Source organism: Delphinapterus leucas, unplaced genomic scaffold (assembly GCF_059928025.1).
Source record: "Delphinapterus leucas isolate spDelLeu-1000000601 "Yukka" unplaced genomic scaffold, BTC_Dleu_Yukka2 spDelLeu_asBTCV2_sq60, whole genome shotgun sequence".
Classification (NCBI taxonomy): domain Eukaryota; kingdom Metazoa; phylum Chordata; class Mammalia; order Artiodactyla; family Monodontidae; genus Delphinapterus; species Delphinapterus leucas.
In genome coordinates, this window is record NW_028322269.1 from 1,871,193 (window position 1) to 2,015,371 (window position 144,179).

The following is a 144,179-nucleotide window of genomic DNA, read 5'->3' on the forward strand; positions in this document are numbered from 1 at the left end:
AGGACCAAAAGAATAAAAAAAGGTAAGGAATCCAGCAGTAGGAACCTCCCAGCAGGCCGCTCAGAGCACAGAGTCTATGGGATCTAGGCCTGAGTGAACTAACACCAGAGAGCCAACATCATGAAACGGTGAACAACACAGGTGTTGGGACCTTAGAGCAGAAGGCCCGCATGCCCATGGGGATGGGAACCTCGCAGGAGTGTCCTCGCACCACTTAGCACGTATCAGAAAATGTGGGTACCCAGCAGTTAGGGCCTGACGCAAGAGGGCCCCCATCACCGAGGGGAGGTTCCCAGCAGGCTCCAACTGCCACAAGAGGGCCGATGTTACTCAGGTGGGGTGTGCCAGCCAGGCAGGAGTGACCTCACAGCAGAGGGCCCCCCTCACAGAAGGGTGAGGAACCCAGCCAGGATCAGACTCTCACCAGAGGGCCCACATCATCAAGGGGATAGGAACCAGGCAGGAGTGTCCTCACACCTGTGGGGCCACATCATCGAAAGGCGAGGGACCCAGCATACGTGGCCTCAAACCAGAGGACACACATCACCAAGGGGCTGGGAGTGAGGCAGGCAGGAGGAGTCTCAAAACAGAGGGCCCATAGAAGAAAAAAGGTGAGGAATCCCGCAGTTGTAACCTCCCAGCAGGTGGCCAGGAGCAGCGAGCTTATGGGATCCAGGCCAGAGAGAACTCACAGCAGAGGGCCCTCATCATGAAACTGAGCAACCCACGGTTGGGACCTCAGAGCAGAAGGCCCACATTCCCATGGGGTTGGGAACCTGGCAGGAGTGTACTCGAACCACAGGGCACATATCAGAAAATATTGGGAGCCCAGGAGTTAGGGCCTGACGCCAGAGGGCCCTCATTACCGAGGGGAGGAGACACCCAGCAGGCACCAAATCCCACCAGAGGGCCGACGTCGCCAAGGCGGGGTGTGCCAGCCAGGCAGGAGTGACCTCAGAGAAGAGGGCCCACCTCACAGAAGTGTGAGGAACCCAACCAGGATCAGACTCTCACCGGAGGGCCCACATCACCAAGGGGATGGGAACCAGGCAGGAGTGTCCTCACACCAGTGGGGCCACATCAGCCAAAGGTGAGGAACCCAGCACATGTGGCCTCAAACCAGAGGACACACATCACCAAGGGGCTAGGAGTGAGGCAGGTGTCTGGAGGGGCACATTTAACTCTAATTTCCCACCAGGAAGTGGAATGAACCAAAGTCTCAGAGTGCCGTGCCGGACCCTGATTATGGCCTGAAGCAAACCTGCGGTTCGGTGGCCAGTTTTCAAGGAAACGTGTTAAGAAAGGAAATCACGGGCACTGTAATTCACAAACCTGCAGAGTTATAAATGACAGCTATTGGCAAAAATATATGGAAGTAAGTCTGCAAAGAGGACTTCAAAACGAGGCAGAATTGCAGGAATCATATTTCAGGAGGTAGATTGGAATTGCATTTAAAGCATGTGAAAAGCGGCAGATCTTTGACAGTGATGCACTTGGACAAAAGTGCGAAAACATTTTTTCCTGAATATATTCAGGAAAAAACACATATGCCCTTTTTGGCCAACCAAGCACTTGAGAAATGGAAATCCGCACTACAATGAAGTTTCATTTCCCATTCGTCAAAAGGGCCATCTGAAAAAAGTGTAAAAACCAGAAACACAGGACAGGCCATGGAGAACAGGGAGCCTTGTTATGCTGATGGGCGGGATGTAAATTGCCAACAGACACTCTGGAGATGTTTATGGTGTATCCTGAAACATCTGAAAAACAAAGCTACAAACCCTAGGGCACTTCCACTTTTGGCCCTATAGCTTAGGAAAATTAAAATCAACAAGACACAGCCAACACAAAATTTAGGGCTGCTGTGTTTACAAGAACCTTGAGTCCAGTACAAATTAAATATCCCAGAAAGAAAAAAATGGATAAAGGAGTTGTGCTACTTACGTACAACGGAATATCACTCAGCAATGAAATCAATGTCATCAGGCCTGTAGCAGCAAATTGAGTGGATTTAAGTATGATGATTCTAAGAGAAATAGGTCACACAGAGAAAGATAATTATCATAAGATATCACTAATAGAGAGAGTGTAAACTTGGCTACACATAAACTGAATTCCAAAACCGAACAGAGTCTCACATTTAGATAAAAACTTATGCTTGCTTAAGGGGAAAGTTGAGTTGGGGTGCTGTATAAAACCAGAGATTGAAATTAGCACACATACCGTTCCATAAGCCAAATATGTAATAGACAAGACCTACTCTTTGCTCAACGAAATAGACTCATCCATGGTGTATCACCTCACACCTGTTAGAATGGGCATCATCAGAAAATCTACAAACAACAAATGCTGGAAAGGGTGTGGAGATAAGGAACCCTCTTCCGCTATTGTTGGGAATGTAAATTGATACAGTCACTGTGGAGAACATTATGGAGTTTCTTATAAAACTAAGAATAGAATTACCATATGATACAGCAATCCCACTACTGGGCATATACCCAGACAAAACCATAAATCAAAAAGAGACATTCACTGCAATGTTCATTGCATCACTATTTACAATATCCAGGTAATGGAAGCAACCTAAATGCCCACAGACAGACGAATGCATAAAGATGTGGTACATATATGAAATGGAATATTACTAAGCCATAAAAAGGAATGAAATTGGGTCATTTGTAGAGACGTTGATGGATCTAGAGACTGTCATACAGAGTGAAGTAAGTCAGAAAGAGAAAAACAAATCTTGTCTATTAATGCATATATGTGGAACCTAGAAAAATTGTACAGATGAACCGTTTTTCAAGGCAGAAATAGAGCAACAGACGTAGACAACAAACGTATGGACACCAAGGGGGGAAAGCTGTTGGGGGGTGGTGGTGGGAGGAGTTGAGAGATTGGGATTGGCATGTATACATTTATATGTATAAAATAGATAACCAAAAAGAACCTGCTGTATAAAAAAATAAAATAAAATTCAAATTACAAAAAGTAAAACAGAAAAAATATTCTTCCCTTCACATACATGTATTTATATGAATAAATTATTTCCATGCTTATATCTGTAAATACAAAAAAGAGGAATAAAATCTACCTTGAACCAAAAAAGAAAAAAAAACAGAACCCACCAGCTACACAGAGGAAAACCGTATCAGGGCACTTGCTCCAGTTGTAAACAATTCTGAAGTTGGTCAGTGGTGGGGAATCATCTCCCATTCAGCCAGCAGGCCCCACGCAACAAGCTTCCTCATTGCAAAGCTGGGGGACAGTGCCGAGGCATCTGTGAGTAAACGTGGGCTGAGCCCCAGGCCAGCTGCTGCTGAAATGTTCCCACCCTTCCCAGGTAAAACACCTGAATATGTACAAGGACTTGAAAGCCTAGAGGAAGGGCCATGGAGCCACATGAGTGACAGCATGCCAGCCGACTTGGTGCCTGCAGGCCAGCCAGGATGGTCCTGGCCCTGGGTACTCTTCTGGAAGCTTTCCATTTCCCTGCCTGAGATACCCCTGCTGTCCCGGCCCCCACTGCTTTCTTCCTCACTCACCTCTGCCCAGGGAGAAATTCCAGCGGCAGGTATGGGTGACACATCCTCTTCTTTAGCAGGTGGCATCTTGGCAACTGCTGCAGAAAGTCCAGCAGAGCCCCACTCACACTGGGCCACCCACAAAGCCGTGGCCTCTCACTCCCTCCCACCAGTCCAGCCCCAAGACTGCTGACAGGGCAGAGAAAATGGCGTCAGGCACAGCTGCAGGGGCTCTTGCTGCCTGGAGCGGTGTTTATATTGATCTGAACCCAGGCACACCTGGGGAGGTCTGGCCGGCATGGTCGGGCTTCCCAGGCCAGCCAATAATCACCCCTCAGGGGCTCACAGTTGCAGAAACTGGAACTTGCTGAATCGGCCAGGTCCAAGGAACAGGTGTGGGCTCCTGAGAGTCAGGATAGACAAGGGGCTGCAGCTCTGGCTTGTTTTCTAATTATATTATCTGGCCCATGAGTGGGAGACAACTTCAAGAAAACCCTCTCCTAATGAGAGGAACCCAGGAGTCAGGGAGAGGAGGAGTGGCTGGTGGGTGGAGACAGAGGCCTGGTGCCCCGGGTACAGTGGAAGTCTCTGAAAGGCCAGGTGGAGGGAGGCCACACAGAGTGATGCCCAGGGTCACAGACCTGTCGGAGCTGCTGTTTGTTAGTTCAAGTCCTGCTCTGAGGTGCTCTGTGTCAGATCTGAGTGACAGGTGAGCTGGGAGTGCTCTGCAATGAGGGCGATATGCACGGTTCCTGTGTTCCCAGCCCTGCCATGGTACCTGCATGGGTAGCTCTGTATCCTGGGAGGGGCCTGACCACGAGAGCCCCATGAGCTGCAGGGGAACCTGCCAAGGGAACCCCATATCCTGGGAGGGGCCTGACCACGAGAACCCCGTGGTATGGGGTTCGGGTAGGGTACCTGCGCAGGTGATCTCCATATCCTGGGATTGGCCTGACCTCGAGAGCCCCACGGGCTGCTGGAGTCCTGGTAAATGATGTCAGGACAGTCAGTGAAGCCACCGAGGATATACCTCCAGTAGTTCCTAAATTCTACACCCTGCTGGTCATTCTACCAACCACCAGGACATGGTATTCTGTATTAGTCTTCAATGATGCCTTCTTTTGTATTCTATTAGTCCCAGAGTCACAAGAAATTTTGGCTTGTGAGTGGCAGGACTCAACATACAACTAAATCAATACTTCTGGGCCGTCTTGCCCCAAGGGTTCAAAAATTCCCACACCATCTTTGGGGAAAGCTCAGCTAAAGACCTAAAAGTTCTACCTCTGGAAAAGGAAACACTCCTTCAATTTGCAGATGACATTCTGATTGCCAGCCCTACTAAGGAGACCTCTGAACTACCAAGCCAATAAAGGATACAGGTTGTCCAAGAAAAAGCTCAAATATCACAGACTACGGTGACCTGCCTGGGCTTCATTCTCACAGAAGGTCGGAGAAGCCCATCCCAGGAAAGGGAAGAAACAATTTACAGTCTTACCCATATCTAAAACTAGAAGACAGCTTAGGGGTTCCTGGGGAGGCCAGGGTTTGCTGCTTCTGGATCCCTAACTACAGTCTACTAGCTGGGCCTCTATATGAAACACTGAAAGGAAAAGATGATGATCCTTTTGAATAGAATCCAGAAGTGGCCTTTCAAGAATGGAAAGAGCAGTCAATTCAGACCCTTGCCCTGGAACTCCCTAATTTAGCTAAACCCTTTGATCTTTACATTCCTGGTGAAAAGTGAATCGCCATTGGAGTATTAGTGCAAAACCTGGGACCACTTGAAATGGAACAATGCAAGAATGCCATCCAGGTAGGATAAACTACACTCACCAAGGGGCTTGGCCCACTGCCACATCTGGCCAAGATACTGGCGGTATCTAAAAACCTGGAAATCAGCAGCCCAAAAGGCCACCTCCCTCCTAAGGGAAAAGGACCCCACGTGGTGATCCTAACCCCCAACCATGCCCTGAAGTTGCAGGGTTTGCTCCGTGGGCACACTGACCTCGAGTGAGGAGGCCCTCCAACTCCAACCTCCAGAGAGATAACCGGGGGCAACGGGGCACCATGACGACTCATGTGACCATCACTTGACCTGGAGTTTCTCTCATAAAACAACAAGAGTGTGTCCCAAAAGAGTAGACTACTGCTTGCAGGACTTACTGCACCCAGAGCGGACCTAATAATCTTGGCGGGGGAACCGTATATCACGCTGTCACCATAGAAAAGCCTACAGACACTGTGATAATGGTGGCCAATAAGACCGGCTGGACTCCTGTTTACTTCAAAAGGCTGTTGACTCAGTGGCCATCATGGTCCTTCATCACCAGTGACCCTGGACTGTCTGGGAGTTGAGCGGACAGGGTCCTGACACCTGGTGCTGTTTTTACGTTAATTCAGCGGCCTAATTGAAGAAAGCGCAGACTACTGGTCAGAGCATCTAGGCTGGCAGAAACGGTCAGCCTAAGGTGGCCGAACAAATGTGGGGCGGGGTGAAACTGGACCTCACAGCGTCACTGCACATCTCCTTCCTGGACCCTTAAAGGTCATTAGAATCTATAACACTTCCAATACTGGTGCTCAGGCAGACGAGCAGGGAGGCAGGAGGCCTGGGGACAATCAACGTCACCTGGAGGCTGCTGGGGAGAAGTTCTGACCCTCGCCCACGGGTATGAGGGCTCCTAACTCAGCACTCAGCAGTTACAGAAGAAGGGTCTGCACCCTCAGCACTCCAAGAATGAGGAAGGGGACAAAAGGCAGAAGAGGGTTTTGTCCCAGGCAAAACCCCTTAAAAATCCCTGGGAGATAAAAATAGAATCTGGGCAATAAAATAAAGTCTAACCTTTTTTATCCTTTGTGCTTTGTCTAATTTCACATGCTCCTAGGGTCCCGCATACAGAGGTTCCACACCCAGCACTTCAGACCAGAGTTCCTAGTGCAGAATGTCTGGGTCGACACCTCAGCTCCTGGGGCACAGTGCACACTCCGTGATATAGAGCCTGAGCTGCAGCCAACTCTGACAGGATATCTACACAGCAGCCCAGCCCACAGCCCACAGGGTAGCACATGCTCTCACCTCTCCACTCTCTGATCAAAATATAAAGTTTCCTTTGCTTCTGAACCAAACTCAGTCTCGATCTGTTGGCTCCAATGACACTGGGCAGGGGGACACTTGTTGGGGTCCACTCTGGAGGATCAGTAACAGAAATTGAGAACATTGTAACTTCAATGAACAGATGTGTGAGCCAAACTGTAATTAACATAGAACAGTGTATAAGGCTCGGGTAAAATAAGATGTTTCTAACACTTCCATTTGATATTTCCATCACTTTATTATAAGCAAGTTCAGTGAAAAGGTTTGTCTTATTTGTCAGGTCAATATTAGAGAAACGAAGTGATTTCTTTCCAAGGATGTACATCTAATAATCTTGGTTAAAGCTTCAATCTTGTTTTAAATGCTTTTCCATTGAAAATGATACCTCTCTTTCAGCTCCCCCATTTCTGAGAAGTATAAAGTCTTATAATTTATTATTGCCAAAGGGGAAAGGTGAGAGGAGGGATAAATTAACAGTTTGGGATTAACACATACACACTGCTATGTATAAAATCGATCATCAACAAGGAACTGCTGTATAGCACAGGGAACTACACTCAATATTTTGCAATAACCTATAAGGGGAAATAATCTGAAAAAGAATAGATATTTTTATTGACATCATCTATTAATGACAGTTAAAATGGAACCTAAGGGAAGCCGGTGGTGAGTGCTTCTGACCCTGAAGACTTCAATCATCTAAAGTTTGGACTCTGCCTACTTCCCAAGGCCCTTAATGAACATATGTGTAGCCGTAGCTTAAAAAATTCGCCAGTTTGGGTTGCGGAGAGACACTGATTTTGAAAAAGCCCTGGTGTTCTCCTCACATGAATGGGACCCTTCCTACAGCTAAAGCATGCCTGTCACACCCAGAGGATGGTATACCGTCTGATCGGGAAGAGTTTGGAAAAGGCATCTCATCTCCTCATCTCCTGGTGCTCGGGTTCACCCCTCCAGCGTCTTTACTAACAGTCTCCCCACTTGGAGATGTCAGCGCTGTCAACATCCTGTTGCATACAGTTTGGAATTTGTCCAGAGGATGAAGCAGAAGGAGGAGGAACAATGAGAGACAAGTCCTAGGGGTTCGGACAGGCACATGTCACTCTAATTTCCAATCAGGAAGACGAATTGACCAAAGGCTAGGGTTGCCCATGGAAACAGAATAGGGCTTGAGGAAATCCCGCTGCTTTGTGGCCAGTTCCCATAAACACAAGTTGAAAAATGGAGCTCAGTGGCACTAAAATTCACGAAACTGCAGAGTTGAAAATATCTATCACTGAAAAATGTCCTGAGGAAAGTCAGAGAAAAGGACTTGTAAGCAACGGAGAATGGCAGGAAAGGGATTGGAAGAGGTAGAAAGGACTCGCCATTAAGCACAAGAAAAGGGGCTGAACATTGCCAACATTGCAGTTGGCCAAAAAGGGTGTATGCGTCTTTTTCTGTATATATTCAAGAAAAGAGCATACACGTTTTTAGCCAACCAAACAGGTGGGCACTGGAAATCAATACTACAAAACATGTCACTTCGCATCAGTCAGAAGAGCCGTCCTCATAAAGTGTAAACACCGGAAATGCAGGACAGGGCAAGGAGAAAAGGGAGCCCTGTGAGGCTTATACTGGAAATGTATATTACCAATGGTCACTCTGGAGAAGTGTATTGTGTTTACTAAAGCATCTAAAAAATGAGCTACAGAGCACAGGGCACTTGCACTCATGGACGTATATCTTGGGAAAAACAAAAATCGAGAGGACACAGGCACCCCAATGTATACCGCCTCACTGTTTAAAAGATCCTCGAATAGGATATAACTTAAATGTCTCTGGAGGGAAAAAATGGATACAGATGTGGTGCTCATGTAGAGTGGAATATGACTCAGCCTGGAAATCAATGCAATATGGCCACTTGTAACAACTCCAGAGGAGTTACATATGATCATACAAAGTCACAGAATTCAAAAAGTAAAAGACATACTATATCACTAATACATGGAATGTAAACTTGGCTACACATGAACTGAATTACAAAACAGAACAGGGTCTCATATTTAGAAAACCAACTTATTCTTGCTTAAGGATAAAGGTGAGTTGGGGTGCTGCAAAAAACCAGAGATTGAAATTAGCACAGATACTGTTCCATAAGACAAATATGTAATAGTCAAGACCTACTGCTTGCTCAACAAAATGGACTCAACACCACATATTCAACGCCTAGGAATATACCTGACTAGTAAGAATCTTCAAACCTATGGGTTTATATGTCTCCGAAAGCCAATCAAGCGTGTGTACAGCGGCATGAACACAGCAGTGAAAATACGATAAATCCCATTATCAAAATAAATTACAGAAACAAAACACAATGACAATGAAATAGAGAGCAATTCTTAAATAATTCATTCAGGGCCTGTGATGCAACCTGGATTTACCATATCTACACCTAGAGATGAGTGAGACATAAGGCTGGACACCAGGCTGATAGCACTGGTGAGGTTCGGTGAGCAAATGCAGACCCCTTGAAGTACCCATTCCATGGGTCTCAACTCTCCAGGTATAAGGGATTCTTCCTTCAGCTAAAACATGCCTTTGAAACCCACAGTATGCTGCACCATGTGACCGAGAAACGTTTTCCAATGCATCTCAGGTTTCGTCCCCTTTTACACGGGTTCAACATTCCAGACGCTTTACTAACACTCTCCCCACTTGGAGAGTCAGTGCCTTTAACCTCCTGTATGGCACAGTTTGCAATTTCTGCGCAAGATGAACAGGAATAGGGAGAACCAATGAGAGACTAGCTGTAGGTGTCTGCACGGGCAAATGGAACGCTCATTTCCCACCAGGAAGAGGAATTAAACAAAGGCTCAGCATGTCCTGCCGGAAACAGATTAGGGCCTGAAGCAATCCTGCGGTTCTGCAGCCAGCTCACGAGAAAGCGAGTTGAAGAAAGGAGTTCAGGGGCACTGTAATTCACAAACCTGCAGAGTTATGAATGACAGCTATCGTCCAAAAATGTATTGAAGTAAGTCTTCGAAGAGGACTTGAAAGCGGAGCAGAATTTCAGGAAAACGATTTCAGGGGGTAGACTGGAATTGCACTTAAAGCATAGGAACAGAGGCAGAATGTCGACAATGATGCACTTGGCCAAAAAGGGCGTATGCGTTTTTTCCTGAATATATTCAGGAAAAAACGCATACGCCCTTTTTGGCCAACCAAGCAAGCGTGTAAAGGAAATCTGCACTACAATGAAGTCTCACAGCCCCCCGGTCAAAAGGGCCATCTGAAAAAAGTGTAAAATCCAGAAAGGCAGGACAGGTCATGGAGAATAGGGAACTTTGTTACGCTGATGGGCGGAATGTAAATTGCCAACAGCCACTCTGGAGAAGTGTATGGGGTTTCCTGAAACACGTAGGAAACAAAGCAACACAGCCTTTGGCACTTCCACTTATGGTCCTATAGCTTAGGGAAATTAAAGTCAAAAACACAAACCACCCCAAAGTTTGGGTGGGTCTGTTTACAAGAACCTCGTGTACGGTACAAGTTAAATATCCGATAAAACAAAAAATGGATAAAGAAGTTGTGGTACGCACGTACAATGGAATATCACTCAGCAATGAAATCTACGTCGTCAGGCCCGTAGCGGCATATTGAGTGGATTCAGGTACGATGATTCCACGAGAACTAAGTCACACAGAAAAAGAAACATCATAAGATATCACTAATACACGGAATGTAAACTTGGCTACACATGAACTGAATTACAAAACAGAACATGGTCTCAAATTTAGAAAACCATCTTATGCTTGCTTATGGGGAAAAGTGAGTTGGAGTGCTGCATAAAACAAGAGATTGAAATTAGCACAGATACCGTTCCATAAGCCAAACATATAATAGACAAGACCTACTCCTAGCTCAACGAAATGGACTCAACACCCCATATTCAATGCCTAGGAAGATACCTGACAAGTAAGAATCTTAAAACCCATGGATTTATATGTCTCCATAAGGAAATCAAGCGTGTGTACAGCGGCCTAAACGCAGCAGTGAAAATCCGATAAATCCCATTATCACAATAAATTTCAAAAACAAACACCATGACAGTGAAATAGAGATCAATTCTTAAATAATTCATTCAGGGCATGTGATGCAACCTGGATTTACCACATCTACACCCAGAGCTGGGTGAGACATAAGGCTGGACACTTTGGGCTGATAGCTTTGGTGAGGTTCGGTGAGCAAACGCAGACCCTTTGAAGTCATACTGCATGGTACCCATTCCACGGGTCCCAACTCTCCAGGTTTAAGAGATTCTTAATTCAGCTAAAACATGCATGGGAAACCCAGAGTATGGTCCACCGTGTGATTGGGAAACGTTTTCAAATGCATTTCAGTTTTCGAACCCTGGTACTCGGGTTCACCACTCCAGACGCTTTACTAACACTCTCCCCACTTGGAGAGTCAGTGCCTTTAACCTCCTGTTTGGCACAGTTTGCAATTTCTGCGCAAGATGAACAGGAATAGGGAGAACCAATGAGAGACTAGCTGTAGGTGTCTGCAGGGACAAATGGAACGCTCATTTCCCACCAGGAAGAGGAATTAACCAAAGGCTCAGCGTGCCCTGCCGGAAACAGATTAGGGCCTGAAGCAATCCTGCGGTTTTGCGGCCAGCTCACGAGAAAGCGAGTTGAAGAAATGAGCTCAGGGGCACTGTAATTCACAAACCTGCAGAGTTATGAATGACAGCTATCGTCCAAAAATGTACTGAATTAAGACTTCGAAGAGGACTTGAACGCGGGGCAAAATTTCAGGAAAACGATTTCAGGGGGTAGACTGGAATTGCACTTAAAGCATAGGAAAAGAGGCAGAATGTCGACAATGATGCACTTGGCCAAAAAGGGCGTATGCTTTTTTTCCTGAACATATTCAGGAAAAAAACGCATACGCCCTTTTTGGCCAACCAAGCAAGCGTGTAAAGGAAATCTACACTACAATGAAGTCTCACTGCCCCCCGGTCAAAAGGGCCATCTGAAAAAAGTGTAAAATCCAGAAAGGCAGGACACGTCATGGAGAACAGGGAACTTTGTTACGCTGATGGGTGGAATGTAAATTGCCAACAGCCACTCTGGAGAAGTGTATGGGGTTTCCTGAAACATGTAGGAAACAAAGCAACACAGCCTTTGGCACTTCCACTTATGGTCCTATAGCTTAGGGAAATTAAAGTCAAAAACACAAACCACCCCAAAGTTTGGGTGGGTCTGTTTACAAGAACCTCGTCTACGGTACAAGTTAAATATCCGATAAAACAAAAAATGGATAAAGAAGTTGTGGTACGCACGTACAATGGAATATCACTCAGCAATGAAATCTACGTCATCAGGCCCGTAGCGGCATAATGAGTGGATTCAGGTACGATGATTCTACGAGAAATAAGTCACACAGAAAAAGAAACATCATAAGATATCACTAATACACGGAATGTAAACTTGGCTACACATGAACTGAATTACAAAACAGAACAGGGTCTCAAATTTCGAAAACCAACTTATGCTTGCTTATGGGGAAAGGTGAGTTGGGGTGCTGCATAAAACCAGAGATTGAAATTAGCACAGATACCGTTCCATAAGCCAAATATATAATAGACAAGCCCTACTCCTTCCTCAACGAAATGGACTCAACACCCCATATTCAACGCCTGGCAAGATACCTGACAAGTAAGAATCTTAAAATCCATGGATTTATATGTCTCCATAAGGAAATCAAGCGTGTGTACAGCGGCCTAAACGCAGCAGTGAAAATCCGATAAATCCCATTATCAAAATAAATTTCAAAAACAAAACACAATGACAGTGAAATAGAGAGCAATTCTTAAATAATTCATTCAGGGCTTGTGATGCAACCTGGATTTACCACATCTACACCCAGAGCTGGGTGAGACATAAGGCTGGACACTTCGGGCTGATAGCATTGGTGAGGTTCGGTGAGCAAACGCAGACCCTTTGAAGTCATACTGCATGGTACCCATTCCATGGGTCCCAACTCTCCAGGTTTAAGGGATTCTTCCTTCAGCTAAAACATGCATGGGAATCCCAGACTATCGTCCGCCGTGTGATTGGGAAACGTTTTCAAATGCATCTCAGTTTTCGTCCCCTGGTACTCGGGTTCACCATTACAGACGCTTTACTAACACTCTCCCCACTTGGAGAGTCAGTGCATTTAACCTCCTGTTTGGCACACTTGGCAATTTCTGTGCAAGATGAACAGGCATAGGGAGAAGCAATGAGAGACTAGCTGTAGGTGTCTGCACGGGCAAATGGAACGCTCATTTCCCACCAGGAAGAGGAATTAACCAAAGGCTCAGCGTGCCCTGCTGGAAACAGATTAGGGCCTGAAGCAATCTTGCGGTTTTGCGGCCAGCTCACAAGAAAGCGAGTTGAAGAAAGGAGCTCAGGGGCACTGTAATTCACAAACCTGCAGAGTTATGAATGACACCTATCATCCAAAAATGTATAGAAGTAAGTCTTCGAAGAGGACTTGAAAGCGGGGCAGAATTTCAGGAAAACGATTTCAGGGGGTAGACTGGAATTGCACTTAAAGCATAGGAAAAGAGGCAGAATGTTGACAATGATGCACTTGGCCAAAAAGGGCGTATGCGTTTTTTCCTGAATATATTCAGGAAAAAACGCATACGCCCTTTTTGGCCAACCAAGCAAGCGTGTAAAGGAAATCTGCACTACAATGAAGTCTCACTGCCCCCCGGTCAAAAGGGCCATCTGAAAAAAGTGTAAAATCCAGAAAGGCAGGACAGGTCATGGAGAACAGGGAGCCTTGTTATGCTGATGGGCGGATTTAAATTGCCAACAGCCACTCTGGAAAAGTGTATGGTGTTTCCTGAAACACGTAGGAAACAAAGCAACAGAGCCTATGGCACTTCCACTTATGGTCCTATAGCTTAGGGAAATTAAAATCAAAAACACACAGCCACCCCAAAATTTGGGATGGCTCTGTTTACAAGAACCTCATCTACAGTAGCAGTTAAATATCCCAGAAAGCATAAAATGGATAAAGAAGTTGTGGTACGCACGTACAATGGAATATCACTCAGCAATGAAATCTACGTCATCAGGCCCGTAGCGGCATAATGAGTGGATTCAGGTACGATGATTCTACGAGAAATAAGTCACACAGAAAAAGAAACATCATAAGATATCACTAATACACGGAATGTAAAGTTGGATACACATGAACTGAATTACAAAACAGAACAGGGTCTCAAATTTCGAAAACCAACTTATGCTTGCTTATGGGGAAAGGTGAGTTGGGGTGCTGCATAAAACCAGAGATTGAAATTAGCACAGATACCGTTCCATAAGCCAAATATATAATAGACAAGCCCTACTCCTTCCTCAACGAAATGGACTCAACACCCCATATTCAACGCCTGGCAAGATACCTGACAAGTAAGAATCTTAAAATCCATGGATTTATATGTCTCCATAAGGAAATCAAGCGTGTGTACAGCGGCCTAAACGCAGCAGTGAAAATCCGATAAATCCCATTATCAAAATAAATTTCAAAAACAAAACACAATGACAGTGAAATAGAGAGCAATTCTTAAATAATTCATTCAGGGCTTGTGATGCAACCTGGATTTACCACATCTACACCCAGAGCTGGGTGAGACATAAGGCTGGACACTTCGGGCTGATAGCATTGGTGAGGTTCGGTGAGCAAACGCAGACCCTTTGAAGTCATACTGCATGGTACCCATTCCATGGGTCCCAACTCTCCAGGTTTAAGGGATTCTTCCTTCAGCTAAAACATGCATGGGAATCCCAGACTATCGTCCGCCGTGTGATTGGGAAACGTTTTCATATGCATCTCAGTTTTCGTCCCCTGGTACTCGGGTTCACCATTCCAGACGCTTTACTAACACTCTCCCCACTTGGAGAGTCAGTGCCTTTAACCTCCTGTTTGGCACAGTTTGCAATTTCTGCGCAAGATGAACAGGCATAGGGAGAACCAATGAGAGACTAGCTGTTGGTGTCTGCACGGGCAAATTGAACGATCATTTCCCACCAGGAAGAGGAATTAACCAAAGGCTCAGCGTGCCCGGCCGGAAACATATTAGTGCCTGAAGCAATCCTGCGGCTTTGCGGCCAGCTCACAAGAAAACGAGTTGAAGAAAGGAGCTCAGGGGCACTGTAATTCACAAACCTGCAGAGTTATGAATGACAGCTATCATCCAAAAATGTACTGAAGTAAGTCTTCAAAGAGGACTTGAAAGCGGGCAGAATTTCAGGAAAACGATTTCAGGGGGCAGACTGGAATTGCACTTAAAGCGTAGGAAAAGAGGCAGAATGTCAACAATGATGCACTTGGCCAAAAAGGGCGTATGCGTTTTTTCCTGAATATATTCAGGAAAAAACGCATACGCCCTTTTTGGCCAACCAAGCAAGCGTGTAAAGGAAATCTGCACTACAATGAAGTCTCACTGCCCCCCGGTCAAAAGGGCCATCTGAAAAAAGTGTAAACTCCAGAAAGACAGGACAGGTCATGGAGAACAGGGAGCCTTGTTATGCTGATGGGCGGGATGTAAACTGCCAACAGCCACTCTGGAGAAATGTATGGTGTATCCTGAAACACGTAGGAAACAAAGCAACACAGCCTATGTCACTTCCACTTATGGTCCTATAGCTTAGGGAAATTAAAATCAAAAACACACAGCCACCCCAAAGTTTGGGATGGCTCTGTTTACAAGAACCTTGTCTACGGTACAAGTTAAATATCCGAGAAAGTAAGAAATGGATAAAGAAGTATTGGTACGCACGTACAATGGAATATCACTCAGCAATGAAATCTACGTCTTCAGGCCCATAGCAGCATAATGAGTGGATTCAGGTACGATGATTCTACGAGAAATAAGTCACACAGAAAAAGAAACATCATAATATATCAGTAATACACGGAATGTAAACTTGGCTACACATAAACTGAATTACAAAACAGAACAGGGTCTCAAATTTAGAAAACCAACTTATGCTTGCTTATGGGGAAAGGTGAGTTGGGGTGCTGCATAAAACCAGAGATTGAAATTAGCACAGATACCGTTCCATAAGCCAAATATATAATAGACAAGCCCTACTCCTTGCTCAACGAAATGGACTCAACACCCCATATTCAACGCCTGGCAAGATACCTGACAAGTAAGAATCTTAAAACCCATGGATTTATATGTCTCCATAAGGAAATCAAGCGTGTGTACAGTGGCCTAAAAGCAGCAGTGAAAATCCGATAAATCCCATTATCAAAATGAATTTCAAAAACAAAACACAATGACAGTGAAATAGAGAGCAATTCTTAAATAATTCATTCAGGGCTTGTGATGCAACCTGGATTTACCACATCTACACCCAGAGCTGGATGAGACATAAGGCTGGACACTTCGGGCTGATAGCATTGGTGAGGTTCGGTGAGCAAACGCAGACCCTTTGAAGTCATACTGCATGGTACCCATTCCATGGGTCCCAACTCTCCAGGTTTAAGGGATTCTTCCTTCAGCTAAAACATGCATGGGCAACCCAGAATATGGTCCACCGTATGACCGGGAAACCTTTTTAAATGCATCTCAGTTTTCGTCCCCTCGTACTCGGTTTTACCATTCCAGACGCTTTACTAACACTCTCCCCACTTGGAGAGTCAGTGCCTTTAACCTCCTGTTTGGCACAGTTTGGAATTTCTGCGCAAGATGAACAGGAATAGGGAGAACCAATGAGAGATTAGCTGTAGGTGTCTGCACGAACAAATTTAACACTCATTTCCCACCAGGAAGAGGAATTAGCCAAAGGCTCAGCATGCCGTGCCGGAACCAGATTAGGGCCTGAAGCAATCCTGCGGTTTTGCGGCCAGCTCCCAAGAAAGCGAGTTGAAGAAAGGAGCTCAGGGGCACTGTAATTCACAAACCTGCAGAGTTATAAATGACAGCTATCGTCCAAAAATATATTGAAGTAAGGCTGCAAAGAGGACTTGAACGCGGGGCAGAATTCCAGGAATACGATTTCAGGAGGTAGACGGGAAGTCCTCTGAAAGTATAGGAGAAGAGGCAGAACCTCGACAATGATGCACTTGCTCAAAAAGGGCATATGCGTTTCTTCCAGGGCCCTTATTAAAGAGGGTAGGAGGCTCCCAGCATGCTTCAGTGGCCAACAGAGGGCCTACGTCGCCAAGGCGACCTGAGCCATCCAGGCAAGAGTGACCTCACATCAGAGGGCCCACCTCACAGAAGGGTAAGGAACCCAGTCAGGATCAGACTCTCACCAGGGTGCCCACATAAGCAAGGGGCTGGGAACCAGGCAGGAGTGTCCTCACACCCGTGGGGCCACATCATCGAAAGTTGAGGTACCCAGCACATGTGGCCTCAAACCAGAGGACCCACATCACCATGGGTCTCGGAGCGAGGCAGGCAGGATTAACCTCAAAACACATGGCCCATTGTATAAAAAAGGTGAGGAATCCAGCAGTTGGAACATCCCAGCAGGCGGCCCAGAGCACCGAGGCTATGGGATCCAGGCAGTGATGAACTCACAACAGAGGGCCCTCATCGTGATACTGTAAGCAACCCAGCCGTTGTAACCTCAGAGCACAAGGCCCACATCCCCATGGGGAAGGGAACCAAGCAGGAGTGTCATCGCACCAGTGGGCACACATCAGAAAATGTGGGGAGCCCAGCAGTTAGGGCCGGACGCCAGAGGGCCCTCATCACTGAGGAGAGGAGGCTCCCAGCAAGCTCCAACTGCTACCAGAAGGCCGATGTCGCCAATGCGGGGTGTGCCAGCCAGGCAGGAGTGACCTCACAGCAGAGGGCCAACCACACAAAAGTGTGAGGAACCCAAAGAGGATCAGACACTCACCAGAGGGCCCACATCACCAAGGGAATGGAAACCAGGCAGGAGTGTCCTCACACCAGTGGGGCCACATCACCGAAATGTGATGGACCCAGCACACGTGGCCTCAAACCAGAGGACACACATCACCAAGGGGCTGGGAGTGAGGCAGGCAGGAGGAGCCTCCAAACAGAGGGCCCATAGCGTAAAAAAGGTGAGGAATCCCGCAGTTGGAACCTCCCAGCAGGTGGCCAGGAGCAGCGAGGCTATGGGATCCAGGCCTGACTGAACTCAAAACAGAGGGCCCTCATCCTGAAACTGTGAGCAACCCAGCCGTTGGGACCTTAGAGCAGAAGGCCCACATTCCCATGTGGTTGGGAACCTGGCAGAAGTGTACTCGCACCACAGGGCGCACATCAGAGAATTTTGGGAGCCCAGAAGTTAGGGCGTGACGCCAGAGAGCCCTCATTACCAAGGGGAGGAGACCCCAAGCAGGCACCAACTCCCAACTGAGGGCCCATGTCGCCAAGGTGACGTGCAACAGCCAGGCAGGAGTGACCTCACAGCTGAGGGCCTACCTCACAGAATGGTGAGGAACCCAGCCAGGGTAAGACTCTCACCAGAGGGCCCACATCACCAAGGGCATCAGAACCAGGCAGGACTGTCTTTACACCAGGGTGGCCACATCATAGAAAGGTGAGGAACCCAGCACATGTGGCCTAAACCAGAGGATCCAGATCTCCAAGGGGCTCGGAGTGAGGCAGGCAAGAGTAGCCTCACAACACAGGGCCAATAGAATAAAAAAGCTGAGGAATCCTGCAGTGGGAACCTCCCAGCAGGCGGCCCAGAGCACCGAGTCTATGTGATCCAGGCCAAGGTGAACTCACAGCAGAGGGCCCACATCATGAAACTGTGAGCAACCCAGGCGTTGGGACCTCAGAGCAGAAGGCCCACATCCCCATGGGGATGGGAACCTCGCAGGAGTGTCCACGCACAACTTAGCACGTATCAGAAAATGTGGGAACCCAGCAGTTATGGCCTGACGCCAGAGGGCCCTCATCACGGAGGAGAGGAGGCTACCAGCAGGCTCCAAATGCCACCAGAGGGCCGACGTCACCAAGGCAATGGGAGCAAGCCAGGCAGGAGTTACCTCACAGCAGAGGGCCCACCTCACAGAAGTGTGAGGAGCCCAAACAGGATCAGACTCTAACCAGTGCGCCCACATCACCAAGGGGATGGAAACCAGGCAGGAGTGTCCTCACACCAGTGGGGCCACATCAGCGAAAGGTGAGGAACACAGCACATGTGGCCTCAAACAAGCGGACACACATCACGAAAGGGCTGGGAGTGAGGCATGCAGGAGGAGACTCACAACAGAGCGCCCATAGAATAAAAAAGGTGAGGAACCCCGCAGATGGAAGCTCCAAGCAGGTGGCCCAGAGCACCGAGGCTACGGGATCCATGCCGGAGTGAACTCACAGCAGAGGGCCCACATTCTGACACTGTGAGCAACCCAGGCGTTGGGACCTCGGAGCAGAAAGCCCACATCCCCATGGGGATGGGACCCTGGCTGGAGTGTACTCGCACGACAGGGCGCACATCAGAAAATTTTGGGAGCCCATGAGTTAGGGCCTGACGCCAGAGGGCCCTCATTACCGAGGGGAGGAGACTCCCAGCAGGCACCAACTCCCAACTGAGGGCCCACATCGCCAACGTGACGTGTGCCAGCCAGGCAGGAGTGACCTCACAGCAGAGGGCCCACCTCCCAGAAGTGTGAGGAATCCAGACAGGATCAGACTCTCACCAGAGGGCCCCCATCAACAAGGGGATGGGAACCAGGCAGGAGTGTTCTCATACCAGTGGGGCCACATCAATAAAGGTGAGGAAACCGGTACATGTGGCCTTAAAACAGAGGACCTACATCACAAATGGGCTGGGAGTGAGTCAGGAAGTAGGAGCATGAAAACACAGGACCAAAAGAATAAAAAAAGGTAAGGAATCCAGCAGTAGGAACCTCCCAGCAGGCCGCTCAGAGCACAGAGTCTATGGGATCTAGGCCTGAGTGAACTAACACCAGAGAGCCAACATCATGAAACGGTGAACAACACAGGTGTTGGGACCTTAGAGCAGAAGGCCCGCATGCCCATGGGGATGGGAACCTCGCAGGAGTGTCCTCGCACCACTTAGCACGTATCAGAAAATGTGGGTACCCAGCAGTTAGGGCCTGACGCAAGAGGGCCCCCATCACCGAGGGGAGGTTCCCAGCAGGCTCCAACTGCCACAAGAGGGCCGATGTTACTCAGGTGGGGTGTGCCAGCCAGGCAGGAGTGACCTCACAGCAGAGGGCCCCCCTCACAGAAGGGTGAGGAACCCAGCCAGGATCAGACTCTCACCAGAGGGCCCACATCATCAAGGGGATAGGAACCAGGCAGGAGTGTCCTCACACCTGTGGGGCCACATCATCGAAAGGCGAGGGACCCAGCATACGTGGCCTCAAACCAGAGGACACACATCACCAAGGGGCTGGGAGTGAGGCAGGCAGGAGGAGTCTCAAAACAGAGGGCCCATAGAAGAAAAAAGGTGAGGAATCCCGCAGTTGTAACCTCCCAGCAGGTGGCCAGGAGCAGCGAGCTTATGGGATCCAGGCCAGAGAGAACTCACAGCAGAGGGCCCTCATCATGAAACTGAGCAACCCACGGTTGGGACCTCAGAGCAGAAGGCCCACATTTCCATGGGGTTGGGAACCTGGCAGGAGTGTACTCGAACCACAGGGCGCATATCAGAAAATATTGGGAGCCCAGGAGTTAGGGCCTGACGCCAGAGGGCCCTCATTACCGAGGGGAGGAGACACCCAGCAGGCACCAAATCCCACCAGAGGGCCGACGTCGCCAAGGCGGGGTGTGCCAGCCAGGCAGGAGTGACCTCAGAGAAGAGGGCCCACCTCACAGAAGTGTGAGGAACCCAACCAGGATCAGACTCTCACCAGAGGGCCCACATCACCAAGGGGATGGGAACCAGGCAGGAGTGTCCTCACACCAGTGGGGCCACATCAGCCAAAGGTGAGGAACCCAGCACATGTGGCCTCAAACCAGAGGACACACATCACCAAGGGGCTAGGAGTGAGGCAGGTGTCTGGAGGGGCACATTTAACTCTAATTTCCCACCAGGAAGTGGAATGAACCAAAGTCTCAGAGTGCCGTGCCGGACCCTGATTATGGCCTGAAGCAAACCTGCGGTTCGGTGGCCAGTTTTCAAGGAAACGTGTTAAGAAAGGAAATCACGGGCACTGTAATTCACAAACCTGCAGAGTTATAAATGACAGCTATTGGCAAAAATATATGGAAGTAAGTCTGCAAAGAGGACTTCAAAACGAGGCAGAATTGCAGGAATCATATTTCAGGAGGTAGATTGGAATTGCATTTAAAGCATGTGAAAAGCGGCAGATCTTTGACAGTGATGCACTTGGACAAAAGTGCGAAAACATTTTTTCCTGAATATATTCAGGAAAAAACACATATGCCCTTTTTGGCCAACCAAGCACTTGAGAAATGGAAATCCGCACTACAATGAAGTTTCATTTCCCATTCGTCAAAAGGGCCATCTGAAAAAAGTGTAAAAACCAGAAACACAGGACAGGCCATGGAGAACAGGGAGCCTTGTTATGCTGATGGGCGGGATGTAAATTGCCAACAGACACTCTGGAGATGTTTATGGTGTATCCTGAAACATCTGAAAAACAAAGCTACAAACCCTAGGGCACTTCCACTTTTGGCCCTATAGCTTAGGAAAATTAAAATCAACAAGACACAGCCAACACAAAATTTAGGGCTGCTGTGTTTACAAGAACCTTGAGTCCAGTACAAATTAAATATCCCAGAAAGAAAAAAATGGATAAAGGAGTTGTGCTACTTACGTACAACGGAATATCACTCAGCAATGAAATCAATGTCATCAGGCCTGTAGCAGCAAATTGAGTGGATTTAAGTATGATGATTCTAAGAGAAATAGGTCACACAGAGAAAGATAATTATCATAAGATATCACTAATAGAGAGAGTGTAAACTTGGCTACACATAAACTGAATTCCAAAACCGAACAGAGTCTCACATTTAGATAAAAACTTATGCTTGCTTAAGGGGAAAGTTGAGTTGGGGTGCTGTATAAAACCAGAGATTGAAATTAGCACACATACCGTTCCATAAGCCAAATATGTAATAGACAAGACCTACTCTTTGCTCAACGAAATAGACTCATCCATGGTGTATCACCTCACACCTGTTAGAATGGGCATCATCAGAAAATCTACAAACAACAAATGCTGGAAAGGGTGTGGAGATAAGGAACCCTCTTCCGCTATTGTTGGGAATGTAAATTGATACAGTCACTGTGGAGAACATTATGGAGTTTCTTATAAAACTAAGAATAGAATTACCATATGATACAGCAATCCCACTACTGGGCATATACCCAGACAAAACCATAAATCAAAAAGAGACATTCACTGCAATGTTCATTGCATCACTATTTACAATATCCAGGTAATGGAAGCAACCTAAATGCCCACAGACAGACGAATGCATAAAGATGTGGTACATATATGAAATGGAATATTACTAAGCCATAAAAAGGAATGAAATTGGGTCATTTGTAGAGACGTTGATGGATCTAGAGACTGTCATACAGAGTGAAGTAAGTCAGAAAGAGAAAAACAAATCTTGTCTATTAATGCATATATGTGGAACCTAGAAAAATTGTACAGATGAACCGTTTTTCAAGGCAGAAATAGAGCAACAGACGTAGACAACAAACGTATGGACACCAAGGGGGGAAAGCTGTTGGGGGGTGGTGGTGGGAGGAGTTGAGAGATTGGGATTGGCATGTATACATTTATATGTATAAAATAGATAACCAAAAAGAACCTGCTGTATAAAAAAATAAAATAAAATTCAAATTACAAAAAGTAAAACAGAAAAAATATTCTTCCCTTCACATACATGTATTTATATGAATAAATTATTTCCATGCTTATATCTGTAAATACAAAAAAGAGGAATAAAATCTACCTTGAACCAAAAAAGAAAAAAAAACAGAACCCACCAGCTACACAGAGGAAAACCGTATCAGGGCACTTGCTCCAGTTGTAAACAATTCTGAAGTTGGTCAGTGGTGGGGAATCATCTCCCATTCAGCCAGCAGGCCCCACGCAACAAGCTTCCTCATTGCAAAGCTGGGGGACAGTGCCGAGGCATCTGTGAGTAAACGTGGGCTGAGCCCCAGGCCAGCTGCTGCTGAAATGTTCCCACCCTTCCCAGGTAAAACACCTGAATATGTACAAGGACTTGAAAGCCTAGAGGAAGGGCCATGGAGCCACATGAGTGACAGCATGCCAGCCGACTTGGTGCCTGCAGGCCAGCCAGGATGGTCCTGGCCCTGGGTACTCTTCTGGAAGCTTTCCATTTCCCTGCCTGAGATACCCCTGCTGTCCCGGCCCCCACTGCTTTCTTCCTCACTCACCTCTGCCCAGGGAGAAATTCCAGCGGCAGGTATGGGTGACACATCCTCTTCTTTAGCAGGTGGCATCTTGGCAACTGCTGCAGAAAGTCCAGCAGAGCCCCACTCACACTGGGCCACCCACAAAGCCGTGGCCTCTCACTCCCTCCCACCAGTCCAGCCCCAAGACTGCTGACAGGGCAGAGAAAATGGCGTCAGGCACAGCTGCAGGGGCTCTTGCTGCCTGGAGCGGTGTTTATATTGATCTGAACCCAGGCACACCTGGGGAGGTCTGGCCGGCATGGTCGGGCTTCCCAGGCCAGCCAATAATCACCCCTCAGGGGCTCACAGTTGCAGAAACTGGAACTTGCTGAATCGGCCAGGTCCAAGGAACAGGTGTGGGCTCCTGAGAGTCAGGATAGACAAGGGGCTGCAGCTCTGGCTTGTTTTCTAATTATATTATCTGGCCCATGAGTGGGAGACAACTTCAAGAAAACCCTCTCCTAATGAGAGGAACCCAGGAGTCAGGGAGAGGAGGAGTGGCTGGTGGGTGGAGACAGAGGCCTGGTGCCCCGGGTACAGTGGAAGTCTCTGAAAGGCCAGGTGGAGGGAGGCCACACAGAGTGATGCCCAGGGTCACAGACCTGTCGGAGCTGCTGTTTGTTAGTTCAAGTCCTGCTCTGAGGTGCTCTGTGTCAGATCTGAGTGACAGGTGAGCTGGGAGTGCTCTGCAATGAGGGCGATATGCACGGTTCCTGTGTTCCCAGCCCTGCCATGGTACCTGCATGGGTAGCTCTGTATCCTGGGAGGGGCCTGACCACGAGAGCCCCATGAGCTGCAGGGGAACCTGCCAAGGGAACCCCATATCCTGGGAGGGGCCTGACCACGAGAACCCCGTGGTATGGGGTTCGGGTAGGGTACCTGCGCAGGTGATCTCCATATCCTGGGATTGGCCTGACCTCGAGAGCCCCACGGGCTGCTGGAGTCCTGGTAAATGATGTCAGGACAGTCAGTGAAGCCACCGAGGATATACCTCCAGTAGTTCCTAAATTCTACACCCTGCTGGTCATTCTACCAACCACCAGGACATGGTATTCTGTATTAGTCTTCAATGATGCCTTCTTTTGTATTCTATTAGTCCCAGAGTCACAAGAAATTTTGGCTTGTGAGTGGCAGGACTCAACATACAACTAAATCAATACTTCTGGGCCGTCTTGCCCCAAGGGTTCAAAAATTCCCACACCATCTTTGGGGAAAGCTCAGCTAAAGACCTAAAAGTTCTACCTCTGGAAAAGGAAACACTCCTTCAATTTGCAGATGACATTCTGATTGCCAGCCCTACTAAGGAGACCTCTGAACTACCAAGCCAATAAAGGATACAGGTTGTCCAAGAAAAAGCTCAAATATCACAGACTACGGTGACCTGCCTGGGCTTCATTCTCACAGAAGGTCGGAGAAGCCCATCCCAGGAAAGGGAAGAAACAATTTACAGTCTTACCCATATCTAAAACTAGAAGACAGCTTAGGGGTTCCTGGGGAGGCCAGGGTTTGCTGCTTCTGGATCCCTAACTACAGTCTACTAGCTGGGCCTCTATATGAAACACTGAAAGGAAAAGATGATGATCCTTTTGAATAGAATCCAGAAGTGGCCTTTCAAGAATGGAAAGAGCAGTCAATTCAGACCCTTGCCCTGGAACTCCCTAATTTAGCTAAACCCTTTGATCTTTACATTCCTGGTGAAAAGTGAATCGCCATTGGAGTATTAGTGCAAAACCTGGGACCACTTGAAATGGAACAATGCAAGAATGCCATCCAGGTAGGATAAACTACACTCACCAAGGGGCTTGGCCCACTGCCACATCTGGCCAAGATACTGGCGGTATCTAAAAACCTGGAAATCAGCAGCCCAAAAGGCCACCTCCCTCCTAAGGGAAAAGGACCCCACGTGGTGATCCTAACCCCCAACCATGCCCTGAAGTTGCAGGGTTTGCTCCGTGGGCACACTGACCTCGAGTGAGGAGGCCCTCCAACTCCAACCTCCAGAGAGATAACCGGGGGCAACGGGGCACCATGACGACTCATGTGACCATCACTTGACCTGGAGTTTCTCTCATAAAACAACAAGAGTGTGTCCCAAAAGAGTAGACTACTGCTTGCAGGACTTACTGCACCCAGAGCGGACCTAATAATCTTGGCGGGGGAACCGTATATCACGCTGTCACCATAGAAAAGCCTACAGACACTGTGATAATGGTGGCCAATAAGACCGGCTGGACTCCTGTTTACTTCAAAAGGCTGTTGACTCAGTGGCCATCATGGTCCTTCATCACCAGTGACCCTGGACTGTCTGGGAGTTGAGCGGACAGGGTCCTGACACCTGGTGCTGTTTTTACGTTAATTCAGCGGCCTAATTGAAGAAAGCGCAGACTACTGGTCAGAGCATCTAGGCTGGCAGAAACGGTCAGCCTAAGGTGGCCGAACAAATGTGGGGCGGGGTGAAACTGGACCTCACAGCGTCACTGCACATCTCCTTCCTGGACCCTTAAAGGTCATTAGAATCTATAACACTTCCAATACTGGTGCTCAGGCAGACGAGCAGGGAGGCAGGAGGCCTGGGGACAATCAACGTCACCTGGAGGCTGCTGGGGAGAAGTTCTGACCCTCGCCCACGGGTATGAGGGCTCCTAACTCAGCACTCAGCAGTTACAGAAGAAGGGTCTGCACCCTCAGCACTCCAAGAATGAGGAAGGGGACAAAAGGCAGAAGAGGGTTTTGTCCCAGGCAAAGCCCCTTAAAAATTCCTGGGAGATAAAAATAGAATCTGGGCAATAAAATAAAGTCTAACCTTTTTTATCCTTTGTGCTTTGTCTAATTTCACATGCTCCTAGGGTCCCGCATACAGAGGTTCCACACCCAGCACTTCAGACCAGAGTTCCTAGTGCAGAATGTCTGGGTCGACACCTCAGCTCCTGGGGCACAGTGCACACTCCGTGATATAGAGCCTGAGCTGCAGCCAACTCTGACAGGATATCTACACAGCAGCCCAGCCCACAGCCCACAGGGTAGCACATGCTCTCACCTCTCCACTCTCTGATCAAAATATAAAGTTTCCTTTGCTTCTGAACCAAACTCAGTCTCGATCTGTTGGCTCCAATGACACTGGGCAGGGGGACACTTGTTGGGGTCCACTCTGGAGGATCAGTAACAGAAATTGAGAACATTGTAACTTCAATGAACAGATGTGTGAGCCAAACTGTAATTAACATAGAACAGTGTATAAGGCTCGGGTAAAATAAGATGTTTCTAACACTTCCATTTGATATTTCCATCACTTTATTATAAGCAAGTTCAGTGAAAAGGTTTGTCTTATTTGTCAGGTCAATATTAGAGAAACGAAGTGATTTCTTTCCAAGGATGTACATCTAATAATCTTGGTTAAAGCTTCAATCTTGTTTTAAATGCTTTTCCATTGAAAATGATACCTCTCTTTCAGCTCCCCCATTTCTGAGAAGTATAAAGTCTTATAATTTATTATTGCCAAAGGGGAAAGGTGAGAGGAGGGATAAATTAACAGTTTGGGATTAACACATACACACTGCTATGTATAAAATCGATCATCAACAAGGAACTGCTGTATAGCACAGGGAACTACACTCAATATTTTGCAATAACCTATAAGGGGAAATAATCTGAAAAAGAATAGATATTTTTATTGACATCATCTATTAATGACAGTTAAAATGGAACCTAAGGGAAGCCGGTGGTGAGTGCTTCTGACCCTGAAGACTTCAATCATCTAAAGTTTGGACTCTGCCTACTTCCCAAGGCCCTTAATGAACATATGTGTAGCCGTAGCTTAAAAAATTCGCCAGTTTGGGTTGCGGAGAGACACTGATTTTGAAAAAGCCCTGGTGTTCTCCTCACATGAATGGGACCCTTCCTACAGCTAAAGCATGCCTGTCACACCCAGAGGATGGTATACCGTCTGATCGGGAAGAGTTTGGAAAAGGCATCTCATCTCCTCATCTCCTGGTGCTCGGGTTCACCCCTCCAGCGTCTTTACTAACAGTCTCCCCACTTGGAGATGTCAGCACTGTCAACATCCTGTTGCATACAGTTTGGAATTTGTCCAGAGGATGAAGCAGAAGGAGGAGGAACAATGAGAGACAAGTCCTAGGGGTTCGGACAGGCACATGTCACTCTAATTTCCAATCAGGAAGACGAATTGACCAAAGGCTAGGGTTGCCCATGGAAACAGAATAGGGCTTGAGGAAATCCCGCTGCTTTGTGGCCAGTTCCCATAAACACAAGTTGAAAAATGGAGCTCAGTGGCACTAAAATTCACGAAACTGCAGAGTTGAAAATATCTATCACTGAAAAATGTCCTGAGGAAAGTCAGAGAAAAGGACTTGTAAGCAACGGAGAATGGCAGGAAAGGGATTGGAAGAGGTAGAAAGGACTCGCCATTAAGCACAAGAAAAGGGGCTGAACATTGCCAACATTGCAGTTGGCCAAAAAGGGTGTATGCGTCTTTTTCTGTATATATTCAAGAAAAGAGCATACACGTTTTTAGCCAACCAAACAGGTGGGCACTGGAAATCAATACTACAAAACATGTCACTTCGCATCAGTCAGAAGAGCCGTCCTCATAAAGTGTAAACACCGGAAATGCAGGACAGAGCAAGGAGAAAAGGGAGCCCTGTGAGGCTTATACTGGAAATGTATATTACCAATGGTCACTCTGGAGAAGTGTATTGTGTTTACTAAAGCATCTAAAAAATGAGCTACAGAGCACAGGGCACTTGCACTCATGGACGTATATCTTGGGAAAAACAAAAATCGAGAGGACACAGGCACCCCAATGTATACCGCCTCACTGTTTAAAAGATCCTCGAATAGGATATAACTTAAATGTCTCTGGAGGGAAAAAATGGATACAGATGTGGTGCTCATGTAGAGTGGAATATGACTCAGCCTGGAAATCAATGCAATATGGCCACTTGTAACAACTCCAGAGGAGTTACATATGATCATACAAAGTCACAGAATTCAAAAAGTAAAAGACATACTATATCACTAATACATGGAATGTAAACTTGGCTACACATGAACTGAATTACAAAACAGAACAGGGTCTCATATTTAGAAAACCAACTTATTCTTGCTTAAGGATAAAGGTGAGTTGGGGTGCTGCAAAAAACCAGAGATTGAAATTAGCACAGATACTGTTCCATAAGACAAATATGTAATAGTCAAGACCTACTGCTTGCTCAACAAAATGGACTCAACACCACATATTCAACGCCTAGGAATATACCTGACTAGTAAGAATCTTCAAACCTATGGGTTTATATGTCTCCGAAAGCCAATCAAGCGTGTGTACAGCGGCATGAACACAGCAGTGAAAATACGATAAATCCCATTATCAAAATAAATTACAGAAACAAAACACAATGACAATGAAATAGAGAGCAATTCTTAAATAATTCATTCAGGGCCTGTGATGCAACCTGGATTTACCATATCTACACCTAGAGATGAGTGAGACATAAGGCTGGACACCAGGCTGATAGCACTGGTGAGGTTCGGTGAGCAAATGCAGACCCCTTGAAGTACCCATTCCATGGGTCTCAACTCTCCAGGTATAAGGGATTCTTCCTTCAGCTAAAACATGCCTTTGAAACCCACAGTATGCTGCACCATGTGACCGAGAAACGTTTTCCAATGCATCTCAGGTTTCGTCCCCTTTTACACGGGTTCAACATTCCAGACGCTTTACTAACACTCTCCCCACTTGGAGAGTCAGTGCCTTTAACCTCCTGTATGGCACAGTTTGCAATTTCTGCGCAAGATGAACAGGAATAGGGAGAACCAATGAGAGACTAGCTGTAGGTGTCTGCACGGGCAAATGGAACGCTCATTTCCCACCAGGAAGAGGAATTAAACAAAGGCTCAGCATGTCCTGCCGGAAACAGATTAGGGCCTGAAGCAATCCTGCGGTTCTGCAGCCAGCTCACGAGAAAGCGAGTTGAAGAAAGGAGTTCAGGGGCACTGTAATTCACAAACCTGCAGAGTTATGAATGACAGCTATCGTCCAAAAATGTATTGAAGTAAGTCTTCGAAGAGGACTTGAAAGCGGAGCAGAATTTCAGGAAAACGATTTCAGGGGGTAGACTGGAATTGCACTTAAAGCATAGGAACAGAGGCAGAATGTCGACAATGATGCACTTGGCCAAAAAGGGCGTATGCGTTTTTTCCTGAATATATTCAGGAAAAAACGCATACGCCCTTTTTGGCCAATCAAGCAAGCGTGTAAAGGAAATCTGCACTACAATGAAGTCTCACAGCCCCCCGGTCAAAAGGGCCATCTGAAAAAAGTGTAAAATCCAGAAAGGCAGGACAGGTCATGGAGAATAGGGAACTTTGTTACGCTGATGGGCGGAATGTAAATTGCCAACAGCCACTCTGGAGAAGTGTATGGGGTTTCCTGAAACATGTAGGAAACAAAGCAACACAGCCTTTGGCACTTCCACTTATGGTCCTATAGCTTAGGGAAATTAAAGTCAAAAACACAAACCACCCCAAAGTTTGGGTGGGTCTGTTTACAAGAACCTCGTCTACGGTACAAGTTAAATATCCGATAAAACAAAAAATGGATAAAGAAGTTGTGGTACGCACGTACAATGGAATATCACTCAGCAATGAAATCTACGTCGTCAGGCCCGTAGCGGCATATTGAGTGGATTCAGGTACGATGATTCCACGAGAACTAAGTCACACAGAAAAAGAAACATCATAAGATATCACTAATACACGGAATGTAAACTTGGCTACACATGAACTGAATTACAAAACAGAACATGGTCTCAAATTTAGAAAACCATCTTATGCTTGCTTATGGGGAAAAGTGAGTTGGAGTGCTGCATAAAACAAGAGATTGAAATTAGCACAGATACCGTTCCATAAGCCAAATATATAATAGACAAGACCTACTCCTAGCTCAACGAAATGGACTCAACACCCCATATTCAATGCCTAGGAAGATACCTGACAAGTAAGAATCTTAAAACCCATGGATTTATATGTCTCCATAAGGAAATCAAGCGTGTGTACAGCGGCCTAAACGCAGCAGTGAAAATCCGATAAATCCCATTATCACAATAAATTTCAAAAACAAACACCATGACAGTGAAATAGAGATCAATTCTTAAATAATTCATTCAGGGCATGTGATGCAACCTGGATTTACCACATCTACACCCAGAGCTGGGTGAGACATAAGGCTGGACACTTTGGGCTGATAGCTTTGGTGAGGTTCGGTGAGCAAACGCAGACCCTTTGAAGTCATACTTCATGGTACCCATTCCACGGGTCCCAACTCTCCAGGTTTAAGAGATTCTTAATTCAGCTAAAACATGCATGGGAAACCCAGAGTATGGTCCACCGTGTGATTGGGAAACGTTTTCAAATGCATTTCAGTTTTCGAACCCTGGTACTCGGGTTCACCACTCCAGACGCTTTACTAACACTCTCCCCACTTGGAGAGTCAGTGCCTTTAACCTCCTGTTTGGCACAGTTTGCAATTTCTGCGCAAGATGAACAGGAATAGGGAGAACCAATGAGAGACTAGCTGTAGGTGTCTGCAGGGACAAATGGAACGCTCATTTCCCACCAGGAAGAGGAATTAACCAAAGGCTCAGCGTGCCCTGCCGGAAACAGATTAGGGCCTGAAGCAATCCTGCGGTTTTGCGGCCAGCTCACGAGAAAGCGAGTTGAAGAAATGAGCTCAGGGGCACTGTAATTCACAAACCTGCAGAGTTATGAATGACAGCTATCGTCCAAAAATGTACTGAATTAAGTCTTCGAAGAGGACTTGAACGCGGGGCAAAATTTCAGGAAAACGGTTTCAGGGGGTAGACTGGAATTGCACTTAAAGCATAGGAAAAGAGGCAGAATGTCGACAATGATGCACTTGGCCAAAAAGGGCGTATGCTTTTTTTCCTGAACATATTCAGGAAAAAAACGCATACGCCCTTTTTGGCCAACCAAGCAAGCGTGTAAAGGAAATCTACACTACAATGAAGTCTCACTGCCCCCCGGTCAAAAGGGCCATCTGAAAAAAGTGTAAAATCCAGAAAGGCAGGACACGTCATGGAGAACAGGGAACTTTGTTACGCTGATGGGTGGAATGTAAATTGCCAACAGCCACTCTGGAGAAGTGTATGGGGTTTCCTGAAACATGTAGGAAACAAAGCAACACAGCCTTTGGCACTTCCACTTATGGTCCTATAGCTTAGGGAAATTAAAGTCAAAAACACAAACCACCCCAAAATTTGGGTGGGTCTGTTTACAAGAACCTCGTCTACGGTACAAGTTAAATATCCGATAAAACGAAAAATGGATAAAGAAGTTGTGGTACGCACGTACAATGGAATATCACTCAGCAATGAAATCTACGTCATCAGGCCCGTAGCGGCATAATGAGTGGATTCAGGTACGATGATTCTACGAGAAATAAGTCACACAGAAAAAGAAACATCATAAGATATCACTAATACACGGAATGTAAACTTGGCTACACATGAACTGAATTACAAAACAGAACAGGGTCTCAAATTTAGAAAACCAACTTATGCTTGCTTATGGGGAAAGGTGAGTTGGGGTGCTGCATAAAACCAGAGATTGAAATTAGCACAGATACCGTTCCATAAGCCAAATATATAATAGACAAGACCTACTCCTTGCTCAACGAAATGGACTCAACACCCCATATTCAACGCCTGGCAAGATACCTGACAAGTAAGAATCTTAAAACCCATGGATTTATATGTCTCCATAAGGAAATCAAGCGTGTGTACAGCGCCCTAAACGCAGCAGTGAAAATCCGATAAATCCCATTATCAAAATAAATTTCAAAAACAAAACACAATGACAGTGAAATAGAGATCAATTCTTAAATAATTCATTCAGGGCTTGTGATGCAACCCGGATTTCCCACATCTACACCCAGAGCTGGGTGAGACATAAGGCTGGACACTTCGGGCTGATAGCATTGGTGAGGTTCGGTGAGCAAACGCAGACCCTTTGAAGTCATACTGCATGGTACCCATTCCATGCGTCCCACATTTCCAGGTTTAAGGGATTCTTCCTTCAGCTAAAACATGCATGGGAAACCCATAGTGTGGTCCACCGTGTGATTGGGAAACGTTTTCAAATGCATCTCAGTTTTCGTCCCCTGGTACTCGGGTTCACCATTACAGACGCTTTACTAACACTCTCCCCACTTGGAGAGTCAGTGCATTTAACCTCCTGTTTGGCACACTTGGCAATTTCTGTGCAAGATGAACAGGCATAGGGAGAAGCAATGAGAGACTAGCTGTAGGTGTCTGCACGGGCAAATGGAACGCTCATTTCCCACCAGGAAGAGGAATTAACCAAAGGCTCAGCGTGCCCTGCTGGAAACAGATTAGGGCCTGAAGCAATCTTGCGGTTATGCGGCCAGCTCACAAGAAAGCGAGTTGAAGAAAGGAGCTCAGGGGCACTGTAATTCACAAACCTGCAGAGTTATGAATGACACCTATCGTCCAAAAATGTATAGAAGTAAGTCTTCGAAGAGGACTTGAAAGCGGGGCAGAATTTCAGGAAAACGATTTCAGGGGGTAGACTGGAATTGCACTTAAAGCATAGGAAAAGAGGCAGAATGTTGACAATGATGCACTTGGCCAAAAAGGGCGTATGCGTTTTTTCCTGAATATACTCAGGAAAAAACGCATACGCCCTTTTTGGCCAACCAAGCAAGCGTGTAAAGGAAATCTGCACTACAATGAAGTCTCACTGCCCCCCCGGTCAAAAGGGCCATCTGAAAAAAGTGTAAAATCCAGAAAGGCAGGACAGGTCATGGAGAACAGGGAGCCTTGTTATGCTGATGGGCGGATTTAAATTGCCAACAGCCACTCTGGAAAAGTGTATGGTGTTTCCTGAAACACGTAGGAAACAAAGCAACAGAGCCTATGGCACTTCCACTTATGGTCCTATAGCTTAGGGAAATTGAAATCAAAAACACACAGCCACCCCAAAATTTGGGATGGCTCTGTTTACAAGAACCTCATCTACAGTAGCAGTTAAATATCCCAGAAAGCATAAAATGGATAAAGAAGTTGTGGTACGCACGTACAATGGAATATCACTCAGCAATGAAATCTACGTCATCAGGCCCGTAGCGGCATAATGAGTGGATTCAGGTACGATGATTCTACGAGAAATAAGTCACACAGAAAAAGAAACATCATAAGATATCACTAATACACGGAATGTAAAGTTGGATACACATGAACTGAATTACAAAACAGAACAGGGTCTCAAATTTCGAAAACCAACTTATGCTTGCTTATGGGGAAAGGTGAGTTGGGGTGCTGCATAAAACCAGAGATTGAAATTAGCACAGATACCGTTCCATAAGCCAAATATATAATAGACAAGCCCTACTCCTTCCTCAACGAAATGGACTCAACACCCCATATTCAACGCCTGGCAAGATACCTGACAAGTAAGAATCTTAAAATCCATGGATTTATATGTCTCCATAAGGAAATCAAGCGTGTGTACAGCGGCCTAAACGCAGCAGTGAAAATCCGATAAATCCCATTATCAAAATAAATTTCAAAAACAAAACACAATGACAGTGAAATAGAGAGCAATTCTTAAATAATTCATTCAGGGCTTGTGATGCAACCTGGATTTACCACATCTACACCCAGAGCTGGGTGAGACATAAGGCTGGACACTTCGGGCTGATAGCATTGGTGAGGTTCGGTGAGCAAACGCAGACCCTTTGAAGTCATACTGCATGGTACCCATTCCATGGGTCCCAACTCTCCAGGTTTAAGGGATTCTTCCTTCAGCTAAAACATGCATGGGAATCCCAGACTATCGTCCGCCGTGTGATTGGGAAACGTTTTCATATGCATCTCAGTTTTCGTCCCCTGGTACTCGGGTTCACCATTCCAGACGCTTTACTAACACTCTCCCCACTTGGAGAGTCAGTGCCTTTAACCTCCTGTTTGGCACAGTTTGCAATTTCTGCGCAAGATGAACAGGCATAGGGAGAATCAATGAGAGACTAGCTGTTGGTGTCTGCACGGGCAAATTGAACGATCATTTCCCACCAGGAAGAGGAATTAACCAAAGGCTCAGCGTGCCCGGCCGGAAACATATTAGTGCCTGAAGCAATCCTGCGGCTTTGCGGCCAGCTCACAAGAAAACGAGTTGAAGAAAGGAGCTCAGGGGCACTGTAATTCACAAACCTGCAGAGTTATGAATGACAGCTAGCGTCCAAAAATGTACTGAAGTAAGTCTTCAAAGAGGACTTGAAAGCGGGGCAGAATTGCAGGAAAACGATTTCAGGGGGCAGACTGGAATTGCACTTAAAGCGTAGGAAAAGAGGCAGAATGTCAACAATGATGCACTTGGCCAAAAAGGGCGTATGCGTTTTTTCCTGAATATATTCAGGAAAAAACGCATACGCCCTTTTTGGCCAACCAAGCAAGCGTGTAAAGGAAATCTGCACTACAATGAAGTCTCACTGCCCCCCGGTCAAAAGGGCCATCTGAAAAAAGTGTAAACTCCAGAAAGACAGGACAGGTCATGGAGAACAGGGAGCCTTGTTATGCTGATGGGCGGGATGTAAACTGCCAACAGCCACTCTGGAGAAATGTATGGTGTATCCTGAAACACGTAGGAAACAAAGCAACACAGCCTATGTCACTTCCACTTATGGTCCTATAGCTTAGGGAAATTAAAATCAAAAACACACAGCCACCCCAAAGTTTGGGATGGCTCTGTTTACAAGAACCTTGTCTACGGTACAAGTTAAATATCCGAGAAAGTAAGAAATGGATAAAGAAGTATTGGTACGCACGTACAATGGAATATCACTCAGCAATGAAATCTACGTCTTCAGGCCCATAGCAGCATAATGAGTGGATTCAGGTACGATGATTCTACGAGAAATAAGTCACACAGAAAAAGAAACATCATAATATATCAGTAATACACGGAATGTAAACTTGGCTACACATAAACTGAATTACAAAACAGAACAGGGTCTCAAATTTAGAAAACCAACTTATGCTTGCTTATGGGGAAAGGTGAGTTGGGGTGCTGCATAAAACCAGAGATTGAAATTAGCACAGATACCGTTCCATAAGCCAAATATATAATAGACAAGCCCTACTCCTTGCTCAACGAAATGGACTCAACACCCCATATTCAACGCCTGGCAAGATACCTGACAAGTAAGAATCTTAAAACCCATGGATTTATATGTCTCCATAAGGAAATCAAGCGTGTGTACAGTGGCCTAAAAGCAGCAGTGAAAATCCGATAAATCCCATTATCAAAATGAATTTCAAAAACAAAACACAATGACAGTGAAATAGAGAGCAATTCTTAAATAATTCATTCAGGGCTTGTGATGCAACCTGGATTTACCACATCTACACCCAGAGCTGGATGAGACATAAGGCTGGACACTTCGGGCTGATAGCATTGGTGAGGTTCGGTGAGCAAACGCAGACCCTTTGAAGTCATACTGCATGGTACCCATTCCATGGGTCCCAACTCTCCAGGTTTAAGGGATTCTTCCTTCAGCTAAAACATGCATGGGCAACCCAGAATATGGTCCACCGTATGACCGGGAAACCTTTTTAAATGCATCTCAGTTTTCGTCCCCTCGTACTCGGTTTTACCATTCCAGACGCTTTACTAACACTCTCCCCACTTGGAGAGTCAGTGCCTTTAACCTCCTGTTTGGCACAGTTTGGAATTTCTGCGCAAGATGAACAGGAATAGGGAGAACCAATGAGAGATTAGCTGTAGGTGTCTGCACGAACAAATTTAACACTCATTTCCCACCAGGAAGAGGAATTAGCCAAAGGCTCAGCATGCCGTGCCGGAACCAGATTAGGGCCTGAAGCAATCCTGCGGTTTTGCGGCCAGCTCCCAAGAAAGCGAGTTGAAGAAAGGAGCTCAGGGGCACTGTAATTCACAAACCTGCAGAGTTATAAATGACAGCTATCGTCCAAAAATATATTGAAGTAAGGCTGCAAAGAGGACTTGAACGCGGGGCAGAATTCCAGGAATACGATTTCAGGAGGTAGACGGGAAGTCCTCTGAAAGTATAGGAGAAGAGGCAGAACCTCGACAATGATGCACTTGCTCAAAAAGGGCATATGCGTTTCTTCCAGGGCCCTTATTAAAGAGGGTAGGAGGCTCCCAGCATGCTTCAGTGGCCAACAGAGGGCCTACGTCGCCAAGGCGACCTGAGCCATCCAGGCAAGAGTGACCTCACATCAGAGGGCCCACCTCACAGAAGGGTAAGGAACCCAGTCAGGATCAGACTCTCACCAGGGTGCCCACATAAGCAAGGGGCTGGGAACCAGGCAGGAGTGTCCTCACACCCGTGGGGCCACATCATCGAAAGTTGAGGTACCCAGCACATGTGGCCTCAAACCAGAGGACCCACATCACCATGGGTCTCGGAGCGAGGCAGGCAGGATTAACCTCAAAACACATGGCCCATTGTATAAAAAAGGTGAGGAATCCAGCAGTTGGAACATCCCAGCAGGCGGCCCAGAGCACCGAGGCTATGGGATCCAGGCAGTGATGAACTCACAACAGAGGGCCCTCATCGTGATACTGTAAGCAACCCAGCCGTTGTAACCTCAGAGCACAAGGCCCACATCCCCATGGGGAAGGGAACCAAGCAGGAGTGTCATCGCACCAGTGGGCACACATCAGAAAATGTGGGGAGCCCAGCAGTTAGGGCCGGACGCCAGAGGGCCCTCATCACTGAGGAGAGGAGGCTCCCAGCAAGCTCCAACTGCTACCAGAAGGCCGATGTCGCCAATGCGGGGTGTGCCAGCCAGGCAGGAGTGACCTCACAGCAGAGGGCCAACCACACAAAAGTGTGAGGAACCCAAAGAGGATCAGACACTCACCAGAGGGCCCACATCACCAAGGGAATGGAAACCAGGCAGGAGTGTCCTCACACCAGTGGGGCCACATCACCGAAATGTGACGGACCCAGCACACGTGGCCTCAAACCAGAGGACACACATCACCAAGGGGCTGGGAGTGAGGCAGGCAGGAGGAGCCTCCAAACAGAGGGCCCATAGCGTAAAAAAGGTGAGGAATCCCGCAGTTGGAACCTCCCAGCAGGTGGCCAGGAGCAGCGAGGCTATGGGATCCAGGCCTGACTGAACTCAAAACAGAGGGCCCTCATCCTGAAACTGTGAGCAACCCAGCCGTTGGGACCTTAGAGCAGAAGGCCCACATTCCCATGTGGTTGGGAACCTGGCAGAAGTGTACTCGCACCACAGGGCGCACATCAGAGAATTTTGGGAGCCCAGAAGTTAGGGCGTGACGCCAGAGAGCCCTCATTACCAAGGGGAGGAGACCCCAAGCAGGCACCAACTCCCAACTGAGGGCCCATGTCGCCAAGGTGACGTGCAACAGCCAGGCAGGAGTGACCTCACAGCTGAGGGCCTACCTCACAGAATGGTGAGGAACCCAGCCAGGGTAAGACTCTCACCAGAGGGCCCACATCACCAAGGGCATCAGAACCAGGCAGGACTGTCTTTACACCAGGGTGGCCACATCATAGAAAGGTGAGGAACCCAGCACATGTGGCCTAAACCAGAGGATCCAGATCTCCAAGGGGCTCGGAGTGAGGCAGGCAAGAGTAGCCTCACAACACAGGGCCAATAGAATAAAAAAGCTGAGGAATCCTGCAGTGGGAACCTCCCAGCAGGCGGCCCAGAGCACCGAGTCTATGTGATCCAGGCCAAGGTGAACTCACAGCAGAGGGCCCACATCATGAAACTGTGAGCAACCCAGGCGTTGGGACCTCAGAGCAGAAGGCCCACATCCCCATGGGGATGGGAACCTCGCAGGAGTGTCCACGCACAACTTAGCACGTATCAGAAAATGTGGGAACCCAGCAGTTATGGCCTGACGCCAGAGGGCCCTCATCACGGAGGAGAGGAGGCTACCAGCAGGCTCCAAATGCCACCAGAGGGCCGACGTCACCAAGGCAATGGGAGCAAGCCAGGCAGGAGTTACCTCACAGCAGAGGGCCCACCTCACAGAAGTGTGAGGAGCCCAAACAGGATCAGACTCTAACCAGTGCGCCCACATCACCAAGGGGATGGAAACCAGGCAGGAGTGTCCTCACACCAGTGGGGCCACATCAGCGAAAGGTGAGGAACACAGCACATGTGGCCTCAAACAAGCGGACACACATCACGAAAGGGCTGGGAGTGAGGCATGCAGGAGGAGACTCACAACAGAGCGCCCATAGAATAAAAAAGGTGAGGAACCCCGCAGATGGAAGCTCCAAGCAGGTGGCCCAGAGCACCGAGGCTACGGGATCCATGCCGGAGTGAACTCACAGCAGAGGGCCCACATTCTGACACTGTGAGCAACCCAGGCGTTGGGACCTCAGAGCAGAAAGCCCACATCCCCATGGGGATGGGACCCTGGCTGGAGTGTACTCGCACGACAGGGCGCACATCAGAAAATTTTGGGAGCCCATGAGTTAGGGCCTGACGCCAGAGGGCCCTCATTACCGAGGGGAGGAGACTCCCAGCAGGCACCAACTCCCAACTGAGGGCCCACATCGCCAACGTGACGTGTGCCAGCCAGGCAGGAGTGACCTCACAGCAGAGGGCCCACCTCCCAGAAGTGTGAGGAATCCAGACAGGATCAGACTCTCACCAGAGGGCCCCCATCAACAAGGGGATGGGAACCAGGCAGGAGTGTTCTCATACCAGTGGGGCCACATCAATAAAGGTGAGGAAACTGGTACATGTGGCCTTAAAACAGAGGACCTACATCACAAATGGGCTGGGAGTGAGTCAGGAAGTAGGAGCATGAAAACACAGGACCAAAAGAATAAAAAAAGGTAAGGAATCCAGCAGTAGGAACCTCCCAGCAGGCCGCTCAGAGCACAGAGTCTATGGGATCTAGGCCTGAGTGAACTAACACCAGAGAGCCAACATCATGAAACGGTGAACAACACAGGTGTTGGGACCTTAGAGCAGAAGGCCCGCATGCCCATGGGGATGGGAACCTCGCAGGAGTGTCCTCGCACCACTTAGCACGTATCAGAAAATGTGGGTACCCAGCAGTTAGGGCCTGACGCAAGAGGGCCCCCATCACCGAGGGGAGGTTCCCAGCAGGCTCCAACTGCCACAAGAGGGCCGATGTTACTCAGGTGGGGTGTGCCAGCCAGGCAGGAGTGACCTCACAGCAGAGGGCCCCCCTCACAGAAGGGTGAGGAACCCAGCCAGGATCAGACTCTCACCAGAGGGCCCACATCATCAAGGGGATAGGAACCAGGCAGGAGTGTCCTCACACCTGTGGGGCCACATCATCGAAAGGCGAGGGACCCAGCATACGTGGCCTCAAACCAGAGGACACACATCACCAAGGGGCTGGGAGTGAGGCAGGCCGGAGGAGTCTCAAAACAGAGGGCCCATAGAAGAAAAAAGGTGAGGAATCCCGCAGTTGTAACCTCCCAGCAGGTGGCCAGGAGCAGCGAGCTTATGGGATCCAGGCCAGAGAGAACTCACAGCAGAGGGCCCTCATCATGAAACTGAGCAACCCACGGTTGGGACCTCAGAGCAGAAGGCCCACATTTCCATGGGGTTGGGAACCTGGCAGGAGTGTACTCGAACCACAGGGCGCATATCAGAAAATATTGGGAGCCCAGGAGTTAGGGCCTGACGCCAGAGGGCCCTCATTACCGAGGGGAGGAGACACCCAGCAGGCACCAAATCCCACCAGAGGGCCGACGTCGCCAAGGCGGGGTGTGCCAGCCAGGCAGGAGTGACCTCAGAGAAGAGGGCCCACCTCACAGAAGTGTGAGGAACCCAACCAGGATCAGACTCTCACCAGAGGGCCCACATCACCAAGGGGATGGGAACCAGGCAGGAGTGTCCTCACACCAGTGGGGCCACATCAGCCAAAGGTGAGGAACCCAGCACATGTGGCCTCAAACCAGAGGACACACATCACCAAGGGGCTAGGAGTGAGGCAGGTGTCTGGAGGGGCACATTTAACTCTAATTTCCCACCAGGAAGTGGAATGAACCAAAGTCTCAGAGTGCCGTGCCGGACCCTGATTATGGCCTGAAGCAAACCTGCGGTTCGGTGGCCAGTTTTCAAGGAAACGTGTTAAGAAAGGAAATCACGGGCACTGTAATTCACAAACCTGCAGAGTTATAAATGACAGCTATTGGCAAAAATATATGGAAGTAAGTCTGCAAAGAGGATTTCAAAACGAGGCAGAATTGCAGGAATCATATTTCAGGAGGTAGATTGGAATTGCATTTAAAGCATGTGAAAAGCGGCAGATCTTTGACAGTGATGCACTTGGACAAAAGTGCGAAAACATTTTTTCCTGAATATATTCAGGAAAAAACACATATGCCCTTTTTGGCCAACCAAGCACTTGAGAAATGGAAATCCGCACTACAATGAAGTTTCATTTCCCATTCGTCAAAAGGGCCATCTGAAAAAAGTGTAAAAACCAGAAACACAGGACAGGCCATGGAGAACAGGGAGCCTTGTTATGCTGATGGGCGGGATGTAAATTGCCAACAGACACTCTGGAGATGTTTATGGTGTATCCTGAAACATCTGAAAAACAAAGCTACAAACCCTAGGGCACTTCCACTTTTGGCCCTATAGCTTAGGAAAATTAAAATCAACAAGACACAGCCAACACAAAATTTAGGGCTGCTGTGTTTACAAGAACCTTGAGTCCAGTACAAATTAAATATCCCAGAAAGAAAAAAATGGATAAAGGAGTTGTGCTACTTACGTACAACGGAATATCACTCAGCAATGAAATCAATGTCATCAGGCCTGTAGCAGCAAATTGAGTGGATTTAAGTATGATGATTCTAAGAGAAATAGGTCACACAGAGAAAGATAATTATCATAAGATATCACTAATAGAGAGAGTGTAAACTTGGCTACACATAAACTGAATTCCAAAACCGAACAGAGTCTCACATTTAGATAAAAACTTATGCTTGCTTAAGGGGAAAGTTGAGTTGGGGTGCTGTATAAAACCAGAGATTGAAATTAGCACACATACCGTTCCATAAGCCAAATATGTAATAGACAAGACCTACTCTTTGCTCAACGAAATAGACTCATCCATGGTGTATCACCTCACACCTGTTAGAATGGGCATCATCAGAAAATCTACAAACAACAAATGCTGGAAAGGGTGTGGAGATAAGGAACCCTCTTCCGCTATTGTTGGGAATGTAAATAGATACAGTCACTGTGGAGAACATTATGGAGTTTCTTATAAAACTAAGAATAGAATTACCATATGATACAGCAATCCCACTACTGGGCATATACCCAGACAAAACCATAAATCAAAAAGAGACATTCACTGCAATGTTCATTGCATCACTATTTACAATATCCAGGTAATGGAAGCAACCTAAATGCCCACAGACAGACGAATGCATAAAGATGTGGTACATATATGAAATGGAATATTACTAAGCCATAAAAAGGAATGAAATTGGGTCATTTGTAGAGACGTTGATGGATCTAGAGACTGTCATACAGAGTGAAGTAAGTCAGAAAGAGAAAAACAAATCTTGTCTATTAATGCATATATGTGGAACCTAGAAAAATTGTACAGATGAACCGTTTTTCAAGGCAGAAATAGAGCAACAGACGTAGACAACAAACGTATGGACACCAAGGGGGGAAAGCTGTTGGGGGGTGGTGGTGGGAGGAGTTGAGAGATTGGGATTGGCATGTATACATTTATATGTATAAAATAGATAACCAAAAAGAACCTGCTGTATAAAAAAATAAAATAAAATTCAAATTACAAAAAGTAAAACAGAAAAAATATTCTTCCCTTCACATACATGTATTTATATGAATAAATTATTTCCATGCTTATATCTGTAAATACAAAAAAGAGGAATAAAATCTACCTTGAACCAAAAAAGAAAAAAAAACAGAACCCACCAGCTACACAGAGGAAAACCGTATCAGGGCACTTGCTCCAGTTGTAAACAATTCTGAAGTTGGTCAGTGGTGGGGAATCATCTCCCATTCAGCCAGCAGGCCCCACGCAACAAGCTTCCTCATTGCAAAGCTGGGGGACAGTGCCGAGGCATCTGTGAGTAAACGTGGGCTGAGCCCCAGGCCAGCTGCTGCTGAAATGTTCCCACCCTTCCCAGGTAAAACACCTGAATATGTACAAGGACTTGAAAGCCTAGAGGAAGGGCCATGGAGCCACATGAGTGACAGCATGCCAGCCGACTTGGTGCCTGCAGGCCAGCCAGGATGGTCCTGGCCCTGGGTACTCTTCTGGAAGCTTTCCATTTCCCTGCCTGAGATACCCCTGCTGTCCCGGCCCCCACTGCTTTCTTCCTCACTCACCTCTGCCCAGGGAGAAATTCCAGCGGCAGGTATGGGTGACACATCCTCTTCTTTAGCAGGTGGCATCTTGGCAACTGCTGCAGAAAGTCCAGCAGAGCCCCACTCACACTGGGCCACCCACAAAGCCGTGGCCTCTCACTCCCTCCCACCAGTCCAGCCCCAAGACTGCTGACAGGGCAGAGAAAATGGCGTCAGGCACAGCTGCAGGGGCTCTTGCTGCCTGGAGCGGTGTTTATATTGATCTGAACCCAGGCACACCTGGGGAGGTCTGGCCGGCATGGTCGGGCTTCCCAGGCCAGCCAATAATCACCCCTCAGGGGCTCACAGTTGCAGAAACTGGAACTTGCTGAATCGGCCAGGTCCAAGGAACAGGTGTGGGCTCCTGAGAGTCAGGATAGACAAGGGGCTGCAGCTCTGGCTTGTTTTCTAATTATATTATCTGGCCCATGAGTGGGAGACAACTTCAAGAAAACCCTCTCCTAATGAGAGGAACCCAGGAGTCAGGGAGAGGAGGAGTGGCTGGTGGGTGGAGACAGAGGCCTGGTGCCCCGGGTACAGTGGAAGTCTCTGAAAGGCCAGGTGGAGGGAGGCCACACAGAGTGATGCCCAGGGTCACAGACCTGTTGAAGCTGCTGTTTGTTAGTTCAAGTCCTGCTCTGAGGTGCTCTGTGTCAGATCTGAGTGACAGGTGAGCTGGGAGTGCTCTGCAATGAGGGCGATATGCACGGTTCCTGTGTTCCCAGCCCTGCCATGGTACCTGCATGGGTAGCTCTGTATCCTGGGAGGGGCCTGACCACGAGAGCCCCATGAGCTGCAGGGGAACCTGCCAAGGGAACCCCATATCCTGGGAGGGGCCTGACCACGAGAACCCCGTGGTATGGGGTTCGGGTAGGGTACCTGCGCAGGTGATCTCCATATCCTGGGATTGGCCTGACCTCGAGAGCCCCACGGGCTGCTGGAGTCCTGGTAAATGATGTCAGGACAGTCAGTGAAGCCACCGAGGATATACCTCCAGTAGTTCCTAAATTCTACACCCTGCTGGTCATTCTACCAACCACCAGGACATGGTATTCTGTATTAGTCTTCAATGATGCCTTCTTTTGTATTCTATTAGTCCCAGAGTCACAAGAAATTTTGGCTTGTGAGTGGCAGGACTCAACATACAACTAAATCAATACTTCTGGGCCGTCTTGCCCCAAGGGTTCAAAAATTCCCACACCATCTTTGGGGAAAGCTCAGCTAAAGACCTAAAAGTTCTACCTCTGGAAAAGGAAACACTCCTTCAATTTGCAGATGACATTCTGATTGCCAGCCCTACTAAGGAGACCTCTGAACTACCAAGCCAATAAAGGATACAGGTTGTCCAAGAAAAAGCTCAAATATCACAGACTACGGTGACCTGCCTGGGCTTCATTCTCACAGAAGGTCGGAGAAGCCCATCCCAGGAAAGGGAAGAAACAATTTACAGTCTTACCCATATCTAAAACTAGAAGACAGCTTAGGGGTTCCTGGGGAGGCCAGGGTTTGCTGCTTCTGGATCCCTAACTACAGTCTACTAGCTGGGCCTCTATATGAAACACTGAAAGGAAAAGATGATGATCCTTTTGAATAGAATCCAGAAGTGGCCTTTCAAGAATGGAAAGAGCAGTCAATTCAGACCCTTGCCCTGGAACTCCCTAATTTAGCTAAACCCTTTGATCTTTACATTCCTGGTGAAAAGTGAATCGCCATTGGAGTATTAGTGCAAAACCTGGGACCACTTGAAATGGAACAATGCAAGAATGCCATCCAGGTAGGATAAACTACACTCACCAAGGGGCTTGGCCCACTGCCACATCTGGCCAAGATACTGGCGGTATCTAAAAACCTGGAAATCAGCAGCCCAAAAGGCCACCTCCCTCCTAAGGGAAAAGGACCCCACGTGGTGATCCTAACCCCCAACCATGCCCTGAAGTTGCAGGGTTTGCTCCGTGGGCACACTGACCTCGAGTGAGGAGGCCCTCCAACTCCAACCTCCAGAGAGATAACCGGGGGCAACGGGGCACCATGACGACTCATGTGACCATCACTTGACCTGGAGTTTCTCTCATAAAACAACAAGAGTGTGTCCCAAAAGAGTAGACTACTGCTTGCAGGACTTACTGCACCCAGAGCGGACCTAATAATCTTGGCGGGGGAACCGTATATCACGCTGTCACCATAGAAAAGCCTACAGACACTGTGATAATGGTGGCCAATAAGACCGGCTGGACTCCTGTTTACTTCAAAAGGCTGTTGACTCAGTGGCCATCATGGTCCTTCATCACCAGTGACCCTGGACTGTCTGGGAGTTGAGCGGACAGGGTCCTGACACCTGGTGCTGTTTTTACGTTAATTCAGCGGCCTAATTGAAGAAAGCGCAGACTACTGGTCAGAGCATCTAGGCTGGCAGAAACGGTCAGCCTAAGGTGGCCGAACAAATGTGGGGCGGGGTGAAACTGGACCTCACAGCGTCACTGCACATCTCCTTCCTGGACCCTTAAAGGTCATTAGAATCTATAACACTTCCAATACTGGTGCTCAGGCAGACGAGCAGGGAGGCAGGAGGCCTGGGGACAATCAACGTCACCTGGAGGCTGCTGGGGAGAAGTTCTGACCCTCGCCCACGGGTATGAGGGCTCCTAACTCAGCACTCAGCAGTTACAGAAGAAGGGTCTGCACCCTCAGCACTCCAAGAATGAGGAAGGGGACAAAAGGCAGAAGAGGGTTTTGTCCCAGGCAAAGCCCCTTAAAAATCCCTGGGAGATAAAAATAGAATCTGGGCAATAAAATAAAGTCTAACCTTTTTTATCCTTTGTGCTTTGTCTAATTTCACATGCTCCTAGGGTCCCGCATACAGAGGTTCCACACCCAGCACTTCAGACCAGAGTTCCTAGTGCAGAATGTCTGGGTCGACACCTCAGCTCCTGGGGCACAGTGCACACTCCGTGATATAGAGCCTGAGCTGCAGCCAACTCTGACAGGATATCTACACAGCAGCCCAGCCCACAGCCCACAGGGTAGCACATGCTCTCACCTCTCCACTCTCTGATCAAAATATAAAGTTTCCTTTGCTTCTGAACCAAACTCAGTCTCGATCTGTTGGCTCCAATGACACTGGGCAGGGGGACACTTGTTGGGGTCCACTCTGGAGGATCAGTAACAGAAATTGAGAACATTGTAACTTCAATGAACAGATGTGTGAGCCAAACTGTAATTAACATAGAACAGTGTATAAGGCTCGGGTAAAATAAGATGTTTCTAACACTTCCATTTGATATTTCCATCACTTTATTATAAGCAAGTTCAGTGAAAAGGTTTGTCTTATTTGTCAGGTCAATATTAGAGAAACGAAGTGATTTCTTTCCAAGGATGTACATCTAATAATCTTGGTTAAAGCTTCAATCTTGTTTTAAATGCTTTTCCATTGAAAATGATACCTCTCTTTCAGCTCCCCCATTTCTGAGAAGTATAAAGTCTTATAATTTATTATTGCCAAAGGGGAAAGGTGAGAGGAGGGATAAATTAACAGTTTGGGATTAACACATACACACTGCTATGTATAAAATCGATCATCAACAAGGAACTGCTGTATAGCACAGGGAACTACACTCAATATTTTGCAATAACCTATAAGGGGAAATAATCTGAAAAAGAATAGATATTTTTATTGACATCATCTATTAATGACAGTTAAAATGGAACCTAAGGGAAGCCGGTGGTGAGTGCTTCTGACCCTGAAGACTTCAATCATCTAAAGTTTGGACTCTGCCTACTTCCCAAGGCCCTTAATGAACATATGTGTAGCCGTAGCTTAAAAAATTCGCCAGTTTGGGTTGCGGAGAGACACTGATTTTGAAAAAGCCCTGGTGTTCTCCTCACATGAATGGGACCCTTCCTACAGCTAAAGCATGCCTGTCACACCCAGAGGATGGTATACCGTCTGATCGGGAAGAGTTTGGAAAAGGCATCTCATCTCCTCATCTCCTGGTGCTCGGGTTCACCCCTCCAGCGTCTTTACTAACAGTCTCCCCACTTGGAGATGTCAGCACTGTCAACATCCTGTTGCATACAGTTTGGAATTTGTCCAGAGGATGAAGCAGAAGGAGGAGGAACAATGAGAGACAAGTCCTAGGGGTTCGGACAGGCACATGTCACTCTAATTTCCAATCAGGAAGACGAATTGACCAAAGGCTAGGGCTGCCCATGGAAACAGAATAGGGCTTGAGGAAATCCCGCTGCTTTGTGGCCAGTTCCCATAAACACAAGTTGAAAAATGGAGCTCAGTGGCACTAAAATTCACGAAACTGCAGAGTTGAAAATATCTATCACTGAAAAATGTCCTGAGGAAAGTCAGAGAAAAGGACTTGTAAGCAACGGAGAATGGCAGGAAAGGGATTGGAAGAGGTAGAAAGGACTCGCCATTAAGCACAAGAAAAGGGGCTGAACATTGCCAACATTGCAGTTGGCCAAAAAGGGTGTATGCGTCTTTTTCTGTATATATTCAAGAAAAGAGCATACACGTTTTTAGCCAACCAAACAGGTGGGCACTGGAAATCAATACTACAAAACATGTCACTTCGCATCAGTCAGAAGAGCCGTCCTCATAAAGTGTAAACACCGGAAATGCAGGACAGGGCAAGGAGAAAAGGGAGCCCTGTGAGGCTTATACTGGAAATGTATATTACCAATGGTCACTCTGGAGAAGTGTATTGTGTTTACTAAAGCATCTAAAAAATGAGCTACAGAGCACAGGGCACTTGCACTCATGGACGTATATCTTGGGAAAAACAAAAATCGAGAGGACACAGGCACCCCAATGTATACCGCCTCACTGTTTAAAAGATCCTCGAATAGGATATAACTTAAATGTCTCTGGAGGGAAAAAATGGATACAGATGTGGTGCTCATGTAGAGTGGAATATGACTCAGCCTGGAAATCAATGCAATATGGCCACTTGTAACAACTCCAGAGGAGTTACATATGATCATACAAAGTCACAGAATTCAAAAAGTAAAAGACATACTATATCACTAATACATGGAATGTAAACTTGGCTACACATGAACTGAATTACAAAACAGAACAGGGTCTCATATTTAGAAAACCAACTTATTCTTGCTTAAGGATAAAGGTGAGTTGGGGTGCTGCAAAAAACCAGAGATTGAAATTAGCACAGATACTGTTCCATAAGACAAATATGTAATAGTCAAGACCTACTGCTTGCTCAACAAAATGGACTCAACACCACATATTCAACGCCTAGGAATATACCTGACTAGTAAGAATCTTCAAACCTATGGGTTTATATGTCTCCGAAAGCCAATCAAGCGTGTGTACAGCGGCATGAACACAGCAGTGAAAATACGATAAATCCCATTATCAAAATAAATTACAGAAACAAAACACAATGACAATGAAATAGAGAGCAATTCTTAAATAATTCATTCAGGGCCTGTGATGCAACCTGGATTTACCATATCTACACCTAGAGATGAGTGAGACATAAGGCTGGACACCAGGCTGATAGCACTGGTGAGGTTCGGTGAGCAAATGCAGACCCCTTGAAGTACCCATTCCATGGGTCTCAACTCTCCAGGTATAAGGGATTCTTCCTTCAGCTAAAACATGCCTTTGAAACCCACAGTATGCTGCACCATGTGACCGAGAAACGTTTTCCAATGCATCTCAGGTTTCGTCCCCTTTTACACGGGTTCAACATTCCAGACGCTTTACTAACACTCTCCCCACTTGGAGAGTCAGTGCCTTTAACCTCCTGTATGGCACAGTTTGCAATTTCTGCGCAAGATGAACAGGAATAGGGAGAACCAATGAGAGACTAGCTGTAGGTGTCTGCACGGGCAAATGGAACGCTCATTTCCCACCAGGAAGAGGAATTAAACAAAGGCTCAGCATGTCCTGCCGGAAACAGATTAGGGCCTGAAGCAATCCTGCGGTTCTGCAGCCAGCTCACGAGAAAGCGAGTTGAAGAAAGGAGTTCAGGGGCACTGTAATTCACAAACCTGCAGAGTTATGAATGACAGCTATCGTCCAAAAATGTATTGAAGTAAGTCTTCGAAGAGGACTTGAAAGCGGAGCAGAATTTCAGGAAAACGATTTCAGGGGGTAGACTGGAATTGCACTTAAAGCATAGGAACAGAGGCAGAATGTCGACAATGATGCACTTGGCCAAAAAGGGCGTATACGTTTTTTCCTGAATATATTCAGGAAAAAACGCATACGCCCTTTTTGGCCAATCAAGCAAGAGTGTAAAGGAAATCTGCACTACAATGAAGTCTCACAGCCCCCCGGTCAAAAGGGCCATCTGAAAAAAGTGTAAAATCCAGAAAGGCAGGACAGGTCATGGAGAATAGGGAACTTTGTTACGCTGATGGGCGGAATGTAAATTGCCAACAGCCACTCTGGAGAAGTGTATGGGGTTTCCTGAAACACGTAGGAAACAAAGCAACACAGCCTTTGGCACTTCCACTTATGGTCCTATAGCTTAGGGAAATTAAAGTCAAAAACACAAACCACCCCAAAGTTTGGGTGGGTCTGTTTACAAGAACCTCGTGTACGGTACAAGTTAAATATCCGATAAAACAAAAAATGGATAAAGAAGTTGTGGTACGCACGTACAATGGAATATCACTCAGCAATGAAATCTACGTCGTCAGGCCCGTAGCGGCATATTGAGTGGATTCAGGTACGATGATTCCACGAGAACTAAGTCACACAGAAAAAGAAACATCATAAGATATCACTAATACACGGAATGTAAACTTGGCTACACATGAACTGAATTACAAAACAGAACATGGTCTCAAATTTAGAAAACCATCTTATGCTTGCTTATGGGGAAAAGTGAGTTGGAGTGCTGCATAAAACAAGAGATTGAAATTAGCACAGATACCGTTCCATAAGCCAAATATATAATAGACAAGACCTACTCCTAGCTCAACGAAATGGACTCAACACCCCATATTCAATGCCTAGGAAGATACCTGACAAGTAAGAATCTTAAAACCCATGGATTTATATGTCTCCATAAGGAAATCAAGCGTGTGTACAGTGGCCTAAACGCAGCAGTGAAAATCCGATAAATCCCATTATCACAATAAATTTCAAAAACAAACACCATGACAGTGAAATAGAGATCAATTCTTAAATAATTCATTCAGGGCATGTGATGCAACCTGGATTTACCACATCTACACCCAGAGCTGGGTGAGACATAAGGCTGGACACTTTGGGCTGATAGCTTTGGTGAGGTTCGGTGAGCAAACGCAGACCCTTTGAAGTCATACTGCATGGTACCCATTCCACGGGTCCCAACTCTCCAGGTTTAAGAGATTCTTAATTCAGCTAAAACATGCATGGGAAACCCAGAGTATGGTCCACCGTGTGATTGGGAAACGTTTTCAAATGCATTTCAGTTTTCGAACCCTGGTACTTGGGTTCACCACTCCAGACGCTTTACTAACACTCTCCCCACTTGGAGAGTCAGTGCCTTTAACCTCCTGTTTGGCACAGTTTGCAATTTCTGCGCAAGATGAACAGGAATAGGGAGAACCAATGAGAGACTAGCTGTAGGTGTCTGCACGGACAAATGGAACGCTCATTTCCCACCAGGAAGAGGAATTAACCAAAGGCTCAGCGTGCCCTGCCGGAAACAGATTAGGGCCTGAAGCAATCCTGCGGTTTTGCGGCCAGCTCACGAGAAAGCGAGTTGAAGAAATGAGCTCAGGGGCACTGTAATTCACAAACCTGCAGAGTTATGAATGACAGCTATCGTCCAAAAATGTACTGAATTAAGTCTTCGAAGAGGACTTGAACGCGGGGCAAAATTTCAGGAAAACGATTTCAGGGTGTAGACAGGAATTGCACTTAAAGCATAGGAAAAGAGGCAGAATGTCGACAATGATGCACTTGGCCAAAAAGGGCGTATGCTTTTTTTCCTGAACATATTCAGGAAAAAAACGCATACGCCCTTTTTGGCCAACCAAGCAAGCGTGTAAAGGAAATCTACACTACAATGAAGTCTCACTGCCCCCCGGTCAAAAGGGCCATCTGAAAAAAGTGTAAAATCCAGAAAGGCAGGACACGTCATGGAGAACAGGGAACTTTGTTACGCTGATGGGTGGAATGTAAATTGCCAACAGCCACTCTGGAGAAGTGTATGGGGTTTCCTGAAACATGTAGGAAACAAAGCAACACAGCCTTTGGCACTTCCACTTATGGTCCTATAGCTTAGGGAAATTAAAGTCAAAAACACAAACCACCCCAAAGTTTGGGTGGGTCTGTTTACAAGAACCTCGTCTACGGTACAAGTTAAATATCCGATAAAACAAAAAATGGATAAAGAAGTTGTGGTACGCACGTACAATGGAATATCACTCAGCAATGAAATCTACGTCATCAGGCCCGTAGCGGCATAATGAGTGGATTCAGGTACGATGATTCTACGAGAAATAAGTCACACAGAAAAAGAAACATCATAAGATATCACTAATACACGGAATGTAAACTTGGCTACACATGAACTGAATTACAAAACAGAACAGGGTCTCAAATTTAGAAAACCAACTTATGCTTGCTTATGGGGAAAGGTGAGTTGGGGTGCTGCATAAAACCAGAGATTGAAATTAGCACAGATACCGTTCCATAAGCCAAATATATAATAGACAAGACCTACTCCTTGCTCAACGAAATGGACTCAACACCCCATATTCAACGCCTGGCAAGATACCTGACAAGTAAGAATCTTAAAACCCATGGATTTATATGTCTCCATAAGGAAATCAAGCGTGTGTACAGCGCCCTAAACGCAGCAGTGAAAATCCGATAAATCCCATTATCAAAATAAATTTCAAAAACAAAACACAATGACAGTGAAATAGAGATCAATTCTTAAATAATTCATTCAGGGCTTGTGATGCAACCCGGATTTCCCACATCTACACCCAGAGCTGGGTGAGACATAAGGCTGGACACTTCGGGCTGATAGCATTGGTGAGGTTCGGTGAGCAAACGCAGACCCTTTGAAGTCATACTGCATGGTACCCATTCCATGCGTCCCACATTTCCAGGTTTAAGGGATTCTTCCTTCAGCTAAAACATGCATGGGAAACCCATAGTGTGGTCCACCGTGTGATTGGGAAACGTTTTCAAATGCATCTCAGTTTTCGTCCCCTGGTACTCGGGTTCACCATTACAGACGCTTTACTAACACTCTCCCCACTTGGAGAGTCAGTGCATTTAACCTCCTGTTTGGCACACTTGGCAATTTCTGTGCAAGATGAACAGGCATAGGGAGAAGCAATGAGAGACTAGCTGTAGGTGTCTGCACGGGCAAATGGAACGCTCATTTCCCACCAGGAAGAGGAATTAACCAAAGGCTCAGCGTGCCCTGCTGGAAACAGATTAGGGCCTGAAGCAATCTTGCGGTTATGCGGCCAGCTCACAAGAAAGCGAGTTGAAGAAAGGAGCTCAGGGGCACTGTAATTCACAAACCTGCAGAGTTATGAATGACACCTATCGTCCAAAAATGTGTAGAAGTAAGTCTTCGAAGAGGACTTGAAAGCGGGGCAGAATTTCAGGAAAACGATTTCAGGGGGTAGACTGGAATTGCACTTAAAGCATAGGAAAAGAGGCAGAATGTTGACAATGATGCACTTGGCCAAAAAGGGCGTATGCGTTTTTTCCTGAATATACTCAGGAAAAAACGCATACGCCCTTTTTGGCCAACCAAGCAAGCGTGTAAAGGAAATCTGCACTACAATGAAGTCTCACTGCCCCCCCGGTCAAAAGGGCCATCTGAAAAAAGTGTAAAATCCAGAAAGGCAGGACAGGTCATGGAGAACAGGGAGCCTTGTTATGCTGATGGGCGGATTTAAATTGCCAACAGCCACTCTGGAAAAGTGTATGGTGTTTCCTGAAACACGTAGGAAACAAAGCAACAGAGCCTATGGCACTTCCACTTATGGTCCTATAGCTTAGGGAAATTGAAATCAAAAACACACAGCCACCCCAAAATTTGGGATGGCTCTGTTTACAAGAACCTCATCTACAGTAGCAGTTAAATATCCCAGAAAGCATAAAATGGATAAAGAAGTTGTGGTACGCACGTACAATGGAATATCACTCAGCAATGAAATCTACGTCATCAGGCCCGTAGCGGCATAATGAGTGGATTCAGGTACGATGATTCTACGAGAAATAAGTCACACAGAAAAAGAAACATCATAAGATATCACTAATACACGGAATGTAAAGTTGGATACACATGAACTGAATTACAAAACAGAACAGGGTCTCAAATTTCGAAAACCAACTTATGCTTGCTTATGGGGAAAGGTGAGTTGGGGTGCTGCATAAAACCAGAGATTGAAATTAGCACAGATACCGTTCCATAAGCCAAATATATAATAGACAAGCCCTACTCCTTCCTCAACGAAATGGACTCAACACCCCATATTCAACGCCTGGCAAGATACCTGACAAGTAAGAATCTTAAAATCCATGGATTTATATGTCTCCATAAGGAAATCAAGCGTGTGTACAGCGGCCTAAACGCAGCAGTGAAAATCCGATAAATCCCATTATCAAAATAAATTTCAAAAACAAAACACAATGACAGTGAAATAGAGAGCAATTCTTAAATAATTCATTCAGGGCTTGTGATGCAACCTGGATTTACCACATCTACACCCAGAGCTGGGTGAGACATAAGGCTGGACACTTCGGGCTGATAGCATTGGTGAGGTTCGGTGAGCAAACGCAGACCCTTTGAAGTCATACTGCATGGTACCCATTCCATGGGTCCCAACTCTCCAGGTTTAAGGGATTCTTCCTTCAGCTAAAACATGCATGGGAATCCCAGACTATCGTCCGCCGTGTGATTGGGAAACGTTTTCAAATGCATCTCAGTTTTCGTCCCCTGGTACTCGGGTTCACCATTCCAGACGCTTTACTAACACTCTCCCCACTTGGAGAGTCAGTGCCTTTAACCTCCTGTTTGGCACAGTTTGCAATTTCTGCGCAAGATGAACAGGCATAGGGAGAACCAATGAGAGACTAGCTGTTGGTGTCTGCACGGGCAAATTGAACGATCATTTCCCACCAGGAAGAGGAATTAACCAAAGGCTCAGCGTGCCCGGCCGGAAACATATTAGTGCCTGAAGCAATCCTGCGGCTTTGCGGCCAGCTCACAAGAAAACGAGTTGAAGAAAGGAGCTCAGGGGCACTGTAATTCACAAACCTGCAGAGTTATGAATGACAGCTATCGTCCAAAAATGTACTGAAGTAAGTCTTCAAAGAGGATTTGAAAGCGGGGCAGAATTTCAGGAAAACGATTTCAGGGGGCAGACTGGAATTGCACTTAAAGCGTAGGAAAAGAGGCAGAATGTCAACAATGATGCACTTGGCCAAAAAGGGCGTATGCGTTTTTTCCTGAATATATTCAGGAAAAAACGCATACGCCCTTTTTGGCCAACCAAGCAAGCGTGTAAAGGAAATCTGCACTACAATGAAGTCTCACTGCCCCCCGTTCAAAAGGGCCATCTGAAAAAAGTGTAAACTCCAGAAAGACAGGACAGGTCATGGAGAACAGGGAGCCTTGTTATGCTGATGGGCGGGATGTAAACTGCCAACAGCCACTCTGGAGAAATGTATGGTGTATCCTGAAACACGTAGGAAACAAAGCAACACAGCCTATGTCACTTCCACTTATGGTCCTATAGCTTAGGGAAATTAAAATCAAAAACACACAGCCACCCCAAAGTTTGGGATGGCTCTGTTTACAAGAACCTTGTCTACGGTACAAGTTAAATATCCGAGAAAGTAAGAAATGGATAAAGAAGTATTGGTACGCACGTACAATGGAATATCACTCAGCAATGAAATCTACGTCTTCAGGCTCATAGCAGCATAATGAGTGGATTCAGGTACGATGATTCTACGAGAAATAAGTCACACAGAAAAAGAAACATCATAATATATCAGTAATACACGGAATGTAAACTTGGCTACACATAAACTGAATTACAAAACAGAACAGGGTCTCAAATTTAGAAAACCAACTTATGCTTGCTTATGGGGAAAGGTGAGTTGGGGTGCTGCATAAAACCAGAGATTGAAATTAGCACAGATACCGTTCCATAAGCCAAATATATAATAGACAAGCCCTACTCCTTGCTCAACGAAATGGACTCAACACCCCATATTCAACGCCTGGCAAGATACCTGACAAGTAAGAATCTTAAAACCCATGGATTTATATGTCTCCATAAGGAAATCAAGCGTGTGTACATTGGCCTAAAAGCAGCAGTGAAAATCCGATAAATCCCATTATCAAAATGAATTTCAAAAACAAAACACAATGACAGTGAAATAGAGAGCAATTCTTAAATAATTCATTCAGGGCTTGTGATGCAACCTGGATTTACCACATCTACACCCAGAGCTGGATGAGACATAAGGCTGGACACTTCGGGCTGATAGCATTGGTGAGGTTCGGTGAGCAAACGCAGACCCTTTGAAGTCATACTGCATGGTACCCATTCCATGGGTCCCAACTCTCCAGGTTTAAGGGATTCTTCCTTCAGCTAAAACATGCATGGGCAACCCAGAATATGGTCCACCGTATGACCGGGAAACCTTTTTAAATGCATCTCAGTTTTCGTCCCCTCGTACTCGGTTTTACCATTCCAGACGCTTTACTAACACTCTCCCCACTTGGAGAGTCAGTGCCTTTAACCTCCTGTTTGGCACAGTTTGGAATTTCTGCGCAAGATGAACAGGAATAGGGAGAACCAATGAGAGATTAGCTGTAGGTGTCTGCACGAACAAATTTAACACTCATTTCCCACCAGGAAGAGGAATTAGCCAAAGGCTCAGCATGCCGTGCCGGAACCAGATTAGGGCCTGAAGCAATCCTGCGGTTTTGCGGCCAGCTCCCAAGAAAGCGAGTTGAAGAAAGGAGCTCAGGGGCACTGTAATTCACAAACCTGCAGAGTTATAAATGACAGCTATCGTCCAAAAATATATTGAAGTAAGGCTGCAAAGAGGACTTGAACGCGGGGCAGAATTCCAGGAATACGATTTCAGGAGGTAGACGGGAAGTCCTCTGAAAGTATAGGAGAAGAGGCAGAACCTCGACAATGATGCACTTGCTCAAAAAGGGCATATGCGTTTCTTCCAGGGCCCTTATTAAAGAGGGTAGGAGGCTCCCAGCATGCTTCAGTGGCCAACAGAGGGCCTACGTCGCCAAGGCGACCTGAGCCATCCAGGCAAGAGTGACCTCACATCAGAGGGCCCACCTCACAGAAGGGTAAGGAACCCAGTCAGGATCAGACTCTCACCAGGGTGCCCACATAAGCAAGGGGCTGGGAACCAGGCAGGAGTGTCCTCACACCCGTGGGGCCACATCATCGAAAGTTGAGGTACCCAGCACATGTGGCCTCAAACCAGAGGACCCACATCACCATGGGTCTCGGAGCGAGGCAGGCAGGATTAACCTCAAAACACATGGCCCATTGTATAAAAAAGGTGAGGAATCCAGCAGTTGGAACATCCCAGCAGGCGGCCCAGAGCACCGAGGCTATGGGATCCAGGCAGTGATGAACTCACAACAGAGGGCCCTCATCGTGATACTGTAAGCAACCCAGCCGTTGTAACCTCAGAGCACAAGGCCCACATCCCCATGGGGAAGGGAACCAAGCAGGAGTGTCATCGCACCAGTGGGCACACATCAGAAAATGTGGGGAGCCCAGCAGTTAGGGCCGGACGCCAGAGGGCCCTCATCACTGAGGAGAGGAGGCTCCCAGCAAGCTCCAACTGCTACCAGAAGGCCGATGTCGCCAATGCGGGGTGTGCCAGCCAGGCAGGAGTGACCTCACAGCAGAGGGCCAACCACACAAAAGTGTGAGGAACCCAAAGAGGATCAGACACTCACCAGAGGGCCCACATCACCAAGGGAATGGAAACCAGGCAGGAGTGTCCTCACACCAGTGGGGCCACATCACCGAAATGTGACGGACCCAGCACACGTGGCCTCAAACCAGAGGACACACATCACCAAGGGGCTGGGAGTGAGGCAGGCAGGAGGAGCCTCCAAACAGAGGGCCCATAGCGTAAAAAAGGTGAGGAATCCCGCAGTTGGAACCTCCCAGCAGGTGGCCAGGAGCAGCGAGGCTATGGGATCCAGGCCTGACTGAACTCAAAACAGAGGGCCCTCATCCTGAAACTGTGAGCAACCCAGCCGTTGGGACCTTAGAGCAGAAGGCCCACATTCCCATGTGGTTGGGAACCTGGCAGAAGTGTACTCGCACCACAGGGCGCACATCAGAGAATTTTGGGAGCCCAGAAGTTAGGGCGTGACGCCAGAGAGCCCTCATTACCAAGGGGAGGAGACCCCAAGCAGGCACCAACTCCCAACTGAGGGCCCATGTCGCCAAGGTGACGTGCAACAGCCAGGCAGGAGTGACCTCACAGCTGAGGGCCTACCTCACAGAATGGTGAGGAACCCAGCCAGGGTAAGACTCTCACCAGAGGGCCCACATCACCAAGGGCATCAGAACCAGGCAGGACTGTCTTTACACCAGGGTGGCCACATCATAGAAAGGTGAGGAACCCAGCACATGTGGCCTAAACCAGAGGATCCAGATCTCCAAGGGGCTCGGAGTGAGGCAGGCAAGAGTAGCCTCACAACACAGGGCCAATAGAATAAAAAAGCTGAGGAATCCTGCAGTGGGAACCTCCCAGCAGGCGGCCCAGAGCACCGAGTCTATGTGATCCAGGCCAAGGTGAACTCACAGCAGAGGGCCCACATCATGAAACTGTGAGCAACCCAGGCGTTGGGACCTCAGAGCAGAAGGCCCACATCCCCATGGGGATGGGAACCTCGCAGGAGTGTCCACGCACAACTTAGCACGTATCAGAAAATGTGGGAACCCAGCAGTTATGGCCTGACGCCAGAGGGCCCTCATCACGGAGGAGAGGAGGCTACCAGCAGGCTCCAAATGCCACCAGAGGGCCGACGTCACCAAGGCAATGGGAGCAAGCCAGGCAGGAGTTACCTCACAGCAGAGGGCCCACCTCACAGAAGTGTGAGGAGCCCAAACAGGATCAGACTCTAACCAGTGCGCCCACATCACCAAGGGGATGGAAACCAGGCAGGAGTGTCCTCACACCAGTGGGGCCACATCAGCGAAAGGTGAGGAACACAGCACATGTGGCCTCAAACAAGCGGACACACATCACGAAAGGGCTGGGAGTGAGGCATGCAGGAGGAGACTCACAACAGAGCGCCCATAGAATAAAAAAGGTGAGGAACCCCGCAGATGGAAGCTCCAAGCAGGTGGCCCAGAGCACCGAGGCTACGGGATCCATGCCGGAGTGAACTCACAGCAGAGGGCCCACATTCTGACACTGTGAGCAACCCAGGCGTTGGGACCTCAGAGCAGAAAGCCCACATCCCCATGGGGATGGGACCCTGGCTGGAGTGTACTCGCACGACAGGGCGCACATCAGAAAATTTTGGGAGCCCATGAGTTAGGGCCTGACACCAGAGGGCCCTCATTACCGAGGGGAGGAGACTCCCAGCAGGCACCAACTCCCAACTGAGGGCCCACATCGCCAACGTGACGTGTGCCAGCCAGGCAGGAGTGACCTCACAGCAGAGGGCCCACCTCCCAGAAGTGTGAGGAATCCAGACAGGATCAGACTCTCACCAGAGGGCCCCCATCAACAAGGGGATGGGAACCAGGCAGGAGTGTTCTCATACCAGTGGGGCCACATCAATAAAGGTGAGGAAACCGGTACATGTGGCCTTAAAACAGAGGACCTACATCACAAATGGGCTGGGAGTGAGTCAGGAAGTAGGAGCATGAAAACACAGGACCAAAAGAATAAAAAAAGGTAAGGAATCCAGCAGTAGGAACCTCCCAGCAGGCCGCTCAGAGCACAGAGTCTATGGGATCTAGGCCTGAGTGAACTAACACCAGAGAGCCAACATCATGAAACGGTGAACAACACAGGTGTTGGGACCTTAGAGCAGAAGGCCCGCATGCCCATGGGGATGGGAACCTCGCAGGAGTGTCCTCGCACCACTTAGCACGTATCAGAAAATGTGGGTACCCAGCAGTTAGGGCCTGACGCAAGAGGGCCCCCATCACCGAGGGGAGGTTCCCAGCAGGCTCCAACTGCCACAAGAGGGCCGATGTTACTCAGGTGGGGTGTGCCAGCCAGGCAGGAGTGACCTCACAGCAGAGGGCCCCCCTCACAGAAGGGTGAGGAACCCAGCCAGGATCAGACTCTCACCAGAGGGCCCACATCATCAAGGGGATAGGAACCAGGCAGGAGTGTCCTCACACCTGTGGGGCCACATCATCGAAAGGCGAGGGACCCAGCATACGTGGCCTCAAACCAGAGGACACACATCACCAAGGGGCTGGGAGTGAGGCAGGCAGGAGGAGTCTCAAAACAGAGGGCCCATAGAAGAAAAAAGGTGAGGAATCCCGCAGTTGTAACCTCCCAGCAGGTGGCCAGGAGCAGCGAGCTTATGGGATCCAGGCCAGAGAGAACTCACAGCAGAGGGCCCTCATCATGAAACTGAGCAACCCACGGTTGGGACCTCAGAGCAGAAGGCCCACATTTCCATGGGGTTGGGAACCTGGCAGGAGTGTACTCGAACCACAGGGCGCATATCAGAAAATATTGGGAGCCCAGGAGTTAGGGCCTGACGCCAGAGGGCCCTCATTACCGAGGGGAGGAGACACCCAGCAGGCACCAAATCCCACCAGAGGGCCGACGTCGCCAAGGCGGGGTGTGCCAGCCAGGCAGGAGTGACCTCAGAGAAGAGGGCCCACCTCACAGAAGTGTGAGGAACCCAACCAGGATCAGACTCTCACCAGAGGGCCCACATCACCAAGGGGATGGGAACCAGGCAGGAGTGTCCTCACACCAGTGGGGCCACATCAGCCAAAGGTGAGGAACCCAGCACATGTGGCCTCAAACCAGAGGACACACATCACCAAGGGGCTAGGAGTGAGGCAGGTGTCTGGAGGGGCACATTTAACTCTAATTTCCCACCAGGAAGTGGAATGAACCAAAGTCTCAGAGTGCCGTGCCGGACCCTGATTATGGCCTGAAGCAAACCTGCGGTTCGGTGGCCAGTTTTCAAGGAAACGTGTTAAGAAAGGAAATCACGGGCACTGTAATTCACAAACCTGCAGAGTTATAAATGACAGCTATTGGCAAAAATATATGGAAGTAAGTCTGCAAAGAGGACTTCAAAACGAGGCAGAATTGCAGGAATCATATTTCAGGAGGTAGATTGGAATTGCATTTAAAGCATGTGAAAAGCGGCAGATCTTTGACAGTGATGCACTTGGACAAAAGTGCGAAAACATTTTTTCCTGAATATATTCAGGAAAAAACACATATGCCCTTTTTGGCCAACCAAGCACTTGAGAAATGGAAATCCGCACTACAATGAAGTTTCATTTCCCATTCGTCAAAAGGGCCATCTGAAAAAAGTGTAAAAACCAGAAACACAGGACAGGCCATGGAGAACAGGGAGCCTTGTTATGCTGATGGGCGGGATGTAAATTGCCAACAGACACTCTGGAGATGTTTATGGTGTATCCTGAAACATCTGAAAAACAAAGCTACAAACCCTAGGGCACTTCCACTTTTGGCCCTATAGCTTAGGAAAATTAAAATCAACAAGACACAGCCAACACAAAATTTAGGGCTGCTGTGTTTACAAGAACCTTGAGTCCAGTACAAATTAAATATCCCAGAAAGAAAAAAATGGATAAAGGAGTTGTGCTACTTACGTACAACGGAATATCACTCAGCAATGAAATCAATGTCATCAGGCCTGTAGCAGCAAATTGAGTGGATTTAAGTATGATGATTCTAAGAGAAATAGGTCACACAGAGAAAGATAATTATCATAAGATATCACTAATAGAGAGAGTGTAAACTTGGCTACACATAAACTGAATTCCAAAACCGAACAGAGTCTCACATTTAGATAAAAACTTATGCTTGCTTAAGGGGAAAGTTGAGTTGGGGTGCTGTATAAAACCAGAGATTGAAATTAGCACACATACCGTTCCATAAGCCAAATATGTAATAGACAAGACCTACTCTTTGCTCAACGAAATAGACTCATCCATGGTGTATCACCTCACACCTGTTAGAATGGGCATCATCAGAAAATCTACAAACAACAAATGCTGGAAAGGGTGTGGAGATAAGGAACCCTCTTCCGCTATTGTTGGGAATGTAAATTGATACAGTCACTGTGGAGAACATTATGGAGTTTCTTATAAAACTAAGAATAGAATTACCATATGATACAGCAATCCCACTACTGGGCATATACCCAGACAAAACCATAAATCAAAAAGAGACATTCACTGCAATGTTCATTGCATCACTATTTACAATATCCAGGTAATGGAAGCAACCTAAATGCCCACAGACAGACGAATGCATAAAGACGTGGTACATATATGAAATGGAATATTACTAAGCCATAAAAAGGAATGAAATTGGGTCATTTGTAGAGACGTTGATGGATCTAGAGACTGTCATACAGAGTGAAGTAAGTCAGAAAGAGAAAAACAAATCTTGTCTATTAATGCATATATGTGGAACCTAGAAAAATTGTACAGATGAACCGTTTTTCAAGGCAGAAATAGAGCAACAGACGTAGACAACAAACGTATGGACACCAAGGGGGGAAAGCTGTTGGGGGGTGGTGGTGGGAGGAGTTGAGAGATTGGGATTGGCATGTATACATTTATATGTATAAAATAGATAACCAAAAAGAACCTGCTGTATAAAAAAATAAAATAAAATTCAAATTACAAAAAGTAAAACAGAAAAAATATTCTTCCCTTCACATACATGTATTTATATGAATAAATTATTTCCATGCTTATATCTGTAAATACAAAAAAGAGGAATAAAATCTACCTTGAACCAAAAAAGAAAAAAAAACAGAACCCACCAGCTACACAGAGGAAAACCGTATCAGGGCACTTGCTCCAGTTGTAAACAATTCTGAAGTTGGTCAGTGGTGGGGAATCATCTCCCATTCAGCCAGCAGGCCCCACGCAACAAGCTTCCTCATTGCAAAGCTGGGGGACAGTGCCGAGGCATCTGTGAGTAAACGTGGGCTGAGCCCCAGGCCAGCTGCTGCTGAAATGTTCCCACCCTTCCCAGGTAAAACACCTGAATATGTACAAGGACTTGAAAGCCTAGAGGAAGGGCCATGGAGCCATATGAGTGACAGCATGCCAGCCGACTTGGTGCCTGCAGGCCAGCCAGGATGGTCCTGGCCCTGGGTACTCTTCTGGAAGCTTTCCATTTCCCTGCCTGAGATACCCCTGCTGTCCCGGCCCCCACTGCTTTCTTCCTCACTCACCTCTGCCCAGGGAGAAATTCCAGCGGCAGGTATGGGTGACACATCCTCTTCTTTAGCAGGTGGCATCTTGGCAACTGCTGCAGAAAGTCCAGCAGAGCCCCACTCACACTGGGCCACCCACAAAGCCGTGGCCTCTCACTCCCTCCCACCAGTCCAGCCCCAAGACTGCTGACAGGGCAGAGAAAATGGCGTCAGGCACAGCTGCAGGGGCTCTTGCTGCCTGGAGCGGTGTTTATATTGATCTGAACCCAGGCACACCTGGGGAGGTCTGGCCGGCATGGTCGGGCTTCCCAGGCCAGCCAATAATCACCCCTCAGGGGCTCACAGTTGCAGAAACTGGAACTTGCTGAATCGGCCAGGTCCAAGGAACAGGTGTGGGCTCCTGAGAGTCAGGATAGACAAGGGGCTGCAGCTCTGGCTTGTTTTCTAATTATATTATCTGGCCCATGAGTGGGAGACAACTTCAAGAAAACCCTCTCCTAATGAGAGGAACCCAGGAGTCAGGGAGAGGAGGAGTGGCTGGTGGGTGGAGACAGAGGCCTGGTGCCCCGGGTACAGTGGAAGTCTCTGAAAGGCCAGGTGGAGGGAGGCCACACAGAGTGATGCCCAGGGTCACAGACCTGTTGAAGCTGCTGTTTGTTAGTTCAAGTCCTGCTCTGAGGTGCTCTGTGTCAGATCTGAGTGACAGGTGAGCTGGGAGTGCTCTGCAATGAGGGCGATATGCACGGTTCCTGTGTTCCCAGCCCTGCCATGGTACCTGCATGGGTAGCTCTGTATCCTGGGAGGGGCCTGACCACGAGAGCCCCATGAGCTGCAGGGGAACCTGCCAAGGGAACCCCATATCCTGGGAGGGGCCTGACCACGAGAACCCCGTGGTATGGGGTTCGGGTAGGGTACCTGCGCAGGTGATCTCCATATCCTGGGATTGGCCTGACCTCGAGAGCCCCACGGGCTGCTGGAGTCCTGGTAAATGATGTCAGGACAGTCAGTGAAGCCACCGAGGATATACCTCCAGTAGTTCCTAAATTCTACACCCTGCTGGTCATTCTACCAACCACCAGGACATGGTATTCTGTATTAGTCTTCAATGATGCCTTCTTTTGTATTCTATTAGTCCCAGAGTCACAAGAAATTTTGGCTTGTGAGTGGCAGGACTCAACATACAACTAAATCAATACTTCTGGGCCGTCTTGCCCCAAGGGTTCAAAAATTCCCACACCATCTTTGGGGAAAGCTCAGCTAAAGACCTAAAAGTTCTACCTCTGGAAAAGGAAACACTCCTTCAATTTGCAGATGACATTCTGATTGCCAGCCCTACTAAGGAGACCTCTGAACTACCAAGCCAATAAAGGATACAGGTTGTCCAAGAAAAAGCTCAAATATCACAGACTACGGTGACCTGCCTGGGCTTCATTCTCACAGAAGGTCGGAGAAGCCCATCCCAGGAAAGGGAAGAAACAATTTACAGTCTTACCCATATCTAAAACTAGAAGACAGCTTAGGGGTTCCTGGGGAGGCCAGGGTTTGCTGCTTCTGGATCCCTAACTACAGTCTACTAGCTGGGCCTCTATATGAAACACTGAAAGGAAAAGATGATGATCCTTTTGAATAGAATCCAGAAGTGGCCTTTCAAGAATGGAAAGAGCAGTCAATTCAGACCCTTGCCCTGGAACTCCCTAATTTAGCTAAACCCTTTGATCTTTACATTCCTGGTGAAAAGTGAATCGCCATTGGAGTATTAGTGCAAAACCTGGGACCACTTGAAATGGAACAATGCAAGAATGCCATCCAGGTAGGATAAACTACACTCACCAAGGGGCTTGGCCCACTGCCACATCTGGCCAAGATACTGGCGGTATCTAAAAACCTGGAAATCAGCAGCCCAAAAGGCCACCTCCCTCCTAAGGGAAAAGGACCCCACGTGGTGATCCTAACCCCCAACCATGCCCTGAAGTTGCAGGGTTTGCTCCGTGGGCACACTGACCTCGAGTGAGGAGGCCCTCCAACTCCAACCTCCAGAGAGATAACCGGGGGCAACGGGGCACCATGACGACTCATGTGACCATCACTTGACCTGGAGTTTCTCTCATAAAACAACAAGAGTGTGTCCCAAAAGAGTAGACTACTGCTTGCAGGACTTACTGCACCCAGAGCGGACCTAATAATCTTGGCGGGGGAACCGTATATCACGCTGTCACCATAGAAAAGCCTACAGACACTGTGATAATGGTGGCCAATAAGACCGGCTGGACTCCTGTTTACTTCAAAAGGCTGTTGACTCAGTGGCCATCATGGTCCTTCATCACCAGTGACCCTGGACTGTCTGGGAGTTGAGCGGACAGGGTCCTGACACCTGGTGCTGTTTTTACGTTAATTCAGCGGCCTAATTGAAGAAAGCGCAGACTACTGGTCAGAGCATCTAGGCTGGCAGAAACGGTCAGCCTAAGGTGGCCGAACAAATGTGGGGCGGGGTGAAACTGGACCTCACAGCGTCACTGCACATCTCCTTCCTGGACCCTTAAAGGTCATTAGAATCTATAACACTTCCAATACTGGTGCTCAGGCAGACGAGCAGGGAGGCAGGAGGCCTGGGGACAATCAACGTCACCTGGAGGCTGCTGGGGAGAAGTTCTGACCCTCGCCCACGGGTATGAGGGCTCCTAACTCAGCACTCAGCAGTTACAGAAGAAGGGTCTGCACCCTCAGCACTCCAAGAATGAGGAAGGGGACAAAAGGCAGAAGAGGGTTTTGTCCCAGGCAAAGCCCCTTAAAAATCCCTGGGAGATAAAAATAGAATCTGGGCAATAAAATAAAGTCTAACCTTTTTTATCCTTTGTGCTTTGTCTAATTTCACATGCTCCTAGGGTCCCGCATACAGAGGTTCCACACCCAGCACTTCAGACCAGAGTTCCTAGTGCAGAATGTCTGGGTCGACACCTCAGCTCCTGGGGCACAGTGCACACTCCGTGATATAGAGCCTGAGCTGCAGCCAACTCTGACAGGATATCTACACAGCAGCCCAGCCCACAGCCCACAGGGTAGCACATGCTCTCACCTCTCCACTCTCTGATCAAAATATAAAGTTTCCTTTGCTTCTGAACCAAACTCAGTCTCGATCTGTTGGCTCCAATGACACTGGGCAGGGGGACACTTGTTGGGGTCCACTCTGGAGGATCAGTAACAGAAATTGAGAACATTGTAACTTCAATGAACAGATGTGTGAGCCAAACTGTAATTAACATAGAACAGTGTATAAGGCTCGGGTAAAATAAGATGTTTCTAACACTTCCATTTGATATTTCCATCACTTTATTATAAGCAAGTTCAGTGAAAAGGTTTGTCTTATTTGTCAGGTCAATATTAGAGAAACGAAGTGATTTCTTTCCAAGGATGTACATCTAATAATCTTGGTTAAAGCTTCAATCTTGTTTTAAATGCTTTTCCATTGAAAATGATACCTCTCTTTCAGCTCCCCCATTTCTGAGAAGTATAAAGTCTTATAATTTATTATTGCCAAAGGGGAAAGGTGAGAGGAGGGATAAATTAACAGTTTGGGATTAACACATACACACTGCTATGTATAAAATCGATCATCAACAAGGAACTGCTGTATAGCACAGGGAACTACACTCAATATTTTGCAATAACCTATAAGGGGAAATAATCTGAAAAAGAATAGATATTTTTATTGACATCATCTATTAATGACAGTTAAAATGGAACCTAAGGGAAGCCGGTGGTGAGTGCTTCTGACCCTGAAGACTTCAATCATCTAAAGTTTGGACTCTGCCTACTTCCCAAGGCCCTTAATGAACATATGTGTAGCCGTAGCTTAAAAAATTCGCCAGTTTGGGTTGCGGAGAGACACTGATTTTGAAAAAGCCCTGGTGTTCTCCTCACATGAATGGGACCCTTCCTACAGCTAAAGCATGCCTGTCACACCCAGAGGATGGTATACCGTCTGATCGGGAAGAGTTTGGAAAAGGCATCTCATCTCCTCATCTCCTGGTGCTCGGGTTCACCCCTCCAGCGTCTTTACTAACAGTCTCCCCACTTGGAGATGTCAGCACTGTCAACATCCTGTTGCATACAGTTTGGAATTTGTCCAGAGGATGAAGCAGAAGGAGGAGGAACAATGAGAGACAAGTCCTAGGGGTTCGGACAGGCACATGTCACTCTAATTTCCAATCAGGAAGACGAATTGACCAAAGGCTAGGGCTGCCCATGGAAACAGAATAGGGCTTGAGGAAATCCCGCTGCTTTGTGGCCAGTTCCCATAAACACAAGTTGAAAAATGGAGCTCAGTGGCACTAAAATTCACGAAACTGCAGAGTTGAAAATATCTATCACTGAAAAATGTCCTGAGGAAAGTCAGAGAAAAGGACTTGTAAGCAACGGAGAATGGCAGGAAAGGGATTGGAAGAGGTAGAAAGGACTCGCCATTAAGCACAAGAAAAGGGGCTGAACATTGCCAACATTGCAGTTGGCCAAAAAGGGTGTATGCGTCTTTTTCTGTATATATTCAAGAAAAGAGCATACACGTTTTTAGCCAACCAAACAGGTGGGCACTGGAAATCAATACTACAAAACATGTCACTTCGCATCAGTCAGAAGAGCCGTCCTCATAAAGTGTAAACACCGGAAATGCAGGACAGGGCAAGGAGAAAAGGGAGCCCTGTGAGGCTTATACTGGAAATGTATATTACCAATGGTCACTCTGGAGAAGTGTATTGTGTTTACTAAAGCATCTAAAAAATGAGCTACAGAGCACAGGGCACTTGCACTCATGGACGTATATCTTGGGAAAAACAAAAATCGAGAGGACACAGGCACCCCAATGTATACCGCCTCACTGTTTAAAAGATCCTCGAATAGGATATAACTTAAATGTCTCTGGAGGGAAAAAATGGATACAGATGTGGTGCTCATGTAGAGTGGAATATGACTCAGCCTGGAAATCAATGCAATATGGCCACTTGTAACAACTCCAGAGGAGTTACATATGATCATACAAAGTCACAGAATTCAAAAAGTAAAAGACATACTATATCACTAATACATGGAATGTAAACTTGGCTACACATGAACTGAATTACAAAACAGAACAGGGTCTCATATTTAGAAAACCAACTTATTCTTGCTTAAGGATAAAGGTGAGTTGGGGTGCTGCAAAAAACCAGAGATTGAAATTAGCACAGATACTGTTCCATAAGACAAATATGTAATAGTCAAGACCTACTGCTTGCTCAACAAAATGGACTCAACACCACATATTCAACGCCTAGGAATATACCTGACTAGTAAGAATCTTCAAACCTATGGGTTTATATGTCTCCGAAAGCCAATCAAGCGTGTGTACAGCGGCATGAACACAGCAGTGAAAATACGATAAATCCCATTATCAAAATAAATTACAGAAACAAAACACAATGACAATGAAATAGAGAGCAATTCTTAAATAATTCATTCAGGGCCTGTGATGCAACCTGGATTTACCATATCTACACCTAGAGATGAGTGAGACATAAGGCTGGACACCAGGCTGATAGCACTGGTGAGGTTCGGTGAGCAAATGCAGACCCCTTGAAGTACCCATTCCATGGGTCTCAACTCTCCAGGTATAAGGGATTCTTCCTTCAGCTAAAACATGCCTTTGAAACCCACAGTATGCTGCACCATGTGACCGAGAAACGTTTTCCAATGCATCTCAGGTTTCGTCCCCTTTTACACGGGTTCAACATTCCAGACGCTTTACTAACACTCTCCCCACTTGGAGAGTCAGTGCCTTTAACCTCCTGTATGGCACAGTTTGCAATTTCTGCGCAAGATGAACAGGAATAGGGAGAACCAATGAGAGACTAGCTGTAGGTGTCTGCACGGGCAAATGGAACGCTCATTTCCCACCAGGAAGAGGAATTAAACAAAGGCTCAGCATGTCCTGCCGGAAACAGATTAGGGCCTGAAGCAATCCTGCGGTTCTGCAGCCAGCTCACGAGAAAGCGAGTTGAAGAAAGGAGTTCAGGGGCACTGTAATTCACAAACCTGCAGAGTTATGAATGACAGCTATCGTCCAAAAATGTATTGAAGTAAGTCTTCGAAGAGGACTTGAAAGCGGAGCAGAATTTCAGGAAAACGATTTCAGGGGGTAGACTGGAATTGCACTTAAAGCATAGGAACAGAGGCAGAATGTCGACAATGATGCACTTGGCCAAAAAGGGCGTATGCGTTTTTTCCTGAATATATTCAGGAAAAAACGCATACGCCCTTTTTGGCCAACCAAGCAAGCGTGTAAAGGAAATCTGCACTACAATGAAGTCTCACAGCCCCCCGGTCAAAAGGGCCATCTGAAAAAAGTGTAAAATCCAGAAAGGCAGGACAGGTCATGGAGAATAGGGAACTTTGTTACGCTGATGGGCGGAATGTAAATTGCCAACAGCCACTCTGGAGAAGTGTATGGGGTTTCCTGAAACACGTAGGAAACAAAGCAACACAGCCTTTGGCACTTCCACTTATGGTCCTATAGCTTAGGGAAATTAAAGTCAAAAACACAAACCACCCCAAAGTTTGGGTGGGTCTGTTTACAAGAACCTCGTGTACGGTACAAGTTAAATATCCGATAAAACAAAAAATGGATAAAGAAGTTGTGGTACGCACGTACAATGGAATATCACTCAGCAATGAAATCTACGTCGTCAGGCCCGTAGCGGCATATTGAGTGGATTCAGGTACGATGATTCCACGAGAACTAAGTCACACAGAAAAAGAAACATCATAAGATATCACTAATACACGGAATGTAAACTTGGCTACACATGAACTGAATTACAAAACAGAACATGGTCTCAAATTTAGAAAACCATCTTATGCTTGCTTATGGGGAAAAGTGAGTTGGAGTGCTGCATAAAACAAGAGATTGAAATTAGCACAGATACCGTTCCATAAGCCAAATATATAATAGACAAGACCTACTCCTAGCTCAACGAAATGGACTCAACACCCCATATTCAATGCCTAGGAAGATAACTGACAAGTAAGAATCTTAAAACCCATGGATTTATATGTCTCCATAAGGAAATCAAGTGTGTGTACAGCGGCCTAAACGCAGCAGTGAAAATCCGATAAATCCCATTATCACAATAAATTTCAAAAACAAACACCATGACAGTGAAATAGAGATCAATTCTTAAATAATTCATTCAGGGCATGTGATGCAACCTGGATTTACCACATCTACACCCAGAGCTGGGTGAGACATAAGGCTGGACACTTTGGGCTGATAGCTTTGGTGAGGTTCGGTGAGCAAACGCAGACCCTTTGAAGTCATACTGCATGGTACCCATTCCACGGGTCCCAACTCTCCAGGTTTAAGAGATTCTTAATTCAGCTAAAACATGCATGGGAAACCCAGAGTATGGTCCACCGTGTGATTGGGAAACGTTTTCAAATGCATTTCAGTTTTCGAACCCTGGTACTCGGGTTCACCACTCCAGACGCTTTACTAACACTCTCCCCACTTGGAGAGTCAGTGCCTTTAACCTCCTGTTTGGCACAGTTTGCAATTTCTGCGCAAGATGAACAGGAATAGGGAGAACCAATGAGAGACTAGCTGTAGGTGTCTGCACGGACAAATGGAACGCTCATTTCCCACCAGGAAGAGGAATTAACCAAAGGCTCAGCGTGCCCTGCCGGAAACAGATTAGGGCCTGAAGCAATCCTGCGGTTTTGCGGCCAGCTCACGAGAAAGCGAGTTGAAGAAATGAGCTCAGGGGCACTGTAATTCACAAACCTGCAGAGTTATGAATGACAGCTATCGTCCAAAAATGTACTGAATTAAGTCTTCGAAGAGGACTTGAACGCGGGGCAAAATTTCAGGAAAACGATTTCAGGGGGTAGACTGGAATTGCACTTAAAGCATAGGAAAAGAGGCAGAATGTCGACAATGATGCACTTGGCCAAAAAGGGCGTATGCTTTTTTTCCTGAACATATTCAGGAAAAAAACGCATACGCCCTTTTTGGCCAACCAAGCAAGCGTGTAAAGGAAATCTACACTACAATGAAGTCTCACTGCCCCCCGGTCAAAAGGGCCATCTGAAAAAAGTGTAAAATCCAGAAAGGCAGGACAGGTCATGGAGAACAGGGAGCCTTGTTATGTTGATGGGCGGATTTAAATTGCCAACAGCCACTCTGGAAAAGTGTATGGTGTTTCCTGAAACACGTAGGAAACAAAGCAACACAGCCTATGGCACTTCCACTTATGGTCCTATAGCTTAGGGAAATTAAAATCAAAAACACACAGCCACCCCAAAATTTGGGATGGCTCTGTTTACAAGAACCTCATCTACAGTAGCAGTTAAATATCCCAGAAAGCATAAAATGGATAAAGAAGTTGTGGTACGCACGTACAATGGAATATCACTCAGCAATGAAATCTACGTCATCAGGACCGTAGCGGCATAATGAGTGGATTCAGGTACGATGATTCTATGAGAAATAAGTCAGACAGAAAAAGAAACATCATAAGTTATCACTAATACACGGAATGTAAACTTGGCTACCCATGAACTGATTTACAAAACAGAACAGGGTCTCAAATTTAGCAAAACAACTTATGCTTGCTTATGGGGAAAGGTCAGTTGGGATGCTGCATAAAACCAGAGATTGAAATTAGCACAGATACCGTTCCATAAGCCAAATATATAATAGACAAAACCTACTCCTTGCTCAACGAAATGGACTCAACACCTTATATTCAACGCCTGGGAAGATACCTGACAAGTAAGAATCTTAAAACCCATGGATTTATATGCCTCCATAAGGAAATCAAACGTGTGTACAGTGACCTAAAAGCAGCAGTAAAAATCCGATAAATCCCATTATCAAAATGAATTTCAAAAACAAAACACAAGGAAAGTGAAATAGAGAGCAATTCTTAAATAATTCATTCAGGACTTGTGATGCAACCTGTATTTACCACATCTACACCCAGAGCTGGATGAGACATAAGGCTGGACACTTCGGGCTGATAGCATTGGTGAGGTTCGGTGAGCAAACGCAGACCCTTTGAAGTCATACTGCATGGTACCCATTCCATGGGTCCCAACTCTCCAGGTTTAAGAGATTCTTAATTCAGCTAAAACATGCATGGGAAACCCAGAGTATGGTCCACCGTGTGATTGGGAAACGTTTTCAAATGCATCTCAGTTTTCGTCCCCTGGTACTCGGGTTCAACATTTGAACGCTTTACTAACACTCTCCCCACTTGGAGAGTCAGTGCCATTAACCTCCTGTTTGGCACAGTTTGCAATTTCTGCGCAAGATGAACAGGAATAGGGAGAAGCAATGAGAGACTAGCTGTTGGTGTCTGCACGGGCAAATTGAACGATCATTTCCCACCAGGAAGAGGAATTACCCAAATGCTCAGCGTGCCCGGCCGGAAACATATTAGGGCCTGAAGCAATCCTGCTGTTTTGCGGCCAGCTCACAAGAAAAGGAGTTGAAGAAAGGAGCTCAGGGACACTGTAATTCACAAACATGCAGAGTTATGAATGACAGCTATCGTCCAAAAATGTACTGAAGTAAGTCTTCAAAGAGGACTTGAAAGCGGGGCAGAATTTCAGGAAAACGATTTCAGGGGGTATACTGGAATTGCACTTAAAGCATAGGAAAAGAGGCAGAATGTCGACAATGATGCACTTGGCCAAAAAGGGCGTATGCGTTTTTTCCTGAATATATTCAGGAAAAAACGCATACGCCCTTTTTGGCCAACCAAGCAAGCGTGTAAAGGAAATCTGCACTACAATGAAGTCTCACTGCCCCCCGGTCAAATGGGCCATCTGAAAAAAGTGTAAAATCCAGAAAGGCAGGACAGGTCTTGGAGAACAGGGAGCCTTGTTATGCTGATGGGCGGGATGTAAATTGCCAACAGCCACTCTGGAGAAATGTATGGTGTATCCTGAAACACGTAGGAAACAAAGCAACACAGCCTATGTCACTTCCACTATGGTCCTATAGCTTAGGGTAATTAAAATCACAAACACACAGCCACCCCAAAGTTTGGGATGGCTCTGTTTACAAGAACCTTTTCTATGGTAAAAGTTAAATATCCGAGAAGGGAAAAAATGGATAAAGAATATCTGGTACGCACGTACAATGGAATATCACTCAGCAATGAAATCTACGTCTTCAGGCCCGTAGCGGCATAATGAGTGGATTCAGGTACGATGATTCTACGAGAAATAAGTCACACAGAAAAAGAAACATCATAAGATATCACTAATACACGGAATGTAAACTTGGATACACATAAACTGAATTACAAAACAGAACAGGGTCTCAAATTTAGAAAACGAACTTATGCTTGCTTATGGGGAAAGGTGAGTTGGGGTGCTGCATAAAACCAGAGATTGAAATTAGCACAGATACCGTTCCAAAAGCCAAATATATAATAGACAAGACCTACTCCTTGCTCAACGAAATGGACCCAAGAGCCCATATTCAACGCCTGGCAAGATACCTGACAAGTAAGAATCTTAAAACCCATGGATTTATATGTCTCCATAAGGAAATCAAGCGTGTGTACAGCGGCCTAAACGCAGCAGTGAAAATCCGATAAATCCCATTATCAAAATAAATTTCAAAAACAAAACACAATGACAGTGAAATAGAGAGCAATTCTTAAATAATTCATTCAGGGCTTGTGATGCAACCTGGATTTCCCACATCTACACCCAGAGCTGGGTGAGACATAAGGCTGGACACTTCTGGCTGATAGCATTGGTGAGGTTCGGTGAGAAAACGCAGACCCTTTGAAGTCATACTGCATGGTACCCATTCCATGGGTTCCAAATTTCCAGGTTTAAGGGATTCTTCCTTCAGCTAAAACATGCATGGGAAACCCATAGTATGGTCCACCGTGTGATTGGGAAACGTTTTCAAATGCATCTCAGTTTTCGTCCCCTGGTACTCGGGGTCACCATTCCAGACGCTTTACTAACACTCTCCCCACTTGGAGAGTCAGTGCATTTAACCTCCTGTTTGGCACACTTTGCAATTTCTGCGCAAGATGAACAGGAATAGGGAGAAGCAATGAGAGACTAGCTGTAGGTGTCTGCACGGGCAAATGGAACGCTCATTTCCCACCAGGAAGAGGAATTAACCAAAGGTTCAGCGTGCCCTGCCGGAAAGAGATTAGGGCCTGAAGCAATCCTGCGGTTTTGCGGCCAGCTCACAAGAAAGCGAGTTGAAGAAAGGAGCTCAGGGGCACTGTAATTCACAAACCTACAGAGTTATGAATGACAGCTATCGTCCAAAAATGTACTGAAGTAAGTCTTCAAAGAGAACTTGTAAGCGGGCAGAATTTCAGGAAAACGATTTCAGGGGGTAGACTGGAATTGCACTTAAAGCATAGTAAAAGAGGCAGAATGTCGACAACGATGCACTTGGCCAAAAAGGGCGTATGCGTTTTTTACTGAATATATTCAGGAAAAAACGCATACGCCCTTTTTGGCCAACCAAGCAAGCGTGTAAAGGAAATCTGCACTACAATGAAGTCTCACTGACCCACGGTCAAAAGGGCCATCTGAAAAAAGTGTAAAATCCAGAAAGGCAGGACAGGTCACGGAGAACAGGGAGCCTTGTCATGCTGATGGGCGGGATGTAAATTGCCAACATCCACTCTGGAGAGTGTATAGTGTTTCCAGAAACACGTAGGAAACAAAGCAACACAGCCTATGGCACTTCCACTTATGGTCCTATAGATTAGGGAAATTAAAATCAAAAACACACAGCCACCCCAGAGTTTGGCACGGCTCTGTTTACAAGAACCTCGTCTACGGTACAAGTAAAATATCCCAGAAAGTAAGATATGAATAAAGAAGTTGTGGTACGCACGTACAATGGAATATCACTCAGCAATGAAATCTACGTCATCAGGCCCGTAGCGGGATAATGAGTGGATTCAGGTATGATGATTCTACGAGAAATAAGTCACACAGAAAAAGAAACATCATAAGATATCACTAATACACGGAATGTAAACTTGGCTACCCATGAACTGAATTACAAAACAGAACAGGGTCTCAAATTTAGAAAACCAACTTATGCTTGCTTATGGGGAAAGGTGAGTTGGGGTGCTGCATAAAACCAGAGATTGAAATTAGCACAGATACCGTTCCATAAGCCAAATATATAATAGACAAGACCTAATCCTTGCTCAACGAAATGGACTCAACACCCCATATTCAACGCCTGGGAAGATACATGACAAGTAAGAATCTTAAAACCCATGGATTTATATGTCTCCATAAGGAAATCAAGCATGTGTACAGCGGCCTAAACGCAGGAGTGAAAATCCGATAAATCCCATTATCAAAATAAATTTCAAAAACAAAACAAAATGACAGTGAAATAGAGAGCAATTCTTAAATAATTCATTCAGGGCTTGTGATGCAACCTGGATTTCCCACATCTACACCCAGAGCTGGGTGAGACATAAGGCTGGACACTTCCGGCTGATAGCATTGGTGAGGTTCGGTGAGCAAACGCAGACCCTTTGAAGTCATACTGCATGGTACCCATTCCATGGGTTCCAAATTTCCAGGTTTAAGGGATTCTTCCTTCAGCTAAAACATGCATGGGAAACCCATAGTATGGTCCACCGTGTGATTGGGAAACGTTTTCAAATGCATCTCAGTTTTCGTCCCCTGGTACTCGGGTTCACCATTCCAGACGCTTTACTAACACTCTCCCCACTTAGAGAGTCAGTGCCTTTAACCTCCTGTTTGGCACAGTTTTCAATTTCTGCGCAAGATGAACAGGCATAGGGAGAACCAATGAGAGACTAGCTGTTGGTGTCTGCACGGGCAAATTGAACGCTCATTTCCCACCAGGAAGAGAAATTAACCAAAGGCTCAGCGTGCCCGGCTGGAAACATATTAGGGCCTGAATCAATCCTGCGGTTTTGCGGCCAGCTCACAAGAAAACGAGTTGAAGAAAGGAGCTCAGGGGCACTCTAATTCACAAACATGCAGAGTTATGAATGACAGCTATCGTCCAAAAATGTACTGAAGTAAGTCTTCAAAGAGGACTTGAAAGCGGGGCAGAATTTCAGGAAAACGATTTCAGGGGGTAGACTGGAATTGCACTTAAAGCATAGGAAAAGAGGCAGAATGTCGACAATGATGCACTTGGCCAAAAAGGGCGTATGCGTTTTTTCCTGAATATATTCAGGAAAAAACGCATACGCCCTTTTTGGCCAACCAAGCAAGCGTGTAAAGGAAATCTGCACTACAGTGAAGTCTCACTGCCCCCCGGTCAAAAGGGCCATCTGAAAAAAGTGTAAAATCCAGAAAGGCAGGACAGGTCTTGGAGAACAGGGAGCCTTGTTATGCTGATGGGTGGGATGTAAAGTGCCAACAGCCACTCTGGAGAAATGTATGGTGTATCCTGAAACACGTAGGAAACAAAGCAACACAGCCTATGTCACTTCCACTTATGGTCCTATAGCTTAGGGAAATTAAAATCAAAAACACACAGCCACCCCAAAGTTTGGGATGGCTCTGTTTACAAGAACCTCGTCTACGGTACAAGTAAAATATCCCAGAAAGTAAAAAATGGATAAAGAAGTTGTGGTACGCACGTACAATGGAATATCACTCAGCAATGAAATCTACGTCATCAGGCCCGTAGCGGCATAATGAGTGGATTCAGGTACGATGATTCTACGAGAAATAAGTCACACAGAAAAAGAAACATCATAAGATATCACTAATACACGGAATGTAAAGTTGGATACACATGAACTGAATTACAAAACAGAACAGGGTCTCAAATTTAGAAAACCAACTTATGCTTGCTTATGGGGAAAGGTGAGTTGGGGTGCTGCATAAAACCAGAGATTGAAATTAGCACAGATACCGTTCCATAAGCCAAATATATAATAGACAAGCCCTACTCCTTGCTCAACGAAATGGACTCAACACCCCATATTCAACGCCTGGCAAGATACCTGACAAGTAAGAATCTTAAAACCCATGGATTTATATGTCTCCATAAGGAAATCAAGCGTGTGTACAGCGGCCTAAACGCAGCAGTGAAAATCCGATATATCCCATTATCAAAATAAATTTAAAAAACAAAACACAATGACAGTGAAATAGAGAGCAATTCTTAAATAATTCATTCAGGGCCTGTGATGCGACCTGTATTTACCACATCTACACCCAGAGCTGGATGAGACATAAGGCTGGACACTTCGGGCTGATAGCATTGGTGAGGTTCGGTGAGCAAACGCAGACCCTTTGAAGTCATACTGCATGGTACCCATTCCATGGGTCCCAACTCTCCAGGTTTAATGAATTCTTCCTTCAGCTAAAACATGCATGGGGAACCCACAGTACAGTGCACTGTTTGACCGGGAAACGTTTTCAAATGCATCTCAGTTATCGTCCCCTGGTACTCGGGTTCACCATTCCAGACGCTTTACTAACACTCTCCCCACTTGGAGAGTCAGTGCCATTAACCTCCTGTTTGGCACAGTTTGCAATTTCTGCGCAAGATGTACAGGAATAGGGAGAACCAATGAGAGACTAGCTGTAGGTGCCTGCACGGGCAAAAGGAACACTCATTTCCGACCAGGAAGAGGAATTAAACAAAGGCTCAGCATGCCCTGCCGGAAAGAGATTATGGCCTGAAGCAATCCTGCGGTTTTGCGGCCAGCTCACAAGAAAGCGAGTTGAAGACATGAGCTCAGGGGCACTGTAATTCACAAACCTGCAGAGTTATGAATGACAGCTATCGTCCAAAAATGTATTGAAGAAAGTCTTCGAAGAGGACTTGTAAGCGGGGCAGAATTTCAGGAAAACGATTTCAGGGGATAGACTGGAATTGTACTAAAAGCATAGGAAAAGAGGCAGAATGTCGACAACGATGCACTTGGCCAAAAAGGGCGTATGCCTTTTTTCCTGAATATATTCAGAAAAAAACGCATACGCCATTTTTGGCCAACCAAGCAAGCGTGTAAAGGAACTCTGCACTACAAGGAAGTCTCACTGCCCCCCCGGTCAAAAGGGCCATCTGAAAAAAGTGTAAAATCCAGAAAGTCAAGACAGGTCATGGAGAACAGGGAGCCTTGTCATGCTGATGGGCGGGATGTAAATTGCCAACAACCACTCTGGAGAAGTGTATGGTGTTTCCAGAAACACGTAGGAAACAAAGCAACACAGCCTATGGCACTTCCACTTATGGTCCTATAGATTAGGGAAATTAAAATCAAAAACACACAGCCACCCCAGAGTTTGGCACGGCTCTGTTTACAAGAACCTCGTCTACGGTACAAGTAAAATATCCCAGAAAGTAAGATATGAATAAAGAAGTTGTGGTACGCACGTACAATGGAATATCACTCAGCAATGAAATCTACGTCATCAGGCCCGTAGCGGGATAATGAGTGGATTCAGGTATGATGATTCTACGAGAAATAAGTCACACAGAAAAAGAAACATCATAAGATATCACTAATACACGGAATGTAAACTTGGCTACCCATGAACTGAATTACAAAACAGAACAGGGTCTCAAATTTAGAAAACCAACTTATGCTTGCTTATGGGGAAAGGTGAGTTGGGGTGCTGCATAAAACCAGAGATTGAAATTAGCACAGATACCGTTCCATAAGCCAAATATATAATAGACAAGACCTAATCCTTGCTCAACGAAATGGACTCAACACCCCATATTCAACGCCTGGGAAGATACATGACAAGTAAGAATCTTAAAACCCATGGATTTATATGTCTCCATAAGGAAATCAAGCATGTGTACAGCGGCCTAAACGCAGGAGTGAAAATCCGATAAATCCCATTATCAAAATAAATTTCAAAAACAAAACAAAATGACAGTGAAATAGAGAGCAATTCTTAAATAATTCATTCAGGGCTTGTGATGCAACCTGGATTTCCCACATCTACACCCAGAGCTGGGTGAGACATAAGGCTGGACACTTCCGGCTGATAGCATTGGTGAGGTTCGGTGAGCAAACGCAGACCCTTTGAAGTCATACTGCATGGTACCCATTCCATGGGTTCCAAATTTCCAGGTTTAAGGGATTCTTCCTTCAGCTAAAACATGCATGGGAAACCCATAGTATGGTCCACCGTGTGATTGGGAAACGTTTTCAAATGCATCTCAGTTTTCGTCCCCTGGTACTCGGGTTCACCATTCCAGACGCTTTACTAACACTCTCCCCACTTAGAGAGTCAGTGCCTTTAACCTCCTGTTTGGCACAGTTTTCAATTTCTGCGCAAGATGAACAGGCATAGGGAGAACCAATGAGAGACTAGCTGTTGGTGTCTGCACGGGCAAATTGAACGCTCATTTCCCACCAGGAAGAGAAATTAACCAAAGGCTCAGCGTGCCCGGCTGGAAACATATTAGGGCCTGAATCAATCCTGCGGTTTTGCGGCCAGCTCACAAGAAAACGAGTTGAAGAAAGGAGCTCAGGGGCACTCTAATTCACAAACATGCAGAGTTATGAATGACAGCTATCGTCCAAAAATGTACTGAAGTAAGTCTTCAAAGAGGACTTGAAAGCGGGGCAGAATTTCAGGAAAACGATTTCAGGGGGTAGACTGGAATTGCACTTAAAGCATAGGAAAAGAGGCAGAATGTCGACAATGATGCACTTGGCCAAAAAGGGCGTATGCGTTTTTTCCTGAATATATTCAGGAAAAAACGCATACGCCCTTTTTGGCCAACCAAGCAAGCGTGTAAAGGAAATCTGCACTACAGTGAAGTCTCACTGCCCCCCGGTCAAAAGGGCCATCTGAAAAAAGTGTAAAATCCAGAAAGGCAGGACAGGTCTTGGAGAACAGGGAGCCTTGTTATGCTGATGGGTGGGATGTAAAGTGCCAACAGCCACTCTGGAGAAATGTATGGTGTATCCTGAAACACGTAGGAAACAAAGCAACACAGCCTATGTCACTTCCACTTATGGTCCTATAGCTTAGGGAAATTAAAATCAAAAACACACAGCCACCCCAAAGTTTGGGATGGCTCTGTTTACAAGAACCTCGTCTACGGTACAAGTAAAATATCCCAGAAAGTAAAAAATGGATAAAGAAGTTGTGGTACGCACGTACAATGGAATATCACTCAGCAATGAAATCTACGTCATCAGGCCCGTAGCGGCATAATGAGTGGATTCAGGTACGATGATTCTACGAGAAATAAGTCACACAGAAAAAGAAACATCATAAGATATCACTAATACACGGAATGTAAAGTTGGATACACATGAACTGAATTACAAAACAGAACAGGGTCTCAAATTTAGAAAACCAACTTATGCTTGCTTATGGGGAAAGGTGAGTTGGGGTGCTGCATAAAACCAGAGATTGAAATTAGCACAGATACCGTTCCATAAGCCAAATATATAATAGACAAGCCCTACTCCTTGCTCAACGAAATGGACTCAACACCCCATATTCAACGCCTGGCAAGATACCTGACAAGTAAGAATCTTAAAACCCATGGATTTATATGTCTCCATAAGGAAATCAAGCGTGTGTACAGCGGCCTAAACGCAGCAGTGAAAATCCGATATATCCCATTATCAAAATAAATTTAAAAAACAAAACACAATGACAGTGAAATAGAGAGCAATTCTTAAATAATTCATTCAGGGCCTGTGATGCGACCTGTATTTACCACATCTACACCCAGAGCTGGATGAGACATAAGGCTGGACACTTCGGGCTGATAGCATTGGTGAGGTTCGGTGAGCAAACGCAGACCCTTTGAAGTCATACTGCATGGTACCCATTCCATGGGTCCCAACTCTCCAGGTTTAATGAATTCTTCCTTCAGCTAAAACATGCATGGGGAACCCACAGTACAGTGCACTGTTTGACCGGGAAACGTTTTCAAATGCATCTCAGTTATCGTCCCCTGGTACTCGGGTTCACCATTCCAGACGCTTTACTAACACTCTCCCCACTTGGAGAGTCAGTGCCATTAACCTCCTGTTTGGCACAGTTTGCAATTTCTGCGCAAGATGTACAGGAATAGGGAGAACCAATGAGAGACTAGCTGTAGGTGCCTGCACGGGCAAAAGGAACACTCATTTCCGACCAGGAAGAGGAATTAAACAAAGGCTCAGCATGCCCTGCCGGAAAGAGATTATGGCCTGAAGCAATCCTGCGGTTTTGCGGCCAGCTCACAAGAAAGCGAGTTGAAGACATGAGCTCAGGGGCACTGTAATTCACAAACCTGCAGAGTTATGAATGACAGCTATCGTCCAAAAATGTATTGAAGAAAGTCTTCGAAGAGGACTTGTAAGCGGGGCAGAATTTCAGGAAAACGATTTCAGGGGATAGACTGGAATTGTACTAAAAGCATAGGAAAAGAGGCAGAATGTCGACAACGATGCACTTGGCCAAAAAGGGCGTATGCCTTTTTTCCTGAATATATTCAGAAAAAAACGCATACGCCATTTTTGGCCAACCAAGCAAGCGTGTAAAGGAACTCTGCACTACAAGGAAGTCTCACTGCCCCCCCGGTCAAAAGGGCCATCTGAAAAAAGTGTAAAATCCAGAAAGTCAAGACAGGTCATGGAGAACAGGGAGCCTTGTCATGCTGATGGGCGGGATGTAAATTGCCAACAACCACTCTGGAGAAGTGTATGGTGTTTCCAGAAACACGTAGGAAACAAAGCAACACAGCCTATGGCACTTCCACTTATGGTCCTATAGCTTAGGGAAATTAAAATCAAAAACACACAGCCACCCCAGAGTTTGGCACGGCTCTGTTTACAAGAACCTCGTCTACGGTACAAGTAAAATATCCCAGAAAGTAAGAAATGGATAAAGAAGTTGTGGTACGCACGTACAATCGAATATCACTCAGCAATGAAATCTACGTCATCAGGCCCGTAGCGGCATAATGAGTGGATTCAGGTACGATGATTCTACGAGAAATAAATCACACAGAAAAAGAAACATCATAAGATATCACTAATACACGGAATGTAAACTTGGCTACCCATGAACTGAATTACAAAACAGAACAGGGTCTCAAATTTAGAAAACCAACTTATGCTTGCTTATGGGGAAAGGTGAGTTGGGGTGCTGCATAAAACCAGAGATTGAAATTAGCACAGATACCGTTCCATAAGCCAAATATATAATAGACAAGACCTACTCCTTGCTCAACGAAATGGACTCAACACCCCATATTCAACGCCTGGCCAGATACCTGACAAGTAAGAATCTTAAAACCCATGGATTTATATGTCTCCATAAGGAAATCAAGCGTGTGTACAGCGGCCTAAATGCAGCAGTGAAAATCCGATAAATCCCATTATCAAAATAAATTTCAAAAACAAAACACAATGACAGTGAAATAGAGAGCAATTCTTAAATAATTCATTCAGGGCTTGTGATGCAACCTGGATTTCCCATATCTACACCCAGAGCTGGGTGAGACATAAGGCTGGACACTTCGGGCTGATAGCATTGGTGAGGTTCGGTGAGCAAACGCAGACCCTTTGAAGTCATACTGCATGGTACCCATTCCATGGGTCCCAACTCTCCAGGTTTAAGGGATTCTTCCTTCAGCTAAAACATGCATGGGAAACACAGACTATCGTCCGCTGTGTGTTTGGGAAACGTTTTCAAATGCATCTCAGTTTTCGTCCCCTGGTACTTGGTTTCACCATTCCAGACGCTTTACTAACACTCTCCCCACTTGGAGAGTCAGTGCATTTAACCTCCTGTTTCGCACAGTTTGCAATTTCTGCGCAAGATGAACAGGCATAGGGAGAACCAATGAGAGACTAGCTGTTGGTGTCTGCACGGGCAAATGGAACGCTCATTTCCCACCAGGAAGAGGAATTAAACAAAGGCTCAGCGTGCCCTGCCGGAACCATATTAGGGCCTGAAGCAATCCTGCGGTTTTGCGGCCAGCTCACAAGAAAACGAGTTGAAGAAAGGAGCTCAGGGGCACTCTAATTCACAAACATGCAGAGTTATGAATGACAGCTATCGTCCAAAAATGTATTGAAGTAAGTCTTTGAAGAGGACTTGAAAGCGGGGCAGAATTTCAGGAAAACGATTTCTGGGGGTAGACTGGAATTGTACTAAAAGCATAGGAAAAGAGGCAGAATGTCGACAATGATGCAATTGGCCAAAAAGGGCGTATGCGTTTTTTCCTGAATATATTCAGGAAAAAACGCATACGCCCTTTTTGGCCAACCAAGCAAGCGTGTAATGGAAATCTGCACTACAGTGAAGTCTCACTGCCCCCCGGTCAAAAGGGCCATCTGAAAAAAGTGTAAAATCCAGAAAGGCAGGACAGGTCTTGGAGAACAGGGAGCCTTGTTATGCTGATGGGTGGGATGTAAAGTGCCAACAGCCACTCTGGAGAAATGTATGGTGTATCCTGAAACACGTAGGAAACAAAGCAACACAGCCTATGTCACTTCCACTTATGGTCCTATAGCTTAGGGAAATTAAAATCAAAAACACACAGCCACCCCAAAGTTTGGGATGGCTCTGTTTACAAGAACCTCGTCTACGGTACAAGTAAAATATCCCAGAAAGTAAAAAATGGATAAAGAAGTTGTGGTACGCACGTACAATGGAATATCACTCAGCAATGAAATCTACGTCATCAGGCCCGTAGCGGCATAATGAGTGGATTCAGGTACGATGATTCTACGAGAAATAAGTCACACAGAAAAAGAAACATCATAAGATATCACTAATACACGGAATGTAAAGTTGGATACACATGAACTGAATTACAAAACAGAACAGGGTCTCAAATTTAGAAAACCAACTTATGCTTGCTTATGGGGAAAGGTGAGTTGGGGTGCTGCATAAAACCAGAGATTGAAATTAGCACAGATACCATTCCATAAGCCAAATATATAATAGACAAGCCCTACTCCTTGCTCAACGAAATGGACTCAACACCCCATATTCAACGCCTGGGAAGATACCTGACAAGTAAGAATCTTAAAACCCATGGATTTATATGTCTCCATAAGGAAATCAAGCGTGTGTACAGCGGCCTAAATGCAGCAGTGAAAATCCGATAAATCCCATTATCAAAATAAATTTCAAAAACAAAACACAATGACAGTGAAATAGAGAGCAATTCTTAAATAATTCATTCAGGGCTTGTGATGCAACCTGGATTTACCACATCTACACCCAGAGCTGGGTGAGACATAAGGCTGGACACTTCGGGCTGATAGCATTGGTGAGGTTCGGTGAGCAAACGCAGACCCTTTGAAGTCATACTGCATGGTACCCATTCCATGGGTCCCAACTCTCCAGGTTTAAGGGATTCTTCCTTCAGCTAAAACATGCATGGGATACCCAGACTATCGTCCGCCGTGTGATTGGGAAACGTTTTCAAATGCATCTCAGTTTTCGTCCCCTGGTACTCGGGTTCACCATTCCAGACGCTTTACTAACACTCTCCCCACTTGGAGAGTCAGTGCCTTTAACCTCCTGTTTGGCACAGTTTGCAATTTCTGCGCAAGATGAACAGGCATAGGGAGAACCAATGAGAGACTAGCTGTTGGTGTCTGCACGGGCAAATGGAACGATCATTTCCCACCAGGAAGAGGAATTAACCAAAGGCTCAGCGTGCCTGGCCGGAAACATATTAGGGCCTGAAGCAATCCTGCGGTTTTGCGGCCAGCTCACAAGAAAAGGAGTTGAAGAAAGGAGCTCAGGGACACTGTAATTCACAAACCTGCAGAGTTATGAATGACAGCTATCGTCCAAAAATGTATAGAAGTAAGTCTTCGGAGAGGACTTGAAAGTGGGGCAGAATTTCAGGAAAACGATTTCAGGGGGTAGACTGGAATTGCACTTAAAGCATAGGAAAAGAGGCAGAATGTCGACAATGATGCACTGGGCCAAAAAGGGCGTATGCGTTTTTTCCTGAATATGTTCGGAAAAAACGCATACGCCCCTTTTGGCCAACGAAGCAAGCGTGTAAAGGAAATCCGCACTACAATGAAGTCTCACTGCCCCCCGGTCAAAAGGGCCATCTGAAAAAAGTGTAAAATCCAGAAAGGCCGGACAGGTCTTGGAGAACAGGGAGACTTGTTATGCTGATGGGCGGATTTAAATTGCCAACAGCCACTCTGGAAAACTGTATGGTGTTTCCGGAAACACGTAGGAAACAAAGCAACACAGCCTATGGCACTTCCACTTATGGTCCTATAGCTTAGGGAAATTAAAATCAAAAACACACAGCCACCCCAAAGTTTGGGATGGCTCTGTTTACAAGAACCTCATCTACGGTAGAAGTTAAATATCCGAGAAAGCATAAAATGGATAAAGAAGTTCTGGTACGCACGTACAATGGAATATCACTCAGCAATGAAATCTACGTCTTCAGGCCCATAGCGGCATAATGAGTGGATTCAGGTATGATGATTCTACGAGAAATAAGTCACACAGAAAAAGAAACATCATAAGATATGACTAATACACGGAATGTAAACTTGGCTACCCATGAACTGAATTACAAAACAGAACAGGGTCTCAAATTTAGCAAACCAACTTATGCTTGCTTATGGGGAAAGGTCAGTTGGGATGCTGCATAAAACCAGAGATTGAAATTAGCACAGATACCATTCCATAAGCCAAATATATAATAGACAAAACCTACTCCTTGCTCAACGAAATGGACTCAACACCCCATATTCAACGCCTGGGAAGATACCTGACAAGTAAGAATCTTAAAACCCATGGATTTATATGTCTCTATAAGGAAATCAAGCGTGTGTACAGTGGCCTAAAAGCAGCAGTGAAAATCCGATAAATCCCATTATCAAAATAAATTTCAAAAACAAAACACAATGACAGTGAAATAGAGAGCAATTCTTAAATAATTCATTCAGGGCTTGTGATGCAACCTGTATTTACCACATCTACACCCAGAGCTGGATGAGACATAAGGCTGGACACTTCGGGCTGATAGCATTGGTGAGGTTCGGTGAACAAACGCAGACCCTTTGAAGTCATACTGCATGGTACCCATTCCATGGGTCCCAACTCTCCAGGTTTAAGGGATTCTTCCTTCAGCTAAAACATGCATGGGAAACCCAGAGTATGGTCCACCATGTGATTGGGAGTCGTTTTCAAATGCATCTCAGTTTTCGTCCCCTGGGACTGGGGTTCAACATTTGAACGCTTTACTAACACTCTCCCCACTTGGAGAGTCAGTGCCATTAACCTCCTGTTTGGCACAGTTTGCATTTTCTGCGCAAGATGAACAGGAATAGGGAGAAGCAATGAGAGACTACTTGTATGTGTCTGCACGGGCAAATGGAACGCTCATTTCCCACCAGGAAGAGAAATTAAACAAAGGCTCAGCGTGCCCTGCCGGAAACAGATTAGGGCCTGAAGCAATCCTGCGGTTTTGCGGCCAGCTCACAAGAAAGCGAGTTGAAGAAAGGAGCTCAGGGGCACTGTAATTCACAAACCTGCAGAGTTATGAATGACAGCTATCGTCCAAAAATGTATTGAAGTAAGTCTTTGAAGAGGACTTGAAAGCGGGGCAGAATTTCAGGAAAACGATTTCTGGGGGTAGACTGGAATTGTACTAAAAGCATAGGAAAAGAGGCAGAATGTCGACAATGATGCAATTGGCCAAAAAGGGCGTATGCGTTTTTTCCTGAATATATTCAGGAAAAAACGCATACGCCCTTTTTGGCCAACCAAGCAAGCGTGTAATGGAAATCTGCACTACAATGAAGTCTCACTGCCCCCCGGTCAAAAGGGCCATCTGAAAAAAATGTAAAATCCAGAAAGTCAAGACAGGTCATGGAGAACAGGGAGCCTTGTCATGCTGATGGGCGGGATGTAAATTGCCAACAACCACTCTGGAGAAGTGTATGGTGTTTCCAGAAACACGTAGGAAACAAAGCAACACAGCCTATGTCACTTCCACTTATGGTCCTATAGCTTAGGGAAATTAAAATCAAAAACACACAGCCACCCCAAAGCGTGGGATGGCTCTGTTTACAAGAACCTTGTCTACGGTACAAGTTAAATATCAGAGAAAGGAAAAGATGGATAAAGAAGTTCTGGTACGCACGTACAATGGAATATCACTCAGCAATGAAATCTACGTCTTCAGGCCCATAGCGGCATAATGAGTGGATTCAGGTACGATGATTCTATGAGAAATAAGTCACACAGAATAAGAAATATCATAATATATCAGTAATACACGGAATGTAAACTTGGCTACACATAAACTGAATTACAAAACAGAACAGGGTCTCAAATTTAGAAAACCAACTTATGCTTGCTTATGGGGAAAGGTGAGTTGGGGTGCTGCATAAAACCAGAGATTGAAATTAGCACAGATACCGTTCCATAAGCCAAATATATAATAGACAAGCCCTACTCCTTGCTCAACGACATGGACTCAACACCCCATATTCAACGCCTGGCAAGATACCTGACAAGTAAGAATCTTAAAACCCATGGATTTATATGTCTCCATAAGGAAATCAAGCGTGTGTACAGCGGCCTAAACGCAGCAGTGAAAATCCGATAAATCCCATTATCAAAATAAATTTCAAAAACAAAACACAATGACAGTGAAATAGAGAGCAATTCTTAAATAATTCATTCAGGGCTTGTGATGCAACCTGGATTTCCCACATCTACAACCAGAGCTGGGTGAGACATAAGGCTGGACACTTCCGGCTGATAGCATTGGTGAGGTTCGGTGAGCGAACGCAGACCCTTTGAAGTCATACTGCATGGTACCCATTCCATGGGTCCCAACTCTCCAGGTTTAAGGGATTCTTCCTTCAGCTAAAACATGCATGGGAAACCCACAGTACAGTGCACTGTGTGACCGGTAAATGTTTTCAAATGCATCTCAGTTTTCGTCCCCTGGTACTCGGGTTCACCATTCCAGACGCTTTACTAACACTCTCCCCACTTGGAGAGTCAGTGCCATTTACCTCCTGTTTGGCACAGTTTGCAATTTCTGCGCAAGATGTACAGGAATAGGGAGACCAATGAGAGACTAGCTGTAGGTGCCTGCACGGGCAAAAGGAACGCTCATTTCCGACCAGGAAGAGGAATTAAACAAAGGCTCAGCATGCCCTGCCGGAAAGAGACTTTGGCCTGAAGCAATCCTGCGGTTTTGCGGCCAGCTCACAAGAAAGCGAGTTGAAGACATGAGCTCAGGGGCACTGTAATTCACAAACCTGCAGAGTTATGAATGACAGCTATCGTCCAAAACTGTATTGAAGAAAGTCTTCGAAGAGGACTTGTAAGCGGGGCAGAATTTCAGGAAAACGATTTCAGGGGATAGACTGGAATTGTACTAAAAGCATAGGAAAAGAGGCAGAATGTCGACAACGATGCACTTGGCCAAAAAGGGCGTATGCCTTTTTTCCTGAATATATTCAGAAAAAAACGCATACGCCATTTTTGGCCAACCAAGCAAGCGTGTAAAGGAACTCTGCACTACAAGGAAGTCTCACTGCCCCCCCGGTCAAAAGGGCCATCTGAAAAAAGTGTAAAATCCAGAAAGTCAAGACAGGTCATGGAGAACAGGGAGCCTTGTCATGCTGATGGGCGGGATGTAAATTGCCAACAACCACTCTGGAGAAGTGTATGGTGTTTCCAGAAACACGTAGGAAACAAAGCAACACAGCCTATGGCACTTCCACTTATGGTCCTATAGCTTAGGGAAATTAAAATCAAAAACACACAGCCACCCCAGAGTTTGGCACGGCTCTGTTTACAAGAACCTCGTCTACGGTACAAGTAAAATATCCCAGAAAGTAAGAAATGGATAAAGAAGTTGTGGTACGCACGTACAATCGAATATCACTCAGCAATGAAATCTACGTCATCAGGCCCGTAGCGGCATAATGAGTGGATTCAGGTACGATGATTCTACGAGAAATAAATCACACAGAAAAAGAAACATCATAAGATATCACTAATACACGGAATGTAAACTTGGCTACCCATGAACTGAATTACAAAACAGAACAGGGTCTCAAATTTAGAAAACCAACTTATGCTTGCTTATGGGGAAAGGTGAGTTGGGGTGCTGCATAAAACCAGAGATTGAAATTAGCACAGATACCGTTCCATAAGCCAAATATATAATAGACAAGACCTACTCCTTGCTCAACGAAATGGACTCAACACCCCATATTCAACGCCTGGCCAGATACCTGACAAGTAAGAATCTTAAAACCCATGGATTTATATGTCTCCATAAGGAAATCAAGCGTGTGTACAGCGGCCTAAATGCAGCAGTGAAAATCCGATAAATCCCATTATCAAAATAAATTTCAAAAACAAAACACAATGACAGTGAAATAGAGAGCAATTCTTAAATAATTCATTCAGGGCTTGTGATGCAACCTGGATTTCCCATATCTACACCCAGAGCTGGGTGAGACATAAGGCTGGACACTTCGGGCTGATAGCATTGGTGAGGTTCGGTGAGCAAACGCAGACCCTTTGAAGTCATACTGCATGGTACCCATTCCATGGGTCCCAACTCTCCAGGTTTAAGGGATTCTTCCTTCAGCTAAAACATGCATGGGAAACACAGACTATCGTCCGCTGTGTGTTTGGGAAACGTTTTCAAATGCATCTCAGTTTTCGTCCCCTGGTACTTGGTTTCACCATTCCAGACGCTTTACTAACACTCTCCCCACTTGGAGAGTCAGTGCATTTAACCTCCTGTTTCGCACAGTTTGCAATTTCTGCGCAAGATGAACAGGCATAGGGAGAACCAATGAGAGACTAGCTGTTGGTGTCTGCTCGGGCAAATTGAACGATCATTTCCCACCAGGAAGAGGAATTAACCAAAGGCTCAGCGTGCCCAGCTGGAACCATATTAGGGCCTGAAGCAATCCTGCGGTTTTGCGGCCAGCTCACAAGAAAACGAGTTGAAGAAAGGAGCTCAGGGGCACTCTAATTCACAAACATGCAGAGTTATGAATGACAGCTATCATCCAAAAATGTACTGAAGTAAGTCTTCAAAGAGGACTTGAAAGCGGGGCAGAATTTCAGGAAAACGATTTCAGGGGGTAGACTGGAATTGCACTTAAAGCATAGGAAAAGAGGCAGAATGTCGACAATGATGCACTTGGCCAAAAAGGGCGTATGCGTTTTTTCCTGAATATATTCAGGAAAAAACGCATACGCCCTTTTTGGCCAACCAAGCAAGCGTGTAAAGGAAATCTGCACTACAGTGAAGTCTCACTGCCCCCCGGTCAAAAGGGCCATCTGAAAAAAGTGTAAAATCCAGAAAGGCAGGACAGGTCTTGGAGAACAGGGAGCCTTGTTATGCTGATGGGTGGGATGTAAAGTGCCAACAGCCACTCTGGAGAAATGTATGGTGTATCCTGAAACACGTAGGAAACAAAGCAACACAGCCTATGTCACTTCCACTTATGGTCCTATAGCTTAGGGAAATTAAAATCAAAAACACACAGCCACCCCAAAGTTTGGGATGGCTCTGTTTACAAGAACCTCGTCTACGGTACAAGTAAAATATCCCAGAAAGTAAAAAATGGATAAAGAAGTTGTGGTACGCACGTACAATGGAATATCACTCAGCAAGGAAATCTACGTCATCAGGCCCGTAGCGGCATAATGAGTGGATTCAGGTACGATGATTCTACGAGAAATAAGTCACACAGAAAAAGAAACATCATAAGATATCACTAATACACGGAATGTAAAGTTGGATACACATGAACTGAATTACAAAACAGAACAGGGTCTCAAATTTAGAAAACCAACTTATGCTTGCTTATGGGGAAAGGTGAGTTGGGGTGCTGCATAAAACCAGAGATTGAAATTAGCACAGATACCATTCCATAAGCCAAATATATAATAGACAAGCCCTACTCCTTGCTCAACGAAATGGACTCAACACCCCATATTCAACGCCTGGGAAGATACCTGACAAGTAAGAATCTTAAAACCCATGGATTTATATGTCTCCATAAGGAAATCAAGCGTGTGTACAGCGGCCTAAATGCAGCAGTGAAAATCCGATAAATCCCATTATCAAAATAAATTTCAAAAACAAAACACAATGACAGTGAAATAGAGAGCAATTCTTAAATAATTCATTCAGGGCTTGTGATGCAACCTGGATTTTCCACATCTACACCCAGAGCTGGGTGAGACATAAGGCTGGACACTTCGGGCTGATAGCATTGGTGAGGTTCGGTGAGCAAACGCAGACCCTTTGAAGTCATACTGCATGGTACCCATTCCATGGGTCCCAACTCTCCAGGTTTAAGGGATTCTTCCTTCAGCTAAAACATGCATGGGATACCCAGACTATCGTCCGCCGTGTGATTGGGAAACGTTTTCAAATGCATCTCAGTTTTCGTCCCCTGGTACTCGGGTTCACCATTCCAGACGCTTTACTAACACTCTCCCCACTTGGAGAGTCAGTGCCTTTAACCTCCTGTTTGGCACAGTTTGCAATTTCTGCGCAAGATGAACAGGCATAGGGAGAACCAATGAGAGACTAGCTGTTGGTGTCTGCACGGGCAAATGGAACGATCATTTCCCACCAGGAAGAGGAATTAACCAAAGGCTCAGCGTGCCTGGCCGGAAACATATTAGGGCCTGAAGCAATCCTGCGGTTTTGCGGCCAGCTCACAAGAAAAGGAGTTGAAGAAAGGAGCTCAGGGACACTGTAATTCACAAACCTGCAGAGTTATGAATGACAGCTATCGTCCAAAAATGTATAGAAGTAAGTCTTCGGAGAGGACTTGAAAGTGGGGCAGAATTTCAGGAAAACGATTTCAGGGGGTAGACTGGAATTGCACTTAAAGCATAGGAAAAGAGGCAGAATGTCGACAATGATGCACTGGGCCAAAAAGGGCGTATGCGTTTTTTCCTGAATATGTTCGGAAAAAACGCATACGCCCCTTTTGGCCAACGAAGCAAGCGTGTAAAGGAAATCCGCACTACAATGAAGTCTCACTGCCCCCCGGTCAAAAGGGCCATCTGAAAAAAGTGTAAAATCCAGAAAGGCCGGACAGGTCTTGGAGAACAGGGAGACTTGTTATGCTGATGGGCGGATTTAAATTGCCAACAGCCACTCTGGAAAACTGTATGGTGTTTCCGGAAACACGTAGGAAACAAAGCAACACAGCCTATGGCACTTCCACTTATGGTCCTATAGCTTAGGGAAATTAAAATCAAAAACACACAGCCACCCCAAAGTTTGGGATGGCTCTGTTTACAAGAACCTCATCTACGGTAGAAGTTAAATATCCGAGAAAGCATAAAATGGATAAAGAAGTTCTGGTACGCACGTACAATGGAATATCACTCAGCAATGAAATCTACGTCTTCAGGCCCATAGCGGCATAATGAGTGGATTCAGGTATGATGATTCTACGAGAAATAAGTCACACAGAAAAAGAAACATCATAAGATATGACTAATACACGGAATGTAAACTTGGCTACCCATGAACTGAATTACAAAACAGAACAGGGTCTCAAATTTAGCAAACCAACTTATGCTTGCTTATGGGGAAAGGTCAGTTGGGATGCTGCATAAAACCAGAGATTGAAATTAGCACAGATACCATTCCATAAGCCAAATATATAATAGACAAAACCTACTCCTTGCTCAACGAAATGGACTCAACACCCCATATTCAACGCCGGGGAAGATACCTGACAAGTAAGAATCTTAAAACCCATGGATTTATATGTCTCTATAAGGAAATCAAGCGTGTGTACAGTGGCCTAAAAGCAGCAGTGAAAATCCGATAAATCCCATTATCAAAATAAATTTCAAAAACAAAACACAATGACAGTGAAATAGAGAGCAATTCTTAAATAATTCATTCAGGGCTTGTGATGCAACCTGTATTTACCACATCTACACCCAGAGCTGGATGAGACATAAGGCTGGACACTTCGGGCTGATAGCATTGGTGAGGTTCGGTGAACAAACGCAGACCCTTTGAAGTCATACTGCATGGTACCCATTCCATGGGTCCCAACTCTCCAGGTTTAAGGGATTCTTCCTTCAGCTAAAACATGCATGGGAAACCCAGAGTATGGTCCACCATGTGATTGGGAGTCGTTTTCAAATGCATCTCAGTTTTCGTCCCCTGGGACTGGGGTTCAACATTTGAACGCTTTACTAACACTCTCCCCACTTGGAGAGTCAGTGCCATTAACCTCCTGTTTGGCACAGTTTGCATTTTCTGCGCAAGATGAACAGGAATAGGGAGAAGCAATGAGAGACTACTTGTATGTGTCTGCACGGGCAAATGGAACGCTCATTTCCCACCAGGAAGAGAAATTAAACAAAGGCTCAGCGTGCCCTGCCGGAAACAGATTAGGGCCTGAAGCAATCCTGCGGTTTTGCGGCCAGCTCACAAGAAAGCGAGTTGAAGAAAGGAGCTCAGGGGCACTGTAATTCACAAACCTGCAGAGTTATGAATGACAGCTATCGTCCAAAAATGTATTGAAGTAAGTCTTTGAAGAGGACTTGAAAGCGGGGCAGAATTTCAGGAAAACGATTTCTGGGGGTAGACTGGAATTGTACTAAAAGCATAGGAAAAGAGGCAGAATGTCGACAATGATGCAATTGGCCAAAAAGGGCGTATGCGTTTTTTCCTGAATATATTCAGGAAAAAACGCATACGCCCTTTTTGGCCAACCAAGCAAGCGTGTAATGGAAATCTGCACTACAATGAAGTCTCACTGCCCCCCGGTCAAAAGGGCCATCTGAAAAAAATGTAAAATCCAGAAAGTCAAGACAGGTCATGGAGAACAGGGAGCCTTGTCATGCTGATGGGCGGGATGTAAATTGCCAACAACCACTCTGGAGAAGTGTATGGTGTTTCCAGAAACACGTAGGAAACAAAGCAACACAGCCTATGTCACTTCCACTTATGGTCCTATAGCTTAGGGAAATTAAAATCAAAAACACACAGCCACCCCAAAGCGTGGGATGGCTCTGTTTACAAGAACCTTGTCTACGGTACAAGTTAAATATCAGAGAAAGGAAAAGATGGATAAAGAAGTTCTGGTACGCACGTACAATGGAATATCACTCAGCAATGAAATCTACGTCTTCAGGCCCATAGCGGCATAATGAGTGGATTCAGGTACGATGATTCTATGAGAAATAAGTCACACAGAATAAGAAATATCATAATATATCAGTAATACACGGAATGTAAACTTGGCTACACATAAACTGAATTACAAAACAGAACAGGGTCTCAAATTTAGAAAACCAACTTATGCTTGCTTATGGGGAAAGGTGAGTTGGGGTGCTGCATAAAACCAGAGATTGAAATTAGCACAGATACCGTTCCATAAGCCAAATATATAATAGACAAGCCCTACTCCTTGCTCAACGACATGGACTCAACACCCCATATTCAACGCCTGGCAAGATACCTGACAAGTAAGAATCTTAAAACCCATGGATTTATATGTCTCCATAAGGAAATCAAGCGTGTGTACAGCGGCCTAAACGCAGCAGTGAAAATCCGATAAATCCCATTATCAAAATAAATTTCAAAAACAAAACACAATGACAGTGAAATAGAGAGCAATTCTTAAATAATTCATTCAGGGCTTGTGATGCAACCTGGATTTCCCACATCTACAACCAGAGCTGGGTGAGACATAAGGCTGGACACTTCGGGCTGATAGCATTGGTGAGGTTCGGTGAGCGAACGCAGACCCTTTGAAGTCATACTGCATGGTACCCATTCCATGGGTCCCAACTCTCCAGGTTTAAGGGATTCTTCCTTCAGCTAAAACATGCATGGGAAACCCACAGTACAGTGCACTGTGTGACCGGTAAATGTTTTCAAATGCATCTCAGTTTTCGTCCCCTGGTACTCGGGTTCACCATTCCAGACGCTTTACTAACACTCTCCCCACTTGGAGAGTCAGTGCCATTTACCTCCTGTTTGGCACAGTTTGCAATTTCTGCGCAAGATGTACAGGAATAGGGAGACCAATGAGAGACTAGCTGTAGGTGCCTGCACGGGCAAAAGGAACGCTCATTTCCGACCAGGAAGAGGAATTAAACAAAGGCTCAGCATGCCCTGCCGGAAAGAGACTTTGGCCTGAAGCAATCCTGCGGTTTTGCGGCCAGCTCACAAGAAAGCGAGTTGAAGACATGAGCTCAGGGCACTGTAATTCACAAACCTGCAGAGTTATGAATGACAGCTATCGTCCAAAACTGTATTGAAGTAAGTCTTCCAAGAGGACTTGTAAGCGGGGCAGAATTTCAGGAAAACGATTTCAGGGGTTAGACTGGAATTGTACTAAAAGCATAGGAAAAGAGGCAGAATGTCGACAACGATGCACTTGGCCAAAAAGGGCGTATGCGTTTTTTCCTGAATATATTCAGGGAAAAACGCATACGCCCTTTTTGGCCAACCAAGCAAGCGTGTAAAGGAAATCTGCACTACAATGAAGTCTCACTGCCCCCTGGTCAAAAGGGCCATCTGAAAAAAGTGTAAAATCCAGAAAGGCAGGACAGGTCATGGAGAACAGGGAGCCTTGTCATGCTGATGGGCGGGATGTAAATTGCCAACAACCACTCTGGAGAAGTGTATGGTGTTTCCAGAAACACGTAGGAAACAAAGCAACACAGCCTATGGCACTTCCACTTATGGTCCTATAGCTTAGGGAAATTAAAATCAAAAACACACAGCCACCCCAGAGTTTGGCACGGCTCTGTTTACAAGAACCTCGTCTACGGTACAAGTAAAATATCCCAGAAAGTAAGAAATGGATAAAGAAGTTGTGGTACGCACGTACAATCGAATATCACTCAGCAATGAAATCTACGTCATCAGGCCCGTAGCGGCATAATGAGTGGATTCAGGTACGATGATTCTACGAGAAATAAGTCACACAGAAAAAGAAACATCATAAGATATCACTAATACACGGAATGTAAACTTGGCTACCCATGAACTGAATTACAAAACAGAACAGGGTCTCAAATTTAGAAAACCAACTTATGCTTGCTTATGGGGAAAGGTGAGTTGGGGTGCTGCATAAAACCAGAGATTGAAATTAGCACAGATACCGTTCCATAAGCCAAATATATAATAGACAAGACCTACTCCTTGCTCAACGACATGGACTCAACACCCCATATTCAACGCCTGGCCAGATACCTGACAAGTAAGAATCTTAAAACCCATGGATTTATATGTCTCCATAAGGAAATCAAGCGTGTGTACAGCGGCCTAAACGCAGCAGTGAAAATCCGATAAATCCCATTATCAAAATAAATTTCAAAAACAAAACACAATGACAGTGAAATAGAGAGCAATTCTTAAATAATTCATTCAGGGCTTGTGATGCAACCTGGATTTCCCATATCTACACCCAGAGCTGGGTGAGACATAAGGCTGGACACTTCGGGCTGATAGCATTGGTGAGGTTCGGTGAGCAAACGCAGACCCTTTGAAGTCATACTGCATGGTACCCATTCCATGGGTCCCAACTCTCCAGGTTTAAGGGATTCTTCCTTCAGCTAAAACATGCATGGGAAACACAGACTATCGTCCGCTGTGTGTTTGGGAAACGTTTTCAAATGCATCTCAGTTTTCGTCCCCTGGTACTTGGTTTCACCATTCCAGACGCTTTACTAACACTCTCCCCACTTGGAGAGTCAGTGCATTTAACCTCCTGTTTCGCACAGTTTGCAATTTCTGCGCAAGATGAACAGGCATAGGGAGAACCAATGAGAGACTAGCTGTTGGTGTCTGCACGGGCAAATTGAACGATCATTTCCCACCAGGAAGAGGAATTAACCAAAGGCTCAGCGTGCCCGGCTGGAACCATATTAGGGCCTGAAGCAATCCTGCGGTTTTGCGGCCAGCTCACAAGAAAACGAGTTGAAGAAAGGAGCTCAGGGGCACTCTAATTCACAAACATGCAGAGTTATGAATGACAGCTATCGTCCAAAAATGTACTGAAGTAAGTCTTCAAAGAGGACTTGAAAGCGGGGCAGAATTTCAGGAAAACGATTTCAGGGGGTAGACTGGAATTGCACTTAAAGCATAGGAAAAGAGGCAGAATGTCGACAATGATGCACTTGGCCAAAAAGGGCGTATGCGTTTTTTCCTGAATATATTCAGGAAAAAACGCATACGCCCTTTTTGGCCAACCAAGCAAGCGTGTAAAGGAAATCTGCACTACAGTGAAGTCTCACTGCCCCCCGGTCAAAAGGGCCATCTGAAAAAAGTGTAAAATCCAGAAAGGCAGGACAGGTCTTGGAGAACAGGGAGCCTTGTTATGCTGATGGGTGGGATGTAAAGTGCCAACAGCCACTCTGGAGAAATGTATGGTGTATCCTGAAACACGTAGGAAACAAAGCAACACAGCCTATGTCACTTCCACTTATGGTCCTATAGCTTAGGGAAATTAAAATCAAAAACACACAGCCACCCCAAAGTTTGGGATGGCTCTGTTTACAAGAACCTCGTCTACGGTACAAGTAAAATATCCCAGAAAGTAAAAAATGGATAAAGAAGTTGTGGTACGCACGTACAATGGAATATCACTCAGCAAGGAAATCTACGTCATCAGGCCCGTAGCGGCATAATGAGTGGATTCAGGTACGATGATTCTACGAGAAATAAGTCACACAGAAAAAGAAACATCATAAGATATCACTAATACACGGAATGTAAAGTTGGATACACATGAACTGAATTACAAAACAGAACAGGGTCTCAAATTTAGAAAACCAACTTATGCTTGCTTATGGGGAAAGGTGAGTTGGGGTGCTGCATAAAACCAGAGATTGAAATTAGCACAGATACCGTTCCATAAGCCAAATATATAATAGACAAGCCCTACTCCTTGCTCAACGACATGGACTCAACACCCCATATTCAACGCCTGGCAAGATACCTGACAAGTAAGAATCTTAAAACCCATGGATTTATATGTCTCCATAAGGAAATCAAGCGTGTGTACAGCGGCCTAAATGCAGCAGTGAAAATCCGATAAATCCCATTATCAAAATAAATTTCAAAAACAAAACACAATGACAGTGAAATAGAGAGCAATTCTTAAATAATTCATTCAGGGCTTGTGATGCAACCTGGATTTCCCACATCTACACCCAGAGCTGGGTGAGACATAAGGCTGGACACTTCGGGCTGATAGCATTGGTGAGGTTCGGTGAGCAAACGCAGACCCTTTGAAGTCATACTGCATGGTACCCATTCCATGGGTCCCAACTCTCCAGGTTTAAGGGATTCTTCCTTCAGCTAAAACATGCATGGGATACCCAGACTATCGTCCGCCGTGTGATTGGGAAACGTTTTCAAATGCATCTCAGTTTTCGTCCCCTGGTACTCGGGTTCACCATTCCAGACGCTTTACTAACACTCTCCCCACTTGGAGAGTCAGTGCCTTTAACCTCCTGTTTGGCACAGTTTGCAATTTCTGCGCAAGATGAACAGGCATAGGGAGAACCAATGAGAGACTAGCTGTTGGTGTCTGCACGGGCAAATGGAACGATCATTTCCCACCAGGAAGAGGAATTAACCAAAGGCTCAGCGTGCCTGGCCGGAAACATATTAGGGCCTGAAGCAATCCTGCGGTTTTGCGGCCAGCTCACAAGAAAAGGAGTTGAAGAAAGGAGCTCAGGGACACTGTAATTCACAAACCTGCAGAGTTATGAATGACAGCTATCGTCCAAAAATGTATAGAAGTAAGTCTTCGGAGAGGACTTGAAAGTGGGGCAGAATTTCAGGAAAACGATTTCAGGGGGTAGACTGGAATTGCACTTAAAGCATAGGAAAAGAGGCAGAATGTCGACAATGATGCACTGGGCCAAAAAGGGCGTATGCGTTTTTTCCTGAATATGTTCGGAAAAAACGCATACGCCCCTTTTGGCCAACGAAGCAAGCGTGTAAAGGAAATCCGCACTACAATGAAGTCTCACTGCCCCCCGGTCAAAAGGGCCATCTGAAAAAAGTGTAAAATCCAGAAAGGCCGGACAGGTCTTGGAGAACAGGGAGACTTGTTATGCTGATGGGCGGATTTAAATTGCCAACAGCCACTCTGGAAAACTGTATGGTGTTTCCGGAAACACGTAGGAAACAAAGCAACACAGCCTATGGCACTTCCACTTATGGTCCTATAGCTTAGGGAAATTAAAATCAAAAACACACAGCCACCCCAAAGTTTGGGATGGCTCTGTTTACAAGAACCTCATCTACGGTAGAAGTTAAATATCCGAGAAAGCATAAAATGGATAAAGAAGTTCTGGTACGCACGTACAATGGAATATCACTCAGCAATGAAATCTACGTCTTCAGGCCCATAGCGGCATAATGAGTGGATTCAGGTATGATGATTCTACGAGAAATAAGTCACACAGAAAAAGAAACATCATAAGATATGACTAATACACGGAATGTAAACTTGGCTACCCATGAACTGAATTACAAAACAGAACAGGGTCTCAAATTTAGCAAACCAACTTATGCTTGCTTATGGGGAAAGGTCAGTTGGGATGCTGCATAAAACCAGAGATTGAAATTAGCACAGATACCGTTCCATAAGCCAAATATATAATAGACAAAACCTACTCCTTGCTCAACGAAATGGACTCAACACCCCATATTCAACGCCTGGGAAGATACCTGACAAGTAAGAATCTTAAAACCCATGGATTTATATGTCTCTATAAGGAAATCAAGCGTGTGTACAGTGGCCTAAAAGCAGCAGTGAAAATCCGATAAATCCCATTATCAAAATAAATTTCAAAAACAAAACACAATGACAGTGAAATAGAGAGCAATTCTTAAATAATTCATTCAGGGCTTGTGATGCAACCTGTATTTACCACATCTACACCCAGAGCTGGATGAGACATAAGGCTGGACACTTCGGGCTGATAGCATTGGTGAGGTTCGGTGAACAAACGCAGACCCTTTGAAGTCATACTGCATGGTACCCATTCCATGGGTCCCAACTCTCCAGGTTTAAGGGATTCTTCCTTCAGCTAAAACATGCATGGGAAACCCAGAGTATGGTCCACCATGTGATTGGGAGTCGTTTTCAAATGCATCTCAGTTTTCGTCCCCTGGGACTGGGGTTCAACATTTGAACGCTTTACTAACACTCTCCCCACTTGGAGAGTCAGTGCCATTAACCTCCTGTTTGGCACAGTTTGCAATTTCTGCGCAAGATGAACAGGAATAGGGAGAAGCAATGAGAGACTAGTTGTATGTGTCTGCACGGGCAAATGGAACGCTCATTTCCCACCAGGAAGAGAAATTAAACAAAGGCTCAGCGTGCCCTGCCGGAAACAGATTAGGGCCTGAAGCAATCCTGCGGTTTTGCGGCCAGCTCACAAGAAAGCGAGTTGAAGAAAGGAACTCAGGGGCACTGTAATTCACAAACCTGCAGAGTTATGAATGACAGCTATCGTCCAAAAATGTATTGAAGTAAGTCTTTGAAGAGGACTTGAAAGCGGGGCAGAATTTCAGGAAAACGATTTCTGGGGGTAGACTGGAATTGTACTAAAAGCATAGGAAAAGAGGCAGAATGTCGACAATGATGCAATTGGCCAAAAAGGGCGTATGCGTTTTTTCCTGAATATATTCAGGAAAAAACGCATACGCCCTTTTTGGCCAACCAAGCAAGCGTGTAATGGAAATCTGCACTACAATGAAGTCTCACTGCCCCCCGGTCAAAAGGGCCATCTGAAAAAAATGTAAAATCCAGAAAGTCAAGACAGGTCATGGAGAACAGGGAGCCTTGTCATGCTGATGGGCGGGATGTAAATTGCCAACAACCACTCTGGAGAAGTGTATGGTGTTTCCAGAAACACGTAGGAAACAAAGCAACACAGCCTATGTCACTTCCACTTATGGTCCTATTGCTTAGGGAAATTAAAATCAAAAACACACAGCCACCCCAGAGTTTGGGACGGCTCTGTTTAGAAGAACCTCGTCTATGGTACAAGTAAAATATCCCAGAAAGCAAAAAATGGATAAAGAAGTTGTGGTACGCACGTACAATGGAATATCACTCAGCAAGGAAATCTACGTCATCAGGCCCGTAGCGGCATAATGAGTGGATTCAGGTACGATGATTCTACGAGAAATAAGTCACACAGAAAAAGAAACATCATAAGATATCACTAATACACGGAATGTAAAGTTGGATACACATGAACTGAATTACAAAACAGAACAGGGTCTCAAATTTAGAAAACCAACTTATGCTTGCTTATGGGGAAAGGTGAGTTGGGGTGCTGCATAAAACCAGAGATTGAAATTAGCACAGATACCGTTCCATAAGCCAAATATATAATAGACAAGCCCTACTCCTTGCTCAACGAAATGGACTCAACACCCCATATTCAACGCCTGGCAAGATACCTGACAAGTAAGAATCTTAAAACCCATGGATTTATATGTCTCCATAAGGAAATCAAGCGTGTGTACAGCGGCCTAAACGCAGCAGTGAAAATCCGATAAATCCCATTATCAAAATAAATTTCAAAAACAAAACACAATGACAGTGAAATAGAGAGCAATTCTTAAATAATTCATTCAGGGCTTGTGATGCAACCTGGATTTTCCACATCTACACCCAGAGCTGGGTGAGACATAAGGCTGGGCACTTCGGGCTGATAGCATTGGTGAGGTTCGGTGAGCAAACGCAGACCCTTTGAAGTCATACTGCATGGTACCCATTCCATGGGTCCCAACTCTCCAGGTTTAAGGGATTCTTCCTTCAGCTAAAACATGCATGGGATACCCAGACTATCGTCTGCTGTGTGTTTGGGAAACGTTTTCAAATGCATCTCAGTTTTTGTCCCCTGGTACTTGGTTTCACCATTCCAGACGCTTTACTAACACTCTCCCCACTTGGAGAGTCAGTGCCTTTAACCTCCTGTTTGGCACAGTTTGCAATTTCTGCGCAAGATGAACAGGCATAGGGAGAACCAATGAGAGACTAGCTGTTGGTGTCTGCACGGGCAAATTGAACGCTCATTTCCCACCAGGAAAGGAATTAACCAAAGGCTCAGCGTGCCATGCCGGAAACAGATTAGGGCCTGAAGCAATCCTGCGGTTTTGCGGCCAGCTCACGAGAAAGCGAGTTGAAGAAAGGAGTTCAGGGGCACTGTAATTCACAAACCTGCAGAGTTATGAATGACAGCTATCGTCCAAAAATGTATTGAAGTAAGTCTTCGAAGAGGACTTGAAAGCGGAGCAGAATTTCAGGAAAACGATTTCAGGGGGTAGACTGGAATTGCACTTAAAGCATAGGAACAGAGGCAGAATGTCGACAATAATGCACTTGGCCAAAAAGGGCGTATGCGTTTTTTCCTGAATATATTCAGGAAAAAACGCATACGCCCTTTTTGGCCAACCAAGCAAGCGTGTAAAGGAAATCTGCACTACAATGAAGTCTCACAGCCCCCCGGTCAAAAGGGCCATCTGAAAAAAGTGTAAAATCCAGAAAGGCAGGACCGGTCATGGAGAATAGGGAACTTTGTTACGCTGATGGGCGGAATGTAAATTGCCAACAGCCACTCTGGAGAAGTGTATGGTGTTTCCTGAAACACGTAGGAAACAAAGCAACACAGCCTTTGGCACTTCCACTTATGGTCCTATAGCTTAGGGAAATTAAAGTCAAAAACACAAACCACCCCAAAGTTTGGGTGGGTCTGTTTACAAGAACCTCGTGTACGGTACAAGTTAAATATCCGATAAAACAAAAAATGGATAAAGAAGTTGTGGTACGCACGTACAATGGAATATCACTCAGCAATGAAATCTACGTCGTCAGGCCCGTAGCGGCATATTGAGTGGATTCAGGTACGATGATTCCACGAGAACTAAGTCACACAGAAAAAGAAACATCATAAGATATCACTAATACACGGAATGTAAACTTGGCTACACATGAACTGAATTACAAAACAGAACAGGGTCTCAAATTTAGAAAACCAACTTATGCTTGCTTATGGGGAAAGGTGAGTTGGGGTGCTGCATAAAACCAGAGATTGAAATTAGCACAGATACCGTTCCATAAGCCAAATATATAATAGACAAGACCTACTCCTTGCTCAACGAAATGGACTCAACACCCCATATTCAACGCCTGGCAAGATACCTGACAAGTAAGAATCTTAAAACCCATGGATTTATATGTCTCCATAAGGAAATCAAGCATGTGTACAGCGCCCTAAACGCAGCAGTGAAAATCAGATAAATCCCATTATCAAAATAAATTTCAAAAACAAAACACAATGACAGTGAAATAGAGATCAATTCTTAAATAATTCATTCAGGGCTTGTGATGCAACCCGGATTTCCCACATCTACACCCAGAGCTGGGTGAGACATAAGGCTGGACACTTCGGGCTGATAGCATTGGTGAGGTTCGGTGAGCAAACGCAGACCCTTTGAAGTCATACTGCATGGTACCCATTCCATGCGTCCCACATTTCCAGGTTTAAGGGATTCTTCCTTCAGCTAAAACATGCATGGGAAACCCATAGTGTGGTCCACCGTATGATTGGGAAACGTTTTCAAATGCATCTCAGTTTTCGTCCCCTGGTACTCGGGTTCACCATTACAGACGCTTTACTAACACTCTCCCCACTTGGAGAGTCAGTGCATTTAACCTCCTGTTTGGCACACTTGGCAATTTCTGTGCAAGATGAAAAGGCATAGGGAGAACCAATGAGAGATTAGCTGTAGGTGTCTGCACGAACAAATTTAACACTCATTTCCCACCAGGAAGAGGAATTAGCCAAAGGCTCAGCATGCCGTGCCGGAACCAGATTAGGGCCTGAAGCAATCCTGCGGTTTTGCGGCCAGCTCCCAAGAAAGCGAGTTGAAGAAAGGAGCTCAGGGGCACTGTAATTCACAAACCTGCAGAGTTATAAATGACAGCTATCGTCCAAAAATATATTGAAGTAAGGCTGCAAAGAGGACTTGAACGCGGGGCAGAATTCCAGGAATACGATTTCAGGAGGTAGACGGGAAGTCCTCTGAAAGTATAGGAGAAGAGGCAGAACCTCGACAATGATGCACTTGCTCAAAAAGGGCATATGCGTTTCTTCCAGGGCCCTTATTAAAGAGGGTAGGAGGCTCCCAGCATGCTTCAGTGGCCAACAGAGGGCCTACGTCGCCAAGGCGACCTGAGCCATCCAGGCAAGAGTGACCTCACATCAGAGGGCCCACCTCACAGAAGGGTAAGGAACCCAGTCAGGATCAGACTCTCACCAGGGTGCCCACATAAGCAAGGGGCTGGGAACCAGGCAGGAGTGTCCTCACACCCGTGGGGCCACATCATCGAAAGTTGAGGTACCCAGCACATGTGGCCTCAAACCAGAGGACCCACATCACCATGGGTCTCGGAGCGAGGCAGGCAGGATTAACCTCAAAACACATGGCCCATTGTATAAAAAAGGTGAGGAATCCAGCAGTTGGAACATCCCAGCAGGCGGCCCAGAGCACCGAGGCTATGGGATCCAGGCAGTGATGAACTCACAACAGAGGGCCCTCATCGTGATACTGTAAGCAACCCAGCCGTTGTAACCTCAGAGCACAAGGCCCACATCCCCATGGGGAAGGGAACCAAGCAGGAGTGTCATCGCACCAGTGGGCACACATCAGAAAATGTGGGGAGCCCAGCAGTTAGGGCCGGACGCCAGAGGGCCCTCATCACTGAGGAGAGGAGGCTCCCAGCAAGCTCCAACTGCTACCAGAAGGCCGATGTCGCCAATGCGGGGTGTGCCAGCCAGGCAGGAGTGACCTCACAGCAGAGGGCCAACCACACAAAAGTGTGAGGAACCCAAAGAGGATCAGACACTCACCAGAGGGCCCACATCACCAAGGGAATGGAAACCAGGCAGGAGTGTCCTCACACCAGTGGGGCCACATCACCGAAATGTGACGGACCCAGCACACGTGGCCTCAAACCAGAGGACACACATCACCAAGGGGCTGGGAGTGAGGCAGGCAGGAGGAGCCTCCAAACAGAGGGCCCATAGCGTAAAAAAGGTGAGGAATCCCGCAGTTGGAACCTCCCAGCAGGTGGCCAGGAGCAGCGAGGCTATGGGATCCAGGCCTGACTGAACTCAAAACAGAGGGCCCTCATCCTGAAACTGTGAGCAACCCAGCCGTTGGGACCTTAGAGCAGAAGGCCCACATTCCCATGTGGTTGGGAACCTGGCAGAAGTGTACTCGCACCACAGGGCGCACATCAGAGAATTTTGGGAGCCCAGAAGTTAGGGCCTGACGCCAGAGAGCCCTCATTACCAAGGGGAGGAGACCCCAAGCAGGCACCAACTCCCAACTGAGGGCCCATGTCGCCAAGGTGACGTGCAACAGCCAGGCAGGAGTGACCTCACAGCTGAGGGCCTACCTCACAGAATGGTGAGGAACCCAGCCAGGGTAAGACTCTCACCAGAGGGCCCACATCACCAAGGGCATCAGAACCAGGCAGGACTGTCTTTACACCAGGGTGGCCACATCATAGAAAGGTGAGGAACCCAGCACATGTGGCCTAAACCAGAGGATCCAGATCTCCAAGGGGCTCGGAGTGAGGCAGGCAAGAGTAGCCTCACAACACAGGGCCAATAGAATAAAAAAGCTGAGGAATCCTGCAGTGGGAACCTCCCAGCAGGCGGCCCAGAGCACCGAGTCTATGTGATCCAGGCCAAGGTGAACTCACAGCAGAGGGCCCACATCATGAAACTGTGAGCAACCCAGGCGTTGGGACCTCAGAGCAGAAGGCCCACATCCCCATGGGGATGGGAACCTCGCAGAAGTGTCCACGCACAACTTAGCACGTATCAGAAAATGTGGGAACCCAGCAGTTATGGCCTGACGCCAGAGGGCCCTCATCACGGAGGAGAGGAGGCTACCAGCAGGCTCCAAATGCCACCAGAGGGCCGACGTCACCAAGGCAATGGGAGCAAGCCAGGCAGGAGTTACCTCACAGCAGAGGGCCCACCTCACAGAAGTGTGAGGAGCCCAAACAGGATCAGACTCTAACCAGTGCGCCCACATCACCAAGGGGATGGAAACCAGGCAGGAGTGTCCTCACACCAGTGGGGCCACATCAGCGAAAGGTGAGGAACACAGCACATGTGGCCTCAAACAAGCGGACACACATCACGAAAGGGCTGGGAGTGAGGCATGCAGGAGGAGACTCACAACAGAGCGCCCATAGAATAAAAAAGGTGAGGAACCCCGCAGATGGAAGCTCCAAGCAGGTGGCCCAGAGCACCGAGGCTATGGGATCCATGCCGGAGTGAACTCACAGCAGAGGGCCCACATTCTGACACTGTGAGCAACCCAGGCGTTGGGACCTCAGAGCAGAAAGCCCACATCCCCATGGGGATGGGACCCTGGCTGGAGTGTACTCGCACGACAGGGCGCACATCAGAAAATTTTGGGAGCCCATGAGTTAGGGCCTGACGCCAGAGGGCCCTCATTACCGAGGGGAGGAGACTCCCAGCAGGCACCAACTCCCAACTGAGGGCCCACATCGCCAACGTGACGTGTGCCAGCCAGGCAGGAGTGACCTCACAGCAGAGGGCCCACCTCCCAGAAGTGTGAGGAATCCAGACAGGATCAGACTCTCACCAGAGGGCCCCCATCAACAAGGGGATGGGAACCAGGCAGGAGTGTTCTCATACCAGTGGGGCCACATCAATAAAGGTGAGGAAACTGGTACATGTGGCCTTAAAACAGAGGACCTACATCACAAATGGGCTGGGAGTGAGTCAGGAAGTAGGAGCATGAAAACACAGGACCAAAAGAATAAAAAAAGGTAAGGAATCCAGCAGTAGGAACCTCCCAGCAGGCCGCTCAGAGCACAGAGTCTATGGGATCTAGGCCTGAGTGAACTAACACCAGAGAGCCAACATCATGAAACGGTGAACAACACAGGTGTTGGGACCTTAGAGCAGAAGGCCCGCATGCCCATGGGGATGGGAACCTCGCAGGAGTGTCCTCGCACCACTTAGCACGTATCAGAAAATGTGGGTACCCAGCAGTTAGGGCCTGACGCAAGAGGGCCCCCATCACCGAGGGGAGGTTCCCAGCAGGCTCCAACTGCCACAAGAGGGCCGATGTTACTCAGGTGGGGTGTGCCAGCCAGGCAGGAGTGACCTCACAGCAGAGGGCCCCCCTCACAGAAGGGTGAGGAACCCAGCCAGGATCAGACTCTCACCAGAGGGCCCACATCATCAAGGGGATAGGAACCAGGCAGGAGTGTCCTCACACCTGTGGGGCCACATCATCGAAAGGCGAGGGACCCAGCATACGTGGCCTCAAACCAGAGGACACACATCACCAAGGGGCTGGGAGTGAGGCAGGCAGGAGGAGTCTCAAAACAGAGGGCCCATAGAAGCAAAAAGGTGAGGAATCCCGCAGTTGTAACCTCCCAGCAGGTGGCCAGGAGCAGCGAGCTTATGGGATCCAGGCCAGAGAGAACTCACAGCAGAGGGCCCTCATCATGAAACTGAGCAACCCACGGTTGGGACCTCAGAGCAGAAGGCCCACATTCCCATGGGGTTGGGAACCTGGCAGGAGTGTACTCGAACCACAGGGCACATATCAGAAAATATTGGGAGCCCAGGAGTTAGGGCCTGACGCCAGAGGGCCCTCATTACCGAGGGGAGGAGACACCCAGCAGGCACCAAATCCCACCAGAGGGCCGACGTCGCCAAGGCGGGGTGTGCCAGCCAGGCAGGAGTGACCTCAGAGAAGAGGGCCCACCTCACAGAAGTGTGAGGAACCCAACCAGGATCAGACTCTCACCGGAGGGCCCACATCACCAAGGGGATGGGAACCAGGCAGGAGTGTCCTCACACCAGTGGGGCCACATCAGCCAAAGGTGAGGAACCCAGCACATGTGGCCTCAAACCAGAGGACACACATCACCAAGGGGCTAGGAGTGAGGCAGGTGTCTGGAGGGGCACATTTAACTCTAATTTCCCACCAGGAAGTGGAATGAACCAAAGTCTCAGAGTGCCGTGCCGGACCCTGATTATGGCCTGAAGCAAACCTGCGGTTCGGTGGCCAGTTTTCAAGGAAACGTGTTAAGAAAGGAAATCACGGGCACTGTAATTCACAAACCTGCAGAGTTATAAATGACAGCCATTGGCAAAAATATATGGAAGTAAGTCTGCAAAGAGGACTTGAAAACGAGGCAGAATTGCAGGAATCATATTTCAGGAGGTAGATTGGAATTGCATTTAAAGCATGTGAAAAGCGGCAGATCTTTGACAGTGATGCACTTGGACAAAAGTGCGAAAACATTTTTTCCTGAATATATTCAGGAAAAAACACATATGCCCTTTTTGGCCAACCAAGCACTTGAGAAATGGAAATCCGCACTACAATGAAGTTTCATTTCCCATTCGTCAAAAGGGCCATCTGAAAAAAGTGTAAAAACCAGAAACACAGGACAGGCCATGGAGAACAGGGAGCCTTGTTATGCTGATGGGCGGGATGTAAATTGCCAACAGACACTCTGGAGATGTTTATGGTGTATCCTGAAACATCTGAAAAACAAAGCTACAAACCCTAGGGCACTTCCACTTTTGGCCCTATAGCTTAGGAAAATTAAAATCAACAAGACACAGCCAACACAAAATTTAGGGCTGCTGTGTTTACAAGAACCTTGAGTCCAGTACAAATTAAATATCCCAGAAAGAAAAAAATGGATAAAGGAGTTGTGCTACTTACGTACAACGGAATATCACTCAGCAATGAAATCAATGTCATCAGGCCTGTAGCAGCAAATTGAGTGGATTTAAGTATGATGATTCTAAGAGAAATAGGTCACACAGAGAAAGATAATTATCATAAGATATCACTAATAGAGAGAGTGTAAACTTGGCTACACATAAACTGAATTCCAAAACCGAACAGAGTCTCACATTTAGATAAAAACTTATGCTTGCTTAAGGGGAAAGTTGAGTTGGGGTGCTGTATAAAACCAGAGATTGAAATTAGCACACATACCGTTCCATAAGCCAAATATGTAATAGACAAGACCTACTCTTTGCTCAACGAAATAGACTCATCCATGGTGTATCACCTCACACCTGTTAGAATGGGCATCATCAGAAAATCTACAAACAACAAATGCTGGAAAGGGTGTGGAGATAAGGAACCCTCTTCCGCTATTGTTGGGAATGTAAATTGATACAGTCACTGTGGAGAACATTATGGAGTTTCTTATAAAACTAAGAATAGAATTACCATATGATACAGCAATCCCACTACTGGGCATATACCCAGACAAAACCATAAATCAAAAAGAGACATTCACTGCAATGTTCATTGCATCACTATTTACAATATCCAGGTAATGGAAGCAACCTAAATGCCCACAGACAGACGAATGCATAAAGATGTGGTACATATATGAAATGGAATATTACTAAGCCATAAAAAGGAATGAAATTGGGTCATTTGTAGAGACGTTGATGGATCTAGAGACTGTCATACAGAGTGAAGTAAGTCAGAAAGAGAAAAACAAATCTTGTCTATTAATGCATATATGTGGAACCTAGAAAAATTGTACAGATGAACCGTTTTTCAAGGCAGAAATAGAGCAACAGACGTAGACAACAAACGTATGGACACCAAGGGGGGAAAGCTGTTGGGGGGTGGTGGTGGGAGGAGTTGAGAGATTGGGATTGGCATGTATACATTTATATGTATAAAATAGATAACCAAAAAGAACCTGCTGTATAAAAAAATAAAATAAAATTCAAATTACAAAAAGTAAAACAGAAAAAATATTCTTCCCTTCACATACATGTATTTATATGAATAAATTATTTCCATGCTTATATCTGTAAATACAAAAAAGAGGAATAAAATCTACCTTGAACCAAAAAAGAAAAAAAAACAGAACCCACCAGCTACACAGAGGAAAACCGTATCAGGGCACTTGCTCCAGTTGTAAACAATTCTGAAGTTGGTCAGTGGTGGGGAATCATCTCCCATTCAGCCAGCAGGCCCCACGCAACAAGCTTCCTCATTGCAAAGCTGGGGGACAGTGCCGAGGCATCTGTGAGTAAACGTGGGCTGAGCCCCAGGCCAGCTGCTGCTGAAATGTTCCCACCCTTCCCAGGTAAAACACCTGAATATGTACAAGGACTTGAAAGCCTAGAGGAAGGGCCATGGAGCCACATGAGTGACAGCATGCCAGCCGACTTGGTGCCTGCAGGCCAGCCAGGATGGTCCTGGCCCTGGGTACTCTTCTGGAAGCTTTCCATTTCCCTGCCTGAGATACCCCTGCTGTCCCGGCCCCCACTGCTTTCTTCCTCACTCACCTCTGCCCAGGGAGAAATTCCAGCGGCAGGTATGGGTGACACATCCTCTTCTTTAGCAGGTGGCATCTTGGCAACTGCTGCAGAAAGTCCAGCAGAGCCCCACTCACACTGGGCCACCCACAAAGCCGTGGCCTCTCACTCCCTCCCACCAGTCCAGCCCCAAGACTGCTGACAGGGCAGAGAAAATGGCGTCAGGCACAGCTGCAGGGGCTCTTGCTGCCTGGAGCGGTGTTTATATTGATCTGAACCCAGGCACACCTGGGGAGGTCTGGCCGGCATGGTCGGGCTTCCCAGGCCAGCCAATAATCACCCCTCAGGGGCTCACAGTTGCAGAAACTGGAACTTGCTGAATCGGCCAGGTCCAAGGAACAGGTGTGGGCTCCTGAGAGTCAGGATAGACAAGGGGCTGCAGCTCTGGCTTGTTTTCTAATTATATTATCTGGCCCATGAGTGGGAGACAACTTCAAGAAAACCCTCTCCTAATGAGAGGAACCCAGGAGTCAGGGAGAGGAGGAGTGGCTGGTGGGTGGAGACAGAGGCCTGGTGCCCCGGGTACAGTGGAAGTCTCTGAAAGGCCAGGTGGAGGGAGGCCACACAGAGTGATGCCCAGGGTCACAGACCTGTCGGAGCTGCTGTTTGTTAGTTCAAGTCCTGCTCTGAGGTGCTCTGTGTCAGATCTGAGTGACAGGTGAGCTGGGAGTGCTCTGCAATGAGGGCGATATGCACGGTTCCTGTGTTCCCAGCCCTGCCATGGTACCTGCATGGGTAGCTCTGTATCCTGGGAGGGGCCTGACCACGAGAGCCCCATGAGCTGCAGGGGAACCTGCCAAGGGAACCCCATATCCTGGGAGGGGCCTGACCACGAGAACCCCGTGGTATGGGGTTCGGGTAGGGTACCTGCGCAGGTGATCTCCATATCCTGGGATTGGCCTGACCTCGAGAGCCCCACGGGCTGCTGGAGTCCTGGTAAATGATGTCAGGACAGTCAGTGAAGCCACCGAGGATATACCTCCAGTAGTTCCTAAATTCTACACCCTGCTGGTCATTCTACCAACCACCAGGACATGGTATTCTGTATTAGTCTTCAATGATGCCTTCTTTTGTATTCTATTAGTCCCAGAGTCACAAGAAATTTTGGCTTGTGAGTGGCAGGACTCAACATACAACTAAATCAATACTTCTGGGCCGTCTTGCCCCAAGGGTTCAAAAATTCCCACACCATCTTTGGGGAAAGCTCAGCTAAAGACCTAAAAGTTCTACCTCTGGAAAAGGAAACACTCCTTCAATTTGCAGATGACATTCTGATTGCCAGCCCTACTAAGGAGACCTCTGAACTACCAAGCCAATAAAGGATACAGGTTGTCCAAGAAAAAGCTCAAATATCACAGACTACGGTGACCTGCCTGGGCTTCATTCTCACAGAAGGTCGGAGAAGCCCATCCCAGGAAAGGGAAGAAACAATTTACAGTCTTACCCATATCTAAAACTAGAAGACAGCTTAGGGGTTCCTGGGGAGGCCAGGGTTTGCTGCTTCTGGATCCCTAACTACAGTCTACTAGCTGGGCCTCTATATGAAACACTGAAAGGAAAAGATGATGATCCTTTTGAATAGAATCCAGAAGTGGCCTTTCAAGAATGGAAAGAGCAGTCAATTCAGACCCTTGCCCTGGAACTCCCTAATTTAGCTAAACCCTTTGATCTTTACATTCCTGGTGAAAAGTGAATCGCCATTGGAGTATTAGTGCAAAACCTGGGACCACTTGAAATGGAACAATGCAAGAATGCCATCCAGGTAGGATAAACTACACTCACCAAGGGGCTTGGCCCACTGCCACATCTGGCCAAGATACTGGCGGTATCTAAAAACCTGGAAATCAGCAGCCCAAAAGGCCACCTCCCTCCTAAGGGAAAAGGACCCCACGTGGTGATCCTAACCCCCAACCATGCCCTGAAGTTGCAGGGTTTGCTCCGTGGGCACACTGACCTCGAGTGAGGAGGCCCTCCAACTCCAACCTCCAGAGAGATAACCGGGGGCAACGGGGCACCATGACGACTCATGTGACCATCACTTGACCTGGAGTTTCTCTCATAAAACAACAAGAGTGTGTCCCAAAAGAGTAGACTACTGCTTGCAGGACTTACTGCACCCAGAGCGGACCTAATAATCTTGGCGGGGGAACCGTATATCACGCTGTCACCATAGAAAAGCCTACAGACACTGTGATAATGGTGGCCAATAAGACCGGCTGGACTCCTGTTTACTTCAAAAGGCTGTTGACTCAGTGGCCATCATGGTCCTTCATCACCAGTGACCCTGGACTGTCTGGGAGTTGAGCGGACAGGGTCCTGACACCTGGTGCTGTTTTTACGTTAATTCAGCGGCCTAATTGAAGAAAGCGCAGACTACTGGTCAGAGCATCTAGGCTGGCAGAAACGGTCAGCCTAAGGTGGCCGAACAAATGTGGGGCGGGGTGAAACTGGACCTCACAGCGTCACTGCACATCTCCTTCCTGGACCCTTAAAGGTCATTAGAATCTATAACACTTCCAATACTGGTGCTCAGGCAGACGAGCAGGGAGGCAGGAGGCCTGGGGACAATCAACGTCACCTGGAGGCTGCTGGGGAGAAGTTCTGACCCTCGCCCACGGGTATGAGGGCTCCTAACTCAGCACTCAGCAGTTACAGAAGAAGGGTCTGCACCCTCAGCACTCCAAGAATGAGGAAGGGGACAAAAGGCAGAAGAGGGTTTTGTCCCAGGCAAAGCCCCTTAAAAATCCCTGGGAGATAAAAATAGAATCTGGGCAATAAAATAAAGTCTAACCTTTTTTATCCTTTGTGCTTTGTCTAATTTCACATGCTCCTAGGGTCCCGCATACAGAGGTTCCACACCCAGCACTTCAGACCAGAGTTCCTAGTGCAGAATGTCTGGGTCGACACCTCAGCTCCTGGGGCACAGTGCACACTCCGTGATATAGAGCCTGAGCTGCAGCCAACTCTGACAGGATATCTACACAGCAGCCCAGCCCACAGCCCACAGGGTAGCACATGCTCTCACCTCTCCACTCTCTGATCAAAATATAAAGTTTCCTTTGCTTCTGAACCAAACTCAGTCTCGATCTGTTGGCTCCAATGACACTGGGCAGGGGGACACTTGTTGGGGTCCACTCTGGAGGATCAGTAACAGAAATTGAGAACATTGTAACTTCAATGAACAGATGTGTGAGCCAAACTGTAATTAACATAGAACAGTGTATAAGGCTCGGGTAAAATAAGATGTTTCTAACACTTCCATTTGATATTTCCATCACTTTATTATAAGCAAGTTCAGTGAAAAGGTTTGTCTTATTTGTCAGGTCAATATTAGAGAAACGAAGTGATTTCTTTCCAAGGATGTACATCTAATAATCTTGGTTAAAGCTTCAATCTTGTTTTAAATGCTTTTCCATTGAAAATGATACCTCTCTTTCAGCTCCCCCATTTCTGAGAAGTATAAAGTCTTATAATTTATTATTGCCAAAGGGGAAAGGTGAGAGGAGGGATAAATTAACAGTTTGGGATTAACACATACACACTGCTATGTATAAAATCGATCATCAACAAGGAACTGCTGTATAGCACAGGGAACTACACTCAATATTTTGCAATAACCTATAAGGGGAAATAATCTGAAAAAGAATAGATATTTTTATTGACATCATCTATTAATGACAGTTAAAATGGAACCTAAGGGAAGCCGGTGGTGAGTGCTTCTGACCCTGAAGACTTCAATCATCTAAAGTTTGGACTCTGCCTACTTCCCAAGGCCCTTAATGAACATATGTGTAGCCGTAGCTTAAAAAATTCGCCAGTTTGGGTTGCGGAGAGACACTGATTTTGAAAAAGCCCTGGTGTTCTCCTCACATGAATGGGACCCTTCCTACAGCTAAAGCATGCCTGTCACACCCAGAGGATGGTATACCGTCTGATCGGGAAGAGTTTGGAAAAGGCATCTCATCTCCTCATCTCCTGGTGCTCGGGTTCACCCCTCCAGCGTCTTTACTAACAGTCTCCCCACTTGGAGATGTCAGCGCTGTCAACATCCTGTTGCATACAGTTTGGAATTTGTCCAGAGGATGAAGCAGAAGGAGGAGGAACAATGAGAGACAAGTCCTAGGGGTTCGGACAGGCACATGTCACTCTAATTTCCAATCAGGAAGACGAATTGACCAAAGGCTAGGGTTGCCCATGGAAACAGAATAGGGCTTGAGGAAATCCCGCTGCTTTGTGGCCAGTTCCCATAAACACAAGTTGAAAAATGGAGCTCAGTGGCACTAAAATTCACGAAACTGCAGAGTTGAAAATATCTATCACTGAAAAATGTCCTGAGGAAAGTCAGAGAAAAGGACTTGTAAGCAACGGAGAATGGCAGGAAAGGGATTGGAAGAGGTAGAAAGGACTCGCCATTAAGCACAAGAAAAGGGGCTGAACATTGCCAACATTGCAGTTGGCCAAAAAGGGTGTATGCGTCTTTTTCTGTATATATTTAAGAAAAGAGCATACACGTTTTTAGCCAACCAAACAGGTGGGCACTGGAAATCAATACTACAAAACATGTCACTTCGCATCAGTCAGAAGAGCCGTCCTCATAAAGTGTAAACACCGGAAATGCAGGACAGGGCAAGGAGAAAAGGGAGCCCTGTGAGGCTTATACTGGAAATGTATATTACCAATGGTCACTCTGGAGAAGTGTATTGTGTTTACTAAAGCATCTAAAAAATGAGCTACAGAGCACAGGGCACTTGCACTCATGGACGTATATCTTGGGAAAAACAAAAATCGAGAGGACACAGGCACCCCAATGTATACCGCCTCACTGTTTAAAAGATCCTCGAATAGGATATAACTTAAATGTCTCTGGAGGGAAAAAATGGATACAGATGTGGTGCTCATGTAGAGTGGAATATGACTCAGCCTGGAAATCAATGCAATATGGCCACTTGTAACAACTCCAGAGGAGTTACATATGATCATACAAAGTCACAGAATTCAAAAAGTAAAAGACATACTATATCACTAATACATGGAATGTAAACTTGGCTACACATGAACTGAATTACAAAACAGAACAGGGTCTCATATTTAGAAAACCAACTTATTCTTGCTTAAGGATAAAGGTGAGTTGGGGTGCTGCAAAAAACCAGAGATTGAAATTAGCACAGATACTGTTCCATAAGACAAATATGTAATAGTCAAGACCTACTGCTTGCTCAACAAAATGGACTCAACACCACATATTCAACGCCTAGGAATATACCTGACTAGTAAGAATCTTCAAACCTATGGGTTTATATGTCTCCGAAAGCCAATCAAGCGTGTGTACAGCGGCATGAACACAGCAGTGAAAATACGATAAATCCCATTATCAAAATAAATTACAGAAACAAAACACAATGACAATGAAATAGAGAGCAATTCTTAAATAATTCATTCAGGGCCTGTGATGCAACCTGGATTTACCATATCTACACCTAGAGATGAGTGAGACATAAGGCTGGACACCAGGCTGATAGCACTGGTGAGGTTCGGTGAGCAAATGCAGACCCCTTGAAGTACCCATTCCATGGGTCTCAACTCTCCAGGTATAAGGGATTCTTCCTTCAGCTAAAACATGCCTTTGAAACCCACAGTATGCTGCACCATGTGACCGAGAAACGTTTTCCAATGCATCTCAGGTTTCGTCCCCTTTTACACGGGTTCAACATTCCAGACGCTTTACTAACACTCTCCCCACTTGGAGAGTCAGTGCCTTTAACCTCCTGTATGGCACAGTTTGCAATTTCTGCGCAAGATGAACAGGAATAGGGAGAACCAATGAGAGACTAGCTGTAGGTGTCTGCACGGGCAAATGGAACGCTCATTTCCCACCAGGAAGAGGAATTAAACAAAGGCTCAGCATGTCCTGCCGGAAACAGATTAGGGCCTGAAGCAATCCTGCGGTTCTGCAGCCAGCTCACGAGAAAGCGAGTTGAAGAAAGGAGTTCAGGGGCACTGTAATTCACAAACCTGCAGAGTTATGAATGACAGCTATCGTCCAAAAATGTACTGAATTAAGTCTTCGAAGAGGACTTGAACGCGGGGCAAAATTTCAGGAAAACGATTTCAGGGGGTAGACTGGAATTGCACTTAAAGCATAGGAAAAGAGGCAGAATGTCGACAACGATGCACTTGGCCAAAAAGGGCGTATGCTTTTTTTCCTGAACATATTCAGGAAAAAAACGCATACGCCCTTTTTGGCCAACCAAGCAAGCGTGTAAAGGAAATCTACACTACAATGAAGTCTCACTGCCCCCCGGTCAAAAGGGCCATCTGAAAAAAGTGTAAAATCCAGAAAGGCAGGACACGTCATGGAGAACAGGGAACTTTGTTACGCTGATGGGTGGAATGTAAATTGCCAACAGCCACTCTGGAGAAGTGTATGGGGTTTCCTGAAACATGTAGGAAACAAAGCAACACAGCCTTTGGCACTTCCACTTATGGTCCTATAGCTTAGGGAAATTAAAGTCAAAAACACAAACCACCCCAAAGTTTGGGTGGGTCTGTTTACAAGAACCTCGTCTACGGTACAAGTTAAATATCCGATAAAACAAAAAATGGATAAAGAAGTTGTGGTACGCACGTACAATGGAATATCACTCAGCAATGAAATCTACGTCGTCAGGCCCGTAGCGGCATAATGAGTGGATTCAGGTATGATGATTCTACGAGAAATAAGTCACACAGAAAAAGAAACATCATAAGATATCACTAATACACGGAATGTAAACTTGGCTACCCATGAACTGAATTACAAAACAGAACAGGGTCTCAAATTTAGAAAACCAACTTATGCTTGCTTATGGGGAAAGGTGAGTTGGGGTGCTGCATAAAACCAGAGATTGAAATTAGCACAGATACCGTTCCATAAGCCAAATATATAATAGACAAGACCTACTCCTTGCTCAACGAAATGGACTCAACACCCCATATTCAACGCCTGGGAAGATACATGACAAGTAAGAATCTTAAAACCCATGGATTTATATGTCTCCATAAGGAAATCAAGCATGTGTACAGCGGCCTAAACGCAGCAGTGAAAATCCGATAAATCCCATTATCAAAATAAATTTCAAAAACAAAACAAAATGACAGTGAAATAGAGAGCAATTCTTAAATAATTCATTCAGGGCTTGTGATGCAACCTGGATTTCCCACATCTACACCCAGAGCTGGGTGAGACATAAGGCTGGACACTTCGGGCTGATAGCATTGGTGAGGTTCGGTGAGCAAACGCAGACCCTTTGAAGTCATACTGCATGGTACCCATTCCATGGGTTCCAAATTTCCAGGTTTAAGGGATTCTTCCTTCAGCTAAAACATGCATGGAAACCCATAGTATGGTCCACCGTGTGATTGGGAAACGTTTTCAAATGCATCTCAGTTTTCGTCCCCTGGTACTCGGGTTCACCATTCCAGACGCTTTACTAACACTCTCCCCACTTAGAGAGTCAGTGCCTTTAACCTCCTGTTTGGCACAGTTTTCAATTTCTGCGCAAGATGAACAGGCATAGGGAGAACCAATGAGAGACTAGCTGTTGGTGTCTGCACGGGCAAATTGAACGCTCATTTCCAACCAGGAAGAGAAATTAACCAAAGACTCAGCGTGCCCGGCCGGAAACATATTAGGGCCTGAATCAATCCTGCGGTTTTGCGGCCAGCTCACAAGAAAACGAGTTGAAGAAAGGAGCTCAGGGGCACTGTAATTCACAAACCTGCAGAGTTATGAATGACAGCTATCGTTCAAAAATGTACTGAAGTAAGTCTTCAAAGAGGACTTGAAAGCGGGGCAGAATTTCAGGAAAACGATTTCAGGGGGTAGACTGGAATTGCACTTAAAGCGTAGGAAAAGAGGCAGAATGTCAACAATGATGCACTTGGCCAAAAAGGGCGTATGCGTTTTTTCCTGAATATATTCAGGAAAAAACGCATACGCCCTTTTTGGCAAACCAGGCAAGCGTGTAAAGGAAATCTGCACTACAATGAAGTCTCACTGCCCCCCGGTCAAAAGGGTCATCTGAAAAAAGTGTAAAATCCAGAAAGACAGGACAGGTCATGGAGAACAGGGAGCCTTGTCATGCTGATGGGCGGGATGTAAATTGCCAACAACCACTCTGGAGAAGTGTATGGTGTTTCCAGAAACACGTAGGAAACAAAGCAACACAGCCTATGGCACTTCCACTTATGGTCCTATAGCTTAGGGAAATTAAATTCAAAAACACACAGCCACCCCAGAGTTTGGGACGGCTCTGTTTACAAGAACCTCGTCTACGGTACAAGTAAAATATCCCAGAAAGCAAAAAATGGATAAAGAAGTTATGGTACGCACGTACAATGGAATATCACTCAGCAATGAAATCTACGTCATCAGGCCCGTAGCGGCATAATGAGTGGATTCAGGTACGATGATTCTACGAGAAATAAGTCACACAGAAAAAGAAACATCATAAGATATCACTAATACACGGAATGTAAAGTTGGCTACCCATGAACTGAATTACAAAACAGAACAGGGTCTCAAATTTAGAAAACCAACTTATGCTTGCTTATGGGGAAAGGTGAGTTGGGGTACTGCATAAAACCAGAGATTGAAATTAGCACAGATACCGTTCCATAAGCCAAATATATAATAGACAAAACCTACTCCTTGCTCAACGAAATGGACTCAACACCCCATATTCAACGCCTGGCAAGATACCTGACAAGTAAGAATCTTAAAACCCATGGATTTATATGTCTCCATAAGGAAATCAAGCGTGTGTACAGCGGCCTAAACGCAGCAGTGAAAATCCGATATATCCCATTATCAAAATAAATTTCAAAAACAAAACACAATGACAGTGAAATAGAGAGCAATTCTTAAATAATTCATTCAGGGCCTGTGATGCGACCTGTATTTACCACATCTACACCCAGAGCTGGATGAGACATAAGGCTGGACACTTCGGGCTGATAGCATTGGTGAGGTTCGGTGAGCAAACGCAGACCCTTTGAAGTCATACTGCATGGTACCCATTCCATGGGTCCCAACTCTCCAGGTTTAATGAATTCTTCCTTCAGCTAAAACATGCATGGGGAACCCACAGTACAGTGAACTGTTTGACCGGGAAACGTTTTCAAATGCATCTCAGTTTTCGTCCCCTGGTACTCGGGTTCACCATTCCAGACGCTTTACTAACACTCTCCCCACTTGGAGAGTCAGTGCATTTAACCTCCTGTTTGGCACACTTTGCAATTTCTGCGCAAGATGAACAGGCATAGGGAGAAGCAATGAGAGACTAGCTGTAGGTGTCTGCACGGGCAAATGGAACGCTCATTTCCGACCAGGAAGAGGAATTAACCAAAGGCTCAGCGTGCCCTGCCGGAAACAGATTAGGTCCTGAAGCAATCTTGCGGTTTTGCGGCCAGCTCACAAGAAAGCAAGTTGAAGAAAGGAGCTCAGGTGCACTGTAATTCACAAACCTGCAGAGTTATGAATGACACCTATCGTCCAAAAATGTATAGAAGTAAGTCTTCGAAGAGGACTTGAAAGCGGGGCAGAATTTCAGGAAAACGATTTCAGGGGGTAGACTGGAATTGCACTTAAAGCATAGGAAAAGAGGCAGAATGTGGACAATGATGCACTTGGCCAAAAAGGGCGTATGCGTTTTTTCCTGAATATATTCAGGAAAAAACGCATACGCCCTTTTTGGCCAACCAAGCAAGCGTGTAAAGGAAATCTGCACTACAATGAAGTCTCACTGCCCCCCGGTCAAAAGGGCCATCTGAAAAAAGTGTAAAATCCAGAAAGGCAGGACAGGTCATGGAGAACAGGGAGCCTTGTTATGCTGATGGGTGGATTTAAATTGCCAACAGCCACTCTGGAAAAGTGTATGGTGTTTCCTGAAACATGTAGGAAACAAAGCAACACAGCCTATGGCACTTCCACTTATGGTCCTATAGCTTAGGGAAATTAAAATCAAAAACACACAGCCACCCCAAAGTTTGGGATGGCTCTGTTTACAAGAACCTCATCTACGGTAGCAGTTAAATATCCCAGAAAGCATAAAATGGATAAAGCAGTTGTGGTACGCACGTACAATGGAATATCACTCAGCAATGAAATCTACGTCATCAGGACCATAGCGGCATAATGAGTGGATTCAGGTACGATGATTCTATGAGAAATAAGTCAGACAGAAAAAGAAACATCATAAGTTATCACTAATACACGGAATGTAAACTTGGCTACCCATGAACTGAATTACAAAACGGAACAGGGTCTCAAATTTAGCAAACCAACTTATGCTTGCTTATGGGGAAAGGTCAGTTGGGATGCTGCATAAAACCAGAGATTGAAATTAGCACAGATACCATTCCATAAGCCAAATATATAATAGACAAAACCTGCTCCTTGCTCAACGAAATGGACTCAACACCCTATATTCAACGCCTGGGAAGATACCTGACAAGTAAGAATCTTAAAACCCATGGATTTATATGTCTCCATAAGGAAATCAAGCGTGTGTACAGTGGCCTAAAAGCAGCAGTGAAAATCCGATAAATCCCATTATCAAAATGAATTTCAAAAACAAAACACAATGACAGTGAAATAGAGAGCAATTCTTAAATAATTCATTCAGGGCCTGTGATGCAACCTGTATTTACCACATCTACACCCAGAGCTGGATGAGACATAAGGCTGGACACTTCGGGCTGATAGCATTGGTGAGGTTCGGTGAGCAAACGCAGACCCTTTGAAGTCATACTGCATGGTACCCATTCCATGGGTCCCAACTCTCCAGGTTTAAGGGATTCTTCCTTCAGCTAAAACATGCATGGGAAACCCAGAGTATGGTCCACCGTGTGATTGGGAAACGTTTTCAAATGCATCTCAGTTTTCGTCCCCTGGTACTCAGGTTCAACGTATGAACGCTTTACTAACACTCTCGCCACTTGGAGAGTCAGTGCCATTAACCTCCTGTTTGGCACAGTTTGCAATTTCTGCGCAAGATGAACAGGAATAGGGAGAAGCAATGAGAGACTAGCTGTTGGTGTCTGCACGGGCAAATTGAACGATCATTTCCCACCAGGAAGAGGAATTACCCAAATGCTCAGCATGCCCGGCCGGAAACATATTAGGGCCTGAAGCAATCCTGCGGTTTTCCGGCCAGCTCACAAGAAAAGGAGTTGAAGAAAGGAGCTCAGGGGCACTGTAATTCACAAACATGCAGAGTTATGAATGACAGCTATCGTCCAAAAATGTACTGAAGTAAGTCTTCAAAGAGGACTTGAAAGCGGGGCAGAATTTCAGGAAAACGATTTCAGGGGGTATACTGGAATTGCACTTAAAGCATAGGAAAAGAGGCAGAATGTCGACAATGATGCACTTGGCCAAAAAGGGCGTATGCGTTTTTTCCTGAATATATTCAGGAAAAAACGCATACGCCCTTTTTGGCCAACCAAGCAAGCGTGTAAAGGAAATCTGCACTACAATGAAGTCTCACTGCCCCCCGGTCAAAAGGGCCATCTGAAAAAAGTGTAAAATCCAGAAAGGCAGCACAGGTCTTGGAGAACAGGGAGCCTTGTTATGCTGATGGGCGGGATGTAAATTGCCAACAGCCACTCTGGAGAAATGTATGGTGTATCCTGAAACACGTAGGAAACAAAGCAACACAGCCTATGTCACTTCCACTATGGTCCTATAGCTTAGGGTAATTAAAATCACAAACACACAGCCACCCCAAAGTTTGGAATGGCTCTGTTTACAAGAACCTTTTCTACGGTACAAGTTAATTATCCGAGAAAGGAAAAAATGGATAAAGAATATCTGGTACGCACGTACAATGGAATATCACTCAGCAATGAAATCTACGTCTTCAGGCCCGTAGCGGCATAATCAGTGGATTCAGGTACGATGATTCTACGAGAAATAAGTCACACAGAAAAAGAAACATCATAATATATCAGTAATACACGGAATGTAAACTTGGCTACACATAAACTGAATTACAAAACAGAACAGGGTCTCAAATTTAGAAAACCAACTTATGCTTGCTTATGGGGAAAGGTGAGTTGGGGTGCTGCATAAAACCAGAGATTGAAATTAGCACAGATACCGTTCCATAAGCCAAATATATAATAGACAAGCCCTACTCCTTGCTCAACGAAATGGACTCAACACCACATATTCAACGCCTGGCAAGATACCTGACAAGTAAGAATCTTAAAACCCATGGATTTATATGTCTCCATAAGGAAATCAAGCGTGTGTACAACGGCCTAAACGCAGCAGTGAAAATCCGATAAATCCCATTATCAAAATAAATTTCAAAAACAAAACACAATGACAGTGAAATAGAGAGCAATTCTTAAATAATTCATTCAGGGCTTGTAATGCAACCTGGATTTCCCACATCTACACCCAGAGCTGGGTGAGACATAAGGCTGGACACTTCGGGCTGATAGCATTGGTGAGGTTCGGTGAGCAAACGCAGACCCTTTGAAGTCATACTGCATGGTACCCATTCCATGGGTTCCAAATTTCCAGGTTTAAAGGATTCTTCCTTCAGCTAAAACATGCATGGGAAACCCAGAGTATGGTCCACCGTGTGATTGGGAAACGTTTTCAAATGCATCTCAGTTTTCGTCCCCTGGTACTCGGGTTCACCATTCCAAACGCTTTACTAACACTCTCCCCACTTGGAGAGTCAGTGCCATTAACCTCCTGTTTGGCACAGTTTGCAATTTCTGCGCAAGATGTACAGGAATAGGGAGAACCAATGAGAGACTAGCTGTAGGTGCCTGCACGGGCAAAAGGAACACTCATTTCCGACCAGGAAGAGGAATTAAACAAAGGCTCAGCATGCCCTGCCGGAAAGAGATTATGGCGTGAAGCAATCCTGCGGTTTTGCGGCCAGCTCACAAGAAAGCGAGTTGAAGACATGAGCTCAGGGGCACTGTAATTCACAAAACTGCAGAGTTATGAATGACAGCTATCGTCCAAAAATGTATTGAAGTAAGTCTTCGAAGAGGACTTGTAAGCGGGGCAGAATTTCAGGAAAACGATTTCAGGGGGTAGACTGGAATTGTACTAAAAGCATAGGAAAAGAGGCAGAATGTCGACAACGATGCACTTGGCCAAAAAGGGCGTATGCGTTTTTTCCTGAATATATTCAGAAAAAAACGCATACGCCCTTTTTGGCCAACCAAGCAAGCGTGTAAAGGAAATCTGCACTACAATGAAGTCTCACTGCCCCCCCGGTCAAAAGGGCCATCTGAAAAAAGTGTAAAATCCAGAAAGGCAGGACAGGTCATGGAGAACAGGGAGCCTTGTCATGTTGATGGGCGGAATGTAAATTGCCAACAACCACTCTGGAGAAGTGTATGGTGTTTCCAGAAACACGTAGGAAACAAAGCAACACAGCCTATGGCACTTCCACTTATGGTCCTATAGCTTAGGGAAATTAAAATCAAAAACACACAGCCACCCCAGAGTTTGGGACGGCTCTGTTTACAAGAACCTCGTCTACGGTACAAGTAAAATATCCCAGAAAGTAAAAAATGGATAAAGAAGTTGTGGTACGCACGTACAACGGAATATCACTCAGCAATGAAATCTACGTCATCAGGCCCGTAGCGGCATAATCAGTGGATTCAGGTACGATGATTCTACGAGAAATAAGTCACACAGAAAAAGAAACATCATAAGATATCACTAATACACGGAATTTAAACTTGGCTACCCATGAACTGAATTACAAAACAGAACAGGGTCTCAAATTTAGAAAACCAACTTATGCTTGCTTATGGGGAAAGGTGAGTTGGGGTGCTGCATAAAACCAGAGATTGAAATTAGCACAGATACCGTTCCATAAGCCAAATATATAATAGACAAGACCTACTCCTTGCTCAACGAAAGGGACTCAACACCCCATATTCAACGCCTGGCAAGATACCTGACAAGTAAGAATCTTAAAACCCATGGATTTATATGTCTCCATAAGGAAATCAAGCGTGTGTACAGCGGCCTAAACGCAGCAGTGAAAATCCGATAAATCCCATTATCAAAATAAATTTCAAAAACAAAACACAATGACAGTGAAATAGAGAGCAATTCTTAAATAATTCATTCAGGGCTTGTGATGCAACCTGGATTTCTCACATCTACACCCAGAGCTGGGTGAGACATAAGGCTGGACACTTCGGGCTGATAGCATTGGTGAGGTTCGGTGAGCAAACGCAGACCCTTTGAAGTCATACTGCATGGTACCCATTCCATGGGTCCCAAATTTCCAGGTTTAAGGGATTCTTCCTTCAGGTAAAACATGCATGGGAAACCCATAGTATGGTCCACCGTGTGATTGGCAAACGTTTTCAAATGCATCTCAGTTTTCGCCCCTGGTACTCGGGTTCACCATTCCAGACGCTTTACTAACACTCTCCCCACTTGGAGAGTCAGTGCATTTAACCTCCTGTTTGGCACACTTTGCAATTTCTGCGTAAGATGAACAGGCATAGGGAGAAGCAATGAGAGACTAGCTGTAGGTGTCTGCACGGGCAAATGGAACGCTCATTTCCCACCAGGAAGAGGAATTAACCAAAGGCTCAGCGTGCCCTGCCGGAAAGAGATTAGGACCTGAAGCAATCCTGCGGTTTTGCGGCCAGCTCACAAGAAAGCGAGTTGAAGAAAGGAGCTCAGGGGCACTGTAATTCACAAACCTGCAGAGTTATGAATGACACCTATCGTCCAAAAATGTATAGAAGTAAGTCTTCGAAGAGGACTTGAAAGCGGGGCAGAATTTCAGGAAAACGATTTCAGGGGGTAGACTGGAATTGCACTTAAAGCATAGGAAAAGAGGCAGAATGTGGACAATGATGCACTTGGCCAAAAAGGGCGTATGCGTTTTTTCCTGAATATATTCAGGAAAAAACGCATACGCCCTTTTTGGCCAACCAAGCAAGCGTGTAAAGGAAATCTGCACTACAATGAAGTCTCACTGCCCCCCGGTCAAAAGGGCCATCTGAAAAAAGTGTAAAATCCAGAAAGGCAGGACAGGTCATGGAGAACAGGGAGCCTTGTTATGCTGATGGGCGGATTTAAATTGCCAACAGCCACTCTGGAAAAGTGTATGGTGTTTCCTGAAACATGTAGGAAACAAAGCAACACAGCCTATGGCACTTCCACTTATGGTCCTATAGCTTAGGGAAATTAAAATCAAAAACACACAGCCACCCCAAAGTTTGGGATGGCTCTGTTTACAAGAACCTCATCTACGGTAGCAGTTAAATATCCCAGAAAGCATAAAATGGATAAAGCAGTTGTGGTACGCACGTACAATGGAATATCACTCAGCAATGAAATCTACGTCATCAGGACCGTAGCGGCATAATGAGTGGATTCAGGTACGATGATTCTATGAGAAATAAGTCAGACAGAAAAAGAAACATCATAAGTTATCACTAATACACGGAATGTAAACTTGGCTACCCATGAACTGAATTACAAAACAGAACAGGGTCTCAAATTTAGCAAACCAACTTATGCTTGCTTATGGGGAAAGGTCAGTTGGGATGCTGCATAAAACCAGAGATTGAAATTAGCACAGATACCATTCCATAAGCCAAATATATAATAGACAAAACCTGCTCCTTGCTCAACGAAATGGACTCAACACCCTATATTCAACGCCTGGGAAGATACCTGACAAGTAAGAATCTTAAAACCCATGGATTTATATGTCTCCATAAGGAAATCAAGCGTGTGTACAGTGGCCTAAAAGCAGCAGTGAAAATCCGATAAATCCCATTATCAAAATGAATTTCAAAAACAAAACACAATGACAGTGAAATAGAGAGCAATTCTTAAATAATTCATTCAGGGCCTGTGATGCAACCTGTATTTACCACATCTACACCCAGAGCTGGATGAGACATAAGGCTGGACACTTCGGGCTGATAGCATTGGTGAGGTTCGGTGAGCAAACGCAGACCCTTTGAAGTCATACTGCATGGTACCCATTCCATGGGTCCCAACTCTCCAGGTTTAAGGGATTCTTCCTTCAGCTAAAACATGCATGGGAAACCCAGAGTATGGTCCACCGTGTGATTGGGAAACGTTTTCAAATGCATCTCAGTTTTCGTCCCCTGGTACTCGGGTTCAACATATGAACGCTTTACTAACACTCTCCCCACTTGGAGAGTCAGTGCCATTAACCTCCTGTTTGGCACAGTTTGCAATTTCTGCGCAAGATGAACAGGAATAGGGAGAAGCAATGAGAGACTAGCTGTTGGTGTCTGCACGGGCAAATTGAACGATCATTTCCCACCAGGAAGAGGAATTACCCAAATGCTCAGCGTGCCCGGCCGGAAACATATTAGGGCCTGAAGCAATCCTGCGGTTTTCCGGCCAGCTCACAAGAAAAGGAGTTGAAGAAAGGAGCTCAGGGGCACTGTAATTCACAAACATGCAGAGTTATGAATGACAGCTATCGTCCAAAAATGTACTGAAGTAAGTCTTCAAAGAGGACTTGAAAGCGGGGCAGAATTTCAGGAAAACGATTTCAGGGGGTATACTGGAATTGCACTTAAAGCATAGGAAAAGAGGCAGAATGTCGACAATGATGCACTTGGCCAAAAAGGGCGTATGCGTTTTTTCCTGAATATATTCAGGAAAAAACGCATACGCCCTTTTTGGCCAACCAAGCAAGCGTGTAAAGGAAATCTGCACTACAATGAAGTCTCACTGCCCCCCGGTCAAAAGGGCCATCTGAAAAAAGTGTAAAATCCAGAAAGGCAGCACAGGTCTTGGAGAACAGGGAGCCTTGTTATGCTGATGGGCGGGATGTAAATTGCCAACAGCCACTCTGGAGAAATGTATGGTGTATCCTGAAACACGTAGGAAACAAAGCAACACAGCCTATGTCACTTCCACTATGGTCCTATAGCTTAGGGTAATTAAAATCACAAACACACAGCCACCCCAAAGTTTGGAATGGCTCTGTTTACAAGAACCTTTTCTACGGTACAAGTTAATTATCCGAGAAAGGAAAAAATGGATAAAGAATATCTGGTACGCACGTACAATGGAATATCACTCAGCAATGAAATCTACGTCTTCAGGCCCGTAGCGGCATAATCAGTGGATTCAGGTACGATGATTCTACGAGAAATAAGTCACACAGAAAAAGAAACATCATAATATATCAGTAATACACGGAATGTAAACTTGGCTACACATAAACTGAATTACAAAACAGAACAGGGTCTCAAATTTAGAAAACCAACTTATGCTTGCTTATGGGGAAAGGTGAGTTGGGGTGCTGCATAAAACCAGAGATTGAAATTAGCACAGATACCGTTCCATAAGCCAAATATATAATAGACAAGCCCTACTCCTTGCTCAACGAAATGGACTCAACACCACATATTCAACGCCTGGCAAGATACCTGACAAGTAAGAATCTTAAAACCCATGGATTTATATGTCTCCATAAGGAAATCAAGCGTGTGTACAACGGCCTAAACGCAGCAGTGAAAATCCGATAAATCCCATTATCAAAATAAATTTCAAAAACAAAACACAATGACAGTGAAATAGAGAGCAATTCTTAAATAATTCATTCAGGGCTTGTAATGCAACCTGGATTTCCCACATCTACACCCAGAGCTGGGTGAGACATAAGGCTGGACACTTCGGGCTGATAGCATTGGTGAGGTTCGGTGAGCAAACGCAGACCCTTTGAAGTCATACTGCATGGTACCCATTCCATGGGTTCCAAATTTCCAGGTTTAAAGGATTCTTCCTTCAGCTAAAACATGCATGGGAAACCCAGAGTATGGTCCACCGTGTGATTGGGAAACGTTTTCAAATGCATCTCAGTTTTCATCCCCTGGTACTCGGGTTCACCATTCCAAACGCTTTACTAACACTCTCCCCACTTGGAGAGTCAGTGCCATTAACCTCCTGTTTGGCACAGTTTGCAATTTCTGCGCAAGATGTACAGGAATAGGGAGAACCAATGAGAGACTAGCTGTAGGTGCCTGCACGGGCAAAAGGAACACTCATTTCCGACCAGGAAGAGGAATTAAACAAAGGCTCAGCATGCCCTGCCGGAAAGAGATTATGGCGTGAAGCAATCCTGCGGTTTTGCGGCCAGCTCACAAGAAAGCGAGTTGAAGACATGAGCTCAGGGGCACTGTAATTCACAAAACTGCAGAGTTATGAATGACAGCTATCATCCAAAAATGTATTGAAGTAAGTCTTCGAAGAGGACTTGTAAGCGGGGCAGAATTTCAGGAAAACGATTTCAGGGGGTAGACTGGAATTGTACTAAAAGCATAGGAAAAGAGGCAGAATGTCGACAACGATGCACTTGGCCAAAAAGGGCGTATGCGTTTTTTCCTGAATATATTCAGAAAAAAACGCATACGCCCTTTTTGGCCAACCAAGCAAGCGTGTAAAGGAAATCTGCACTACAATGAAGTCTCACTGCCCCCCCGGTCAAAAGGGCCATCTGAAAAAAGTGTAAAATCCAGAAAGGCAGGACAGGTCATGGAGAACAGGGAGCCTTGTCATGTTGATGGGCGGAATGTAAATTGCCAACAACCACTCTGGAGAAGTGTATGGTGTTTCCAGAAACACGTAGGAAACAAAGCAACACAGCCTATGGCACTTCCACTTATGGTCCTATAGCTTAGGGAAATTAAAATCAAAAACACACAGCCACCCCAGAGTTTGGGACGGCTCTGTTTACAAGAACCTCGTCTACGGTACAAGTAAAATATCCCAGAAAGTAAAAAATGGATAAAGAAGTTGTGGTACGCACGTACAATGGAATATCACTCAGCAATGAAATCTACGTCATCAGGCCCGTAGCGGCATAATCAGTGGATTCAGGTACGATGATTCTACGAGAAATAAGTCACACAGAAAAAGAAACATCATAAGATATCACTAATACACGGAATTTAAACTTGGCTACCCATGAACTGAATTACAAAACAGAACAGGGTCTCAAATTTAGAAAACCAACTTATGCTTGCTTATGGGGAAAGGTGAGTTGGGGTGCTGCATAAAACCAGAGATTGAAATTAGCACAGATACCGTTCCATAAGCCAAATATATAATAGACAAGACCTACTCCTTGCTCAACGAAAGGGACTCAACACCCCATATTCAACGCCTGGCAAGATACCTGACAAGTAAGAATCTTAAAACCCATGGATTTATATGTCTCCATAAGGAAATCAAGCGTGTGTACAGCGGCCTAAACGCAGCAGTGAAAATCCGATAAATCCCATTATCAAAATAAATTTCAAAAACAAAACAAAATGACAGTGAAATAGAGAGCAATTCTTAAATAATTCATTCAGGGCTTGTGATGCAACCTGGATTTCTCACATCTACACCCAGAGCTGGGTGAGACATAAGGCTGGACACTTCGGGCTGATAGCATTGGTGAGGTTCGGTGAGCAAACGCAGACCCTTTGAAGTCATACTGCATGGTACCCATTCCATGGGTCCCAAATTTCCAGGTTTAAGGGATTCTTCCTTCAGGTAAAACATGCATGGGAAACCCATAGTATGGTCCACCGTGTGATTGGCAAACGTTTTCAAATGCATCTCAGTTTTCGCCCCTGGTACTCGGGTTCACCATTCCAGACGCTTTACTAACACTCTCCCCACTTGGAGAGTCAGTGCATTTAACCTCCTGTTTGGCACACTTTGCAATTTCTGCGTAAGATGAACAGGCATAGGGAGAAGCAATGAGAGACTAGCTGTAGGTGTCTGCACGGGCAAATGGAACGCTCATTTCCCACCAGGAAGAGGAATTAACCAAAGGCTCAGCGTGCCCTGCCGGAAAGAGATTAGGACCTGAAGCAATCCTGCGGTTTTGCGGCCAGCTCACAAGAAAGCGAGTTGAAGAAAGGAGCTCAGGGGCACTGTAATTCACAAACCTGCAGAGTTATGAATGACACCTATCGTCCAAAAATGTATAGAAGTAAGTCTTCGAAGAGGACTTGAAAGCGGGGCAGAATTTCAGGAAAACGATTTCAGGGGGTAGACTGGAATTGCACTTAAAGCATAGGAAAAGAGGCAGAATGTGGACAATGATGCACTTGGCCAAAAAGGGCGTATGCGTTTTTTCCTGAATATATTCAGGAAAAAACGCATACGCCCTTTTTGGCCAACCAAGCAAGCGTGTAAAGGAAATCTGCACTACAATGAAGTCTCACTGCCCCCCGGTCAAAAGGGCCATCTGAAAAAAGTGTAAAATCCAGAAAGGCAGGACAGGTCATGGAGAACAGGGAGCCTTGTTATGCTGATGGGCGGATTTAAATTGCCAACAGCCACTCTGGAAAAGTGTATGGTGTTTCCTGAAACATGTAGGAAACAAAGCAACACAGCCTATGGCACTTCCACTTATGGTCCTATAGCTTAGGGAAATTAAAATCAAAAACACACAGCCACCCCAAAGTTTGGGATGGCTCTGTTTACAAGAACCTCATCTACGGTAGCAGTTAAATATCCCAGAAAGCATAAAATGGATAAAGCAGTTGTGGTACGCACGTACAATGGAATATCACTCAGCAATGAAATCTACGTCATCAGGACCGTAGCGGCATAATGAGTGGATTCAGGTACGATGATTCTATGAGAAATAAGTCAGACAGAAAAAGAAACATCATAAGTTATCACTAATACACGGAATGTAAACTTGGCTACCCATGAACTGAATTACAAAACAGAACAGGGTCTCAAATTTAGCAAACCAACTTATGCTTGCTTATGGGGAAAGGTCAGTTGGGATGCTGCATAAAACCAGAGATTGAAATTAGCACAGATACCATTCCATAAGCCAAATATATAATAGACAAAACCTGCTCCTTGCTCAACGAAATGGACTCAACACCCTATATTCAACGCCTGGGAAGATACCTGACAAGTAAGAATCTTAAAACCCATGGATTTATATGTCTCCATAAGGAAATCAAGCGTGTGTACAGTGGCCTAAAAGCAGCAGTGAAAATCCGATAAATCCCATTATCAAAATGAATTTCAAAAACAAAACACAATGACAGTGAAATAGAGAGCAATTCTTAAATAATTCATTCAGGGCCTGTGATGCAACCTGTATTTACCACATCTACACCCAGAGCTGGATGAGACATAAGGCTGGACACTTCGGGCTGATAGCATTGGTGAGGTTCGGTGAGCAAACGCAGACCCTTTGAAGTCATACTGCATGGTACCCATTCCATGGGTCCCAACTCTCCAGGTTTAAGGGATTCTTCCTTCAGCTAAAACATGCATGGGAAACCCAGAGTATGGTCCACCGTGTGATTGGGAAACGTTTTCAAATGCATCTCAGTTTTCGTCCCCTGGTACTCGGGTTCAACATATGAACGCTTTACTAACACTCTCCCCACTTGGAGAGTCAGTGCCATTAACCTCCTGTTTGGCACAGTTTGCAATTTCTGCGCAAGATGAACAGGAATAGGGAGAAGCAATGAGAGACTAGCTGTTGGTGTCTGCACGGGCAAATTGAACGATCATTTCCCACCAGGATGAGGAATTACCCAAATGCTCAGCGTGCCCGGCCGGAAACATATTAGGGCCTGAAGCAATCCTGCGGTTTTCCGGCCAGCTCACAAGGAAAGGAGTTGAAGAAAGGAGCTCAGGGGCACTGTAATTCACAAACATGCAGAGTTATGAATGACAGCTATCGTCCAAAAATGTACTGAAGTAAGTCTTCAAAGAGGACTTGAAAGCGGGGCAGAATTTCAGGAAAACGATTTCAGGGGGTATACTGGAATTGCACTTAAAGCATAGGAAAAGAGGCAGAATGTCGACAATGATGCACTTGGCCAAAAAGGGCGTATGCGTTTTTTCCTGAATATATTCAGGAAAAAACGCATACGCCCTTTTTGGCCAACCAAGCAAGCGTGTAAAGGAAATCTGCACTACAATGAAGTCTCACTGCCCCCCGGTCAAAAGGGCCATCTGAAAAAAGTGTAAAATCCAGAAAGGCAGCACAGGTCTTGGAGAACAGGGAGCCTTGTTATGCTGATGGGCGGGATGTAAATTGCCAACAGCCACTCTGGAGAAATGTATGGTGTATCCTGAAACACGTAGGAAACAAAGCAACACAGCCTATGTCACTTCCACTATGGTCCTATAGCTTAGGGTAATTAAAATCACAAACACACAGCCACCCCAAAGTTTGGAATGGCTCTGTTTACAAGAACCTTTTCTACGGTACAAGTTAAATATCCGAGAAAGGAAAAAATGGATAAAGAATATCTGGTACGCACGTACAATGGAATATCACTCAGCAATGAAATCTACGTCTTCAGGCCCGTAGCGGCATAATCAGTGGATTCAGGTACGATGATTCTACGAGAAATAAGTCACACAGAAAAAGAAACATCATAATATATCAGTAATACACGGAATGTAAACTTGGCTACACATAAACTGAATTACAAAACAGAACAGGGTCTCAAATTTAGAAAACCAACTTATGCTTGCTTATGGGGAAAGGTGAGTTGGGGTGCTGCATAAAACCAGAGATTGAAATTAGCACAGATACCGTTCCATAAGCCAAATATATAATAGACAAGCCCTACTCCTTGCTCAACGAAATGGACTCAACACCACATATTCAACGCCTGGCAAGATACCTGACAAGTAAGAATCTTAAAACCCATGGATTTATATGTCTCCATAAGGAAATCAAGCGTGTGTACAGCGGCCTAAACGCAGCAGTGAAAATCCGATAAATCCCATTATCAAAATAAATTTCAAAAACAAAACACAATGACAGTGAAATAGAGAGCAATTCTTAAATAATTCATTCAGGGCTCGTGATGCAACCTGGATTTACCACATCTACACCCAGAGCTTGGTGAGACATAAGGCTGGGCACTTCGGGCTGATAGCATTGGTGAGGTTCGGTGAGCAAACGCAGACCATTTGAAGTCATACTGCATGGTACCCATTCCATGGGTCCCAACTCTCCAGGTTTAAGGGATTCTTCCTTCAGCTAAAACATGAATGGGACACCCAGACTATCGTCCGCCGTGTGATTGGCAAACGTTTTCAAATGCATCTCAGTTTTCGTCCCCTGGTACTCGGGTTCAACATTTGAACGCTTTACTAACACTCTCCCCACTTGGAGAGTCAGTGCCATTAACCTCCTGTTTGGCACAGTTTGCAATTTCTGCGCAAGATGAACAGGAATAGGGAGAAGCAATGAGAGACTAGCTGTAGGTGTCTGCACGGGAAAATGGAACGCTCATTTCCCACCAGGGAGAGGTATTAACCAAAGGCTCAGCGTGCCCTGCCGGAAACAGATTAGGGCCTGAAGCAATCCTGCGGTTTGGCGGCCAGCTCACAAGAAAGCGAGTTGAAGAAATGAGCTCTGGGGCACTGTAATTCACAAACCTGCAGAGTTATGAATGACAGCTATCGTCCAAAAATGTATTGAAGTAAGTCTTCGAAGAGGACTTGAAAGCGGGGCAGAATTTCAGGAAAACGATTTCAGGGGGTAGACTGGAATTGCACTTAAAGCATAGGAAAAGAGGCAGAATGTCGACAATGATGCACTTGGCCAAAAAGGGCGTATGCGTTTTTTCCTGAATATATTCAGGAAAAAACGCATACGCCCATTTTGGCCAACCAAGCAAGCGTGTAATGGAAATCTGCACTACAATGAAGTCTCACTGCCCCCCAGTCAAAAGGGCCATCTGAAAAAAATGTAAAATCCAAAAAGTCAAGACAGGTCATGGAGAACAGGGAGCCTTGTCATGCTGATGGGCGGGATGTAAATTGCCAACAACCACTCTGGAGAAGTGTATGGTGTTTCCAGAAACACGTAGGAAACAAAGCAACACAGCCTATGGCACTTCCACTTATAGTCCTATAGCTTAGGGAAATTAAAATCAAAAACACACAGCCACCCCAAAGTTTGGGATGGCTCTGTTTACAAGAACCTTGTCTACTGTACAAGTTAAATATCCGAGAAAGGAAAAAATGGATAAAGAAGTTCTGGTACGCACGTACAATGGAATATCACTCAGCAATGAAATCTACGTCTTCAGGCCCGTAGCGGCATAATGAGTGGATTCAGGTACGATGATTCTACGAGAAATAAGTCACACAGAAAAAGAAACATCATAATATATCAGTAATACACGGAATGTAAACTTGGCTACACATAAACTGAATTACAAAACAGAACAGGGTCTCAAATTTAGAAAACAAACTTATGTTTGCTTATGGGGAAATGTGAGTTGGGGTGCTGCATAAAACCAGAGATTGAAATTAGCACAGATACCGTTCCATAAGCCAAATATATAATAGACAAGACCTACTCCTTGCTCAACGAAATGGACTCAACACCCCATATGCAACGCCTGGCAAGATACCTGACAAGTAAGAATCTTAAAACCCATGGATTTATATGTCTCCATAAGGAAATCAAGCGTGTGTACAGCGGCCTAAACGCAGCAGTGAAAATCCGATAAATCCCATTATCAAAATAAATTTCAAAAACAAAACATAATGACAGTGAAATAGAGAGCAATTCTTAAATAATTCATTCAGGGCTTGTGATGCAACCTGGATTTCCCACATCTACACCCAGAGCTGGGTGAGACATAAGGCTGGACACTTCGGGCTGATAGCATTGGTGAGGTTCGGTGAGCAAACGCAGACCCTTTGAAGTCATACTGCATGGTACCCATTCCATGGGTCCCAACTCTCCAGGTTTAAGGGATTCTTCCTTCAGCTAAAACATGCATGGGAAACCCACAGTACAGTGCACTGTGTGATTGGGAAACGTTTTCAAATGCATCTCAGTTTTCGTCCCCTGGTACTCGGGTTCACCATTCCAGACGCTTTACTAACACTCTCCCCACTTGGAGAGTCAGTGCCATTAACCTCCTGTTTGGCACAGTTTGCAATTTCTGCGCAAGATGAACAGGCATAGGGAGAACCAATGAGAGACTAGCTGTTGGTGTCTGCACGGGCAAATGGAACGATCATTTCCCACCAGGAAGAGGAATTAACCAAAGGCTCAGCGTGCCCGGCCGGAAACATATTAGGGCCTGAAGCAATCCTGCGGTTTTCCGGCCAGCTCACAAGAAAAGGAGTTGAAGAAAGGAGCTCAGGGGCACTGTAATTCACAAACCTGCAGAGTTATGAATGACAGCTATCGTCCAAAAATGTATAGAAGTAAGTCTTCGGAGAGGACTTGACAGCGGGGCAGAATTTCAGGAAAACGATTTCAGGGGGTAGACTGGAATTGCACTTAAAGCATATGAAAAGAGGCAGAATGTCGACAATGATGCACTGGGCCAAAAAGGGCGTATGCGTTTTTTCCTGAATATATTCAGGAAAAAATGCATACGCACTTTTTGGCAAACGAAGCAAGCGTGTAAAGGAAATCCGCACTACAATGAAGTCTCACTGACCCCCGGTCAAACGGGCCATCTGAAAAAAGTGTAAAATCCAGAAAGGCAGGACAGGTCTTGGAGAACAGGGAGCCTTGTTATGCTGATGGGCGGATTTAAATTGCCAACAGACACTCTGGAAAACTGTATGGTGTTTCCGGAAACACGTAGGAAACAAAGCAACACAGCCTATGGCACTTCCACTTATGGTCCTATAGCTTAGGGAAATTAAAATCAAAAACACACAGCCACCCCAAAGTTTGGGATGGCTCTGTTTAAAAGAACCTCATCTACGGTAGAAGTTAAATATCCGAGAAAGCATAAAATGGATAAAGAAGTTGTGGTATGCACGTACAATGGAATATCACTCAGCAATGAAATCTACGTCATCAGGACCGTAGCGTCATAATGAGTGGATTCAGGTACGATGATTCTATGAGAAATAAGTCAGACAGAAAAAGAAACATCATAAGTTATCACTAATACACGGAATGTAAACTTGGCTACCCATGAACTGAATTACAAAACAGAACAGGGTCTCAAATTTAGCAAACCAACTTATGCTTGCTTATGGGGAAAGGTCAGTTGGGATGCTGCATAAAACCAGAGATTGAAATTAGCACAGATACCGTTCCATAAGCCAAATATATAATAGACAAAACCTACTCCTTGCTCAACGAAATGGACTCAACACCCTATATTCAACGCCTGGGAAGATACCTGACAAGTAAGAATCTTAAAACCCATGGATTTATATGTCTCTATAAGGAAATCAAGCGTGTGTACAGTGGCCTAAAAGCAGCAGTGAAAATCCGATAAATCCCATTATCAAAATGAATTTCAAAAACAAAACACAATAACAGTGAAATAGAGAGCAATTCTTAAATAATTCATTCAGGGCTTGTGATGCAACCTGGATTTCCCACATCTACACCCAGAGCTGGGTGAGACATAAGGCTGGACACTTCAGGCTGATAGCATTGGTGAGGTTCGGTGAGCAAACGCAGACCCTTTGAAGTCATACTGCATGTTACCCATTCCATGGGTTCCAAATTTCCAGGTTTAAGGGATTCTTCCTTCAGCTAAAACATGCATGGGAAACACATAGTATGGTCCACCGTGCGATTGGGAAACGTTTTCAAATGCATCTCAGTTTTCGTCCCCTGGTACTCGGGTTCACCATTCCAGACGCTTTACTAACACTCTCCCCACTTGGAGAGTCAGTGCATTTAACCTCCTGTTTGGCACACTTTGCAATTTCTGCGCAAGATGAACAGGAATAGGGAGAAGCAATGAGAGACTAGCTGTAGGTGTCTTCACGGGCAAATGGAACACTCATTTGCCACCAGGAAGAGGAATTAACCAAGGGCTCAGCGTGCCCTGCCGGAAAGAGATTAGGGCCTGAAGCAATCCTGCGGTTTTGCGGCCAGCTCACAAGAAAGCGAGTTGAAGAAAGGAGCTCAGGGGCAGTGTAATTCAGAAACCTGCAGAGTTATGAATGACAGCTATCGTCCAAAAACGTATAGAAGTAAGTGTTCGAAGAGGACTTGAAAGCGGGGCAGAATTTCAGTAAAACGATTTCAGGAGGTAGACTGGAATTGCACTTAAAGCATAGGAAAAGAGGCAGAATGTCGACAATGATGCACTTGGCCAAAACGGCGTATGCGTTTTTTCCTGAATATATTCAGGAAAAAACGCATACGCCCTTTTTGGCCAACCAAGCAAGCGTGTAAAGGAAATCTGCACTACAATGAAGTCTCACTGCCCCCCGGTCAAAAGGGCCATCTGACAAAAGTGTAAAATCCAGAAAGGCAGGACAGGTCATGGAGAACAGTGAGCCTTGTTATGCTGATGGGCGGATTTAAATTGCCAACAGCCACTCTGGAAAAGTGTATGGTGTTTCCTGAAACACATAGGAAACAAAGCAACACAGCCTATGGCACTTCCACTTATGGTCCTATAGCTTAGGGAAATTAAAATCAAAAACACAGTGCCACCCCAAAGTTTGGGACGGCTCTGTTTACAAGAACCTCATCTACGGTACAAGTAAAATATCCCAGAAAGCAAAAAATGGATAAAGAAGTTGTGGTACGCACGTACAATGGAATATCACTCAGCAATGAAATCTACTTCATCAGGCCCGTAGCGGCATAATGAGTGGATTCAGGTATGATGATTCTACGAGAAATAAGTCACACAGAAAAAGAAACATCATAAGGTATGACTAATACACGGAATGTAAACTTGGCTACCCATGAACTGAATTACAAAACAGAACAGGGTCTCAAATTTAGAAAACCAACTTATGCTTGCTTATGGGGAAAGGTGAGTTGGGGTGCTGCATAAAACCAGAGATTGAAATTAGCACAGATACCGTTCCATAAGCCAAATATATAAGAGACAAGACCTACTCCTTGCTCAACGAAACGGACTCAAAGCCTGGGAATATACCTGACAAGTAAGAATCTTAAAACCCATGATTTATATGTCTCCATAAGGAAATCAAGCATGTGTACAGCAGGCTAAACGCAGCAGTGAAAATCCGATAAATCCCATTATCAAAATAAATTTCAAAAACAAAACACATTGACAGTGAAATAGAGAGCAATTCTTAAATAATTCATTCAGGGCTTGTGATGCAACCTGGATTTACCACATCTACACCCAGAGCTGGGTGAGATATACGGCTGGACACTTCGGGCTGATAGCATTTGTGAGGTTCGGTGAGCAAACGCAGACCCTTTGTAGTCATACTGCATGGTACCCATTCCATGGTTCCCAGCTCTCCAGGTTTAAGGCATTCTTCCTTCAGCTAAGACATGCATGGGAAACCCAGAGTATTGTCCACCGTGTGATTGGGAAACGTTTTCAAATATATCTCAGTTTTCGAACCCTGGTACTCGGGTTCACCATTCCAGACACTTTACTAACATTCTCCCCACTTGGAGAGTCAGTGCCTTTAACCTCCTGTTTGGCACAGTTTGCAATTTCTACGAAAGATTAACAGGAATAGGGAGAAACAATGAGAGACTAGCTGTAGGTGTCTGCACGGGCAAATGGAACGCTCATTTCCCACCAGGAAGAGGAATTCACCAAAGGCTCAGTGTGCCCTGACGGAAACAGATTAGGGCCTGCAGCAATCCTGCGGTTTTGCGGCCAGCTCACAAGAAAGCGAGTTGAGGAAACGAGCTCAGGGGCACTGTATTTCACAAACCTGCAGAGTTATGAATGACAGCTATCGTCCAAAAATGTATTGAAGTAAGTCTTCGAATAGGACTTGAAAGCGGGGCAGAATTTCAGGAAAACGATTTCAGGGGGTAGACTGGAATTGCACTTAAAGCATAGGAATAGAGGCAGAATGTCGACAATGATGCTCTGGCCAAAAAGTGCGTATGCGTTTTTTCCTGAATATATTCAGGAAAAAACGCATATGCCATTTTTGGCCAAGCAAGCAAGCAGGTAAATGAAATCTGCACTACAATGAAGTCTCACTGCCCCCCGGTCAAAAGGGGCATCTGAAAAAGTGTAAAATTCAGAAAGGCAGGACAGGTCATGGAGAACAGGGAGACTTCTTATGCTGATGGGGGGGATGTAAATTGCAAACAGCCACTCTGGAGAAGTGTATGGGGTTTCCTGAAACACGTAGGAAACAAAGCAACGGAGCCTATGTCACTTCCACTTATGGTCCTATAGCTTAGGGAAATTAAAATCAAAAACACACAGCCACCCCAAAGTTTGGGACAGCTCTGTTTACAAGAACGTCGTCTACGGTACAAGTTAAATATCCCAGAATGTGAAAAATGGTTAAAGAATTTGTGGTACTCACGTACAATGGAATATCACTCACCAATGAAATCTATGTCATCAGGCCCGTCGCGGCATATTGAGTGGATCCAGGTACGATGATTCTAAGTGAAATAAGTCACACAGAAAATGAAACATCATAAGATATCACTAATACACGGAATGTAAACTTGGCTACACATGAACTGAATTACAAATCAGAACAGGGTCTCAAATTTAGAACACCAACTTATGCTTGCTTATGGGGAAAGGTGAGGTGGGGTGCTGCATAAAACCAGAGATAGAAATTAGCACACATACCTTTCCATAAGCCAAATATGTAATAGTCAAGACTTACACCTTGCTCAACGAAATGGACTAAACACACCATATTCAACTCCTAGGATTACACATGACTAGTAAGAATCTTCAAATCCATGGATTTATATGTCTCCGTAAGAGAATCAAGTGTGTGTACAGCTGCATGAAGGCAGCAGAGAAAATCCGATAAATCCCATTATCAAAATAAACTACAAAAACAAACACAATGACAGTGAAATAGAGAGCAATTCTTAAATAATTCATTCAGGGCTTGTGATGCAACCTGGATTTACCACATCTACACCTAGAGCTGAGTGAGACATAAGGTTCGACACTTTGGGCTGATAGCATTGGTGAGGTTCGGTGAGAAAATGCAGGCCATTTGAAGTCATACTGCATGGTACCCATTGCATGGGTCCCACCTCTCCAGGTTTAAGGGATACTTCCTTCAGGTAAAACACGCATGGGAAACCCAGAATATGGTCCACCGTGTGACCGGGAAACCTTTTTAAATGCATCTCAGTTTTCTTCCCCTCATACTCGGTTTTACCATTCCAGACGCTTTACTAACTCTTTCCCCAATTGGAGAGTCAGTGCCTTTAACCTCCTGTTTGGCACAGTTTGGAATTTCTGAGCAAGATGAACAGGAATAGGGAGAACCAATGAGAGATTAGCTGTAGGTGTCTGCACGAGCAAATTTAATGCTCATTTCCCATCAGGAAGAGGAATTAGCCAAAGGCTCAACATGCCGTGCCGGAACCAGATTAGGGCCTGAAGCAATCCTGCGGTTTTGCGGCCAGCTCACAAGAAAGCGAGTTGAAGAATGGAGCTCAGGGGCACTGTAATTCACAAACCTGCAGAGTTATAAATGACAGCTATCGTCCAAAAATATATTGAAGTAAGGCTGCAAAGAGGACTTGAACGCGGGGCAGAATTCCAGGAATACGATTTCAGGAGGTAGATGGGAAGTCCTCTGAAAGTATAGGAGAAGAGGCAGAACTTCGACAATGATGCACTTGGTCAAAAAGGGCATACGCGTTTCTTCCAGGGCCCTCGTTAAAGAGGGTAGGAGGCTCCCAGCATGCTTCAGTGGCCAACAGAGGGCGTACGTCGCCAAGGCGACGTGAGCCATTCAGGCAGGAGTGACCTCACATCAGAGCGCCCACCTCACAGAAGGTAAGGAACCCAGTCATGATCAGACTCTCACCAGAGTGCCCACATAAGCAAGGGGCTGGGAATCAGGCACGAGTGTCCTCACACCCGTGGGGCCACATCATCGAAAGTTGAGGTACCCAGCACATGTGGCCTCAAACCAGAAGACCCACATCACCATGGGTCTCAGAGCGAGGCAGGCAGGATTAACCTCAAAACACATGGCCCATTGTATAAAAAGGTGAGGAATCCAGCAGTTGGAACATCCCAGCAGGCGGCCCAGAGCACCGAGGCTATGGGATCCAGGCAGTGATGAACTCACAACAGAGGGCCCTCATCGTGATACTGTAAGCAACCCAGCCGTTGTGACCTCAGAGCACAAGGCCCACATCCCCATGGGGAAGGGAACCAAGCAGGAGTGTCATCGCACCAGTGGGCACACAACAGAAAATGTGGGGAGCCCAGCAGTTAGGGCCGGACGCCAGAGGGCCCTCATCACTGAGGAGAGGAGGCTCCCAGCAAGCTCCAACTGCTACCAGAGGGCCGACGTCGCCAATGCGGGGTGTGCCAGCCAGGCAGGAGTGACCTCAGAGCAGAGGGCCAACCACACAAAAGTGTGAGGAACCCAAAGAGGATCAGACTCTCACCAGAGGGCCCACATCACCAAGGGAATGGAAACCAGGCAGGAGTGTCCTCACACCAGTGGGGCCACATCCCCGAAATGTGACGGACCCAGCACACGTGGCCTCAAACTACAAGACACACATCACCAAGGGGCTGGGAGTGAGGCAGGCAGGAGGAGCCTCAAAACAGAGGGCCCATTGCGTAAAAAAGGTGAGGAATCCCGCAGTTGGAACCTCCCAGCAGGCGGCCAGGAGCAGCGAGGCTATGGGATCCAGGCCTGACTGAACTCAAAACAGAGGGCCCACATTCTGACACTGTGAGCAACCCAGCCGTTGGGACCACAGAGCAGAAAGCCCACATCCCCTAGGGAAGGGACCCTGGCTGGAGTGTACTCACACGACAGGGCGCACATCAGAAAATTTTGGGAGCCCATGAGTTAGGGCCTGACGCCAGAGGGCCCTCATTACCGAGGGGAGGAGACTCCCAGCAGGCACCAACTCCCAACTGAGGGCCCACATCGCCAACGTGACGTGTGCCAGCCAGGCAGGAGTGACCTCACAGCAGAGGGCCCACCTCCCAGAAGTGTGAGGAATCCAGACAGGATCAGACTCTCACAAGAGGGCCCCAATCACCAAGGGGATGGGAACCAGGCAGGAGTGTCCTCACACCAGTGGGGCCACATCAATAAAGGTGAGGAAACCGGTACATGTGGCCTTAAACCAGAGGACCTACATCACAAAGGGGCTGGGAGTGAGTCAGGAAGTAGGAGCATAAAAACACAGGACCCAAAGAATAAAAAAGGTAAGGAATCCAGCAGTAGGAACCTCCCAGCAGTCGGCTCAGAGCACAGAGTCTATGGGATCTAGGCCTGAGTGAACTAACACCAGAGAGACAACATCATGAAACGGTGAACAACACAGGTGTTGGGACCTTAGAGCAGAAGGCCCACATGCCCATGGGGATGGGAACCTCGCAGGAGTGTCCTCGCACCACTTAGCACGTATCAGAAAATGTGGGTACCCAGCAGTTAGGGCCTGACGCTAGAGGGCCCCCATCACCGAGGGGAGGAGGCTCCCAGCAGGCTCCAAGTGCCACAAGAGGGCCGATGTTGCCCAGGTGGGGTGTGCCAGCCAGGCAGGAGTGACCTCACAGCAGAGGGCCCACCTCACAGAAGGGTGAGGAACCCAGCCAGGATCAGACTCTCACCAGAGGGCCCACATCATCAAGGGGATAGGAAGCAGGCAGGAGTGTCCTCACACCAGTGTGGCCACATCATCCAAAGGCGAGGGACCCAGCACACGTGGCCTCACACCAGAGGACACACATCACCAAGGGACTGGGAGTGAGGCAGGCCGGAGGAGTCTCAAAACAGAGGGTCCATAGAAGAAAAAAGGTGAGGAATCCCGCAGTTGGAACCTCCCAGCAGGTGGCCAGGAGCAGCGAGGCTATGGGATCCAGGCCGGAGAGAACTCACAGCAGAGGGCCCTCATCATGAAACTGAGCAACCCACGGTTGGGACCTCAGAGCAGAAGGCCCACATTCCCATGGGGTTGGGAACCTGGCACGAGTGTACTCGAACCACAGGGCGCATATCAGAAAATATTGGGAGCCCAGGAATTAGGGCCTGACGCCAGAGGGCCCTCATTACCGAGGGCAGGAGACCCCCAGCAGGCACCAAATCCCACCAGAGGGCCGACTTCGCCAAGGCGGGGTGTGCCAGCCAGGCAGGAGTGACGTCAGAGAAGAGGGCCCACCTCACAGAAGTGTGAGGAACCCAACCAGGATCAGGCTCTCACCGGATGGCCCACATCACCAAGGGGATGGGAACCAGGCAGGAGTGTCCTCACACCAGTGGGGCCACATCAGCCAAAGGTGAGGAACCCAGCACATGTGGCCTCAAACCACAGGACACACATCACCAAGGGGCTGGGAGTGAGGCAGGTGTCCGGAGGGGCACATTTAACTCTAATTTCCCACCAGGAAGAGGAATTAACCAAAGGCTCAGAGTGCCGTGCCAGACCCTGATTATGGCCTAAAGCAAACCTGCGGTTCTGTGGCCAGCTTTCAAGGAAACGAGTTAAGAAAGGAAATCACAGGCACTGTAATTCACAAACCTGCAGAGTTATAAATGACAGCTATTGGCAAAAATATACTGAAGTAAGTCTGCAAAGAGGACTTCAAAACGAGGCAGAATTGCAGGAATCATATTTCAGGAGGTAGATTGGAATTGCGTTTAAAGCATGTGAAAAGCGGCAGATCTTTGACAGTGATGCACTTGGACAAAAGTGCGTAAACATTTTTTCCTGAATATATTCAGGAAAAAACACATATGCCCTTTTTGGCCAACCAAGCACTCGAGCAATGGAAATCCGCACTACAATGAAGTCTCATTTCCCATTCGTCAAAAGGGCCATCTGAAAAATGTGTAAAAACCAGAAACACAGGACAGGCCATGGAGAACAGGGAGCCTTGTTATGCTGATGGGCGGGATGTAAATTGCCAACAGACACTCTGGAGATGTTTATGGTGTATCCTGAAACATCTGAAAAACAAAGCTACAGACCCTAGGGCACTTCCACTTTTGGCCCTATAGCTTAGGAAAATTAAAATCAACAAGACACAGCCAACACCAAATTTAGGGCTGCTGTGTTTACAAGAACCTTGAGTCCAGTACAAATTAAATATCCCAGAAAGAAAAATATGGATAAAGGAGTTGTGCTACTTACGTACAATGGAATATCACTCAGCAATGAAATCAATGTCATCAGGCCTGTAGCAGCAAATTGAGTGGATTTAAGTATGATGATTCTAAGAGAAATATGTCACACAGAGAAAGGTAATTATCATAAGATATCACTAATAGAGAGAGTGTAAACTTGGCTACACATAAACTGAATTCCAAAACCGAACAGAGTCTCACATTTAGATAAAAACTTATGCTTGCTTAAGGGGAAAGTTGAGTTGGGGTGCTGTATAAAACCAGAGATTGAAATTAGCACACATACCGTTCCATAAGCCAAATATGTAATAGACAAGACCTACTCTTTGCTCAACGAAATAGACTCATCCATGGTGTATCACCTCACACCTGTTAGAATGGGCATCATCAGAAAATCTACAAACAACAAATGCTGGAAAGGGTGTGGAGATAAGGAACCCTCTTCCGCTATTGTTGGGAATGAAATTGATACAGTCACTGTGGAGAAAGTTATGGAGTTTCTTATAAAACTAAGAATAGAATTACCATATGATACAGCAGTCCCACTACTGGGCATATACCCAGACAAAACCATAAATCAAAAAGAGACATTCACCGCAATGTTCATTGCATCACTATTTACAATATCCAGGTAATGGAAGCAACCTAAATGCCCACAGACAGACGAATGCATAAAGACGTGGTACATATATAAAATGGAATATTACTAAGCCATAAAAAGGAATGAAATTGGGTCATTTGTAGAGACGTT